This window comes from Prinia subflava, chromosome 6 (genome assembly GCF_021018805.1).
Source record: "Prinia subflava isolate CZ2003 ecotype Zambia chromosome 6, Cam_Psub_1.2, whole genome shotgun sequence".
Classification (NCBI taxonomy): Eukaryota; Metazoa; Chordata; class Aves; order Passeriformes; family Cisticolidae; genus Prinia; species Prinia subflava.
Window position 1 is genome coordinate 31,127,190 of NC_086252.1, and position 129,370 is coordinate 31,256,559.

At 39.1% G+C, this 129,370-nt stretch overlaps 3 long non-coding RNA genes across 7 annotated transcripts; all 3 read left to right on the forward strand.

Annotated features, from left to right (window-relative positions):
• The first annotated feature begins 45,441 nt into the window (after positions 1-45,441).
• Positions 45,442-57,498, forward strand: LOC134552345 (uncharacterized). The gene is made up of 4 exons (XR_010080832.1): positions 45,442-51,733; positions 52,772-52,863; positions 53,181-53,248; positions 57,130-57,498. It is a non-coding gene; the product is annotated as an uncharacterized LOC134552345 (long non-coding RNA).
• Positions 57,499-60,150: 2,652 nt separating this feature from the next.
• On the forward strand, positions 60,151-104,191 carry LOC134552346 (uncharacterized). Of its 5 annotated transcripts, XR_010080834.1 has the most exons (10): positions 60,151-63,836; positions 65,745-65,833; positions 66,359-66,443; positions 88,295-88,424; positions 90,279-90,546; positions 94,300-94,365; positions 96,168-96,348; positions 96,634-96,798; positions 100,533-100,634; positions 101,388-104,191. It is a non-coding gene; the product is annotated as an uncharacterized LOC134552346 (long non-coding RNA). The 5 variants fall into 5 exon arrangements; XR_010080837.1 differs by lacking the exons at positions 100,533-100,634; positions 101,388-104,191 and adding an exon at positions 96,991-99,298; XR_010080835.1 differs by lacking the exons at positions 100,533-100,634; positions 101,388-104,191 and adding an exon at positions 97,401-99,298.
• Positions 104,192-104,253: 62 nt separating this feature from the next.
• On the forward strand, positions 104,254-106,318 carry LOC134551856 (uncharacterized). Its single transcript, XR_010080711.1, has 3 exons — positions 104,254-104,960; positions 105,578-105,728; positions 105,810-106,318. It is a non-coding gene; the product is annotated as an uncharacterized LOC134551856 (long non-coding RNA).
• Positions 106,319-129,370: the final 23,052 nt, after the last annotated feature.

Sequence of the window (129,370 nt, forward strand, 5' to 3'; positions counted from 1 at the left end):
AGAAGGAAGAATTATCACAGTATAAAGCCTATAATAGAAGCTCCTCTAATCTTTCCTGCCCCCTTGAAGGTTTTATTTAGCAGGATGTGATGGATTTTTCACTGTTCAGCAACTGGCTCTTTACTGATGAGCAGAAAGAATCTGATTTCATCTGTTTTTTGAGCTATATGTAAGGAACACTGCTGTTTCCTCCATTCTTTTCCTGCCATCTACTAGTTCATGCTATCAGTTGAAATTCATAAATTCGGTTGACTGAAAACTGTGGGTTGTTTTTGTGTTTGTTTGTTTTGTTTTTTTGAGATATCTAGAAAGAATAAATGGAAGATGAAGCAAATTTTCTGCTCTTGAATTCAGCAAAACTGTTGCTAATTTCCAAACTTTAAAGATGATCAGCAGAAGTTTGTAGCCAGAGGGTTTGGTGAATTTCAGAAACTGTTTCTCCCTCATGAAAAGTCTGCAAAAGTTTAAAAAAAAAAAAAAAGTCTGAACTGTGAACATTTCTACTGTATCCATACAGCCTGACCTTCAAAAATTCGCATTATGCCAAAAATTATACTTCCAAAATTGACTTGTTAGGAGTTTCTCTGCAAAAAAACAATGGACTTCTTCCTAGTGTTATAACAAATGGAACTAACAAGACACCACAATTCTCCTGGGACCTGACCCAAGGCCAGCCTAATTGAATTTTTCAGAGACTCCAGGAGGAAACACTGAATTGCCTAAACTCCCTGTGCAGACTGGTCAAAGGACTTCACTCTTTTAACTCTCTCCTGGAGCTAGTGAGGTGCATTTGTAGTAAAACACAGCTTCTGTAGAGAAGCTGCAGCTATTCCTCTCTTTGCTTCTTTCTCTGTGTTGTTTTAGTTTTCAGCTTCAGTATTGGTGGCAGATGAGGACCAGGTGATGTTGTACTGCTGCTTAGCACTTATAAAGAGCTAAACTATCTTCAACAATCAATGTGTACCTGAATTAATTCCTTATTTATCCCTGGTGTCATGGGCAATATTAGCTACAGTGGGACCTCCATACAGCTGCTGACATCCTGCAGGGGACCTCAGGACTACTGATGTGATTTTTCCACATCAGTCTTTGGTCTGTCTTAGATAAGTGTAATAGCAGAGTTCCAATATTTCAAGTGTCACTTGAGGGAACACCATGAGAGGAGGGGTTTTCTCCCTCTTTTTATTGTTATTGTTGTCTGCTGTTCTTAAAGCTTAAGCAAAGCAATCTTCAATCTCTTTCATGCTCTGATATTCCTGTAAAGTAATCTCTGGATTTTTCTGGCACTACAATAAGCTGTACATCACTTTACCTGATGATAAGGATGACTATGACAGTGTGTTGTAGTAAAAAAGAAACTACACATGTCACAGCTGGATTTACAGTGAGATGGATATCGTGCTTTAGTCTGTTTGAGTGGATATTAAGTTATGAGCCTGAAGGTCAAGTGATCCCAGGAAGGGATTGTGAAGTCTGGATGCTGGGATGATCTCTTCCAGTCTCACATCCCTGCTGTACATCCTGGGTGTGAGGGGTAACGGGTGCTCTGAAATAACTTTGAGAAGTGCTTCTGGGCCTTTCTTGCTGTGTCATGTATCCACCAGCCCTGGTGCTGCCCTGTCTCATTCCCAGAATCAGGGAAGAAGAGAAGTCCCTGATCTCCATAATGGATATATTGGGTATAATGTATTTCTTTCAGCCTGTGACAGATCCAGACTGAGGAACTGTGCTGAGCAAAGTGAATTTCATTTATTCTGAACATTGAGATGCATGAGTGTGTACCAGGAAATCTCCTCTGCCTCTTGGTTCTTAACCTGTTTTCAAAAACCATATTGGTTGTGAGAAGATGGTGAGCTCCTTCTCAGCAGCTTTAGCTGCAATCTCAGACATCCCTGTCTCTCCCATGGGAGAAATGGCTCCCTTGGCCCCTTGTTCCTGGTATGATATGCAGTGGGATTTGCTAATTCCAAGTTATTTAGGAGATGGAATGAAGGGTAAAGTTCACATATTCTTTAGTTAAATCTTACCTCTACACATACCAAAAATATTCACATTTTGGTTACTGTTATACTTTCTCATTAACTTTCTCTTATTTTAATTTTTACTTTCCCCATCTTATTGTTTTTGAAAACAAAGTATTCTTTCATCACAAATTAAGGAGGAAAGTGCAGATTCTGTCTGATTTCTAAGGTTTACTTCACAATCTCTTACACTCAGTACTGTCATTTTATGTATCCTGGTGGAGGGAACCTTGTCTGTCAAGATTTCAGAGCCTTTTCCAGGCTAAACTCGAGATATAAGATCACTATTCTGCTGTATCTAACTTTTCTTTAATATCCATTATTTCCCAGTGCTTTCTTAGGAAATTCAAATAACCTCAGAGTTTCAGCAATTAGTCAGTACAACTAAGTGCCTAAAAATAGCTGTATCTGCTTATGTGGTTTTTTTGGCTCACACTCTGATTTTTCCAAAGCTATAGACCTTATAGAAAGCATAGGAGAAAGAAAATGGAACAAAATCTTCTATTGAAAGGGGTTTTTCACTCCAGAGTCCTTGTCTTTCCAGAGAACCTGGGTTTGCTCAAATTTTTCTGGTAATTGATAGATTAATGGCAATGCTCTGGGTCTTCAAGGTATTTTCATTTAAAAATGCAGGCAAGATGAAAGTTTTGTGGGCAGCCTTCAAGCAAGAAAATAAATCTTTTTTTTTTTAATTCAGTGGCATATATAATAGAGTCAGAAGGGAGGAAGTTCTATTGCTTGATGCTTTTCTCCATATTTCTAAGACTATTTCTTAAAACTAAAATAAAACTATTTCTTAAAAATAAAATCTTCCCCCATTAAAAACCCCAAGTCTCTGCAGATGGAATACCTAGATTCCTTTCAGTAGATCTGAACTATCTAATCAGACAAAGATAAGTTATTGCTATTTAGGAAATTTTAAACCCCGTTACTACAATTCAATTTAAACAAATTTCAAAGTGAAATAGTCTTTTTTCAAGCCATGTTTTGAAACAGGTTCTGAAAATGGAATATATCCTTCTAAAATGTTTGAAATATCTATGTGATTCAGACACTAACAGATCTGACTTGAATTCATTAAAAATTTTCAGTGATGTTAGAAGAGTTTTCAAAGGAGTAAATGATTTTTTGCTGAAATGTTCTTACAGTTCTCTTGACCTGCTTAAATTGCCAAGGTCTGGAGTGTGAGAGGTGCTTGTGCTGAGTAGAGGCAGTGAATCTTGGCTGGTTCCTGAAGGAATAATGTGATGTAAATAATAATGGCTGTACCTGCCTCATTTTATTACACAGAATTCCTGTCCAGGGTGTTGCATTCCAGGGAGTGCTGCCCCTTCTGTGCCTGCAGTTCCTCACTGGCACAGGGAGCTGGCATTGCTGTCCCACTGTAATTTGAGATATAAGGAATTATGCAGGCAAGTTTGGAAAACCAGTTCCTGGAGGGATGCTCTGGATGTACCTGCTCCTCTGCCTGCAGCACCCAGATTGCCCCAATCCTCTCTCCTTAGAAGGGAAAATAATTCAGTGCCATAACGAGCCTTTCTGCAGACTGCCACCTCTGACAGAGCCATGCCTCTCTGCTCCTGATGTACTGTTCACTGCTGTGCCCCATTTGAAGGACAGATGTGCTGCCTAATTACTGAAATGGCACAAGAGTGGTCGTGTTGCTGTTCATGGTGCCAGACTGAGGCAGGGCCTCCTCCCCAGGTCCCTCCTCTGTCACCTCTGCCGTGATCAAAAACTGAGATTTTTGTTTCCTTTCTCAAACTGCCCAATATATTTTAAAAGAACCTAATTCTGCATTTGGTGGTGTTCCTGAGTGCTTTATAATTAAATTTATTTGCCTTTAAAGTCTGATTATATAACTTAAATACAATTTGTTAATGCCTCAGACCTTTAAAATGTCTTTTCCCTCTTTCCAGGCTCTCTCAGTAGATACATGCTAAAGGTAATTTTTATATACATTTTTGCTAGGTGATACAGGCCTGAAATTGTAGACACATCATCTCTGTTCTGAAGTGTCTTTTAAAGGTTTCCAGGTACTAATGAACTGAGCTTCTGAGGCAATGAAGAATTATCCTTGTAATCTCACAAGGGCTCTTACCCTACTCTCTCAGCACTTATCTGCGCTGCTGTTGTTCAATATTTATGCCAAAGCCTGGTGTACATTGATTGTGTCTGGATCTGCCTCAAAGCTCAGCAGATTTAGTCCTGACATCCACCAGTGCCAAGGATAATGGAACCAAAACAGGAGGACGTGGATTGGTTTTACTTTTAGAACAGAGTGCACCCTCCTGCTCACGGGCTGCATCCACCAGGTCGCTGTGCTGATGTCCTGCTCCCCAGCACCCCTGTGCACACACCCAGCATTTCTCCATCCCTGGACATGTCCAGAGCCAGCCTGGATGGGGTTTTGAGCAACCTGGTCTGGTGCAAGGTGTCCCTGCCTGTGTCCTTTAGGTCCCTTCCAACCCAAACCGTTGTGATTCCGTGTCCTTTTCAGACTGGGTGTGTCATACTCATGTGCATGGGCACAGCATAAAAACTTCAGAGATTTTGATAACTCTAAGTTTGAATAAATGATTTGATAAGTTTAAAAAAAAATAAATGCATGGAATATTCAGAATGCCAAACAATTACCAACAAGATAAAGAAGCTGTAGTGCTTTGTGCTTCTTGCACTGTGTTTGAGTTAAAGGAGTTTTTCAGAGCCAGATTCAAAGCGTCATTATTCTGTGGGCATGTGCAATTTTGTTTCTCCTATAGATAAAGAGATGTAAATCTCTGTCTACCAAAAGAAACCCCTGCTGAAAGAAGGGAGAAGAAAACCAGCATTTAAAAGTTGGGGTGTTTTATGTTAAATGCTGTATTCTGTAGCTGCTTTCTCACCGGGCAGTGCCAGCAGATGTCAGTGCCAGCCCCACTGGTGTCCATTGTGCTCGGGCTACATGGAGGAAATTGCTTTCCCTTACAAAAGAAACTCTCTGTCAAGCTGATGTTAGGTTAAACAATGGATGTAGGTGAAGCCTTTGAGCCACCACTTTAAATTCTGCCTCAATGCCAAGGATACTGTCAAGTGTTTGAAAGAGACACTCCAAAAATAAGTATAATCACCTTACACACAGCACATCATTTCAGGCAGCATTCTTCAGAATCATGGCAGGAAACTTCTCTTTCTTCAATTGATCATAAACACACCTGTCAGAAATGTGAATGTGCTTCTCCCACACATGATGGGAAGGCACCTTTTAACCCCTGCTGAGGGTGAAACTGGTTCTGCCTCAAAATCTTATTTTGGTGTCCACCTTGAGATCTCAAATTCAAGCTCGAATTTCATGAGTTCTGTCTAAAATAGGGACAACATTTCAGGCTTGAATAGTTACATATTGTGAGCATGTGTTGCATACGATTGTGGTCAGAGTTTGGATTTTATAGTTTTGGAGGTATTTTTCAACCTTAATGATTCTATGTTTCTATATTACTCATCTAACACATCTGGAAATATGATTTGGAGATTAGTCCCAATTGTGGAGGGCTTAAAATTTGAATAGTCTGCTTTAAAAAAATCACACCGGGATTAGTTAATCTTCTATATTGTTTTGACATCAATTTATTAATATGATCAACTACTGCCCACTGCTGCAAAGCAAATAAGCCTTTGAGCAGAAATCTGCTCTACCCTTGCAACACCATTGATTATTTCTTATTTATCTTCCTGCCAGCTGCTTTCTCTTAGTCTGAGCCTTATCTGATCAGAGCTGCAAAAATGTGCATTTAGTGTTGTCCTTATCCTGGTCTGTCTTTCCAAATCCTTTCTTATCACAGATATCTGCTTTGCTGGATGTTATTCCTGCTGCCAAGATTTGTTCCATGCCAGACCCAGCTGGATTTCTATAGATTCTACTCAATTCATGTTTTCTTCTGAGTGTGAAAGCTTCCCACTGGTTAAAATTAATTTTATTTTCATTTGGATCATTAAGCTGTCATTGTAGTTAGCCTTTTTGCCCTATTTTTATTGCATGTGCTCATAAATCACACAGATTATAACATTCCTGAAATCTTGCAATGTCTCCTACTTCCCTTTGTTGAATGAAACAGAATATTTTCAAATGTTGAGTTTTACCTGAATTCACCTCCCACCCTGTTCAACTTTCCTCTGAGCCCTTCTGTTGTTTACCAGTGCCTTACAGAGATTTTTTTCATCTCCAAACCAATGGACCTGCAAAAGGCAGAAAGGGCCTCCAACCCTCCTGGCCTCAGCTCTGGCTGCTGCTTTCAGCTTTGCAGCTCTGGAGTGGAGCAGGACATGTGTGCTTTATTCAGGAAGAATTTAACATCTGAGAGGGAGGGGGTTTGTTTGTTTGTTCTCATCCAGGAATGAAGTGTAAACTAATATTCTGAGAGCATACCTTAGTGCCACTGTCCAGGTTCCCTTTCATTGTGTCAGTTCATGTTTCTCCCAAAGCTTTTATGTGAGGCTTCATTTTTTTGGCACAGAGGGAAAATTAAGTCTCTCTCTCTCTTTTTTTTTTTCCCCCTATTTTTTTCCTGTGTTCCAAAGTCAACCTGGCATGATGTTTAGGCAAAAATGCAGGAAAATTATTTTGGCAAATGCTTCTTGCTCCTAATGCAGCCAGCACATCCCTCACTATGCCAGAGTCTCTATTACTGGATGCTGAGGATAACTCAGAGTGATGTGGTAGGGCACTGATTGTTTGAGAAAACATCCAGGAAAGGGACAGGGCAGGTCTGTAGGACCTGAATGGAATATGAATTATTTAAATGTGCAGCTGAAAGTTTCCCAGCCAAAGCCTTCTACTCTGATTTACCAAAGCCATTACTAGATCTGTTTCCAAATGTAACATTAGTAATGCAGGTGGGAGATACTGGTATGGACTGGGAATGGATGCACAAGGAAAGGAATTAATCTCATAAGAGATTTCTTTCTGAACTGCAGGTTTGGGGTTTATTATAACACCTGAAGGCCAAAGTGAGTAAATAATGCTCTTGATCTCAGATTTACTACACAAAACATCAGATCTCTTTGCTGCAAACACCACCTTTAACTCACCAATTTTGGGAGTTCAGGTGCCCCCAAAGAGACACAGTGTGGTATATGCAGTGTTAAGGCAGGCTATCCTGAGGGATTTTATTCTGCTTTAGAAACATATTCTGTAAACATTAATTATAAATCTGCATTGATTTGATTGTGCTAATTCATGTGAGACTATTCTAAGCGTAAGGTAGGTGAACTCTGACTCCTCATCAGGATAATTTTTGACCTGTGACTTTGACTGTTTTCAAGTTTAACATAAATTTGCAACCACAAGCTTAAGCCTCTTATGTTTCTCTGAGATTTTGCAACCTTCCTCCCCACCCCTGTGTTATTAACAACCTGCTAATGAACTGACAGCTACTGCACTTATGTAAATGAGAAGGTTGTTGAACTGAGACCCAGCCTGCCTAAAAATAAAAAAAATTAGCCTTTCCAGTGTGCTAACTTATTGCTCTCCTCATCTGATTGATAGAGAATATACATCTGTATCTATGGTGTGTATGATAATTCATGATGGTGCATGTCATAATTATGACCTTTTAGGTGTTTTGTATTTCTCAAATGTAGAAAGAACATAGCCTAAATTGGCAGAGACCCTGTCAAGGTGCATGTTAATCCTTGCTTTTCTGGGCTTTATTCTTGCCTAGGGTATGGTCTTTATCTACTCAAATATATATGCACATACATATGTACTTGTGGTCATCTGTAGGAGAATCAGTTGTAAAGGTCAAAATTCAGTTTTGGAAAAGCCTACTGAACCTTCTGTATCTATTTTAGCATCTCACACACAATAAAATTAACATTAGTTGTAGTCTAGGGAACCAAAAAGAAAAAGACTGACACGTTACAAAACATGACCTCAGAATGCATCATATAAAGATAAATATGAATTGTGGCTGCTGAGCTTGATGATGAGAAAATGTCAGGAGATGTGATAACATCCTCCAAGGACTTACAGGGTGATCAGAAAAAGGAAGGAAATCACCCAAATGCAGCAGCAACACACCCAAATTCATGCTTGAATATTTTCTTAAACATGGGGAAAAGCTCCAATAATAAGAATACTGGAGCACTGTAGTGTAGGAAGGTTCTGGAGTGAAGGTGCTGGAGGTCTTCAAGAGCCATTTATGCACCACATGTAAGATGTGACAGAGTTGTACCTGAACTCACTGGTGGTCTGGAACAGAGGAGATAGACTTAAGCATTTTGTGTGCCACTTTGCTATGAAGATTTAATGCTCAGTGAGGATTTCTGTTATATTAGGTAATGGTTTCTAAAGCTTATTAGGACTAGTGGATGGAAAATATTACTGCAGCTTCCAAATGGGACTTTTGAACACTCAGGCTTTTATCTTTCCTTTCTCTTTCCCATCAGTATTGGCTGATAGATATATTTTTGTGTGTTTTACTTGTTTGTTCTTACAGATTTCTATTCCATCCATCTCTCTCACCCCTAACAGTGAGATATTTCACTGTGGAACTGCACATCCCACTGTTTCTGATATCAGAGCATATTGTCCTTATTGTTGCAAGAGTTTGTTAACCTTTGTGCTACACTGGGAACTATCAATAGAAATGTAAGAAAAGAAAATTCGAAATTGTCTTCTCAGCCCCTCAGAGGTAGGATCCTTTGTTGTGGGTGTCTTTATTCCCCTCCTTTGTGAGCTGGAGCTGTGAGGACTGTCTCAGCTGCCCATGGAGAGGGGGTGGCCCTGGGGTGTGCCCAAGACCCTCTGTCACCTGCTGCCTGTCACCTGAACTCTATGGAAACTTCTCTCAGACCCACAGCACCGCAGTCCCTAATTATGAGATCAAACAGGATGAGCTGAAGAGAGCTTTGTCCTTTGTTTCTGTCTGATAATTCTGTCTCAACCTCCTGTAAGCCTCGAGTCTCTCATTCCTGCTAATCGTGCCCCTGGTAAGGGAGTAAGAATAATGACAGGGAATTAATGGTGACAAGCAGCAGCGATGTGTTACTGAGAATGGAGCATTTGTCTCCAGTTTATCTCTACCACCCGGGCACACATTTCTGTATTTGTAACATCTCATTGCCAGACAATTTGAGCTATTTGTATTCAGTCAGAGTATCTGTGACTTGAGTTTGTTATTAATCATTTCACTCAACTAGAATCTGCAGTTATTTGTCCTCTTTTGATATATCATGAGATCAGCATTTATTTTTCATCACTCATCTCTCTTAGTTTGTTTTGCTATTTTTTATTCTTTTCATTGTATTTCTTGTTCTTATTTTTCTTTCCCATTTATAGATAACCCTTTCTCATTTCTCATTGTTAATGATATACAAGCCAAATTAAAATAGAACAAGTTTTGATACATAGTATTTCATTACTATTTCTATTGTTCAGAGGACTGAGGTTTTGATTTCAATTACCTTAATGGAAGTTTCTATTCACATTTTGTTTAAATAATGTCTTAATTTAATTTTATATTAAAAATATCTGGGTTATATAATGATTTTTTCTTTTTTGTGTATTCATTTAAATTTTGGTTCCCATGTAGCTCACTGATATTTAACTTTACTGATTCTGAATCAAAGGTGTGTATTTTTTTTCCCTATTTTTAACTTTTTTGGATTGGACATGTGCCATCTCACAGAAAACATGCCCAAATATTAATTTTTTTTTTAATTTTTTTTTTTTTGCCAGCATATAATGCTATTTTTTATCCAAAGCCTTTCACACATCTGAGGTGAGATTCAGAACTCCTCAATGTCTGGCCTGACATCAGGGACTTTAAATTCAACTAGTGGCAGAAAGGATCATTTCAAGATCTTGTCATGATATCTCCTGTCAGCTGCACCACTAAAAGCTGCTTCTTGTTCTACAAAGAACAGAGAAATGTTATTATGTTATTTTAATCTTCTCTGCTCAAAACAAAGAATTGGAGCTGAGTTCAGCTGTGCTTATAAAATTTATTTCCGAACTAACAAAGAGTTTCCCATTAAAAATTGTAACAATTTTGGCAGAAAATCAACTAGTGGAATTCTACTCTGTGACTGACAGAGACATCATTGAAAAATTATTTCATGTCAAATGATGGCTATCAGGTTTCTAAAGAGTTTCTGAGTTGTTTGTTTTGGGTTTTTGGTTTGGTTTGTTTGTTTTTGTTCCTTTGTTTTAATTTTTTGTGGTGAGTCTTAAAATGATTGTCTATTTTGTTGAAGATCAGAATAGCAAGGATTAAAGTTTGACTTTTGGCATGTGCTGCTCATTCTGTACATTTTATCCTGGAGAGATTTGACCAAGTTCCACCCAAGTGAACAGTAGTTACAACACAGAAATGAAGTTATGGAGGGGGATGAAGGATCTGGGTGCAGTGAGATTTCTAGAAATATGCTCACTTAGACCTGTCATTTTTATTATCACAGCTTCTGGCTGTATGCTCAGCACAGCACCAAGCAGTTTCTAAACTCCAGACTTCCTTCGTACATTATATTAAAATATGCTTTTCCGTGGGAAGCTGTTTTAAATTTAAGAGAGAAAGAGAGCTAAGGTGAGACTTGAAGATGTGAATCAGCTTATATTATCTCAGAGGTTGTAAATATAAAAAGCTGCCTTACGTCTCTAGAGAGGTAACAAAAAAAGGTAATAAGTGTAGGAGAAAATGGCAGGAAAAATTGGAAATGTTTTAGACAATATGTAGGAAAATGAATGGCAAAGACCAGAAGTGGTGAAATGCCATGAAGAGATTTAATCTACTCCTAGGGCTCTGCATCCAGGTTTTGCAGTTTGTGAACTGTAGTCCTGATCTCACCCCAAACAAAGAGTAAAAGGACTGGGGGCATGATTCCAGCCCAGGTCTGGCCATCTCATTCTTTCAGATTTTGAATGAGTCCATGATTAAGTGCAATAACAGTGAGGGATCCAGAACACTTACTAAGAAAAATAACAACTTCTTTATTCTCATGTTCCTGTTCCCAGTGTAGATTCCCTTTACTTATTCTGTAAAGCAGAGTGCATAACGGCCAAGTTCTGCTTGCCTTTATTTTGGCTGAATTTTATGTAGGTCACTGGCTTAGATTCTTACCTCTACGTAGTCATGAATTTTCATGAAATCTGTAAAAACTAGTTGTCTTTGGCACCTTTATTTTTTTCTATACCTCCTCTATAATTTACAGATAAATTGAAAATTGTTGGGAAGGGCAATGACTGGCAAACAGAGAGGTGGATGAGCACACAACCTAATCACAGAAATTATACCTCCTTAGGAAATCAAATTAGGTAAGAACTTGTTGAAAAAGTGGATATCTTGTTTTTGTGCTTGCATGCACATGAGTTTATGCCAGTCAGTGTCTTAATGAATTTTTTTCACCATTTTAAGATACGACTTCTAATTTCTTTTTACAAGCCTGCAGCTGATTTTCTGCATGACCCAGCCACATTTCCACAGAGTTTGGCAAGCTGCAGCTAAGCTACTTGAACGCTAGCTCATTAGGAGCAATGCAAGTTTTCCATGGTTAATGTGTACCAATGACTCTGCTAAAAGAGGCAAAACAAAAATTGCCGTTGAAAGAGCGCAAAGGTTACAAAGTCAAGCGCGTGAAAGTTGGGAAGCGTTGCACTGATAGCTCTGTGCAAGTTTAATTTGGCTTCCTTGAGCGTGTGCATTATGATACAGTCTTTAATTACCTGATCACACACTGTTCTCTCCGTGGGGCTCCTGCCTCATTCAGTGCACTGGATGAATGTGTCTCACTAAATGAGTAGCTATTCAGTGTTTCCTTTTATTCTCATTATTCAATGCGCATCACCATGACTTATTTACTGATCTTCTAATCCACTTTGTAAATTCAGGCTTTTTTATTTCCTCGCGGCCTTTTCAGCTCTGTGCTTCGTTAAAGCACCCGTGTGCTTCCCATATATCAGTGCCTTTATCCTCTCAAGGCAGCTGCAAGGTGGCACAAAGTTGATGCAGTTTTTGAGGGGAAATGGAGGCTCCTAATTGTACCAGTATTCATTAATTTTTGAGGATCTGCTCTAAGATTTAAAATCTGTATTTCTTTTAAATTTTAAATCAATGAGATCTATCCGTCCTTTTGGGTAATCCTCAGTATTTCATTTTGTATGAAACCTCATAACAAGGAATAAATTAGCAACCCATTTTTAACTAAGGTTTTAATCACAAGAAATAAAGTATCAAAAAAAGTTTTGGTCTGAGTATTTAGGCTTGCCCTCTTCCCCTCTTAATATTGAAATCAATAGGCTTAATATTTGAACATACCAACACCCAGGTGTGATTTGGTGGGTGCATCAGCAGTGCTAGTGGAGGGTCTTGTGCCATCAGTTTGTCCAAAAGGGGAATTGAAGGGCAGAATTTGCCCTATAAACACTCCTTGCATCCTTGTAGGTCCCTTATTCCAACAGGGAATTCTGTCTGGTCTGGTAAACAGCACCTCTTGGCACGATCTTGGCACTTGCTCCCTTTTAAACAGTTCTGCCTTACCCTTCCTGAGATTCCCAAACTCTAACTGAACATTATCCCTTTCATAGCAACATTAGTTGGATTAGTTTTATATTGCAAATAATGTATTGTGTACAGACAGTGCCATGTGTATCATTCATCTCAATTTCAGCTGGCATACATTCCTTTTACTTTGTAAATGCCTACAGGATATATGACTCCAGTGGGTATTTATAAGACAAGAATTTACAACCCAGTTAAACCAGAACATATAAACTCTTTTCCACCTGAAGAGAATTTAGAGAGTGGTCATTAGCACAATATGCATGTTATTTCATGTATTTAGTATTTTTAAAGTACTGTGTAATTCAAATCTGCAGTGAAGTGCACATGATTTTAAATGTCAGAAATAACAAAGTACAGGAGCCTTAGTCATTGCAGGTGCATGCAGAAATGGAGATATGCAAGTTTTGTCTCTGACAATCTCAGCGTTGAAATTATTCCGAGCAGTCTCCTCATCCAGCGAGTTGATTTAATGCACTTATTTAAACTCCATTTATCACTGCCTCCATTTTTGTATAACTGTGAAATTGGCTTGTTCTGGTGCATCCCATAATACCTGATTAACCCTCCTAAAGCACTGTGGATGGAGATATTCAGGAGAAGTTTTCTCTAATTTCCCAAGCTGCCCTGTGCTCACTGCTCTACAGGAATAGGTTTTGTGCTGGATGCATCCTAAGTGAGGCACCCCTGTTTTCTTTCTGTTCTCTGCTTCTGCTTGTTCAAATACCCTGGGACACAGGAGGGTCCCAGGCACAATTTTCTGTCTTGAAAACAAGAGAGGTAACCCCTGATCTAGTGAAAGCTGTCCCTGCCCGTGGAAAGGGAGTTGGAAGGAGAGGACCTTTGAAATCCCTTCCAACACAAACCATTCTGGGAGTCCATGAGTTTTAAACCTTTATTTTGAAAAAAAAAAAAATTAAAAAATCTGTGATCCTTGCATTCACAAGTGATTTTAATTAATGAATCTGTCAAATCATTCAGATTCTGCAGTCTAGATTTAAACTCTTAAACCTTAAAGAGACCTTTACCTGGAGCTTTACTGTCACCAAATTTGTGTGGAAGTCATTTGACTGAAAAGTCATTTCATTATTATCTGTTTCTCATCTGCAGAGTGAAATAATAGACCTACAGAAAAACTTCAGGCCTAGAAAAATCGAAGTAGGTACATTTACAAGTGACGTGCCAAGTAACTTTTTTATGGTTTATCTTTTTACATTTTCTCTACATTTTTTAAAAGTACAGCACCTAAAATGTTTTTGAATATTTAAAAAGAAATCAAAAAATAAGACTGTTCATTGAGAATATGAATTAAAAGTGGGAATTTGGAGGATTTTTGGAAAGTTTACTTGAGGCACACTTTTCTTAGAAATTTAATAGTGGTTTTAATATTTAGTAGATCTGAATTTCTCTGGAAAAGATTACCTGAAAAATTTCTGTTCGTCTCTCAAATGCACTCCTGTCTCACAGAGATTGCAGTATCATTTATTTAACATTTCTGAGCCTTTTTGGAGAAGTAGAATGTAGGAAAAATGTAAAGCACTGGTGAAGAGGGGAGTGACTACGATGCAGTAGAGAAACAGAAGTAAACATTGCTGCTCTTCCTTCAGCTCAGTTTATACAGCAGCCCATCAGTGAGTGAATCACCACTGTGGGGGATAAAGGTGAGAAAAGCTCCTGCTGAGATATTCTTACTGCTATAAATTATCAGCAGTGTCAACAAGACCTGGTTCTTTGTCAGGCAATAAACAAGGAACCTTATAAAGGATAAATGACTTGTCCAGAGAAAGCTCCAGGGACGTAAAGCCTGAAGGATCAACTTTGAAATTAGCTCCTATGCATTTGTGAAGTACCCAGAATCGCTGTGTAACATCACTGCTGGCACTGCTGTGGGGCAAAGAAGGAAAAGCTGATTTTTGCTGTAACCTCTGCTTGAGCTACCACCTAGGTGATACAAAAATTAAATAACAGAAAAGGACAGAGACCAAATGATCTTCTCTGGCTCTGCTATTTCACTTAGCAACTGCAAAATTTGGGCAGTAATAGTGAGTGACAAATGATCCTTGAGACTGACAGTGCTTAGCAGAGGGAGTGTGGCATAGTCCTGTAACTGAACTCATTCACACGCTGTATAATATGAAGTAAAAATACTTTTTTTTTTACCAACAACCTTCCAAATGTTCAAAAGACTTACATTTTTCTAGACCTTCTAGAATATTTTTCAGATTAAATTGTATATGCTACAGTAAACCTAGCCCCCTGGAATAATGAGTAGAATGATATCAACAGCAGAAAGTGTGTTTCAGTGACCCGTTAATAGTTTGTGTGTGGGGTTCATTGTATTTTTAAGTGTCTGACATAATTACAATGAACATGATCTTGCAACCAGTGTCCCATCTAATCCCCATGATTAACAGTAAATCTCATGATGTTTCTGAGCCTCTCCTGGGAGGAATTCAGATTATCTCCCATGCCTGCTGGAAGCCTCTGGAGATGGTAACTTCTTAGCTACATCTGGCATCAAAGCTGCTAAATATTGGCTGCCAACTGCCAAGAGTTTTCCACTGATCTGAATTTAGCTTTATTTACTTTGTTTAAAGGGCACATTTCAATACAAATTCCTTCCTAAGAACAGAGCTTTAGCCTGCATTTAATGTTTAGAAGTTGTGCTAGTTCAAAGTTTGTCAGTGAGGAAGGAAAGCACGACAGAAGGAGAGCAGGCACACTGCTGTCCAGAATGGAGAGGCTTGGCAACTGAAAGGGGAAATTTCCAGGAGGGAAAACAATGGGAAGACCAGTACTGTGTGTTTTGACTTTATGTGATTGTCACAGTGCAAGGTTGTGCTAAAAACAAACAAAAAGCAAAGCAAACCAAACCTCTCCCTTATCTTCACGATAGAAAAGTCTACAAGCATGATCTCTACATAACTGATGGGATACAGCTTGCCTGAGTCTCAATACTGCACAATATTCTCTCTCTCTCTCTCTCTCTTTCTCTCTCTGAAAGTCATAAGCAGTTCCAAAGCATACTTCCCATATCACACTGTCCTGTGGCTCTACCACCATTTATTTCCTCAAAGGAAGAGTCAGTGTCAGAAGAAGAATGAGACAGAATATTCAGAGCTAGCCAAAGGAAAAGCTCTAATATCCAATACAGTGATATGAAGCAAAGATTGTGACAGGTCCTAGTGGAGAAGTTTCCTGTAGCTGCTCTCCCTTTTTGAGAAGGGAGATTCACTGATCAGTGCTGCCCTGGAGAGGAGACCAGCTCTCCTCCTGATGCACCAGGGACTTGTCTTTCCTGCACCAGTTTCAGTCTCACCGGTAAGGCTTGTGTTTCAGTGCCAAGTGCAACTGAGTAAATAATCAGGAGAGCTCACAAGAGTGTGAACAGTCAGAAAGGCAGAAGCAGTTCATGGAATTGCAGGGACCAGGACTCAACTGTGCTAACACTGTTAAAATCTCCTGATTGTGTGATGCTAAATCAGCACCAATTGTCACACTAGGGATATGTTGGTCATAGAAATGAGCTGAGTTTTAGGGACAGTGAGTACTAAACCTTTCTCCTCAGGTCAAGGCTGTTGCAAACACTGATTTTTTTTTTCCTTTGTTGTTCCTTGCTTCTGAAATCTCTAGCACTGTCTGCACAGACTACACAGCATAAACTCCAAAAGATAATTTTAATTTAGAGGTTGGAACAAATGACAGATAGTTTTTTTTCTTGGTAGGAAAGAAAAGAGGAAAATAAAGGTTTCTTCTTCAGCCACTTTCCTAATTTTCTTTCTTTTCAAAGTTCTGGATGAAAAGCAGGTGGTAGCCTCCTTTTACAGTGCCACTAAAACTTGCACCTCTCCAGATCCTGACCAACTGGTCACAGTCCCAAGGAACTTGCTGCAGCTGCCCCAGCTCTGAGCAGAGGTTTGGGCTGGACAGTCTCAGCAGTGCTGGCATTTGCTGTTCTGCCTTTAGGAATAGGTTATAACGTTCCTGCAAAAATCAAACCAATTATTTCGTCTGAATTTCATTAATTCTTAATCTTAGTAGACTCCTTAAATCTTCCCTGATACCCTCAGAAATTACATGTCTGTCATGTTCTTTGATAATTAGTTACAAGCACAACAAAGCATCTGGTGTCTTCTGCTTGTTTTTGTTTTTGGTTGGTTGGTTAAATGATGTGGATCTAATGCTGAAACAGGAAAATGCATCTCAGAAAGGCACTGTCAGCTGTTCTGTTCAGTGCTGCTGGACTTCCTGAGCAGACCCAGGTAGAATGGAGCTGGGATAATGGATTGGAGCACAAGCCACAGAGAGTGCAAGGGGCCAGCTGAGCATTGAAAGGAGACTGAAATTTATTGGCATCCCTGTACTTAAGTGCAGAAGACAGAAGCTACTGCAAAAGTGATTGAAGCAGCAGCCTCCTCTGCACTATCCTTGCAAGCATAAAATTTGAATTTTTGCACCATATTGACACATTTTACCTCTTTCATGGTTTGAATTTGCTGAAGTTTGCTTTCTCTCAAGGAGCACAGCTCCTCTATAAGCAGGTCTGATTCCAGAGCTTTCTTTGGTAGAACAAGCTCTGGGAAAACAATTTCCTGAGCCAAGTTCAGAGACGACACCAGCTGTGATATTGTAGCAAATGGACATAAATGATCATAAAGTGCTGGTACTTGTAGTGTTGGTACTCTTTTGGCACAGAGCAGTTGAAACTACCTACAAGATGATTTCTTTGACTGAAATGTTGGAGATAACATAAAATTTATGGTGAGGATACACCTTGTTATGAGTGTTTTCTCATCATTGCTTTGCAAAGCAGCAGCAGCACCTCTCTCTAAGGGCTGCCTTATCTCTTGCTGACCTCTGAAGCTATAAAGATGAGTGTTGTGTCATTTAGTGCAGGAGATCTCTTATCTCTACAGCCAGCACCTTCTCAGAGAAAAGTCAGCTTCTTATTGCTTGTATTCCACTATGGAAAAGTCTGTGTAAAACAGAAAGGAAACTGATCGCTGCAGTGTCTGCTGTTGTTAGGCTACTGCTCATTCCCTGTAATTAGTGTAATTATTTTAGACAGAACATACTTGCATGTGGCAAATTTCACAGCTTTTATTCAGTTTTTATTGTCTACAACTTAAAAATAGAATCTCCTTTTTAAATGTAGCTTAAAGTTATATTTACCAATGCAAAATATGTGCTCTTGAGCTGACCTTATCTACAGGCAAATGTCTGTGAGATATAAAAGTCTTTGTGTTTGTTAAGTAAATTACAAATGAGCTGAACAGAATCTCCTGTATCAGTTTGGGTGTACTCCTCTTTTCACATGGTCCATTAAGCATGAGTCCCTGGAGGTTTACTCTTTAAGAGTGTCTGTTTTACCAGACACGGTTTCCCCACGAGTGAGTTTTGTGCTGAAGGAAACATCGTGCGTATAAACGAGACGTTTATATACTACAGTGAGCCTTGAGCAAGGTAATGTGCTTCACATAATTACAAATGGGGGAGAATTGAGCACTTAAATCCTGAAGGGCGGTTCCTTAGATCTGTGTTGGGCTGCCAGATGTGATTTGAGGGTACTCAGTCAGAATAGAGCTGAAGAGCTTGGGATTGGTCTTCAAGTTCTCAATCTCTAGTAATGGAGGCACCAAGATCATAACTTTGTAAAAAAACCACGACTGTTCTCTACTAAGACCAAATCTTATCCTGCTTTGCAAACTGTTATCAAATTACTGTTGAGATCCATTGTTTTTACATAACCGTTATTTTTACATAATCACCCTTTATTTGGCTGATTACATTGAACCAAACCAGATGTAATTTCTTGCAGAATGTTTCTTGCTAGTCCATACTGCAAACTACTGGTTACATTCAGGAATTTAAAGAGCAGTTATCAGCTTCGGGTTCTTGGCTCCAGATTTTATTTCAAGGGTCTCTGAGTCTCAGATGGTAAAATGTGTCTTATGAAAATCAAATTCCCTTTATTTAATCTTCACCAAGGACCCAATTTTTAGCACTGAACACTAAAAGTACTTGTTTAGATCAGCCCTTGTCAAATGCAGGTTTTGACAGTTTTTCACTCCAGAAAAGGAGGCTGGGTAAGGGGCAAATATTTGTCAATATGAAGAAGTTCAAGTTTCTTCAATAGGAGGTGTGTTGTTTCAAAATCAGGAGAGACTGCAACAGATAAGAGTAACAATGCCTGATATCCATTGAGCCTGTGACCACAATTCATCTTTCCACAGGAGCCTGGATACACAGTTTTAATATTTATAATTAGATGTGTGATGCAAATTAAACAAATAGACATTATTGCAGGAGAATAGAACATAATCTCAGGGAAAATTTTAGCAGAATTTTTTTTTTCACAATTTAATGTTAAGCTTCCTATTGCAAACATATGACTCTCGTCCAGCAGTAGAGGAGCAGTAGACCAAAATTAACATAATTTTTCATAATTTTCCTACTGGGTGTCTTGATGGGTTTAATTTCATTTTGTAATATTACCAGGTTTTTTAATAAGCTTCATGGAACCATATTAAATAGTGCCTTTGGGGAAGTTAGAAGAGAAAATATTTTTGTGAGAGAAGTTGTGTATGAGGTATTCTCAAATAGAAATAATGATTTTTTTTCTTCCACTCTCTAGGCCTCTTTCCCTTGGCCTGACTGCTGCTTTACACTTTATATGATGAAACAAAACTATCTCTGCTTTTTTCTTTTCTTTCTTTAATGCTTGAAAATGAGCATGTTTTGTGAAAAGAGAGCTGAGGAACATCATGCAGAGAAAACTTCTTTGGAAATTTAACGAAATACAGCTGAGTTTTTCCATTTCTCTGAACTGCGTTTGCATACTTTAAATGATTTACTGTTCATTAGTTCAGGTTAGAAAAAACTTTTACTTTGTCACTGTGAACTGCAGAACTCAGTGAAAGAAAGGAAAATGTTTCACTTGCAGAGATGCTGAAAGGACAATTACTGTTCTTCTGAGTTTACATTGGGATATGGCAGCAAGCTGCTTTCTTTTTAAATCCTCAGTAATTTAAGAGTGTGGGTCTCATAGAAACATAATGGACTTTCAGACTTGCGGTCTGAAATCACTCTAAATGGGAATTTCAAAGGTCCCACTGGCTGTTTGTGTTAGGCAAAATTGTTCCAGTCTTTGTTGGACCAGACAGGGGGATAAGAGGAAATAAGCCTGACTGTTACATTTCTGCTTGGCTTTTGCATCCTTTTAGTGGGGGCAAAAAGAGAATCTGAATTTCTTTCAGCTAATCCTGGAGTGACCCCTTTTAGACAAAAAGTTGACTCCAGCAGCTCAATCCAATCCCAGAATAAAATGAATTTATAGATATTCTTCCTTGAGCTCCATTCAGCAAAATAAATATTATCACTGCTCTGTCGTAATGTGGGTATTTTTTCAGTTGGGGTGGCAGAAACGACACAGAAACCACAGGGGGAACAACACCACATCTCTCCTGCCAAAAGAGCAGGGGAGAGGCACCTTTGATAAGATTTGGGAGCAGAGCAGCTGTCGTGTGCCTGTTTTGTCAAATGCCCAGCAAGGAAACCCATTCCATACTGATTATTAGTCATGAGTGGAAGCTCTGTTTTTCCAATCTCAGCAAACTCCTCAGTAGACAGGATGCTTTTTAGGGCATCCTAATTTTTAATTAGGGCATTGGCTTCTCTTGGATTTTGTTATGGCATAAGCACCTTGTTCCCTGAACTAGCAATGCCTCTAGGCCAGACAGAACTGGACTCAGGTTCTATTCAATGTCACTGGAACTGCCTCTTGGTTCCCTTCTTCTCCTGAGGATTTGTGCTACTATTTTTTATGCAATATTTAAGGCAAGTGCCCATGTTCCCAGGACAGCAGCTGCCAGCTTTATTAAGTAATTGGAGTGCAGGAGTCATGCTTAGAGCTCAGCCTCTGCTGACGGGAATCCAGCAGGGAGAGCTGGACTTTATTCCAAAGCACAGCACAGCCCTTCTCCAGAGGGGCCAATGAATGTGAGAGAAATATATGAACAGGCACGTCCCCCTGCAACAGTCACCACTTATTAATCTTTGAAAGATAAGAGCACTACCTTATGAGCCTGCCTCAAGTTTCTAAATTCAGACATTGCAACTGCTTTGGTTATGTTAGCTTCATTTTCTCACTTCACAATTGCCTGGATAATGTGAAGAAGAAAGTGGAAGGAATTCCTTTCATGCCAATCACAATTATTTCCTCCAACTATCTTTTTTTTTTTTTTCCTTCCTTCTTTCTTTTGCAGGTTTCTTTTGGTTTGTTTTTTAATGCTGATGATTTTGAAATTCAAATGATATTTTATAGCAAAATCTTATAGCACTTGTTTGCAAAATATTAAAATTGTTTTACTCCATAGTTCAGTTCATGTTCTTCCTCCATAGTTCATCCTTTTTCTTTCTCATCGCAAATGTTCCACTCATCAAATCTAGTACAGATTTATTGAAAATTTTATTACCTGAAACCATGTCTTTTTTTTTAAAGACTGTTTTTGGAATCCAGCTTCTGTTGAGCTCTTTATCACTCAGATATTGAATAGCCTGATCATAGGTGTGTGTATCAGTGAGCAGCATCATTAAACCTCCTCTGTGCCACTTTATCTCCTAACATGTACAATTTTTTCATTATTCCTTGGCCACTTGCAGTATTGTGGATTAATCCTTTGTGGTCGTACATACACTTCATACACTTTGTAGATTTAAGAGAAATATACAGGGAAATGAAAATTCCTAGTGCTGTAACTGGAATGAAAAGCCAGACAGAAGCATGCAAACAACTCTAAATCAGAAGTTTGCTCAAGTAATTGCCTGTTCTCTGTGTTCTCTATCATGTCAAAGTGATGGGTGAAGGAGGACATGGAACATCTCAAACGATTCTTTCTTGGCTCACCCTGCCTGTCTGACGAGCAGACTCTCCCATTTTCAGAGCATAAAGGCTGAGAACCACTCTGGAGCTGAAACTGTTGAGTGCTCCACAGCATCCTCCATCCACTCCCCATCCTTTTTCCCAGCAAGTTCTGCAAAGTTCCAGGGAAGTTTATCTGCCCTGGTGACGCTTCAGAGATCAGCGAGGCAGAGCTGTCACAGTGAGGGATTGCACAAACTTTGCAAACCGATTAATGTGCCTGGAACACTGGCAACATTAAACTACAGTCCCCAGTTAATCACAGAGCTGGGGGACAAAGGCAGGAACGTGACTAGTGTGGTTCAAGCAGCCCCCACGGTGAGAGATGCTCTGATGTGCTCAGAGTGGTCTGTGGCCAAGGTCACCACTCCCACCCAACCCTTTATCCCCCAGCTGTTTGGATATCAGCTTTCTCCTGACTCTACAAAGATCTTTACATTGTAATGTTAACATAAAAACAAGCATCTCTGCAAACAGGTTTTCTCCTGTTGCTCACCTGACTGTGAAAATCATGTCCTGACAATTGAATTTTTCAAAGCAAAAGTGAATGATATACTTGTTCATGTTTGCATGATACATTTTTCCCTGAGGGATCTCATGTTCAACTCATCCATTATTTAAAATTCCTGCCAAAAATCAATGGATCCTCCAAGCATAGAAATACTGCTAGAGCATCTCTACATCTGCATAAATAATTGCTGCTGATCATACCCTAAGCCTCGTGAAGAGCCTCTTTGCTCTGATGATTTCTAGTGGAGCTCATACAAGAAATATGCTGTCTTGTCATCCCATCAGCATTCTGGAATATCAACAAATATTGAGATGTTATGAAATACTCAGTGGTAAAAGTGCTAGTTCTAGCTCAGGTGGGTGTGGTTGAGGAGCGTGGCCTCACACAGCTTTTAAGATTTGCCTTCACCTTTCTCCACCTCTGAACCTCCAGGCTGACAGGAGCTACACAGGTAAATTGGTTAAGGTTCCTGGGAATATTAACCTAAGTAAGAATTATCTTGCATGTTGAAAATCAATACAGCTGAAATATTACCTCTTGTTTGTTAATGGTTCTTTTCCCATTCTGCTGAAGACTAAATTTTCTTAGCCAAACTACCACCATTCAAGAAATTGTTCATGACAATTCTTCACCATTTAACCAAAAAATGAATTGACTTCCTTTTTCTAGTTAGAAAAAAAGAGGCAACATTGTAACCAGCCTACTGTTTTGTTTGATTCTATGTGATTTCCTACCATAATATTGTATTGGGGCTGTGTTATTTCCTAGATATTTCACATCTTTACACTTTTTACCATTACTTTAAATGCCCTTTTTGTGTAAAGGAGTGCTTGTACTGTAGATTGTTATCTATCAGGATGTCCAGTCTACAATAAAGAGGTAGAGCAATAGCAATACAAATATATGGCAACCATGTGCCAGCCAAAAGTCAGGAAAAGGTGATAAAGGGGCAGCCCACAGGAGAAAACAAAAACAGGGAGGCTTTCTAGACACTTCTGAACTCTTAGAAAATGTGAATGTGCCTTGTGTTAACTCATGTTTGCTCACTTCTGCACATCCTGCAGTCTCCAAGGTCTGTCTGAAGTTTTGATAAGAGGAAGGCAGGAGACTGTATTTGAATATATCTATTTCTCCTACACTGAGATTCTCTCCCTGTGTCACTCTCCTTTGCACCAAAGGAGACAAATAAGACATTATTTCTCAGTCTGGAGAAGAGTGTGAACTATGAAGTGTCAGAAAGACACAAAGGGCTGCTGAAGTATTCAGATATGATGAAGTGGGAGGTTTGTGTGGAAAATGAGGTCAAGAGAGGATAATAAAGTAAGAAAAGTCTTGAAATGTTCTGGTTTTACAGTCAGGAAAGATGATGCACCCTCATTAAGATATGGTGTTTGGAACTTGTAATGGTCAGCTAGAAACAGGAAGGAGTAAAGTCCTAATTATGTTGGTGTTGATTAATATTTTCTTCTGTAACTTGGTGCAAAGAATGTCAGAGGACGTTATTTCCTTTTTGTGTGTAAAATATCATTTTAATAAATAAGCTGGATAAAATTTCAGGTTCTCCATTTACAATTTAAGATTAGAAACTATCAAAATATCAGATTATTAAGCACTCATTATTTTTATACCAACTTTGTGAAGAAATGGTGCAAAGACAGAAGAGAGTTCTAGGTGAGATACTCCAGCTCTTTCCTGCAATTTAAACTTAAGAATTCTGCCTTTAAATTAGGCAGACACATTTCCTCCAGTCTTCTAAATGACATGTTGCAATTCTCATTATCCTAATGCTGAAACAATAGAGAATGGTAAATTCATAAGTAATTGTAGTGAACTTCGTTCATTAATTTTCAAATTAAGTAATAGTAAACAGTAAATATATCAAACAAGAGAATGTAGAAACATCGTGTTCTACCTCCAGCAGCAGAGGCTGGGTTTGGAAGGGTGTAAGAAGTTTCCTCATGAGGGGAAGCAGAGGGGCAGGCACTGATTCCCCTTCTCTGTGGTGACCAAGGCCAGGATCTGAAGGAATGGTATAAAATTGCACTTACATCAGCAGGATGGAAGGTTTGAATTCAAACATTTGCTGCTCAGTCTCAGAGTTCCTGAGCAGTCACTCAAGAGCACATCTCTGTAGGTATTTCCAATATGTACACCTTGCAGTCTTCCAAATACACTTGTATTTCTCATTCTGCTGCTGGTCAATGTGTATAGTTACACATGTAAGTGTCAGCCACTTGTAATTTATGCTTTAAAAAGAATTCACTATAATTTAGTTAATGGAGCTGTATGTTGAGTCAGCACTTCAGACCTCTGTTTAATCTGAAACCTCCATTGTTAGTCCAAGCTCATATATGCATATTTCACTGCCAAGGAGAAGTAAATTTGGAGGTGGATATTCCACTGATGTTAAGTCCTGCTGATTTAATGTCAGCTGAGAATCTAACTTGTGCTTCATATTTTTCACTGCTAAACCTTTTGGACTCAAATACAGTTCTGTGGGTGCATTTTTAAGTAGATGCATTTTAAACAGACGATTTGGAACCAGCTGTTTAAAATGCAGTTGTTTTGCAGTTCTGAGTCACAGAACCACAGAATAAACTGGGTTGGAAGGGACCCACAAGGATCACGGAGTCCAACTCCCAGCCCTGCCCAGAACACCCCAAGAGTGACACCATGTGTCCCAGAGCATTGTCCAAATGCCTCTTGAGCTCTGTGAGGCTGTAACCCTGTGTGCCCAACCCATGGGACAGCTGCTCACCCATCCCATAATGTGTTTATCCAGCTGTGTGCTGGACATGTTGACCAGAAAGGGCACTATGAGAGACAGAACTGAAAGATTTCCTGAAGTCCAAAAGGCTTCCTCAAGTTTTGGCACGCTGTCCTACCCCCGGTCAGCCTGGTTTGTCCCTTTCTGCCTTCCAAACTCGTGCAAAGCTCTGTGACAAGCAGTATCTGTCAGGTGCACCTAAAGTTTTTGAGACTGAGGAAATTTAAATTCTCTCTCAAGCGGATAAAAGCGGGTTTGTCACTTCCCTGTGGTGCCACCCAAGCAGGTTACCCCGTTGTGATAACTCGTCACAGGTCCAACGGTGCTGCTCAGCCGCGTGTGTGGCTCTGGGCACGGACACGAGCCATGGCACAGAGGGCAGGGTTGTGTTTGCCCACTGCACCCAGGGGCAGCACAAAGACCGGAGCAAGCCCAAAAATTGTCTTCAGAGAACAGAGCAGCGACATTAATTAAATCAGTGAAAAGTACCAGGGGTATTCAGTATTTTCTGTAACAGTGAGGAATACTCTTTAAATCAGGATGCTTGACTAAAGTAATTAGGTTTTGAGATAACGATACCTTCATCAGAGGTATCTGTACCAGACACTGCTGGTAATACCACTTCATGCAAAGATGGTCTTGTTCTGTTGCAGAAAATAAGTGTTTTAAAACAACAAGGAATAGGTACTCTTACTACTTTGTACTACCGGCCGTGTCATTGCATGATGAATTTATTTTTGTTTTTAACTTGAATTATCTGACAGCCATTGGAGTGGGTGATAACTGTGACTTTTTATTCATTTTTTTTACACATACAGAATATCAGTCTTAGTTTTTATTTGTATAAATCTGGTTTAACTTCAGGGGAGTTCCTCCACATGTGCTCCATGCTAATATACAGTTTGTGACATCTGTCTATGTAAAACTGCAAGTCTTTCACAATTAATTCCTCCTGCTAAATGATGTGGCCAATCAGCAAACTGCAAGCAGCTGGAATATAATTTTGAGGGCTGCATTATCAAATTATCAACACATTAAAGTCATTATCAGTTCAGTTTAAAGTAATTTGCCAAAAAGACGTGCAGCTACCTCGGAGGAATGAAGAAGCATATTAAATCTGACGAGCAAACCCATCAGCAAAACGGGTGATAATCAATCTTGAAGGAGTTTAACAAATGGCTACAACATGAAATGGATGCTGTCATGAGCTGTAAACTTCTTGGTGATGACTGTAGAAGGATAAGAAAAAGAAAGTTTGAGATGCAATTATGATCTAAGAATATAAGAAATAATCAGGTGACAAAGAAATAGCTTTCATATGTTTTGTGTTGGTCAGTACTTTTAAAGAATGGCTCAGTGGAAAAATATCAGTCAGAAATACATAATATGCTGACCAAGCTCTAAGAGGATGTTAGGGGGAAAAGAAATAACTCTTCAGCTCACTCAAGATAACTGTATTTTCTTTTTCTAATTCAAATTATTAGTTTTCGGCATTTTTTCACATTTTTTGATTCAAATTCAAATAGTTCCTATTTTTCTTTTTTTAATGTTTTCACAAAAAATATATTTCTAAATCATCAATCTGAGGAAAAATAGAGTCAAGAAGATTGCTTTACACGAGTGCACATAACAGTGTAGAAAAATCCAGTTACACTGACATTTTCCCACATTTTAAAACTTCCTTTGACACGTTTTACCTTCATGTGCTCAGGTCCTATAGGGTGTAAGAAAACAGAAAAAAAAAGGGAAAAATGGGTAGAGACAGAAAAAATTAGAATGAATTTTTGTTTTTTTCCTAAATTTGTTTATGTGCTTTAAAATACCCCAAACAAACCTGAATTCTTCAAGCTAAAGGAAAGTAAAGAAATTTTTTACAGGTTTACACTGGTTTGTAGCAAAGCAGGTTGCAGCATAAAGATGCAGCAAGATCACAGCCTTGATGAATGTTTTATTTATTTCCATGCATAGGGAATGCCACAGCTCAGAGATATTCCAAATACTGGTTCTCTCATGCAGTACTGGTGAAGGCAGAGATAAAAGAAGTCATTGCAGCCATGGGGCTTCTATCAGAAGCTGAATCTGACAGCAGAAGCAGAAGGAATAATGTTGGGAGTGAGCCCAGGTTGGAAGTGGACCAGGCAGAAGTTGAGGCTGCAGGAGAAATAAAGAATTCAGCAGAGGCTCAGGGACACTTCCAGCAAGATGAGAAGAGGGCAGAGGGCAGCTGGACAGAAGGAAAATGCTGCAGTGCCAGCAATTAACTATTTAACTATTTAACTATTTATTTACTAACTACAGCAATGTGAGCTGTCCAGAGGGTGTGTAGAAAATAGATGGTGGTGCCTTATCCATGTGGGTAACATTTCCCTGAGTCTGCCTTTAAGAGGTTTATTTTTAAGGCGCTGTCTCCTTGTGTGGTGAATTACCAATGTTAATGAATATTGATCTTGTCTGAATTGCCCAGGGAGAGCAATGCTGCTCTGGAGTAGCCTTCTGCTTTGCTTAGCAGGCTTAGGAAAAGATCTGTCACAGGCAATAATGAACATTGCAGGGAAAACAAAAAGGAACAGGTGCCTAAAAAGCACCGAACACGTGCTTGATCAGAAATGGACAGTTTAAGTAGAAAACAAGCAGATAAACTCAAACACATGGAATAGCTGATAATAGATAAGCAAACCCTACATGTTTTCTTAACAGAGAAAGATGCTTTTTCTTTCTGGAAGAAAAAGTTGAATTTTAAAGCAGTGATCATTTTATTACAGACTTTCCAGAAAAGTTCTCTAAAATCCCATAAAGCAGCAGCCAACCGTGATGCACAATTTCAGCAGTGTGAATTATTGAATTGCATCTGTCTCTCAGAAGCTGCAAACATTGACATTTTCTTGCCTTCCAGTTATAATTAAAGGACAAAGTGACATGTGGAGTGGCACTGATCTAGTAGCTGGAGAGTCCTGCTCTGAGGAAAACTCCAAGGGTCTCTTTACTGCTGCAGATGAAGAGCACTTTGCCTACAAGTAAGAAAAACTTGGTCTTTTCATTTAACAATGGTTCCTCCAAGTTTCTTCCCATGATTTTCAGTTTGTGGATGATCACTCTAACACTCACAATTTCCTACAAGTGTGTTATCAGCACTTTCTGAAAATCATTTAACTGAAGTTTCAAATGTCATCACTTTCAGAAAAATCATCTCTTGTTGCATCCCTCAGATGTGCTTGTGTGTGAATACAAATAGTTTGTGTACTACATACATATTACATTTTGTAATGTCATTTTGTACATTTGCTGAGGACTATGCAAATCTCTTGGCTCATTTTATACACATAACTTCCTGTAGCCAGACTCATAAAATCATGCCATGGATGAATTACTTTATTTGATCTGAGTAACTGAAGAGACTATTTATTACCGTATATTTTATAAAAGAATATTACCCAGACCAAAACAGTGAAGGAGCGTTCACTTTCTAACCTTCTAAATATTTTCACAATGTTACCTTTCCCATTCTAAGTAATTGAAATGACTTAAGGCAGAACATGTTTCTTTGTGAGTTCAGTATTTCTGAGCCAACCTTGAATTCTGCAGCAGAATTCAAATATACCAGCAACTTAGTCATACTGGGTCGTAATATCCAACTGTTAGAGAAGAAAAAGGTGAAAAGGTAGTAAGTAAAATAAAATATTTTTAGACTGTCCAGATATTTGCAAGGGACCTCAGGATAAATGAATATTTGTCCAAAGGAGTGTTCATTCAGTATGGAACTGTTGCACAGAAATCATTCTGCTTCTTCCCTCTGTCTTGCCATAAAACTGGAAATGTACAACAGGCACAGAAGGTCCCAGGTTTGTAGAGACCTGTCAAAATCCTTTGTAGACACATTTAATGTGTGCAGTTTGGAGCTGCCAGTAGCTGCTTACATTTCTCTAATGCACAGAAGCTCCCTAGGAAACCACATTTCTGTGACCTGCTTTTGTAACCTCTTTGGCTGTACTTCGAGTTGATTTCTTTCACCAGGCAGTGCCTCAAATCTGCATTTTCTAGATTGAAATTCCATTGTGCATAAATTGAACTTTTTTAATAGTGTTCCTAGGAAGGTTTCTGCTGCCAACACAGCAGAACGTGTGTTGGCACTCAAGAAATCACCAGAGGAAAAATCTAAAAGTAAGGTAGCAATGGCTAAAAACCTAAGGCTATAATCAGTTCTCCACATATGCCCTACTGCTGATGGTGCCATGGGGATTTTCCTGTGCATCGTGTTGAGAATACACCTCATAGAGCTTCTGTCTAAAAGTCAGGGTTTATTAATATGGAATAATTAAATGAATGCAAGAGGGAAATATCTGATTAGTGATATGAAACTAGAAATCAGTCTGGCTCACAGAAAGTGCATGGGTGTGAGCAAATCCTATTGAAGGTAAAGAATTCAGAGCATTCAATGGCATTTCACTGGAAGGAGGATAAATTAATGCTCCCAGTTTCCTCTGCCTAAATAAGTGCTATTATGAGAATATTTGTCCTTGAGAAAATGCTAGCTAAGTTGTTTTTACTTGACAGAAAACTGTTCTGTCAGAAGCACGTTTGTGTCTAGAAAGACGTGCTTCTAAATCTCAGTCACAAGGATCTGATTTACTTTATTTCAATATCAGTGTGCTCTCAGCTCAAGGACCAGCTGCCAGTGTGATCCTCAGCCCTTGCAGACAGCACGTGTGGGTGTCTGTACCTGGCCAGGTGTGTGTGGAGGGGCTGTGCAGGTGTCTGCAATGCCACGGGCTGAACCAGCAGCTCCAGTCCTCACTGGTCTCAGCACTGCTGGGAGACAAAAACACCTTGGTTCTGGTGTAGATCTTGCAAAGATACTTGCAAATGTACTCGCAGGGTTTCCAGAGGTGCACTGGCCCTTGCCCAGTCACTTCAGTGTCACAGCAGCTCACACCTGTGTGCCACACACACACCTGCTGATGCCACCAGCAGAACTCTGTCCCCACACCTGTCTGCATTCCTCCCACCTCACTGCTACAACTTTTCACGATGATCAGAATACTTGCTCCATCTTCTAGAGCCAGTTTTTCCTCCAGTTTTAATTTTAAACACAAGTGAGGTGGCTGTCTTTGGTGTTGAGTAAAGAACAGGGAGCAGCTGCAGTGGCACGGCCTGCAGCTCATCTGAGCAGGAGACAAGAATGTAAGTATACATATCCCACATTTCAGTAGGAGAGTGTAAGGTATAAAAACCCAGCCTGGAGCACAATTTGGTCTGAAAGGAATAAACCCAAGAGGTGTTAATGGCACCTGGAATGGGGCAAAACACAAAAGATGCAAGTCTCTAGTGAATTGAATCCTGGGTCAGTTCTCTTCTTCCAAATGTAGATATGGAGACATCTCTGTGCACATAAATAAATTTATATAAAAATATGTGATATGCTTCTGAAAGAAGGAACTTTATCAGGAAAGAAAGAAGATCTGCAAAGACCAGACAAACTACACTCTGAGCATACTTCTGGTCCAGGCTGCAGCAGTGGGCAGCCCTCCCACCCTGTTAGTCTGTGCACACCTCTGTAAAGGTGGGTAAGTCCTGATGGCCACTTGCTGCTATTAGCAGCAAAGTTAACCCCAAGTTAGGTCTTTGATTCCTCTTAAGTTATGAGCAGCAAAAGAGAAAAAATCATTAAAATAAATAATAACAATAAGTAAAATTTTATTTTGGAGCTCTTGCTAGATTTCTATTTGTGCTGGCTGCAACAGATTGTCATAATTTCTACTGATCATCTGTGGTGGATACACTAGAAGACAGATATTTCTCTGGCATTATAAATTCAAATAGCATTTTTTTCATCTCCCTAATACCTATCCTCCTGTCTACTCCCATTGACTTATACACAGAATCAGCTTTTTGTGCCAGATTGTCTTTTACAGGGTGACAGCAACTAAAATTCAATTTAACATAACAATTTTGAAGAATCAGTACTCCAATTAAATTAAAACAGAAGCAGTTTATGACTTTTTCTGATTATAAACATGGGTAAAACTCAGCTGAAATGAATTTATTGACATCATTTACATTAGGAGAGATTTTGGCCTTGGTTTGTAATCCTGAAGAGAAATGTGGCACTATATTGTTCTTCCTCCTTGCAGTGACAGAAGCTTCCACAATAAAAATCTGTTTTAATTTATGACTTGCCATAAAAGACAGTGCATGACAGGGTTCTCTGGTACCACAGTCACTTGCCAGGGACAGAGCAACTATTCATTATGCCTTCTATTGTGCAGTCACTTATCATATTTCTTACCCCACTGCTCCATCTCATTATTCTCCAGGAAAGCCATTTTAGGAACTGCCAGCAACTTACTTAAATTATAAATGGGTTTATGCCACTTTTGGTTTTGAGCAGGGAGACAGACTTTTGTGAATTAGGAACATGGGGTTGCGCTACTTAGTAATGTGATGTGACATTGTGGCTCATCCAAACAATAAAATATCATTCTGAGTAGAAATTTGAAGTGGCACCCTTATATGTATTTGTTTCCTCAGATGAATTCATGCAGCCAGAACTAAATAATCTGGATCTAAAAAGTATCTTTTAGCCTTTACTTTTCTCCTTTTTACTTCTTCCTTTTTTCCTCTTTTCCTTTTTTCCTTTCTGCCTTTTTCCCCTTTTCCCTTTTTCCTTTTGTCTTTTCCTTTCCCTTTTCTTTTTTCATTTTCCTTTTTTTCATTTTTTTTGTTTTTCTTTTTTCTTTTTTCTTTTTTCTTTTTTCTTTTTTCTTTTTCCTTTTTTCTTTTTTCTTTTTTCTTTTTTCTTTTTATCCTTTTATCCTTTTTTCCTTTTCCCTTTTTCCTTTTTCCTTTTTTCCTTTTCCTTTTTTCCTTTTTTCCTTTTTTCCTTTTTTCCTTTTTTCCTTTTTTCCTTTTTTCCTTTTTTCCTTTTTTCCTTTTTTCCTTTTCTCCTTTTCTCCTTTTCTCCTTTTTTCCTTTTTTCCTTTTCTCCTTTTCTCCTTTTTTCCTTTTTTCCTTTTTTTCCTTTTTTCCTTTTTTTCCTTTTCTCCTTTCCCTTTGAATTATTCACTGTGATTTTAAGACAGCTTCTCCCCAACTATTTAATAATGTGTGGCATTACAAAGCAAGTTGGACTGGAGAGTGAAGGATACTGAAATAGAGCTCATCCATGGGAGAGAATCCAACAAACTTGAACTGAATGCACTCTAAAAGTCAATTAATCAGACTTGACTGAACTCCTCTTGATTCAAATGTGCCATAACAACTGGAACAGGAGGGAATGAGGACAGAAAATTTCCAGTGTAGCCTGTTCTGATTCACTTCCTGGCTGAGCATGCAGACAGTGTGGGGATGGAAATGACTGGAAAGTATGAAACATTTTAAGACTAATGAAAGCATCTTGCATAGTTCAAAATGAGATGTGAAAATTTTTAACATTTTTAAACAAAATTAAATTTTATTTAAGCGTGCAGGAAAAAAAATTGTATCAAGTGAGAGAATGTGATTCTGTTGCAATGAAATTTCTTGAACATTCCACTGGTTTTTCTATTTTTCGTTTTAAAAGGATGGATGTTCAAACACACAAACATCACTGAAGTTTCCATTTTGGAAAAAGGAAAAAGTCTTTTTCTATCAGTGGATTTATTTTGTGAAAAAAAATTATGAGCAATTCCCAGTCAAAAGAGCTGACTGCATTTAGTCAGGAAATACAGGTGGGAATAACACCTACAAAGTTTTCATTTCTTTTATTCTCACAGCTGAATGATCCTAGTCTTACACTGTATCAAATCTGAAGCACTGATCAAACCTTTTTTTTTTTTTTTCTTTTTTTTTTTTAATGAATTAACAAACCATTAGCAGGAAATTGTTGTAGGAACAAAACCTGCCTACAGGAAAAATCTGTTTGCAAAACCCATTAATTGGATTTTGGCTTTTTTTCCTAGTGCTTGCTTGTTTCAAAACTCTTTATAAACCTGTTATTATAAATTACATATGCTGGCTTTATTTATGCACAGAGCAAATAACTGAGCTAGAAATTTGTCCTCTGGAAAGAATTACCCCAAATATTCAGTAATTAGATGAAATAACTAGTTTTATAATTGAGAAATTGTAGCCCATTGGTCTCATTGGCACCTTTGCTGCACTGTGTCCTATAGGCTGGCTGTGTCAAGGAATATTTCTTTGGCCAGTTTTCTGTGCAGAACCTTTTAGCCAAATCCAGGCAATGCAGAAAAGAAAAAAAAATTGCTTTTAGCAGTCTTTAAAGGATTTCTTTCAAGCGAGGTGATTCAGCCCAAAATTTGTGATTGGTTAGCCTAAAAATATGTACAATGCAAGAAATGCTCATCTTTACTGTGTTTGGAAACAAGCTGTGTGAGGTTCCCTTGTGTTTTAAAAATGAGACATTGCACTATCCTAAAATAGGGAAATATATTTCTTGCAGTCAGTAAAATAGCACAAACAGAAGAGGAAAAAAACCATTAATTTTCCTTTCCACAGGGAAATGATGGGGAAGATAGCTGGGAAATTTTGCTTAAGACTTCTAAATACAACATTTTCATAATTAATTTCTTCCTATTATTGCTTTTGGGTGCTTTCTGCACTTCTTTTCCTGCTGGGTGTAGAAAGACACTGCTCCCAAGAGCTTGCTTCCAAAGGAATGCCTCAGCTACAGGCAAAGGCCAGAGTCACTGTGGCTTGAACAGAAATGGTTGTGGTGCAAAGGGAAGAAAAGCAGGGTGGGCACGAAGACAGGAGTGATGGACACGGTGAGGATACGGCATGAACCTGCCCTGGCAGCTGGGGACACATCTGGGCAGTGTCCCCGTGGCACTGTGGTCCCTCTGGAGCTGCTGTCCCCTCCTGCATGTTTAAAAACATCTCCCACAGTCCCTCCTTCCCCTCCTGTGATGGAGAGGGTGATGTGCTGGGGGAGAATGATGGCTCAGAGCAGCAGCAGGCAGAGCGATAAGGACGGCAGGTTCTGTTTGAGACAGGCTCTGACATCTGCAGGCAGGCTGGGCTGCAGGCTGGCGTGGAGAGGAACACCAGAGAGCTGAGAAATGCTGTGTCTGCCAGGGCTGGGGCAGCACAGGCTGCTCTGCTGTGAGATAGGCATGTTCTGTGTGGGGCTGAGAGGTGCCCAGAACAAGCTTCCTTCTGCTGGGGGTGGACGTGGGGCTCTCTGGACAGCAGAGTGGCACCATGTGAGGTGCAGCAGGATCTGAATGCGCTTTTTGTGTCTGACTGGGGAGATCTCAGAGTCTGACTGCAGGTCAGTGGTAGATCTCAGCCTAGGAGAAAAAAATTCAATGTATGCACTCTTTTTAGCACAAAACCCAGAGCTGTTTGCCTTCCTGTTCCCTTAGCAATGTGGTGAGCAGCTGCATTGCTCTCTGTATGGGGTGCTAGGATCTTCCCAAAGCCCCAGGAGCTCAGACCCAGAGGTTCAGTGCAGTGCTGCCCTGGGCCTGGTCTCTGCAATCCCTTCCTGTCCACCACAGGCTGTATTCTCTGCTCCACACTGTTCCAAAGAAATTGGGGTGTATTCTGAGAGATTCCCGCACCAACTGCTTACAGCATGTAATGTTTTCTTCCAGTAGATGTGGAGAGCAGTCATGAAGATCCACCTGGAGATCAAAGGGCAGTGCATGAGCTTGCTTTCCTTGAGATGTCCAATATAAAAAGCCCAGGCAGTCAATCTTCTAATTTCACAGGGATCTGGTTGGAAAAGGGGATAGGTTTTGGACAGTATCTTTAATCAATGACTGCAGCCTGCCTGATGGACTGCACTGGGAAAGTATTGCTGTTGGCTCTCTTTTTTCCTCCCTAGCTGTCTGATTTTGGCTCCTGCTGGAGTCTCCTGGACCAGAGATCCATTGGACTGCTCTCATACATCCATTTTAAGGGTAGTCTCTGCACAAACCCACCATCAGCAAATTATGCTACCAAATAGAGAAGCTGAAAATATGAAGAGGCTCACAGGTCCTCTTCTCTGTGCTTCCTTAAGTGCCTGTGCTGACAGTGGCAGCTGGAGCACTGCCTGCCTGCAATGTCAAATATCCACGTGGTGGTAGAAGACAAGTTTTGAGGCAGGAGCTTGGGTTATGGCTCTGAAATCTTAGCATGACCTTCCTCTCTCTTCAGGTTTATGGATTACAGCTCTGGTGAAGGCAATGTGGTTGCAATGCTAAAGACTCTCAAAAAGCTTTTAGCAGCTTGAATTCTGCAGCCAATTTATTCCTGAGCTGAGACCTGAGTTAGTGGCAAAGGAAAAAAAAATAATGGTTGATTGAGTGAGCATATTGGGCTGTACAAGTGACTTAATTTTCATCACACTTCACTAATGGCAAAATTACATGTTGGAGGTACAAACAGCCTGGGGAAAAAGGAATGTCTTCTTCTAATGTTGCTGTTAGAAAGTTATTCTGGGACTCTGTGCTCATTGAAGGCTGATTATGTTTCAGCATGGTACCACAAGCTGTCCTGATTGCAAATTCATACATTTCCCCTACACAAAATAAATAAAGACTACTCTCACAGTTGTTGAGAATCCAGGCATTTTGCCCACTCCTGCTCCACACTATGAAGCAAAATGCTTTGACTCTTTCAGCAGTGGAAGATGCCAGGCCAATCTGTGTGTTTCAGTGTTTTCTTTTTCTGTTTTTCCTCCTGAGAAAGATTTGTTATGAAATCATTGGAATAGAGACCAGGAGACTGGATTTGAGATTTTATCAATGTCACAGACTTGTCAAGGAATTTTAAAAGAAATTGTGGTCTCTGTGTTTGTCTTCTGTCTCTTTGGTAGAGCTGCTGGGGGCTTTGGGACTATTTTTACTTTAAAATGCTGTCTTATTAATATCAATTTTTCAATGACAGCTGTTAGTAATTTTGACATACTGACTAATTTTCTAGACTTTCAAAACTGGAACAAATGTGAGTTTTTTAATTCTTTGGGAAATTCTGACAGCACTCATATTTGCAAATTCTAAAGGACCAGGGAATGTCCATGACCACTGGAAATCTATTGACTGTTAAAATTTTGCAGTGAGGTTTTGCTGATGTTTTTGCAGTCTTAAACAAGGCAGTGTTTGGTAGCTGGCACATGCAGGAATGCATTAACAGCAGGCAGTTTGTGGGGGGTTACTCTGGTTTTGGGTGTTAAAAGTGATTAAGAGTGTGAATGGAGTCCAGTCAGTGAGAACTGGCTTCAATGGCAAGGAATTGCTCTGGACACATTTATTTACCAGTGAAAACCTGGTCCTGTTTTGTCTTCACTGAAAATATATATATTTTTAAAATTCTTGATATACCATTAAAAAGAGCAGAATAGCAAATGTAATTTCAGCTAAATTGAATAAAGAGTTTCTGCTGGCCCAAATGACATTATTTTCAATTTTCTGTTCATAAAATTTGGAAGAATTTAAACTTTCAATTCCATTTTTTCCCTTAAGTTAAATAATCAAACCCTTAGAAAAGTATTGAAGTGATAGATTTTGGGTGATTTAATCTGACAACTGAAATAACCACACCAAAAAACTTTCTTATAGTGCCAGCAAGTCTTCAATTTCCCAGCTTTCTTGTCTGAGCAATCATGTAACTCAAACTTTATTTTCATTTTAAAAGTAATGAGTTGTTAAATTTATTTTAATAGGTGTCTTTTTTAAAGTTCAAGTTCTCTGAGTCCTTGAGCTGAGTTTTCTTGAGTACTTCAGTGACAACACTACAGGATGCCCACACAGTTTTAAAGCAGACTGAGGGTGCCAAAATGAATATGAAAATATTCTATGAATTTTTATGGATAAGAAATTATTAAAAATTCCCAAGCATGAGCAATCAGACTGATAAATAGACACTTGATTACTAAATTCAGATTCAGTATTAAAAACATGAAGCAAATATTTGGAATTATATATTCTCTCAGTAAAGGGAAAAGAGAACCACAACAATTGTTTAGTATCAAACAATATATTTAACAGAATATTAATTAATTAGAAAACTTACAAAGTCTTCTAAATGTATTCTTGTGATATAATAATTTACTTTTTTTTTGTGTTAGCTGTATTCTGAGTAGCTCCTCATCTCCACTGGTATTTGTTTCCCATGGCAAATGTAGGGAACCTCTACATACATTCGGTGACTAAATAAATTGAGTTTTTTCAGCTAAATACAATCTCTTTTACAAGGCAAGAACAACATCATGTCATGTTTTCTAATGTTTGATTTCTGAAGTATCTTCAGGCCAAGATATGGGATGCACAACTTCTCTTTTCCAGGACATCCTTCTGAATGATAATTTTTTAACAGTTTTCCAGAGTTGTGCTCAGTCTCCCTGGAATAGTTTCAGACAAGCAGATAAACTCTAGGGCAGGAGAAATCTCTTTCCTGGGAAGGTGTTTGGGGTGACAGTAGGAAAATGACCCATCGCACAGAGCACCACACAGCAGGACTCTGATCTCAACTTTAAAGTGCTACTTTAAAATAAAAACTTACACAATGCATGAATATTGGAGTCCTGGAACCTTTAAATAATGGAACCTTTACATTTGGCATTTGGGCATTGTCACAGAGGACAGTAATGAGCCCCTTATTTAACTCGAATGGCTGAATAGTCACTGCCCTCACTCTGCCTATTAGCCTCTAAGTGAAATATTTTTACTTTAGTTCATTTTCTGTTAAACTCCAGTTTGAAGGGTTTTGGTTAAACTGTAATTCCCTGAATGTCAAAATACATCAGAACTAGGAGGAAAAAGAAGACATAAAGTGATGAAATAATTTCACTTGAAATCAACGAACAGAAACATACAGTAAATGTTTTAGCTGCATTTCAGAAATTGCACAAACCCACGAGGGGCAGCAGGGTTTGATGAAAATGTATACAATTAAAGTAAAGAGCCTGAGGCAGTGCTTGCCTCAGTACCACGAGGCTGCACGTTGAGATAGTTCAGAGGTTTGGGGCAAGATTTTCATCAGAAAAATGTCAGTTCATTGGGGCTGAAACTTTTCACATGAATGTATTGGTCTTGCTGAAATTTCCACTGGGAGTGGTGTCTAACCTCAAATACAGAATTCTTGTATACATGGAGAATACATGAACTACCTCAAACATCTGAATATTGGAGAATGTTTTACGGATTCATATAATCTAAATGCAACTGTAAACACTGTTAGAGCTTAGACAAATGAACACTTAAGTGTCGTGTTTTTATTACCTGAGTGCCGAGGCATCTCAAGTAGTCTGAAGGATTTTGCTCTTAGAAACTTTTGGCTGGTAGCTGAAAACAAAGATTTGGAGGAGTGGAGTGGAAGTAAAAAGAACTGAAAGCTGGGAGCAACAATTGGATTTCAACTGACAGAAAACAGGAGTGGAACCAGAGTAGGGTCAGACCCACCCCAAGAGAAGGAGTACCAAAAGTACAAATCACTGAATGTTTGTCATAGGAACGAATATGCAGTGAGATCTTTTTGAGTGATCTCACAAGGGTTTCATCTTCGTTTTAAATAACTTCTGAAATGAACAAGAAACACGTCAAAAAGATTATAACACTATATACTATTTAAAATAAGAAGTATTTTTCTACATATTTGCTAACAGTCTTTAGGGGCTTCTATTTTGAGATTTTGCATATAAGAATCAGGATAGTCTCTCTACTGGAAAACTTTTAATATACCTATAAAACAAAGTGTAGCAGTGACATTCAGTGACTTGTGCAGGAAATTCTTTTGTTGAGTAGAAAACCATCCTTCCACTTCAACCTTGCTTACTTTCAGTGTTAGTGTGTAAGAGACCAAGGCCCTGTGACTTTAATCTATGATTTCAAGTAAGACTGGGCATGTGCTACCGAAAATGAGATCTTTTGCAGGTCACTTGATCCCCCAAAGACTCACAAGTTCCTTGTAGCCTTTGTTATTACATTTCTGTGTTCTTCCCACTGACTCAACGATCCATCACCACATGAGGTTTAATGTATTTACACAGGCTGCATTTGTTGAGAGCTGTTTGTGGTTGTTGTACATGGTGTATTTCTGACCCCTTGGTTTTCCCAGCTCTGTGCTGCAGTGGCTCTGGGGTCAAGTTGTGTTTGAGGAAAAACACCACACAGGTAATCCAAGCTGCCTTCCATCTTGTCAAGGTAAGAGTCACCTGGGAGAAGAGATTTTTTTGGGTTAATTAACCCTAATTGGGACTGTCCTCTCCTCTTTTCAACAGCATCTCTCAATGGATGGTACGTTTATAAGATAACAAATATCTATATAATGATCTATGTCAGTAATGACCGTGAAGAATCAGAGTTAATCAACTTTTAATGGTGACATTTACCTCTCTGTAAGGGACTTGAAGATTTTCAGTCTATACACTGTTAATATAATATAATACAGTGCAATACAATACAATATAATATAATATAAAAATTATATATTATATGATATATGATACACACACTTTATATATTTCTGTAAATAAAAAATGTCCTCTGCACTTATACTGTTCTATTTAGAAATCTGACAAGAGTTATCAGTTCTAGCCCTCAGCAGATTAACTTCAGTAGATTGAGTCCTCTGTTAAGGAAAACAACCCATATCTTGAAATGAAATGAAAATATCCTTGTTAAACTGATGGCAAGGACAGAACTGATAGCTGGTAGGAAGAACCAGATGGATATTACCAGTGATAGCTGGTACAAATGTCAAATATAAAACTTGAATGACTCTTCCACTTGGGTTACTGATGAAAATTTTAAACAGCACTTATTAAACTTCTCTTAAAAGTGCACAAGGATTTTTTTTTCCCATTCATCTTCACATATTGACACCCTGTTGAGGAGCCTGTAATGCACTTTTTGCTTATCCTGTGGTTTGTACCTGGCTGGGCAGCAGCCCTTTATGGATAATCTTTACTCAGAATTCCCAGATAATCAGCTCTCACTGCCTAGCTGATTGCATTGATCTTGCAATCAGTCTTGTGGTTGTTCTGCTGCACAGCTGTAACAGGGCAGTGAAGCACCCCTGGATTTTGGATCTGTGTGTATCCTTGGACACATTTCCATGCATGCCTGTCCTCTCCTTCATCCACCCACTCACACACATGTGCACATCACCAAAAGCACCTTTTATGTCTGATTAGATCAGGCAGAGAACTAATAATTTTTCTTGTAGTGTTCTCTATCACTTAATTGCCTTTGGATGAGGTGTGCTTCCTCTAAGTGTTTATTCCAACAGTTTTGTGAAGCACTGGACTTCACTTTTGCTATTCGTTTCCAGAATGTTCTCCCAGGGCTCTGCATTGACAGGCGGTCTGTGTTCAGCTCTGAGCAAAGGGCAGCATGTATTTGCTTTTCCCCAGAAGCAGAGCAGAGATCAAATTATAGCCACTTTTCAGTTTATTTGGTTGCTCCCTAGGGAAACCCAGCTAAGCTCCTCTTTCTGAGCAAACTCTGCTTTCTCCCTGCCCCTCTGAACAGGAGGCAGAGGTTCAGAGTCATTTACCTCTTGTGAAAATTCCTCATCCTTTATTGCCCTGTTATCTACACAGATAGATTCACAACTGGCCCTCAATTTTCATATTCACTGTGTTGTTTTTCAGACCTTAAAACCCCTGAGACACAGGAGGAATTGAGAGGCTGGTTTCAGGATCTGTGGGAGTCGCTGCAATTCTGCAGCTCAGCTTCCTCCAGCATCCGTGGAGCAAATTCATTGCCCACCCTCAGGAGGTAAAACCCATTTCTGGCACCCAGACCTTGCAGTTCCCACGGGACACAGAGCTGGTTCTGTGATGTGTGCTTTGAGAAGGATTTTTGCTTTAATATCCATTTAATGAACAAGCATCAACTTAAACAAAGCCTCCCTTTCAGCCTGCTGCACACACTTCATTGTGGCTGGTGTCTTCCATTTGCTTAGTTTGCTCAGAACTTGCCCAAATGTTTTGCAGTTTGCTGACATGGAAATGGTGGAACTCATCCTCTTTGAAGAGCAAGGCTGCCTTGTGTTACATGCAAATTCCTCTTTATTTAATCATTTGTTAGTTCTTATTTCATTTTTAGTATTGTATCTGTGCTGTCTATCTCCTTTCTTTTCAAACTTGTTATTTAAAGAAAAGGAAACTCCTGTTTCTTTATTGGAAAAAGAACTCCTGTTACTCTACTGCCTTTAAAACACATTTGTTTTACAAATTCAATACGATTTCTTTTCTTCTGCTCTTGATGTGAAGGAGTTTCTCATACTTAGGTCTCTGTACATGGCAGTTCAGCTGTAGTTTGTTAGAAAATAGAACAATGAATCATTTCCCTTAAGAAAAACAAATAGATGCTCAGTGTCCCATGGATTTCAAAAAACCTGGATGAAGACTAGGTCAGACTTTGTTCTGGCCCAGCTATAAAAGTCTTTAAACTGAGTCCTTTGTTAGCTGAGCATCTTCTAATCTGATAGTTTGACTAGAACCATGGCATATACATCCATTAAAATTTGGGTAGCATAATTTGTGTTTAAATCCATCAAGCTCTGAAGACCTGTCTCTGCTCAGCTTCTGTTTCTAAGGTGTCAAAGCAGATCCATCTCCATGGGTTTTTCTTTGGTCACATCCAGTGTATTGGCAAAAGTCTGCATGTTGGATATCACTGTCACCAAGAGATTGCAAGAAAAAAAAATTCAGTCTTTTTTTCCTCCTAATTATTTAAGATTTAACAAGTTCTGTCAGGTAGAAGTAGTTTGCCCTAAGTATTAAAGATCTGTCAAGTGCTATAAGGAACAAAGCTGCCTGAGTAAAATTTTGAGGCATGGGCATGTTCATGTTCCCTGCTGATGGGACCTGAGTCATCACAGGCTGAGGTGTACTAATTAATCCCAGTCAAAGGTTTATCCTCTCAATTAGCAGCCCCTCAGATAAGCTGTCTGCTGATCTGCAGCTGCCTGGTGGGAAATACCCAGGCTGTGCAAGTTTTATGGTTCTGACTCCCTAGGCCAGTAGCAAAGTTATTTCAAGGAGAGGAGCTGGTGTGTTCTGCAGAGTGTAAAAGCTGGGTGCAGTGCTCTAGGGCAAACCCCACCACGTAACTGCAGCAGGGGGCTGGAGTCAGCATCCAAGGATGAGGAGAAATGTGCCACCAGCTTTGCACGCTGCAAATTCCATCTCTGAACCACACAAAATCCCTCTCATAATGTTGGCATTTCTGGCAGCCTGGCAAAGGGCGTTTATATTCTCACGACTGTCAGAGGAAGTGTTTCTGAAGCTGTCCTAAAATCCATTTTAAATTCCAGCTACAGAATACATGCCTCTGTACAAACATCACACACAGTACCTTTAGTTATTTAACCCTAACAACCCTGTTATTTCCTAACATAAATCCTAACAAACCTTCTCTGGCCAGGGGTGATCACAACAAGCCAACAGGGGAATCAGAAGGGCACATCATTTTTGTGGGACTGTAGAGGCCCAGCTGAGGATGCTGAACTTGAGTAGGGTTTAGGGGTGTCAGTCTGCCCATCTGTTCTGTCCTCCTCTCCAGTTTTCTCCTGTTTCTCCCAGGCATCATGATCACCCTTCATTTCTGTCAGTGGCTCCAGGGAAGGGTTCACTTAGCCTTGGCTATGGCACACACAGAAGCAGTCTGTCTATCCCCCGTTTACCCAGGCTGAGGCAAGGCCAGACCCTGGGACTACTTAAACTCACCCTGTAGAAATGTAAGCCATGAACTAAAGTGAAATTGAAGCAGTGAAATGGAGAATGGTGCTCTGAAATCTCAGTTGTGACTTTTCCCTCCTCAGCACTCATGAGTGGAGTCTGAGCTTTTCATTTCTTTACTCCAAGCCCCAGCTGCCACCAAGAGACCAAGGCATAAGAGCACTGGGATTAACCTGTATCCTTTAATACCTTAATATTATCCTATTAGCACAGTGCTTAAACATGCTGGGGAATTTAAGGATGATTCAAATTGCACACTTCAAGACTTTTGGCACTTGGGAAGAAAATAGAGTTTTTGACTGATGGAGCACAAACCTTGTCCCAGCTGTACCTCTGTGACCTGCACATGCTGGTAATGTAATGGAGGGGGCTGCAGAGCCTCCGAGGGGTTTTTAATTTCAAAATGGATGGCAGATATCCATTCACTAATAAATCATCTGCAGCAGTTCTGCAAGAAAGAAAAAAGGCTCAAGGCATCTAATTTTGGTCTTGTGTATTTTTTCCCACCCTCTGGGTTCCTAGGGTTAACAGTTGTTTAAAGAAGGGTGAGCAGATGACCAGCCACATTAATAGTTGAGACATGTTATTTATACAAATTTCAGTTTAATTCAGTTCATAGTGAGTGGCTTATCAGTCAATATATTTTGTTTTTTTCCAAGGATCTTGTTCTTGTTTTTTTCTTTCATGGCACCTCTTTCTTTTGGGCAAGAAAACTCATATAGATTTATTGCCTTTCTCTTTTCTGTGCAACCTTGCCTAATCAGAGCACTGCAGTGTCTGTAGCCTGTGAAATTGGCCCATGAACTCTTTGTATCCTCGTCTGTCTGTCTCAATACCCCTCAGATCACCCTGATAAGAAGAACTGTGACCATATCTGTCTTTATTGTTATAGACTATTGTTGGTGTAGGTGGCAGACTGATGAAATACAGTGGGGCTTTCCTCTTCACATTCAAATTTCCGTGCATTTCTTTCTTTCTCTTTTCATTTTGTAGGGTATCCACAAATCTGCCTAAAATCAACAATTATAATATACACAGACAGAGCATAACTATGCTGTGCCTGTGGCTTTTTGGATGGCAGTTGCTGCAGAGTAATTTCAATGTCTCATGGCAATAACACTCATTTGCATAAAAGCCAATTTTATATCTACAGTCTGGTTGTGGCCAAAGAAATAAAAGAGAATTAATGGGTTTAGATCCAATGGAGTGATAAATATTGTCAGCAAAGTGATTCATTGTCCATCTACTGAGGATTTCAATTAATCTACAGGTGTTTTATATACTTGGAGCTTGTTCTTCAGCAGATACTGAGTGTAAGTTCATGGCCTCACCCTGTTGTGTATCACTCTTTCAGCTCCTATACAGCAAATAAAATGAAGTGATACCTCTTCACTGATGATTGGGGCACCAGGGCTTTATTAAATTCAGATATCTGGACTCCACTTATGCATGTCTGTTTATGCCTTATTCACTCAAACCACCCCCAAGTGTCCTTCTGTCTGCATGTGAGTGCTGTGAGGTGTCTGTCTCCTGGTTTGCGTGTTTGGTTTGTGCCAGACAAGAGAACAAACAGATGATCATGGGCAAGGAGAATCAATCCATTTAAAAATTATGTTGTTTGTTATTTATTTGAGTGAAAGAGGGAATTCTGTAGGGTTTTTTACCCCTGACTACAGTATTGTGGACTGTTACTCGCAGGTTTTAATGTGGTATATGATGCCCGTCTGGGGAACTTGATTCTCTGCTGACTTTTGCAGAGAAAAGTCATCAGAGAAAGTTTGCATCCCTTGGTATTAACCAGTATTACACCTGTATTAACCAGACCTCTATTGAGTAAGAGGACATCCAGAGTATAAGAGGACATCCAGAATACCTTTTTGTGTCAGACTAATGGAGAGGAGATGGATGCTTTGTGCTTCGGGCACTGGCCTGGTGTTCAAAATTTTGGAGCTCAGTTCCTGGCATTGTCACACAGTGTGTGAGGGTAGGTGAGAATTCTAGGGCTACCTTCTCTTCTCAGTGCCTAAAGTGCCAAGTGAATATCCACTGGCATTCTCAAAAGCAGCTGGGAATTGGCTTCCATGAGGCTTTTCAGCATTCCCATGGAGCTGACTTGCACAATAGTCCTCCCCCTTGGAGGACTTAATTCCTAAATTCACCCAAGTATTGGGGTCACAATGTTCATAACAGAAGGCAGCCAACACAGTTTTCCTGTCCAGTCTCTGAGTTTCCCACATGAGGCAGGAGTTATTAAAAATATTTTTGTAGCTTTAAGCTGATATGACAGGTGAAGATTATTTTCATTATTTTCCTGCTTTTGACACTCTCAGATTGCTAACAACAGCAATAACAGAAATAATGTCCTTCATTTTTATGCTTAATGATCACAGTAGAAACAATTTACCTATTACCCTAAAGAGTTTGCAAGTAACTACCTGGAGACAAGGGGAGAGTTACTCCCTGCACAGGGCAGGCAGAACTCCTGTGCTCCCATTTCTTGCTAATCTTGCAGGGACTGGGGATTCATCTCCCTGGGATTGTCAGAGCCCGTGTTTAGTAGCGTGTTCCACATCTGACCACGCTGTCAGCTACCCTGAAGTGGTTGCTGCAGAAGATGCCTGAGAACCCACTCAGCCAAGACCTGCCATCTGCTTCCTGGTGACTGACACCAGTGAAATCTCCTGTGCTCCTGCCAGAGGAATTTTCCCTTTCAAATCACATTCTGCAGTGCCAGAATCATTCCCTGCCATGTCACTAAAGCTGGGAAGGACTCAGACTCTCTGTTTCTCTAGCAATTTCACAAATTCAAATCTTGTTCTTTTGGTCCAGAAAAATTTGAGCCTCTTTCCAAGTGCCTCTTTCTCATTTTATATATATATAGGTTTTTGCAAAATTTTTGTTATTGTTCAAGGAAACAATGTGAGTTTGAAAAACACTTTTAATTAGAAACAAAATTTTCATGCTGATGGCAGCACAATGCTTATTCTTTCTTCTTAATGATGTAGGAAAAGGTTTTTCTTTCATGTCTTCTTATGCAAAATATTGAAAAGCAAATATTTGCTCAGTTCTGACTGGTGTTGGTTTGTACTTTTCTATTTCGATGGTGGCACACGCTGTGTGAATTGTTCCCATAGTGAATGTCATTTGGTCAAAAATAGTAAGTAATATTGAACTAGTTTCTATGGATTTTTAACAGAAAATATATAGCATAGAATAGCCTTCTGCTTGCAGAGATCACTTAGCTTCTGTCAGTCTCCAGCACCCCAGGAGAGGGATGGACTGCCCAGCTGGAACTCAGTTCTTACCAGATTTCTGAAAACCAGAATATGTCAGCACTCCTAAACTGGGAGCTTAAGAGCAAAATCACAGAAACACCTTGTTTCCTGAGCCAATGCTTGTTTAATAAATTTATGACATGAATACCAAATGGGGCATTTTTCAGCCATAGCTGAAGAAAATCAAATTGCAGTCAGGTGCCAAAGGGATGGTGTCACTCCCTCCATGTCCCTCCTGCTCTCCATACATGTTTGAATACTCCCACCTTTTTCCCTTGCACTGGGACTGGGACTTGCTTCTGCTGGTGAGCCAATTTCAATCTCTAAAAGAACACAGAAATAAAATTGTGATTTTTAAAATGTTTTTCTTTTTATTTTTCTTTGTTTTGTTTGTTGGTTTTTGTTTGTTGGTTTTTGTGGGGTTTTTTGTTTTTGTTTTTGGGGATGTAGGATTTAAGGGTGTTTTGGAAGCTGGGTGTAAATTTCTATTATTATTTAGCAGGGTGAGAGGTTGATTGCTGATGCTGCCTGCCAGTCTCTGTTCCTTCACCTCCTCCTCAGCTGTGCTAGCACAGGTATTTTTGCATCCATGCCTTCAACTACCTCAAGGGATAGGAACAGGTTTAAAATAACCTAGTAAAAATGGCTTTTATTATTCTGGACCAGTTCTTCCCACGGTGTCACAAACAATTGTACCAAGATGCCTAAAGGGAGATGTTGGAAGGAGCTGGGTGGTCAGGAGAGGCAGAGGAGAAGGGCACAGGCTGCCAAAACAAATGGATGTCAAATCTGCCCTTAGCACGGTCTTGAATACCCACACAGGGCAGTGAAGAGCTGACATGACACAAATTCACATCCCAGCTTGGCATGCAGTCCCCTCTCAATGTGGATGCAGCCTTAACTGCTGTGATGAGAATAAAAAAATTCACTGATGGAGCCACTGAGAAACTTGAAAGGATTTGCTGTTCCTGGAGCAAGGAGCACAAAGGAATCTATGCTAATGTACTGTTATGAGCTCTGTTCTTTGGGATTTATTTATTTATTCTCCTTTTTACAACACAACTTGCAGCTGCAAGGAGCTGAAGTGTGGGCTTAAAAATAGAAGGAGACTAAGTGTGTTGCACAAAATAACCTCCAAGCAGACTCCTGTCTGGCTGTGTCTTTGTAGTGTGTGGTGTGTCTAAGAAAATATTTTAAAAAATACGTATTTTGAAATCTGTAGTATTTTCAGCCTGAAGGTTCTGTATATGTCTTATTTTGAAGCATGACAGGGAACCCTAGACAAGTCCTAAGTTTTATGAATATGTCAAAGCACACGTAGAAAATGTCTGGAAGCAGTCTTGGTTTAGAGCTCTTGGGAACAAACAAATGTCACTGGGAGTCTCTGAGCACGGGCAGCACCCCTTGGGGTGCTACTGAAATTCCCTGTATCATTTAAGAGCCTCATTTCTCTTACATCTGAAATGGCTTTGATCTCTCAGGAGGTAGAGGCAGGTAGGGCACTTTGTTCAGTGCCATCAGTAAGATACAGGGAAGATGACAAATTCATGCCTAAAGTTTTGCTTCCACCCTTTGCTAAGTGAGTTTACTATTTTCACATACTTGAAGAAATATTTTTATTCATTTTTTGATGCATATTTGATATCTGTGCTCCCCAAGGCTTGCTCATGGTGCATTGCTAATGGGATTGAGTAGTTTTCACACTGTGTGGTCACCCTGCTCTTTGCTCTGCTTGTAGGGTTTCACAGGCATCTGTCCCCCAACACGAACTGCTGGGAGCTGAAACTCAATTGTGTCAGCTGCATCATCTGCAAATCCGTCCTAATGAAATTTGGCTAAAGTGGTCAGAGTTGCTCCAGAGTAAATGGAACTGCCACATGTTTGTGACAGCTGAGATGACAGTCCAGCACGTCTCTCATAGCTCAGGATGGCATGCATCATTAGATTTACAGAATGGGAAGAGAAGCCTGTGCTAGAAGCTACTGTCCTTCAGGCTTTCACATTATCTTTTCAGTTTCCTTGAAATTCAAACAAATTAGAGGCCTTGAAAAGATCAACCATGAACAGATACAGCTTGTCAGCTATGTAAAAAAAAATAAGGCAGAAAAAAATTACAAAATGCTACTGGTGGTGTATTGCTCTTTAAAAAAAATCTGTTTTATTTAATTTGAGGTGAGTGGGACAAATTGCAAAAGGATAAAATTCAGAATACAAGTGACTGGTGTTGATGTAACACCCAGAGCAGGGGACAAAAGGCTCTTAAGGACTTTCCTTTTTTGGTATATTTTCATACCCTTTTACAGTCTTTCCAGTGGCTGCCCACATTGAAGCGAAATGTTTGTCTAGTTGAATGTCCCAGGTAATATTTTGTGGGTGAATTTCTTCTAATGGAACAGGTCAGTTGGATAGCCAGACATCCCACAGCATCCACTTCTGTCCAGAGTTGGAATTTAAAGAGAAGGAGAGAGAACAGCACAACTGCAAGACTTTAATGTATTTTCTGAACTTGTAAATCTCCTTGTAGGCTCCAGAGCTCACAGGTCTGTCCTCATGGCTGTCAGAGAGAATAAGGTAAGGGAAGAATTTGCTCTCTAGTGGAAATTTTCTTCTTGAGGCAGTAGGGACATTTTACATTCATTAAAATACTCATATGTGAGTCAGTTTAGAAGTTCTCCTTAGCAGTATCACCCTGCACATCTGTTATTACTCAGATTCCCTTAGCAACTCTAAGAAATATTTTCAAATCTTGATATTTCCTAGTTTTCTTTGAGAAGACACCTCCACTAAAACGGAAATGTGGCAAAAGACTCTTTACTTGTGCTATGCAAATTAATGTTCAAGGAAGATACAAAAACTGGAGAGATGTATTCTTTGTGGCCTTGATAAAAGGATGCTTGGAGAAAGAAGTAATAATACAATAATAAATCTGTCTCATGACAAGGTAATGAGGGAAGACTCCTGAGATAAAGAGCCTGTCTCCATTCGTGTCAAAGGAATTGGGCTGATTGACATCACCACAAGTGGGAAGGACATGGGGATGTATAGTAAATATATCCTAAAACAAAAACAAAAACAAAAACAAAAACAAAAACAAAAAAAAAGGAAACAAAAATCAAAAATCAGCCTCTGAATAGTTCCCTCCTGGTAGAAAATGTCCACTGGGGAAAGTAGGTATAAATAATAAATCTTTAGCTCTAAGAATGATGTTTTTCACTTCATTTTTCTGTACAATGCAATATTTAAATTTATTTCATTAAGACTTTAATTCTCTGTCCACCATGCCCTTTTCCCTTGAGGAAACTTCATAAATATTTCCTTGTTATTTCACTGGTTCTTACGTTGCTTCTTGTGAAGAACTTGGAAGAATTTGTTAATTCAGTGTGAATCCTTCTCTCATCTTTGGCCAAGGCTGAGTTTGTGGTTTAACCCCAGCTGGAAACAGCTTACAGCCTGGTGGGATGAGAGGAGAAGTGGAAAAATGTAAAACTCATGCGCTGAGATAACAACAGAATAATAATTAAAGTAAAATATACTCCAACAACTACTATTACTAATAATAATGACAATTATATGGACTATTTTTTTGGCCACTTTGGATCTCTTGTCCTGGCCATGCTCCATTTCAGCTTCCTGTGAAACTTCTCACTGACAGAGCATGGGAAACTTAAAAGTATTTAACTTTGGGAAAAAAAACTTCTTAGAAACAACTAAAATATCAGTGTGTTATCAACATTATTCTCATACTAAATCAAAAACACAGCATTGTATCAGTTAGTAGGAAGACTGAAACCAGGACAATGTGAAACAGGAGCACAGAGCTTTTTCTATTCTGTTACCTCCTTAATTCCATTTAATTTCTAGTTCCTTTGTTATGCTCAGTATTTCAGCCTTGAGCTGTCTGTTCAAACTACATCCTCAGAATGCTGGTCGCTTACCTTCACTGAAGTCTCCCATGAAACCATTACAGATATATTTGCATTCTGACACTAATTTGATGTGGCTAGATTTTTTTAATCCTGACAGTTATTATACAATAATTCTCTTAACCCCTCAATTATGTTTAGCATGTCTTTTTCCTCCTTTGAGCTGTAGTAGCTCTTTCTTGTGTATTGTCCCTCTGCTATTTGGCTGCGAGAAGGACCCTACTCAAAAGGTCGGGTTTTTTTTTTTTAACTCAGTAAAATTCTGCTTAGTTTGAGTCATAAGCCAGTTTAAAATGCGATTTTCCTTTATTATCTCTTTGCTGACTTTCTCAGAAACCCACAGAAATTCTGGTTAATTGTGAATTCTCCATGCCATCCTCAAAGTGTTGGGCCAGGGCTGGGACCGGAGAGCAGCTGTGGGCTGCTCGTGGTTTTGCCTACTCAGTATTTGCCTCTGGCTCGAGGCTCAGGTTCCAGGCTGGAAATTCCAGGCAGCTCAGCACTATTGTGTCCAGAGGCAGCTGGGAGCAGCAGGCAGCAGGCTGGCTGGGAAGCATCCCCTCTCCACAGTTACCCTGCTCCAGCCAAAACCAGCTCTGGATCCCAAAGCCTCCTGCTCTGTTCCAGAAGTGATGAGGGCTAAATGGTTTGCAGATAATAATAATGATAATAATAATAATAACACCCAGGATAATAATATCACCCAGCTGATCTTGGCACTGCACTCAGCCTGCTCGTGGTCACCCCGGTGGGATGAAGGAGCATCTCTGGTAGCAGCACAAAGCTGTTCTAATTCCTGATTATTATCATTAATAACTCTTGTAGATAAAGGGAGGTGCCTTCCTCACAGAATCAAACCATCCAGCATCATCCTAAAATATTTTCCAGCAAATTTATTTGTTTTCTCTTACTACAGATGGTGGCCTGATCCAAATCTCATTGCAGCCTGAGGAAAGAGCCAGTCTCGCTGGATCTTCTTGAAAACTTTGGCAGCTTGAGTGCAGAAAAGCTCTTCCTGGTTTTATTTAGGACTTCTTAAAAATATTCTTCTATTTTCTATTGGACTTTCCCTGCTTTGCAGTCCAAGCATCCCATCTGTACATGTAGTAGCATCCAGATCATCTCTTTTTCCCCTCCAGCTGCACTGAGAGATTTTCTAGCTGCTAGCTGGAAGCATGTTTTGCCCCTAATTTTACTTTATTCTTGACATCACCACAGATTTTTTGCATCACCTTTTTCACAAGGCAGTAGCATCTTGATGTTTTAAACAGTCCATATTCTCACTAAAGGGGCATGGAGCTAAGGGAAACTAGTACCTGCTTTGGTTTGGAAAATAAGAAATACTGAATGGCGTAAAAATTCAAAGGACTGAAGTTTATTATAAAACCCAAGACACTTGTTATGGAGAAATCTTTTAGGATTGCTTTTTTTCCTGTTCCCAAGTGATTTTGAAAATACTGTGGGACTTTATCATAACCTTGCTCCTCCTCCTAAATTAAAGCTGAAGCCTGACACAGGGCAAGTATCTCTAAAGACAGCAGCTGCATGGAAAACTTCGCACAGTTTCAGAGCTGCAAGCTTATCTGCTTGAGGATATTGCTAAGGAACCAGATGGAGAGCAGTTTTCCACAGTTAACCATCTGGGCCCTGCAGTGATACACTCTGCCCTGAGCAGTACTCTGGGAATTGACTTCATGGGGGAAAAAGCAGAGAAAAAACAGGCAGAGAAAGAAGAGCGTAATATTTTATACTGCAAAAATATGCAGTTAAAGAATCACCATTTTGGCACACACTGCAATTTCCTCATCTCTGTGTTTATAACCTGTGGGATAAAAGGAAGGGAAAGTGAGACACTGATGGTTATTATAGCATGAAAGCCAGCTGTGAAGGAATCCAGAAATGGTGTTCTGTTTTTAATGGAGCTTTGATTGAGTTAATAGATGTCAAGGTGAAAGGTAACAGTGAAAGGTAATACTTTCTGATAGAGCTTCTATTTGTTTACATTGATATATAATTTTAGGTCTGCTGAATTAATTTTGGGAGTTCTGTATTTCAGGGCTTCCAGCCAGTGCTGTGGTTCACCTGCAGTGATTTGCAGTGAAACCAAAGAAAGGTAAGAAATATTGAATATTCCTGGAGGTTTTTGGAAAACACCAAATACCTGGCAACTAGATAGAGTCAAACAAAAAATAGAATGGATGGATTTTCTTAGCAGTCCTGCTGTATTGTCTCAACATGAACTCTATTGGCAAAAAGTCTTTAGGTGTTAAATATAAAACTGTCCTGGAAACAGAAGACAAAACAAAGGTAGTTTTTCCTTAGGTGCTCATGAGAGTTTATCATTTTCCTTGCTGATTGCAGTCTTTAGTTTTCCATGCTGTCCAGGCATGGCATTCTGGCTTTTTTCCTGCTGTGTTGATTCTCCAGCATCAGATTTTGTCATCTTACACTGTGTGCTTTCCTCTGCCAGGGCACTTGTAGGATCTTTTTCCTCAAGCTGTTCACCTCCCTTTGCAAGGCTTGTAGGAACCTATTGGAGACCTTTTCTCTTTCTGTCATGTTTTAGCAAAGCTTGACAATGGGTTTGCCTTCCTTAGTAAAATTGGCTAAAATTGAAGGCTTTTTTTTTTTTTTTTTCTAATAAAGATGGATAGAAGGTAAAAAAGGCAAAAGATCTGATTCATCTCTAAGCTCTGCTGAGTTTTGAAGTACCTAGATAATGCAGGTTAGCTCTAGTGGACTATTTAATGGTATAAACCAGGATAATGAATTACTGAAAGTCACTGAGGAAATATCATCAACCTCCATTGAATATTAGGACCTTATATATATAAAAATATATATACACACACATATAAAAGGACCTATAAATTAAGACCTTTCATATATATAAAATATATATATTACGACTTATAGCTTGCTTTTTTAATGTGTATGACAGGCCAAGAGAAATATTAAATAGTTAAAAACCACAAAAACCTGTCCATTCATCATCTTTCCAAGCTGGAAATAAAAAAGGTTAAAGTTTCTATGACCTTAACCTGGATAGCACTGAATTTTTTTGTGATATATGTATGTAGCAGCTGTTCTGTAAAGGGAGACAAAATTCCCTGTAATGGTTTAAATCACAGCTTATCTTTTATTTTAACAGAGCCACTCCAGCCTGGTGGCACTGTGTGTGCACATGGGTGTTTATTGCATCTGGATGTTCACAAGGAGCTAGCAGATAGAATTGATTATCAGGTAATAAAAAGGGGTTTTTTTCTCTTCCCAAAAGAAAATCTGTGTGGGGAGGCTAATGACTGGGTTTTATTTCTGTGTGTCACTGGTGTGGAACAGACTGTGTGCCCTGATGTTGGGATTGGCCTCAGGTGTTAATGGCATGAAATAGTTTGTGTGGGTGATACCACACATACAGCTGCATATCTCACTCTTAAATTACTTTTGTGTGAGAATTTAAATAAAAAAAAATAAACACCCCTACTCACCCCTAAAATAATAAAAAATAAACACCCACTCCCCATCCATTAATCCTTTTCTTCATCACTGTTGAACTGCAGAACTGGAAAATATGACCTGTATGAAAAGCTTGGTTTTTCATAACCTGTAGCTTGGAGAAGATGACAAGGTCAGTAGTTAAACAGATCATTATTTGCTAAATATTTGCTCTTCTTTATCAGTAATATATTTTATTTTTCTGGAATTTATATGTTCATTGGTAATTTTCCAGTTAAAGCCTGTTGTACTCACCCTCTTCCCAGACAATTGGTAGCAGCGCCTTCAGTTGAACTTGTGTTGCCCCTTCCTTGTTGGCTTTTGGTCTGTCAGTGATCCAGCAGTGAGTTCTGCCTCTTCATGCACCCAAAATATAAATAATTTATATCTTAGAGCACAGAACACCGTGGAAATTGTGAGGGAAATTATTCAGCTGTGAGGAGAAAAGTTGTTTGGTTGCAAAGAGAAAGAAATGTGCCCTGAACAAGGAGAAATGCCTGTTCTTGCTTTCTTATATGCCAGCCTTGAGCAAAAAAGGATGCATCAGGGCAAGCAGCTGCTTTGAGGCAGCTCAGAGGGAACACTGAAAAGTTCCTTTTTTGTCTGAAAGGAATTCATTTCACTAGTTTTGCCCTAGAGTTGGATTTGTCTAAAGGCCTGCTCCTTCCCTGTAAATTTGACTCTGCCATATTCTGCCCACACTGTGCATAAGCTAAAGCTCATAAAATGCATAACTGAGTTGCAAATGACATCCTTCAGGATTAATTAATTTTTTAAACACGGGTTTAAACACCGTTTGGTGTACTCCAAGTGCTCTTGGCCACCAGTCACAATCTGCCAAAGGGATTTGCTCTGCAGGAGCTGATCTGCAAATTTCCACCAGGGACACAAGAACCTTGGCCAGATGTTTCTTAGTCCTGCAGTCCCTGGTCTTGGAGAGCAAAGCTGGATCACAGCCTCATTCAGCAAAAGGAAAAGTGACGTCTAAATTAAAGTGACAGCAAAAAATCCAAAAAAGACAGTGTATACTATAAATATTTTTCTACAAGAAGATCAAGCAATGTGTCAAAGAGTTCCTGTGATATCGTTCCCCATGTTTCTTTTGTCTGCCTGTTCCTGAAAACTGATTTTCCTTGTGCAAATAGCTCCATGTGAGAGACAGTCCATGGTTTGAAGCTTTGAGTGATACTCACAGATGGCCCCTTAAGAGGTGGCAATAGATTTTTGGTTTCTCTGGGTGACCCTGCTGTATACTGAGTAAGACAAAAATCTTCCTTCTCAAATTTGGAAGGCTCCAAAGGGCCAAACCCTGCAGCAGAGACATGAATACATTTGAATCAGAAGGCAATGTAAACAGGCCTTATTCTCTATTTTTTCTTTTATATTTTATTTTAATGCAGTTCTCAGGCTGCAGTCAGGCGCCAACTCCTTCACTTAAAAACTATAGTAAGAGTAACCTTTTTTTGCACAGAGAGGGACTTCCTCAAAAAGCACATTATATAAGGTGTTAAAGTTGCCTTTTTGTCATTCATGGACCTTCAGAGTGGCTGCTGAGTGCCACTGCAGTGGTGTGAGGGCTGTGCTGGAACAGTGTGAAAAGTGCCACCCTGGGAAGGCAAGGGCCCGATGGCAGAAGCTCCCATTGCTCCCCTTTTTGCCAGTAGGAAGTGGCATGAAATACTCAATCATCATTAAATGGTCAAAGATTTTAATCTGCTCATAAAATTGCATCTAGAGTAATTGAGTTGCTCAGTGTGAGTGTCTCTAATTGTCTAATGACAGTGCTCCTCTGGCTCTGAAAAATGAGAGAAGAAACATGTTCCATTAAAAGACAGAATTTACAGTAATTCGACTCCAGAAGCCCAAAGCTTGCACAGACTCATACTGCGTTACAGGGAGTTAGATTTATTCTTCCTCATGTTCATTTAAATGTCCTGTGAACATTGGAAAAACACGCCACTTTTAGAAGCTGTCCTGCCTCAGTTTTACAGTGTAGGAAGCCAGGGGAATCATTGCCACACAGTGTTGTGTGTGCAAAAAGAAAGTCTATATATATATTAAAACAATGTTGAGATGGGGTTTAAAGAGTGTTAAGACATGGAAGGGGTGGAATATTTCTTGGCTGACTGTTAAACACAAATTACCTTGAGTAACTAGCCTCTGGAGCTGAGAAGGGTCTGAGGGAGACACAGTTTCATGGTGGCAGAGCTGTAATCCTCTTCCCTGAGCCTCCACCTCTGGCTGCTGTTTGGGACATGAGACTGAGCTGCAAGCATCTTTCTCATAGGCTGAGCATTGCTGGTAAAGGATGTTGCCATTACTTATTTAGAGCACGTTGCCAGCCTATTTATGCCATGCAGAATTCACTAATAAAAGCGTTTAACTATTTTAGTTCCCCTTAATTATGTTAAGAAAAACACAGTCCTGTATTTTCTATTATCTTTTCATTTTCTCCCCAATCCTACATATTGTTCTGGTTTTATTCTTTGTATGTTTTTTTTTTCCCTCTTCACATTCACCTACTTTAACACAGTTTGCCTGGTAAGCTTCCTCAAACAGGAATGATCATATAAAAAGTATAGAGTGAACACTTATCTTTTATTCTCGGACAAATTGCTCACTGCAGGGGAGAGTGTATCCAGAATTGCTATACATAAAACAATGGCATTTTTATTGTGTTGTGATGAGAACAGTTCACCTTGCTGATGACCTCAGGAAGGCTGGCTGTTTCACACATGCAATTTCAGCTAACTGAGATTTCAGAGATCCTTTTGAGGATATATCACCGAAAGCCTTGTTTTAGCACGTTGACTCTCTGTGCTTCTCCTCCATCGTGGGTTTAACATGCTGATGGAAGCTGGCAGAGAGCACAGCAGTGCCAATGGATCAGGCTTGGGGAGAGGCAGCTTTGAAGGAATGTGAAATGAGCAGAGAGAAACTTGGCTGGAGTCCAGCAACACAGAGAGGAAATGGGAAAGGATTAAAATTTCAGGATGTCAACAACAAGGCCGCAATTAAATTTTGAAATATCAAACCCAAACCAATCAGAAGCTCAGAGCCAGGTTGCAGAATATGATGACCAGAATATGATGATGGCTTTGTTCATGCCATCCTACCAACCCCGGGGTGAGCTCCTCTGAGGGATTGCTCAGCCACAGACACACTAATTAAATAAAAGCTCTCTGTGTGCTGGTTCAGCAGGACCTTGTCCTGCAGGGATGGTGCAGTGGGTGCCAGCAGCACACACAGAGCTGTCCCCTGGCTCTTGCAGAGCCCGTGGAAGACGATTCCTGCAGGTGATTCCTCGGCAGCACCGATGGGAATGGCAGCTCCAAGGGACTGCAGCACCCTAAGGAGCAGGGCAAACATGACTAAACCTACACAAAACAGAAACATGGAACTTGTCAGGTCTGTTGGTGCCCCCAGTGGCACCTGGGGAACACCTGCAAGTTTGTCTGAACTCTATCCTGCAGTTCATTCCTTACAACTTAGCTTTGAACTGTAATTTTTCCAGCTTTCTCTTAAAAGTCCCAGTTGAGGGAAGAAATGGGTGTTAAGACACTCATCTGTGACCTGATTTCTCCATTTTGGTGTTCCCCCTTCTGTCCAAGAGAGAGATAAACAGGAATTCACTCACAATGCCAAAGAAATGTACATGAACATTTTCTTCAATTCAATGGGCAAGAGGTCTTGTTAAGGTATAAGTGTAAAATGGACAAAAAATTGACTTTTCCTTTCATTTTTTACATTAGAGTTCCTTTAGAGGTCTCTATTCTTTTTTCAAGGTCTGTTACAAAGAAAGAATTTCTAGGCCATGTTCCGTCCTCAACACTGGAAGAAAATTCCTAATATCCTTAAAGATCAATTCTGTTCTCACATGTCCAATTTACCAATGAAGGGAAAAGAGAAAGCAAGAAAGAGATGTTATTTATTTATTTAGAGTGTCTCTCTTATTGTTGAGTCCCTGCTTATGGAGTCTTTGTTCTGTTACATCTTAAGCATTTGTCCTTGAAGGTACTGCTATATGCAAATACCACTTGAAAAAACAGGAGACACAAGCACTGAAGGCAGCCAGGAGGTTTTTAAGAGCAAGTAGAAGGAGATGAAAACAAGAAAATGACTGAAATAGAAATCTCAAAAGTAAGGAATTTTCAAATCCATATCTAATCAGTAAACATAAGAGAAAAAAAATATCATTTTCTTTTCAAATTTGCTAATTTTAGAACAACAGTAAACTGCTCAGTAAAATTTATTGGTTGTTTTGTTCTGGTGAAAAAATGGATTAATCTTTGGAAGGCAGCAGGGGAAGGAAAGGTGACAAAGGATGGGACAGTACTGGAGAGAAGTGTGGGCACAGGAGTTCCTGGGAGTGGCAAGGCAGGGTTAGGTGTGGCAGCAGGCACACACAAATTGGATTCAGGAAACCAGGAAAGAAATCAGCGAACCCTTTAAGTGACATTTAGAAAAGTTCACCATTTCAGCAGCGATTCTTGAGAATTGCAAAGCAGAAAATAAATCTATTTCTAGAGAATAGACATTGGTTTCTGCTTTAGATTTATTGCTTTCGAGCAATAGAAGAATTTAGCTTGGAAAACTAATGTGGCCATGACCCTTCATGCAATTAGTTAGACTGAGTGACTGCAGAATTAGGTCCTTGCTGGTAACAGGTTTCCTGTTCCCTGTTAAGGATCTGCCTTGAATACTCCAGGATCAATTCATCCACTGAGCCCCACTGAAGCCAAGAGGAGCAAAACACAGGGCTGTGACCTGTCTTTCACCTCTCTGATGGCAAATTGGTCAGTGTGACCCAGAGGACCTAGTCAGGAGCCAAGAGCAAAGAGCTGCTTTGCAAAGAACACGTCCTGCCAGCTTTGCAGAACAAAACAGGAATGCAAATGCAGGGGGTGATGCCCTGCCAGTGATGCCCTGTGGCCAGAGAGGCTGGGAGAGATTCAAGGTGCTGCCAGGTCATGCTCTGGAGTTGTTCAAGGAAGAGGAACAAGTTAAACCTCAGCATATTTTATGAGAAATACCAGAACTGGTGGAGTTTTCAAAGGATGTTCTGGTTTTGTTCTATTTTGTACACAGAAAGTGTGAAAGTGCTGCAGCTGGTTTCTAGCCTTGGCTGCTGGAGCACTGAGAACCTGGGTATTCATTGAGGTGTTTCCTCTAGTCCCAAAATTATAAGTGTATTCCTAGATAGTTAATCCAGCCCAGAGCCTTCTGCTACCAGAGTTTCTTTATAAATATTAATAATTTGCCACCAAGTAGAATGGTTGTGAAGCTAAATAAGCTCCTGTGCTGTGCTCACACATTAATCTAACTGGAGGCTCAGGGGGAAGGTGGAAGCAAAATAGTTCAGTGAGATTAGTCTGGGTTATCCTCAATGGAAGATTAATCCAGAAATAGTCTCTACATTTTCTACTCATTTACCCAGCAGAAGAAATTATTAAATAGTTCCTAGAACTGCAAGGATTGGGAAATTTTCCTGTGACAGCTGTGCCATATTTTATTCCTTTTCTTTTCTGTTCCACTATTTTTCTGCTTTAAACAATGAATTCACTGGAGATAGTTGAGTGTTAAAGACTTGGGAGGTGCATATTTTTCAGAAGACTTGAGAAAATGAACATTAAAGGAAATTTTGTTGTTGTTGTTTTATTATTCCCATTTTAAGAAAAGGTTTGGCTTGCTGTTTTGGTGGGGTTTTTGTTGTTGTTTTTTTTTGATTGTTTGTTTGTGGTTTGGTTTGGTTTGGTTTGGTTTTTTTGGCTGAACCATTACTTTGACCTGTTTAGAAAATTGTTAGAGGATTTTTTCCAGAAGTTTATACATTTTGCTGCTTTTCAATAGAGCTACAAAATTTTACACAATGTGACAGGGTTTTTTTTCAATGTGGAAATGGATTTTATACCTGTACAAAATTTGAATAAAGAACCAATGGAGAGGCTTAAGGAAATCTCAATAGAAATTCCAGATTTTTCTTCCCATGCTAACATTCCTTTGAAGATTCATTTATGTAAACATGTAGATGTGACTTGTGCAAAACTTCAGTCTCAAGACAGCTCCCGGTTTTAAAATATTTTGTTTCCTTAATGACAGCTACCAGAAAGATGTTCTGCTTTAGATGAGCAGTCCACATTACATTATATATAATTATTAGCAAATACCTAAAAAGAGAGTTGTTAAATGCATTCTAAGTTAAAACAGGCGTGCATATGCAAGTAAATTTGGAAAAAGCAGAGAGATTTCACTGCCTGGGGTGTTAACTGCTGAGAATTATTTATTGAGTAACAGCAGTTTGATTATTTCCATTGTGCATTTATTTCAGGTTATAATTGGTGGGGATAATTTTCCATTAAGTATCTCCCTAAATCTCTCCACTGATGGAGTCATGGTGGAACTTGTGAACAAAATGACTTAACTGAAAGCTTGTGCAGAGATTTAGATATTTGAAAAAAAAATTATTTGATATAAATGCTACAATATCTGTAATCTAGTTTTTAAGCACATATTGACATCCTTTTACCCACAATCTATCTCTTTTCTCAATGTGTTCTTTATTTCTTCACTGTCAGAAAGTTGTTTAGATGCTCCATGGTAGGAACTGTTTGAGCACATGCTGAAATGTGTGTTTGCCCATGAAACCTGTGTTTTATACAGAAGTAAACAAATGTAGAGTACAGGAAGCCTCCCTCATGCAGTCGGTAAAAAAATCAAAAACTCCTTTTCTGTGTTTCTCAGAATATAATCCATGCTAAAATTCATCAGCATGAGCAGATTTTTGTCTCCTTCAACATTAAACTGAAGCAAATGTGACAGCCCACACATCAACAAAAACCCTGCTGTAAACATCAATTGACAGGGAACGAGCATCACATCAGTGTTTTGTCTGCTAAAAATCTGGGTTGTCTTCTGACTTCTAGTGGCAGATGCCAATATGATTTTTTTTTCACTTTCTCAAACAAATAAAATCCTACTAAAAATGCTGGTATGTTCATTAAATGGTACAGTACCATTAAAATAATCTTCTGGAGATGTGTATAGTACAAACATTATCATTAACATAAAACTTTTGTCAAGGTATTTGCTTCCCATGAATGAGCACTGGTCAGGTATTTTAGTTTTGGACTCTTTGTTCCCTTTTGGACATTTTATTATGAATGTTATTACAGCATTTTAAAGGAGGGAGTGGAATAGAAATTTGAATAACTGGGGATGTAGCTTGGAAAGCATAAAGTGATATTAAGTGAATTTTTCTCATATTTCCTTAGGAGAGGTAAACTTTATGGACAGAAAACTCCATGACACTTCATCTTTACTGTGGAGAGGACAGCTTGAAATAGGGAAGGCACAGTGTGATGTAACCTTCAGACCTATCTTGTGTAATGGCATTTGCCAGATCCCAGAGACTGAAAATGAAATTCTAGTTCGATGTAACTCTTCTGTCTTCCTACTTATAACAAGATTTGAGATCCCAGGGGGTTGTTTCAGGATGTCAGGTTAAGCCTCTTTAATCTCCTTATGATCAAACTTCATCCTCCAGAGCAGGTAGTTAAGACTGAGTTTATCACAGATAGAACTTCTTTTTTTTTTTTTCCTAAAGGTCAAAACTTCATCTCCCAGTTTAAGTAGTAAAGAATAAAGTCTGAGCACCTTACACTTGTCCTTACTGGACTTCCTGGGGCTCTCAGTTGAACTGCCTTGCAGCAGTTGCAGCCCACCTGTTTGCCTTTAATGACAGGAACATTTTAATTTTTGCTGCTGAAAGGATGCCTTAGGGGACTTTTGGTGAGCTCATGATGTTCCAGCTGTGATGGAGGAGCTGTCTGGCTGACAGGTCACTTCCCTTTGGTGATTGCCACCAGCCAGCTCTGATTTTATTTTATCTATCCCTGTACAGTCCTGCCTGGTGAAGGATTTCTCTATAGAGTAATTTTTATCTGTGACATTGGAATTTTCTTGGCTAGAAATCATTTTATTTGGCAAAGAAATGGATTTTGTGGGTGGTGCATTACTTCTGCTGATGAAACAGCAACTTCTCTGCCCAGGATCTCTTGGCACAGGGCTTGACAATGGGTGTTGTTAACAGCCAGAGGTGATCACCTGGCAGGCAGCAGCAACCTTAACTGATAAATACCGCCTCTTTTTTATTATTTATTTATTTGTTTGTTTGTTTATTTGTTTGGTAATCCCAGAGTACCTGTGAATGACTTTTTTTCTGATATACTTGTCATTCAGCATATTTGTTGATTTATAGCACACACTGCCAAGAAGAATCAATTCTAACCCACATTGTTTAGCTCTGGTGTGTACTTTGTACTACAAGACACATTGTCCATTCTCTAAAGCAGTAAACACAGAGCTGGTAAATATGAATTTTTGATAAATATGCATTTTTTTGATAAATTTCCACGTCACACCAGCATTTCTCTGCATACTACTATGCAAGCTAAACTCTTCAACGTTTATTCAGATTAAGCAAAAAGCAAGATTCGGACTTTAACAAATGTTTAAATTATATTGAAATAAGTGCTGTGAAGTTTCCCCCTCCCCCTGAATACTCCTTGAAAAGTTTCTGAGGTATTCAATGACAGAACATACAACTTCTACATGGTTCCATTTTACCTTTTATTTTTGAAATGCTACGCATTAGGAACAATTTGGAAAGATATTATTTGCTCAGTTTGGGAAAGGAGGATATTAAGAGGCTCAGAAACAAATGTAAGATCTGAATTGAAGGTTTTTGTTAAACTACACAGAAGTGTAATCATATGCTTATGGTGAAAATCACATCATCAATCACATTTCACACAGGGAATTTTTGCACTGTATAATCAGAGGAGTTTTGCAATGAATGATAAAGAAGCCAGGACTTCACAAGATAAAATAAAAAATTGCCAGATTTGTCATTTACTTCGCATTCCTATACCTCACTATATTTTTTTTCAGAATCTAGATGAGGATAAGCTACAATTTATGTTCTGAAGGTATTTTTTGAGATGCACATAAACAAAGTTCCATGTATATAACATTATAAGGCTGTCATGACAGCTTTCATATTCTAGATTTAGCATGTTAAAATCAATATTAAAAACATAATAAATAGTTTTCTCCAACCAAGCACACATCAATTCTGAATACAAGGCAAAGAAGAAAACGTATTGGAAATACATAAAGAATTAGAAACAATAAGTAAATCAAAGAATTTTTAATTAGTTTTTTTACACAAAATAGAGAATATGGGCATTTTATAAGCTGAACAGGGTTCCAAAAAGTACTATGTGCCCCTATGCCCATACATCCTCTTTATTATCATGCAAATAAGTGAGTTCCTCAAATCAGGCCCCCTGTGTGCACTAATTTCATTACTCTGCTGGAGACATCATTCATGTGTGCTTTATAGTTCTCTTGCACAAAATCTATAGGGTTTTTGTTTGTTTGTTTGCTTTGTTGGTTTGGGTATTTTAATTAGACTGAGTATAAGCTCCCTCACATTTTCAAAGAGAAGGTGCCAGTGATATTCTGCTTTGCATAATGTCAGCAGTGTATTCCTAACACATTTCAATTCAAGTATGTTACAATTATGAATATAATACCTAGTGCTTCATAATTTTATTTACTGCAGGGTGGAAAAGTGCAGGGGAAGGTTTGAGGTTTGACACCCATTTTTGTCCCTCAGCTGACAAGGTCAGTTAAGTACAGCTCCAAAGAGATTTAGAGAGAGGCTGTGTTAACTATTCCTTGCCCAGCAGCAATGTTGCCTCAGCAGGTCAGGACAGAGTCCCATCCTGTGTTAGCAGCCTTGTCCAGCTCTGGACTGCACTCTTGAACCTCCTGGTCCTGAATTTCTAGAGAGCTCTGAGAAGCTCATTTGGATTCCTGCTGGATTCTGTGCACACCAAACTGAGAGACACACTCCAGCTGTGCCCCAAAGTGCTCCAGCTGTGCCCCCACCTGCTGTATCCAGGGCAGCACCATGCAGACACCTCCAGGTGGATCTTGGGTTGGCTTTTCCTCTCCAAATGATACAGACAGAACTGTGAAGCCATTGCCATGCAGGGAAGGAAAACCAGCTGGAGCTGTGTGCTAGGAAATCAGTAGGAATTCTTGGAAGATCTGGCTTATGAGGCAAAGATAAAGAACTACCGTGTTGGGGAATCTAAAAAGTAGAAGACCCCAGAAAGAGCAAAAAGGCCCCAGAAAGTAGACAAAAAGCTGAGAAAGCTTGGGAATCTCAATACTTTCCCTAAGAAATTAGGAACCAAGTGCATACATTTATATCTATCATAAGGAACAAGAACTGATTGCTGGTTCAGGATGTAAAAGGTCTTAGACATGTGCTTTGCAAAGATAGAAGAAGTTTCAGTCTTGAATAATAAATTATTGTGTATTATGTTTTTAGGTTTACAGAAGTCTTATGGTTAATTCTAAACCCACGTGGGTCTTTCTCTGATTTGCTAGAATAATATGACTCTGAACTTCTTCTTGTAAAGTATTGGTTGAGAAAATATCTAGAAAAAGGCTCTGCATCAGCTGTGGCCTTGTCTCTGATCTAGGTTTGCATGGATTTTGTTGTTTTCCTGTGTCTCTTGCTTATTGCTTGTATGTTACAGACACATAAATAATCCTAAGTCTGCAACTAGACCGAGCCCCATCCTGTTTGTGACACCCTGCCTGATCCAGCACCATATTACAGTGTTGGCACAAGAGAAGAATACCCTGTAAGTGGATTGAGCACTTGGCAAGCAAATACATCATTTTAAATACATTCTCTCCTACTGGGTTGATATATATGTGCTGAGACTTTTTAATGATGTAATACAGTGTAATACACAGGTATAGCTCCTGGTTATCTGCTACAGGGATAAGTTTGGTACCATGAGGCTCACAATTTATAAAGCATCTTCAATTATCAGTGTATATAGATGTACAAACTGTGTTCCTAAAGTCAGCTGCTGCCCAGAATGTGTTTTCTGCAGGAAAAGAAACACATTAAAATGTGTCTGGTAAAGCAATAAAAAATGCAATATTCACTAAAAGAAGTGAAGAAAAGAAGGTAACAAAAGCAGATCATAGAAAATGAGATGAACAAGCCTGCTGCCACAATAGACTCCCATCTACCATTCCCCACACACTTCATAAATATGCAGTGGGATATACAGCACAGATAACATTTTACTGTGAAGAATGAACAACAAGTGCCCATGCACTTTTATATGTCCAAGTGTGTGGGGAATGGTTGCTTAGAATCTGGTGTGGTATTGTTCCTGAATTTCTCCTGGGCAAAATGAGATATGAGTGAACTTCAGAAGCAATTTAAGCTCATACATCACCTCTGTACATCCCGTTTGGACATGCTCACAGTAGCCACTGACAAGAAAAAAGGATGAGGTTTAGCAGACACCAACAAGGGGAAGAGAGAGGAACATAAAATAACAATAAATTTTTCAGCTTAGTAATTCAGTGGCAAAACGTGCAGTGTACGCTGAACTGAAAAGTAAAGATTTCTAGGGCAGTATTAAAGCAGAGAAACAGCCAAAACCTGATCATTTGAATTGCCACAAAATGCTGGTTTCTTTCAAAGCAATCTGCTTGCTTTCTTTTCAGTGGCTTAATGCTATGTTTTAACTTTCCTTCCTTTCCTTCCTTTCCTTCCTTCCCTTCCTTTCTTCCTTCCCTTCCTTTCTTCCTTCCCTTCCTTCCTTCCTTCCTTCCTTCCTTCCTTCCTTCCTTCCTTCCTTCCTTCCTTCCTTCCTTCCTTCCTTCCTTCCTTCCTTCCTTCCTTCCTTCCTTCCTTCCTTCCTTCCTTCCTTCCTTCCTTCCTTCCTTCCTTCCTTCCTTCCTTCCTTCCTTCCTTCCTTCCTTCCTTCCTTCCTTCCTTCCTTCCTTCCTTCCTTCCTTCCTTCCTTCCTTCCTTCCTTCCTTCCTTCCTTCCTTCCTTCCTTCCTTCCTTCCTTCCTTCCTTCCTTCCTTCCTTCCTTCCTTCCTTCCTTCCTTCCTTCCTTCCTTCCTTCCTTCCTTCCTTCCTTCCTTCCTTCCTTCCTTCCTTCCTTCCTTCCTTCCTTCCTCCCTCCCTCCCTCCCTCCCTCCCTCCCTCCCTCCCTCCCTCCCTCCCTCCCTCCCTTCTCTCTCTTTTCAGAACTGAAATGCACTTTCATGTGGAAATGAAACAAACTTCAATTTGGAAAATATTCATTAGGAGTATTTCAATCCATTTTTTTGTGTCTTAATTCCTTCTGTGTCTGTTTTTCCAACCAGACTGCCAATCAAGCAATAATTTGATTATTCATCACAGAGACTCTCTAGTTTTGAGAGTCCTCAATTTCTGTGGAAGCAGTCCACAAAGAGCTCTGATAATGCCAGCAGAGCCACACGGAAAAGCCTTCCAGCCTGGCCCAGATACTACAGACTTGTATCCAAAGGAAGCAAAAAATGGCATTGAAAGTTTATTTTTGAGCAGCTTTTTCATTCCGCCCGAGTCAGGTCAAAATAATTGGGGTTTACCCAGACTTCATCTGAGAAACTGGTGGTTCAGATTTGGTTTTTCTTCTAAATGCTATTTGTGGAAAACTATTTCCTGCTTATTCTGATCACCTTTGCCTATTCCCTCTGTTCCTTCTACCTTACAGAATCAGAGGGTGGTTTGAGTTGGAAGGACCTCAAAGATGATCCCATTCCAACACCTCTGCCATGGACAGGACACCTTCCACTAAAACAGGTAACTCAAAATTATTCTGACCTACTCTGGGAAGAGAAAAGCCAGTGACAGGGTAATTCCTGCTTTAATGTTGGATGTTATGTCTTGTGCTCTGAAAGGGATTTATGAAACATGTAGGTAATAATGTCACACAATAGCAATTGGCACTGATGTTGTTGTGTGACATTATTATCTACATAATTCACAAATTAAGAAGGAATCAAAAATAGGAAGAAAGAGGTAAAAAACAGGAAGAAAGAAGTGCACAAGAATATGTATACCTAAGAGAAAGCCTGTGTTATTCCATTGACTCAGACAACTTTCAGCAGTGCAAAGAGAATGGATAAACAGAAGTCTGTTTCTAAAAGTCTATTTCTATTGATTAATCTACTGATTTTTTCAAGTCATTAAATATCAAAATCACCCTAGTGCTACTTACTAATAGAGGAGAACTCTGTATTGGATCACATTATATTTATACATTAATTTGGAAACTTTCATCTGCTTAAATAGTGGGTCCTGTTCAAAGTATGCATGTCCTTGCAGGATTCAGACAGAGGGCTGCAAAGACTTGAGAGAGAAGAAATGGATATAAATCTGGAGGATTTGAATAGACAGGAGATTTGTCAAGGTAAGAAAAATTTTATACTCCTATTTGTGTGTTGAGATAGCTGATGCAGAATAATAACTGTAGGCTAGCTGATCAAATTTCTAATTTTTAGGATAAAGGTCTCCAAACGCGTTGCTTGTTTTCAATGGATTAGAGGTTCTGCACACCTATGCCTCTTGAGAAAGGGGCCAAATCCCTCAGAAGTGAGCAGTGGCAGTGGGGCTGCAGCTCAGACTCTCCTTTTTGAGAAGGGCAGATGTCATTTCAGTGAGGTGGATGCAGTGATGTGCCTGCGTACAACTGTACCCTGAAATAACACCGGGGTTTGCTTTCCCTTTATTTACCTGACAACACCAGAGATCCATGGTATTATTTTCCTTTCATTGCTAGGAAAGAAACCCCAGAATGTCCAACTGGAAAGCTTTTTAGGCTCTGCATCTTGCTAGTTTTGCTCTTCCCCTGTTTGATGTACTGTTGCAGTCCAATCTGAGAGCAGCCTTGCATTTCTGATGAGGAGCCAGAGCGCTCAGCTGTTTTTCAAATTGGCAGGCACTGGGTAACTTGTAGAGAAATTGAAGTGCTTGTTCTTGCTTACATGATTCATTGTTATTTTTCCCAGTCATTATGAATTGAAATAAGCCATCTGTTATAATAACAGTGCACCGTGCACCGAGGAGCGTGGCTTTACCTAGGAACAGAAGGAAATGTCACATAAAAATGAATTTGGGGATCCACATATACATCCAAATTAGATAGCTCAATAATAGCAGCAATGGATGTGTACATAAAAATCATTTTGTGGGAATATTTACTGTTGTTTTCAAAGCGAGACACAGTGGACTGATACCATTTGAAATGGGTAAAAACAATCTATTGGTATAAAAATAGATTTCATTCTCTGTCCTTCAGTATTAAATCTGTGACTAACAAGGGAAGTAAATTTGAAACTGGATACCACCTAGGTTTTCTTTATCATTTTAGGTCAGTTTTAAAGTAAATTCCCAATCAGCTTACCAAAAAAATGAAAAGCATTAAAAGTATCTAAAGCTTTATGAATTCCAAAGGGGTTTTTTTACACATTAAAAATAATCTACAAACCAAATTGCTGTGTCTGTGGTAACAGATCTTAACTCTCCTGCAGAGCTCAGTTGATGGTTTAGTTTTGAGGTTTTTTTTCTTGCTTCCTTGTCTGTTCTTTGAATGGCTCTACTTGACACTAAAATAGGGCTAAAAATTTTATCACTGTGGTATCTCTTCTCACTTTTTATAAATATTTACATGATCATATTTTATAAGGAGGAATTAAGAAGCGTTCCAAAGATGCAGTTTGCACAAGTACCATCAGCTCATGCAGTCCCTTATCCTGTATTCCCAATGCTGTTTTTCCATTGTTTCTTCATATCTATCCTGACATTTATTCTTCAGAATTAGGCATAATTTTTTTAGGTCAGAATCAACATTTCTTTTGTGTCCATGAAATGAACCAACAATTTAAAGATCTGTCTCCTCACAGTCATAGAGAACACCAGCCATGGCTGGAAGTTCCCCACCATCAAAACTCTTTGGGTGCCTGCCCTCCCAGGATGGGATTTTTAGCTCTCTGTGAGGAATTCACATCCCAGCAGATGTTGTGGTGCAGCAGTGACAAAACACACAACACAGCTGGCAGGCAGAACAGCTCACCCCTGAAATGTAAGAGAAGGGCCACAAGGGTAAAACTGGAATTGAAAGTCTGATGTTTAAGGAAATGTAGTCAGGGTCAAGAACACTGGGTCCCATTGAAGGTCTGAAGAATGACTTCCTCCCCACCCCTGCTTTTAAGCATGGCCTGTAGAACATTGGAAAATGTGGTATGGGGTTAATTCTGTCCTCTGGCTAAGTGAATATTAATCCATGCCTTTCCCACTTTTTAATAAGACAAATCCTGAAACTAAACCTCCAACTACAAGTACATTATGAAATGTAAACGTTCCCTAAATGATGTGCAAAAGATTACTAAAAAACTCTGGAACAGAGGCAGTAAGCACAGGATGTTAAACATTAAACTTGTATTTCCTCTCATCTTTGGATTTGCCATTAGTAGAAATGGGATTTTTTTACCTTGAATTCACTGGAAAAAAGCCCCAGTTGTACCCTTCTGTAGCACCTCTAGGTTTTGGATATTTTTTTGAATACTGGATTTAACTGTCCTATTTTTATTCTTGCCAAAAAGCAGATGACAACATGATTTCAGTAGTAGGAGATAGCCCTTATCACAAACTACAGCTGACTTTTGAATGCTGTTTCCTGGGAGAGATTGTGCTGCAAACTAAAGAACAGCTACAGATTGTTATCAAGTCATGCCAGATCTTTCTGTAAACTTGTGAGAAAGTATCATAATTTATTATATAATATTTGCAAAGGTTCATTTCACTGTCCTCATCTGTAGATATTTCTTTACTACTAAATTTTAGGTTCATAAATCAGCTAACAGCCTCTTCCTCAAAGTCCTACTTGCAAATGGCAAATAGTGGTTGACTGGAGTATTGAAAGGATAATAGAAAAAGTGCTTGAATATCTGTTGAAAAGAACTTATGATTACAGAGATAAATAGGTGACATTTTCCCTTGAAAACTGTTATTAGCCCTATGTTGGGTTGCCAGAAGGTTAATTCAGGCACACATAGGCACGTACAAATCCTTAAAGGAAAGAATGAGAACAACTTACACAGAGCATGCCCAAGACCAAAACAAGGTGATAGATAATAAATATCTAAATAATCTAATAAATATCAATCCAGCCTTCAAGACCCCTAACCAAATTTTGCTCCTGAGATTGAAATCAGACCATGGGGTTTGCTGTCAGTTGTGGGGCTTCTCTTCAGGTGCTGTTAATACTGGGTAACCTCAAAATACGTGTCAGTCATCCTCAGTTGTGCACAGCTACCTGCACACATGTGCTCCCTGTCCTCCAGACCCACAGAAATGACTCAGAACCCTTGGAATAGGAAGGGTACCTCAGCAGGGAGCTGCTGTTGTGCCTCTTTGTTAGCTATCACACCATTATCCCAGACACCCATCTCCCATCCTTGTTCAGCTCCACTAATAATGTGTCATCTAGGACTCCTGGCTCTTAATTAGAAATCATCTGCTGTTCTTCACCCTGCTCTGTTATGTCCTGCTGTGACTTTTCTGTCAGTCTGCTCTTCCCTCTGATATGATACAAGGTGGGAGAGCACAGGGGTTAATGCAATTATTTACATATGGTAATGCAGTGTATAGCAGGGAATTAATGAAACAGTCTGCAGCATTTCAGAGCTGAAGAGAAATTAGACATCATCTCTTCACTGATTTTCCAAGTGAAGTGTGCTACATTTAGCATTTAGCTTTTAAACTTTATGCTCCTTGCACAATTCCAGTGTCACCTTTGGGTTTTTTTTTTTTTCTTTTTTTCTTTTTTTTCTCTCTCTTTTTTGTTGTTGTTGTTGTTGTTGTTGTTGTTGTTGTTGGTTTGTTGTGGTGGGTTTTTTTGTTGTTGTTTTTTTTGTGTGTGTGTGTGTGTTTGTTTTTGAGAGCAAGGTATAATCAAGCTGGATTTGGAGGAACTCAAAGATGGTAGAGATAAAAAAAACATATTCATTTAGATTTTTTGGTTGATGTTCATGAGAACAGGCATACAGAATTATCTCCTCTTATTGTTTCTCTTTATGCATTTATTGCATTTATCCAAAGTGGTCACAAACCCAAAGCAAGACTGAAGCATGGTCTCTCTTTTGAAAATAACTGCAAATATTAAATGCTGGTTCTGTCTTAATACAGAATCCAGACTTAGTTAAGAAGGAGGGAAAATTGTCCTGAGTTGAAGGAGGCCAGAATGCCACCCACAGAGGTGCCTGACTGCCAGGGAGGACTGAGCATCTGCTCACTGTAGAAATGACTCTGGTCTCTGCTCTCTCTTGTCTCTAACACTGGCCAGTCAAAGAGCAAGACACTGAAATAGGCAGTGCAGGCTGAAAGGGCTGGTGCAGAATGGTGTGAGAGCACTTCCACGAGGATGATTTATACCAGCTGAGGAACTGCACACAGGATTTTGCATGTACAACACACATGAGGTTTTCTTTATGTTTACAGCTGTACCTTTGAGGAATCATTGATTAGGAATATAAATATTTTTGCACAATAATCAGTTTAATAGGCAATTACATCCATTATTTAAATATTTTCATAATTGCTTGGCTCACAAACAGGAGCTCTAAAAAAGAGCATCTGATAATGATGCCATTATTCCTAATGATCCACAGACAAATTAATGTTCTTTCTGATACTGGTAATTTAAAATCCATCAGATTGCAACTGCAAACATAGAGACATAGCATGTGAATGAAAGGTGTGATGGAAGGGGATGAATCCCAGAGCTCAGAGCATGTTCTTATCAGTTACAAGCACAGGCAACATAGGAAACACGGATAGCAGAGGCAGAGGGAAGTTTTGAAGGCTGTTTTCCAAATGCAGGGGCATATGAGGATAGAAATATATTCTAAGGCAGACTTTGTGTTAAGGGTGATGTTTTATTAAGTATTTAAGACTTTGAGAGTCTATATGACGGTATCTCAGTGTGGCAAACATGATTGAGGTCAGATGAAATTTATACCGACTTAGATATCAGAAAACTGGGAGCAATTTGATCCCCTGCTGTCTCCCAGCTGGCTGATTCTACTTCCAGCTGAGTAAGAATCCCAGACAGCTCCTCAAAGCAGGGAAAATATCAGTATTATAGTCTAAAGCCATCCTGGGAATGTTCCTGTCCCAGCTGTGAGACAAAATCTGCCTCACTGATTTGTTCAAGCTTAAGTTGGTACAGAATCACAGAACAATTTGGAAGAATCTTTAAAGATCATCTACCTCAATCCCCCTGCAACCAGCAGGGACATCTTCTACTAGAGCAGGTTGCTCAGAGCCCTGTCCAACCTGACCTTGAATGGTTGGAGCAATGTGGGATCCACCACTTCACCAGAAACCCTGTGCCAGTGTTCCACCACCCTTAGTGCAAAAAGTTTCATCCTTACATCTAGTCTAGTATTTTTTGATTTAAAACCACTGCCTCTTGACCTATCACAACAGATCCTACTAAAAATTTGTACTTATAAGCCCCCTTTGAGCACTAAAAGGCTGCAATAAGATCTCCCTGGAGCCTCCTCTTGTACCTTGGGAATGGGTGAGTGGTGGCAAAAGAAGAGAGTCCTTTAACAAGATCTTTTCTCCTAGATCAGGTCACTAGGTGCTTTTACACACTGGAACTTGAGTATATATTAATGGTCATGGATTCCCCTGGAAATATAATTTCATCTTCTTAAGCTTGATTGTGTCTTTTCTGGGATTAATAAATATCAAAGTTGTGATAATGACAGAATTAACGTTGCCAATTTAGGTCAGAATGAATATTTCCCTGAAAAGAGTCCAAAGCAAACAATTTATGCTGTGCTCAGAAACCTGTCAGGAAGAGGTTGGAATGTGCATTAGTCCTTAACAGAAGTGACTGCAGACTTTATCCATCATAGTCTGTTCCAGAGATGCTGAAGTCACAAAAATTTATGGGAAGGGAAGAAGGGACCTATGGGCACACATGAGCAGAGGCAGGGATGCATTTTTCAGTGGAGGCAATATAATCATTTAAACTAAGAAAACAAGCAATAAAACAAAACCAGGCAGGGACAGCTATTAAAGGTCTGAATCATTACCATTCTGAATCATTACCATTCTGAATGCAGAATAAATAAGTAGTATTATTTAGTATGCAGAATAAGCAATAGGTTGGTGTTTGTGAGTTTAATCAGTGGTGGTGAAGCTGAGGAACAGCTTCTTGGTTGTGAGCCATGCAAGATGTCACAGGAGACACCAGGCAAAATCCCAGCCCAAAATGAAATTAATGAGACTTCTACCAGTGATTTCAGATGGATTAGGATTTATTGCCTTTTTTTCCCCACCAATATTCTTGCACTGTAATTTAATTTCTTAGCACTAATACTCTCATTTAGAGTACATCTTGTCACATTTGTAGAGGATGGTGGCTCTATACTCACAGTAAAGTCAAATGGCACAAGTGTTGAAAAAATGTGAGTAATTCTTATATATTAAAACCTCCTTAGGAGTACAAAACTAAAGTTAGACCAGGGAATTTATCTGCAGTCTGGCTTCACTGAGAAGTTCCAATCATCTGTTCTAAATGTTGGCATAACCATACATCTCCTCCTCCCTTTAGTTCAGATTTGTAAGTGCAGTGAAATCTTCCACAGTTTACTCTGAGAATGCAGAATCACTGCTTTCATGGTGCTGTAATTGCTCCATAATAACTAATAATTATGCATCTGCAATTTCATAAGCACAGTGTTGTGAAATCCAGTGCTAACAATTAAATGTTCTGTTATATCTCAGAAAATCACTTCAGAAATGGGATGAGGCTCAGTCAGTGGTGCAGACAGATGCTATTTTGCATTTGGTGATGCAGTGGAGATAGAGTAGCTAACCCCTTAGAGTCACCATCCCTTCTATGAGTTCTGTCAAAAACTCCACAAAAACTACCTACAACTTTGACAGAAAAAGCAAAAAGACATAGTGAGAAGAAAACTGAGCAGAGGGAAAGCAGATTTCCTTGAAAACCAGACTTAGGAATGTGCTTGTGTCTTTTGTGCGTTCAGTTTTGTTCCTTTAAAGCACAGTGCTGGAGTTTGATCCTGCTGCCTTTTGGAGGCTCTGGCATGGAGCAGCTCCTGGGGAATGTGCTGTGTGCTCACACTGTGCTCAGGTTTGATTAGGGAACAGCATTGAGAAAAGCTTTTTGTCAGAAAACTGAGTTTAAATGTAGTTTCAGTACGCTGGCATGGCTTCCTTTTCCCCACACACAGAATCCACAGCCAGCTGTTGCAGATCCATGTTTCCCGGGACCTGGAAGGTTCCCCACAGTAGTGTTGTGTTGGTTTACATAAACCATAGAATTACCGACTAATTTGGATTGGAAGGGACTTTTAAAGGTCATTTTAAAGGTCATCTAATCCCACCCCCCAGCAATGAGCAGGGACATCTTTCACTAGATCAGGTTTCTCAGAGCCCCAGACTCTCCAGAACCTCAAGGCTCAAATCTTCCACAAGGAATTGGTTCATCTTCATTGCTCTTTCCCTGCTGTGCTTTTTCCTTGTATTTAGAGGGGCAGAGGAGCAAACAGTCACAAAAGAAAGCAAGATTTCATGTGAAAAAATAATTCTACATGCTGCATTGCCCAGTTTGGACATAATTATGATCTGGCATCTCCTGCAATTGTTAAAGGCTCAGTGGAGTATGACACACAGGGCATGAATGAAAAAGCCTGCCAGTGGAAAAAGAGACAGATTCCTTTCAGCTCCTCTCCTGATGATGTTGTGCAGATGGTTAGGAAAAAGATTGGGTCCTGTTTTTTCTTCATTTATTATCCTTTGCTGGCAGCCAAAAATAATCATCAGACCTGAAACACTATGGGAGCTTAGGAAAAACAAACAAACAAACAAAATGTGACAGCAAAAGAAAGAAGGAGTGCAGAAAAAGGATTGAGGAGATTGTATTGTGTGAGTGAACTTGAAAAGGGTGGATACAATCTGGGCCTGGATAAGCTGCCCTGTGAGAAGGAGATGTGAATATTGTGTACACTGTCTAGAGCAGCCTCTGCTGACACAGTGGGACTGGAAACACAGGGATTGTAATTGGAGTCTCAGGTCCATGGGAATGGCATTAGGAAAATGTCATATACTGTTGAAATTATGCCCTGCTTGCAAAATTCCTTATTCTTGGAAGACTTCTACAAAAACCAGGATATAGCCTTTACAGTTCTCAGAGGACAGCTGTAGGTTTAGGCTTTATTTTCTTCTTTTCCCTGGGGAAATTCCCTATTGACTGTGTTTGACAGCTACACTACAGACCAAAATTCCTCATAAATCATGCTGTGAGTCGAGTGCATGCCTCCTCTAAAGCGTGGCATCCTTGGAGGACACTGCTCTTCCCACAGACACAGCAAGTGCTGAGCAAAGGCAAAAGGTGCCAAATGGGGCAAAATTGACCCTGCTGCCTCTGAGGAGGATGGGTGGGGAGCAGAGACATCTTCCACTGAAGAGGATTCATCCCTCAGCTAGAAAAGTCAGATATTTCAAGGTCTGTCCCACTTCCTGAGCAGGTGTCATGCTGCCTCTACAAAGCATTTGTCTGATTTTGATTGAAAGATGAGCACTTAAAAATATTTCTTCTCTTCACAGTGTGGGAGGTTTCCCCTGGCACATGCAAGCTCATTTTAGACAGACTATCTATTCACTGGCTCAAAATATGTTTTTCGGGTAACTGCTTTATAAACTGCTCCCTAGAAACTTTTTATATAATGCTGTATCTATTAGCATGAAAAGAAAAATTCTATCCTCCTACAAAGTTTCCCATTGTGAGCTTTTTGGCTCCCACATGTAAAGATGCCTACTTTAAAAAAATCCGTTTTGCTGCACAACTTATTCTGAGTTGATCATCCAGAGCAGTCCTTTAAACACAGTTGGAACATTAACATTGGACATTATACCTTAAATTCATTTAAACAGGCTGGTATTAATATTTCTTGCAGTAGAACCTGTCTGTAAGACACAGATCTGACAGGCTGAGCCTTGTCCCACCATGTAGGAGGACCTGACATGGGATTTGCCAGGTTGGTTTCTTTTCCTTGGGGCAGTCTGAGCACCAGGCTGCTGCCAGGCTTAGCAGTTTGGGATTATGCAGTGGAGCTGAAGGGAAAGGTTTAGTGCTTGAAAAGAGGCCATTTGTGGGTTCTCAGGGTATCCTGCCTGCCCCTCACATGCTGTTCAAGGAGGATACAGAGCTCTTGTGCATCCCATGCCAACACAGATGAGATGATTTGATAAAGAGCTCCTGTGCATCCCATGCCAACACAGATGAGATGATTTTCCAGTCTGGTGCCCACACTGAATCCAGCCCTGACTGGTGTGCATCACCCCAAATCAGTGAGGGCAAGAAACAGTTTTCCTTTTCTAAGTTTGGTAGGCTTCTTTATACCCAACATAATTAATTATCTTTTGGTAACTAAATTCTGTTCATGTCTCTGCCACTTGCTTTGGCTCAGTGCTTTATTTCATGCCCTCAGAACACCCCCAAACTTTGGCAGGAAAGCATCTTCACCTTCATATCTCTAAGTGACAGATATATTTATTTCTTTCCTCAGTCTGAACCACAACACCAAAGATATCTTGCAGGGGCTTTGACACAGAGAGCTCTGCTGAGAGTGACAGGAGTGGTGCTAATCAGTCACATCAAGTTCTTAATAAGGCAGCCACTGACAATAATTACAGCTGACATCCTGAAGGCTTTTTGTGGCCTTGTTTAAGCCTGAAGCTGGTATTGCTGTCTCCTCTCCCTTTTGCTGCTTTGGAGAGGCAGCTGTAGCTCATATTCAAAAGCCTTTGCTCTCCTAGCCTTCCTTATTTAAAAGGACTTCATAAGCTTCAGGTCAGATATAAAGTTACTTGTTTTCTACATCTGCATTCCCGAGTCTGAAAAAATACTGTGGAGGGAAAAATAAAATAAAACACAGAAATAGCAAGAAATGGATATATTGTGTTCTCCAGCAGTATCTCCAATTAATAAATTCACTTTTAATTGTTTTTTCATCTTTCTTGATAATTTGTGAAATTAATTTCTTCAGATATTGCAGCTTTTTTTTGCACTCCCATTTTGTCTATTTTTGAAGATTATGCGTTGCAGAACAGAATATATGCTACTAACAAGAATATTCATTTATCTTACTGTAATTGCATGTCATCACCCATTAGTCAGTAACAACGATTGGCAATGCAATTTTCTTTGCAGTAAAACTAATTAATATTCACATCATTATCTGCTGTTCAGATAGTTCTAAGAGCAAAATTTGACTTTTTTTAGCAAACAAGACATTAAAAGGAAAAAGAAATCATATGGGATGTTAAAAATGGTATTTGAATACATGAAAAATATGAGTAGAAGCTGGCTTAGAATGACCATTTCCATTAGGAAATAAATAAAACAAACCAGTCTCCTCTTTTAGTTAGCTCTGATGGATTTCTTCTGGAGAAGCAGCAGAGCAGTTTTAGCCAATCATAACAACATAATATGTCAGGAAAAGAAGGAGCTAGATTTTTGATTTCTCAACAAGTGCATCTGACTTCACCTTTGAAATGAAGCACACTTTTTAGCAATGTTTCTCAGTGCTTTCTCTTTTGCATCATTCTAACTAATTGTGTGCTGAACTAAGGAAGTTCTCAAAGGTTTTGTGACTAATTCCATCTCACTTCTAAAATAGGAACATTATAATATTAGTGGTAGCAGGTGACTGGGTGCCAAGACATCTGAAAAACTGCAGGTTTTTTTCACTTTCTCAAAACATAGAATTAAGGGAATTCTATCATAGTTCTAAATTTATAGCCCCATAAAAAAGAGTCCATGCACTTTTGGCACTTGTCACTAATATTTTACTAACTTCTCATGAGATCATTTGGGTGATGAAGATTGTGCTCAAATGAGGAAAAATATTGCATTCTGCCAAAACCAAACAGTTTCTGAATGAATTGCAGTAACACATTAGCTGCTCACAACAATTCCATTTTCCTCAAGTCTTAAATGCATCCCTATGTATGAGTATGAATATCTGATGCAACATTGTCCTATGGAATGTTTAGACACCATAGAAAAGGGGATCAGAGAGAAAATAAGCAGTTCTGGCATTTAATCCACACCAATTCACCTCTCAGATTTTTCTTTTACAAACAGACCATATGCACTTATATTCTGAACTTCTGTTAAGAAAATCTGTTACTGAAGAAGTAATATATTCTTAATTTTCCTTCCTCATAGTCAGTGAATTTGTTTGTTGTTGTCATGAAAATGGTGACTCATAAGGATTTCTCTGTCCAAGTCAGAGTTTCCAATGTTTGCATTTTGGTTATATAAATTTTTTAAGTCTGCATATTCTATTATCACTCAGAGGGATTACAGCAATAAATACCTTCATCATCATCCAGAGGAATATATTCCTTTGCTAAATTTATGAAGATAACTTTGCTCTTCATTCTCAGAGTACCATCCTAGCCAGGGAAAGAAAGTACCAGAGCCCACTTAGTTCAAAGAGGCACCCAAAAAATCATCCACAGGAAGGGAATTCCATGTGTAGAACATCCAGGGAGATTTATGGCTTTCATAAGGAAATGAGGTGACATGTGGATTTTCTTTCCATGGATGGACTAAGTCATGTTGTAGCAACACAAAGCAAATTGCAAATATTTGTGAGACACTTGGAGCTCAAAATCTCTGTTGAAAAATCTGCCTGAATTTTGTTCACTTTGAATGTTCACAAGGTATTATTCAGAGGAATGTGACACCTATAACATGGAGTAAATTGAGACTCAGATGAACAGAAGATAACAGAAGTAAACAGAGTGAAAAATAACACAAGAAAGACCTCTATTTTTTACTTGTAAAGGTTTATGTTGCACAGCTATTCAAATATTCCTGTTAACAAAACCCCCAAACCATAAGAATGTTAATGAAAAGAGAATAAAAAGGGGGGAAATCAGGGTGAAACCAAACACCTATTCAAAATGCATGTACACATTGCAAACCTTGCTTTTCAGAATTCAGGCAGCACATCTGTTTTGCCACATCACAACCAGAGAACCCAGAAGCCCTCCTTGTGTTACATTTGTGAGGTAACTGACCCATGATACTCAGGGTGGCTAGCAAAGGATTTTAGAGAAATGCTAACAACAGCTTGATATTTTTATTAAAGCCTTCCTCAGTACTTGATAAAGAAAAAAAATTGAACAAGTTCCCCGTGGTTGAGGAGTTTGCCATTTTAAGAAGCTTGTGTAGAAAATATGATTTATTAAATAGTTGTATTGCTTTTCCATCTATTATGATCTGGCAAGGTTGATATTAATCAATGGTAGTCAAGAATTTAGAATAATTTAGCAGCTAGGGTGTCAACATCTGTCCGGGTGCCCACTGACAGGAGTCATCAGAACTTTATGCACAGTAGCCAACCCTCCAAACAGGCCCTTGCTCTCCAAGGCAAGTTTACATACAGTGAATTTATCTCTACCCTACAATCAGTGTGGTTTATAACTTAGAAGCAGATATAGCTCCCTCCTCACCTTCAGTTTCCCTGACCCATGAATTTTAGTTTGATGTATTAGGAACCAAAATTTCCCAAGCATAGCCCTGAAGTCTTAGAAAATCTACCACGACCTGGTCTGTAACTCCAGGTTAAAAATGTTATTTGTACTTTGTGTTGTTATTTTCCTAAGAGTAAACATAAGAAATCTGTTTCACCACAGATCCACTACAGCAAACACAAGTAATTACTGTGTTGCTTTATATTTAATTTCATTAAAAAGCACCCCTATGAATATTTATAGATTTAGGCATGCAGAGACACACACAAACAAAGTGTGCTACGATGTGACTCCTCTGCCAAGCTGCATTGCCACGAGTGGGTCACTGCCAGAGTGGAGTTCTGGCAGGAATAGCAGATGGCACAGCAGACAAAGCAGAAAGAAAGCTTTTGATCGTGTCCGTTCAGTGTGTTACCAGCAGAGCTGTGATTATGTTTCCTTGATGGCAAAGGGAGGCATTAAATAATTTACTGAACTTGCAGGTTATTGAGGCTGCAGCAGCACATTGGTGCCTTTGACTCTTGGCTGTTTGGAGTGGTTTGTTCACGGGAATTGGAGAAGGGCTCTCATTCTTTGTGTGCATTGTGCACCAAAGCTGCTCAGTGATGCTCTGTAGGTTTTATCTAAAAGCTGATGGTCCTGGCTGTAGGGGTTTCATTGCTCCAGGGACACTGGAAACAATCCCCACCCTCACTTGTGTTGATGATCAGATTTCCAGAATGATGATGGATGAAGTTCCCAAGGTATCTAGGAACCTTAATGCTTTCTTCTAAATGAAGCCAGTGAAAGGAAACTTCTTTTGCTGAGTGGCAATTGTTGATGAAAGCTTTCCAGCCCTTTAAGAAATTCAGCCAAAAGAAAGAATTTTATAATAAGAGAAGATATATTTAATTACTTAGCTACTGTGAAAGAAAGAGCAGACTCTGGAATACGTTGGATGCTCTTGAAATGCTTGCAGACAGTTTCTCTGTTCTGAAACTTGCAAAACCTAATAGAATGGGTCAGATTTGAATTGCATTCCAACTGATGAAAGAGAATTGGTTAAATTCTCATCATGGGATATTTCACTTCCATTGAAAGTATTTTTACATGAAGGTGGTCAGCCATATCTTCATTTTAAAATATTATCTTAATTAATATTTTATTTTAAACAATGACATAGCAGTTAGCCTGGCTATCTTGGTGAAATTAAAATACTATATTTTCAAAATTACTTCTTATATTGCTTACACTTTTCTCTCACTCCCCTCAATAAGCATATTTGAATAACTTGCCTTGCAAAGCAGGCAGCCAAAATTTTTATTCACTGCCTCTGAAATAGATAAAAATATTGATTTGTTATTGTCTTAAACATTTGGAAGTGAGGATGCAAACTGAAAGATAAAGAGAAAAGTGATGTGTCACACCAAGGGCATGTAAAAATACTTTTTTTTACCCTAACACAGCAAGAAATCTAAAACTTGGGAAAGATTTTATTTAAGGATGTTTTTCTCCCAAGATGCCCTCCAAAACTCCTTAAGTAACAGGTACCTCCTGAGCTGGAGGTCATAGTATGCTGCTTTTTTTTTCCCTGAATTTGTTTCCTTTGATTTCTATAATTTTTAGCACCCATAAGGTACTTCATCAAGGAACTCTGCAGCTCAAACATGAGATGTAAGAAAAGCTGGTTTTCTGTGGTTTTTATTTTATTTTTATTCTTCTCACACCTAATTGCACTCGATGTCTCCTGGCTCTTGCACTGGAATAGACGCTGGATAATCAATTCCTCTTTGCCTTTGCCAAGCCTGATTTACCAGACCTTTATCAAATCCTCTTTCAGCTGTTTTTTCTCCAGCAGGACAAGTCCTTGTCTGCTCAGTCAAAGTAAGAACAGTATTCAATATTCCTTTTCATCTTTGTCGCCCTTCTTTGAGCCTTTTTGTAAAGGAGGATGAGAGCTGCATGGATTTATACAGGAGCATAAATGTTTCCTATTTCTTCTTTCTCTAAAAACACTTAGCATGCTGTTTTCTTTTTTCAGTCCTTCTGAGCAATGGAAAGTACCTGAAGTACACATCACAACCCCAGTCTCACGACCCAGCTACTTTGCTGAACATGGATCTCTACCTTTAACATGCAAAATAATTTTATATGCAAAATAACCTTTTTTCACCCATGTACATTACATGCCATTTACCCAGATTGAATTCTATTTGTCCATTCTGTTTCCCAGGTCCAGTTCTGCAGTATCCTTAAGCCAACATTTGCAGGTACAATGTCTTGACCTTTGCATTTTCAGCGAACTTCTTCATGTATATTAAGGATTTAAAAAAAAATCATATAAACTCCTAATTTGATGGTTTTATGTTGCATTTATTGGCTTGTAGCTCCCTCAATCATTCATAGTATATTTCTTGGAAATTTTTCATCCTTACTGTATTGCCACTTTCTTGTTCTCAGATATGAAAGTGAGTTTAAGGGACACTTAAACTAACAGTTGTTCATTTTCTGGTCCTTGAACTCCTTTTGAATTCGTAGGTAAGTTCTTATTGATGCAATTTGTCCCTGTCCAATTTTGTTGTTTGCCCTGTAAAATGTATTGACACCTCAATTTGATCCAGATCTTCAGTGAATGCCCAGTAATGAAGGGTTCCAGTGCAGAAACCTCCCCAAGCTCTTCCACAGCAAATACAAAGGCAGAAAATTAATTTTGTTTACTGGTTTGTCCCTTTTTTCCCTGAGTGCTCCTTTTGTACCTTTATTATCTATTGACTCTAGAGACCTTCTGGAAGGCTTTTTACTGCTAATGTGTTTGAAGGACAATGTATTAAGTCTATAAAAACTGCTGGTAAATACATTTCAATTACAAGCTTTTTTTGGTTAATCTTTCTATGACTCTTACATTCAGCTTGCCAACACCTACATTCTGTATTTTTCTCATTTGTAGAGAACCTCAGATTTTTTGAAAGTACTACTCAACTTGAATGACCTCCCTTCTCCAAAGTGTAGTCAGACCTTCTTCTTTTTACCCTTTCTTAGATGATTTCTGAAATGTGATGTGCATTGCCTTTGTGCCTAGAAATGTCATTACCATGCCTGCCTGAAGGCTGCAAAGATTTTGTTCCAACATCTTCCTCTGAGAAGAAAATTAAGCCCAAGATTATGAAAATACTTTAAAGTTGAAGAAAGTGTTTGGCCATCCTATCCACATACATTTATGGAAAAATAATTCACTGTGTGCCTTTGTGGCTGCCTGGAATTCAATAATCAACAGTAGATTGGTTTGAAGAGTCAGTTTAGAAGAACTGTGGTGTTAAAATTGTGCTTGTATCAGTGGTACCTCACTGTGCACACATTAGAGAAGAACTTTTTCATCCTCAGTTGAATTTTACATTGACCATTGTTCAGTTACTTCAAAAAGTGAGGATTACAGCACACAACATAGCAAGCTATTAACTTAAAGCTTCTTCCTCCATATTTTACTTCATGATAGTGCTGAGCCAGTTAATTCAGGAATGGGGAACAATCATACATTCAGAGTCTACAGAACTTTGCACCTGATGAAAAATTGATTTATCATGTCTCCTTGGAAAAAAAATGGATAAAAAGAGCTGGGGTTGGGGTTGCTTGCTTGCCCGGATGGGGGTTTTTTTCCCTTTTTCTGAGATCTTTCTTCTGGGAAAAGTCATCTCTTTGCAGTGCTGTGCATAAATACCACGCTTAAGGCTTTGGTAAATTGAAAAGTTAAAAAGAAAGAAGGAAAAGCAGGAGATATGAAGCTAAGTGGGAGCTCCCATCTTGTCTAGCCAAAGCCTGATGTGAATGAACTTTGAATTACTTTCAGAAATTAGTATATTGAAAAATGAAAGTGGTTTAAGATTTGGGATAGAGCCATTCATTGTATCTCACATTGGGCCGAAGAGACTGACATTGAAGGTCCTGGTCCAAAGCACTCAGGGAAAGGCCTCTGCTAAATCCAGTGAGATCAGCACTTCGGTTCCTCAGTAGGGCCCAACTGGCTCACCATAGACTCCCAAGGCTGGTGTGGTCTTAGGAATTTCATTAGTTGGAGTAGTTGAGCTGGGAAGTTATCTTAATTCACAGCCAGTTATTTGCTGTAGACATTTCATTTCAATTTTGTTTAAAAATTCTTGGGAGCTTTTTCATTGCTGTTTTACTTTAATCTTTCATTTATCTTACAATTATACAATATCACATTTATTTATTTACATCTTGATGCATTTCACATAAAAAGTTTAGACAAAGAAGGAGAACTTGGTTTTCAGAGAGGCTCTTCCCAAGAATCTTCTCTTTCTCTCTTACATAAGTGCATAATTAAATGGATCACAAAAAGCTGTAGCATTGTTGAGGATGGAAACAATGCAGATCCACACTATCATACCTCTTGCAATGGAAGTTTCAACACTAAAAGCAAGACTGCCAAAATCAGCCTCAGAGTTCCCTCCATCAAATGCAAAGAGTGCAAATATATTTCTGTGGAGAAAACATGTTTCTAAGAAGGCAAGGGGACAATTCAAAACCTCCAGGGAGTCTTGTGGCTAAATCCCAACATTTTTCTTGGAGAATATATTCTTGGAGAATATATTCCACAGCAGAACAGCCATTTGTCTTAGCACCCACAAACAAAGCGCTCTGCCAGTGGCTGGCACAAACCTCCAGCTGCAGCCAGAAATCAAGCTGGTCCTTTTTACTCTTTCCTGGTTTGTTATTTTTTTTTCAGTCTCTCAAGGGCACATCTCATAGCCTGGATGAGAACAGAGACAAAAGCAGATGGCAACACCATTTGCAGCCTGAGTGACAGCAGAGGATGCCAGAATGCTGATTAATGGCCTCGTTCCCTCACAAATCTTTGTTAACTCAGCTCTACTCGATTGTGTAGCATTATCTGAGGACCCAGAAGAGGGCAGGAACAGCCCTAAAGACTAAAGGCGTGTTCCCAAAAGGATCTGCAGGCTTTGTTCAACACTGTGCACCCTGAAAACGTCACTGCAACAGGAAAATTCTGGGGCAGGTCACTGACTATGCTGCAGCTTGGGAATTTAGGAGAGGGACTATAACACCTTCACACACCTCTGCTCTAGAATGTGGCTTGGAAGGAGAGGATTTTAAGAAGCCATTCATCTGTTTTGCTGTTCTAGGGTTGCCTTTTTTTCCCCAGAATGTGGCAAATGTCCAGTCCAGGCAGGGGAAGAGCTGCTGTCATGGGGGTCAGGAGAGGAAGAAAGGCAACCCAGTGAGGACTGATTTCACTCCAAATCTGATATCAGTGAAATACTGGATGGGATGTTGGAAACTTAATGGTTGTCATGGAGTTTGGCCCACAGAGGAGGGCTCCTTTTCCTGTTTTATAGGAGAGAGACTTCTCTTGCAAGATCTACCTTTCAGCTTCAATTAGTAATATAGATCCCCTCAATTAATATAGGTCTCTCCAATGGATGTCCTCTTCATCTAGTGCCTGTTTTTACATATTATCCAGATGGTCTGTAAATAATGAATATCCTCTGAGCCACTGGTGCAGCCCTGGTGCAGCAGGACAACCCAAGGGTATGAGAAAATGACACGTTTAGATAAGATTTTCACACAATGTGTGATCCTAGAGTAAGGTCAGATCTCTCAGGAGATAAAGTACATGGGATTTGCCATAAATTGGCCAATAACAACTGCTTCAGAGGGAGGGGAGAAATGTAAAAAAAAAAGAGAAAGAAAACCTTTTTACTACTTCAGGTAGTGAATGGCAGAGTGGTGTGCATGAGGAGGATCCCCACAGGAAAAGGTGGTTCTATTAATAACAGTTTTTTGTTAGCATTTGGATCTGATTTTGTTCTGCACTGACAGGGCAGAGTTTCCAGAAGCACCACACTGTATCCCACAGTGATGGGCAATGCAGGAATGGTTGCTCCTGTGTCCAGCTGGAAAAATCTCCCTGTCCAAGTGTAAGGCTGTGTTGTGGGAGGGCACCTGGCAGCACATTGGAGTGCCTGTCAGGAGGTGCTGGTCCCCATCTTTCAAAGCAATATTGCTCCTCTCTCAGGGAAAACCATGTGGGCTCAATATCATATTAAAAACTATTCCACTGATTGGTTTTGTAATATCTTTCTCCCTGAAGGAGACTGTCCAGCCTTCTTGGGATAACAATTTCTCATGAATTTGCCTATTAAAACTTTCTCTGTGAGGTACTTAATATGGAATAAAGGCAGAACCTTACAATCTTTTAGTTGCATTATATCTGCATTCAATGTTTTTACTTTTGCTTATCACAAATCTACACGCAGTGATTTTAATGATAATTTTCTTGAATGTTTAGTATGAATTGTGTGGTTGGTAAATTAGAACAAATTGCCACTTAAAGTAGTCCTTCATAATTGATAAAAAGTGCAATTCTGTGTCTTGTGACCCAGAGGCAAAATGAAGTTCTGGTCATGAGGTGACCCAGATGTTTTGATATTGTTTACATTTATTCCTACCTTTTCTCAGTGCTGTGCAAGTGTCAGATGATGATTTCTCCTGTTAGAAGAAAAAATATCAGAATAGCCAGAGTAGCTGCATCATTTCTGTCAGGGTAAAATTCACCTATGAGGAGATGGTCATCACAAAAAGAAGGCATTCAGACATCTGAACATGACCTCTGGGGACCTGCTGAGTTCTTTGGCCTTGTCTAAAGCACTGATCCCAAAATCCTTCCTGGTTTATACAGGCTCTATTGTCGATGACATTCTGGAAGCAGTTGGAGGAGAGTTTCCCCCAAGGGTTCTAGTGGACAGTTTGTCCTCTGACTCTAAATTTTCATGCTGTTTTCTCACAGAGAGAATTTAATCAATTTATCTTTACCATGTCCTACTCTCCCAGAGCATTTTGCTTCTACTTTTTAGTCAATCAGAACCAGTCACTTGGGCTTTCTGATATCTGCAGTCTACCAGCACCAGAAATTCTAGATTGTTCCCATGCCTCTCACAGCAGACTTTTATTCATAGATGGTTTTTGTGTTTTAACCTCTCATACATGATTTTTATCATGTTTTCACCAGAAGGCATTCTTAAATCTCCATCATTCTTCTGCATCCTGTCTGCTGCCTTCTCAAATTTCTAATAGTTGATGTGGAGATAAAATTATCAAACTGTAATGTGACCTTATTCCCTGGTTTTGCCTATTTTTCAGATCTCCTTTCTTTCCTCTTGACTCTGATTGAAAAAAAGCCATCCAACCTCTGCACTGTATTGTATTTCATCACATCTCCTGACCAGTCTTTCCTTTACTCTCATGTTACTGCTGCTTTAAGTTTCTCATTTACCACAGTTTTATTTTTCCTATCTTCATTATACAATCCTGCTCTGGTATTTTCTACTAAAACCAAACAATCTCACACTTCAGCCCATTTGCTTCGATAGAGACCAATTTACCTTCCCATCCTCATTTATCTTTATTCTTATTTATTATGCTGGTTTCAATTCCCCAAATTCCATGCTCAGACCTGTTCGTTCTGCCTTGTATCCTTTGCACTCGATCAATTCAAAGCACTCATGCCAAAATTTTTAATGGCCTGTTCTTAGCCAAGTCCCAGAACCTGTACTCTGTCTTCATCCCTGTGACCTGACAGCTGCCTTCAATACTGCCACCATTCTCCTTTTCTTGAAATATTGCCTTCCCCTGATGATTCAATTTTCTCCTAGTTCTCCTCCAAGCTATTTACTCACCCATTCTTTTTTCCACAGGATTCCCTTTTTAATCCCACAAACGAAACCATATTTTTCATTCTATGGTAACATCATCTACATCTTGATTCCATCTGCCTCTCCTCTGTTAAAAAGTAAAATTTCTACTAGTTTGTTCTGTGTTTTAAGGATGTGTGGTCACTTGGTCTCCTACACCCTTTCAGTAGTCCCTGCCACCTCATTCATACACAGGTTTTAGAGGGTTTTAGGTGTGGAGCCTCCTTTTTCTCTGCAGGAAAGGGATTCTCATCCCTGAGAAGGTTCTTTTTCCAGAAACTGGGATAAAACCAAGGGTGCTAACCACCACAAAGCCTCAGACTGTAGAGTTTGTGCAGCTTGGTGAACAGACATTGTTCAGGGAAATTTCCAGTTAAGCATCTTTTAGGGAACAATGCTTGCTTGCTTTTTTTTCTTTTTTTTTTTTTCCATTTTCATCTTTCACAACAGTTTTACAAAGGATGGTGCATCTTTGGCATCTCTGTGCTACTGAGATCTACAGCTCTTCCGAGAGGCATTTCTGTCATGGGCTTTCTTGCATTAGACTGATATCAGTCACAGGTTTGTGAAGTGGGCTCAGCTGGGGTTATTGATAAAATTTAGGGGTTTTTTTTTCCTTTGTTCTGCTTTCTATTTTTATCAGAAAAAAAAATTCTACTTACATCATAGCAGAAATATAAACTAAGACATAAAATTACCCTGAGAGAAGAAATTACAGCCTTAAAATTACCATAAGAGAAGAAATTACAGCCTAAACCCATGAGAGGCATGTGATTTTATTTGTTCCTTTGTTTGAAGGACCTCTTGCTGACAAACTCAAGGGTCATAATTGTGGAAACTTTCAGGCAAAAGTGATGTCACCAGAAATCATTTTAATGGAGCCTCATCTTCACACCCTATTGATTTATCTGCTAACTATGAAGGGAAATCAATAAGCAGAATAATTTTCACATCTTTTAAACTTCTATACTAGCCAAAAAATATTGTCCAGTGCAGACATGAATCATTGGAAAGAAAAATCATAGGTCTTGATAGGCATGAAAATATTTCTTTATGTTAAGAAGGTGATTTTTATGTCTTGCCTACCAGCTTTTGTTTGATGGATTTGTACTAAGGGGGAATTTCACATAGTGACAGCGGGGATAAAAACCTTGAGATTTTCCATATTATAAAGAGAGATCTACAGAGGGCAGAAGTCAAGTCCAGTAGCCCAGGAGGAACACAGAGAATTTGTCCAAGTATCTTTGGATAAGGTTAGGAAAGTTACAGCTCTTATAGAATTAAATATGGCCAGAGATGTCAGGGGGAAAGAAGAACTTTTTCCAGTATGTCAGGGATTAAGGGAAGGATAGGGGAAATGTGGGCCCTGTCCAGAAGCAGACCAGAACACTTGGTCACCTGGGATATAGAGAAGGCTGAAGGAGGCTGGAACTGGGTCATCTTCAAGGTCCCTTGTAACCCAAATCACTCTGTGATTCTATAATTTCAGCTAAATCCATATAGATAATTATTCACAGAGTAATTAGAATAATTAAACAGAATAATTTAGGTTGGAAAATACCTTAAGATTACTGAGCCCAAATGTGTTTGCTTGCTGAAACAGAAGACCTCAAAAGACTGAGGCTTCTTTGCTGCTTTTAAATTAGGAACTTCATTCCATAAACTGCTAATGGAAGATAGCTCTGGAATATTAATTCAGGGAACCCAATTTAGGAGCTTACTTCTTACCATGGCTTATTTAGGGAGAGCAAGATGAAGGATTTTTAATGTCAGCTCTATTACTCCTTCCCCTCCACCTGGCCACTTCAGTGGCGTTGCATTCATATTGCAGTAGAGAACTGCAAAATAAAACAGATCATTAATTACCCCATAAACTCATTTAAGTCCCGGACAAAGGTGTAAATTAATTTTTTTAGTTTTTTATTTGCATGGAAAGTGCTGTATGTCTGCTGCCATTTCTTCCCTTCAGGGCTAATTTCAGTGTAGTAACCAGTGGGAGTAATGCTCCTGAGAGACAGCAGAGAACAGTGGTTTTCCAGGTGAATTACAATTCATTTGAGGATGAAAGAAAGTGTTTTGTGCTTTATGGAAAATACAAGGTAAGTGTTTACCCTCTGTGTGGTGTTTTGTCTGATTATCTGTAAAGATTAAATTATGGTAGTTTGATTATTTAGTGATCAATATGATCAAAATTGCAATAAATCAAATGTTATTTTGTCAGGCTATTTTTCTGATTATCAAGGGGTTCTTTAATAATAATCCTAAATATGTTTCTGAAAAATATTTCTTTCACCAAACAAGAAATATATTTTTCAATGTTTTCAGATCATTTATTTGCAGGGTCTGTACCTCATGACACCTGAGCTTTGGTGATTGTTATTTGACAAGGTCAAATCTGTCTAAGGTTGAAGTAAGTCACAAAGAGCTGTTTTAATTATAAATAGGTAATTATAAATATGCAAAAAAAAAATAAGTGCGTGGTTTAGCTGTGGTGTTTGAATGCAGTCACTGACAAATGGCATCACTATGCCAGATAGTGATGAAAATTAATTTTGGCCAACTGGCTCCCTTGGGTGCTCATTTCTTTTCATCACTCAGTTCATAGAAACTGGTCTTCACCTCACTCATCACAGTTTGGATGAAAAGGAACTAAACCAAGGAAGTTTGATTTGCAAGTAATCGTGGATTGAAACTTTGATTGAAACATTGGTGTCTTCATTCTGTGAATGAGCTGTCACTTTGTCACCTGACACAGCCAAGGCCTCACATGGCCCTCTGTGGGGCTGGCTGTGAAGGGAGCAACCTTCCAAATCTTCAGGCCAAAATATCCTAAAGCCATCTGGAGTTTGACAAATAGCAGCAAATAATGTCATGTCCAATTCTGTTATGTCATAGTTTGATAAAATTATTTCTCTAAGCATCACAATTTTGGTGCTGTTGAAGCCGTGGATGCACGAATATGCATTAAAAGGATTTCTAATATTGTAAGAGAAAAGTGATGGTTTCAATAAGTGGGAACTCTTCTCCAAGACCCTTCTGCTGACAAAAGGGAGCATTTGAGTGTCGTGTCTGCATGCCAGACCTTTCCATTTCTGCAGCTTTTCCCATTCCCTGAGCTCAGAGCAGGCTCTGAATTTTACCACCAACTTTTACAAGCAGGCTCAGGTCCAAGTAGTTTCTTTTCCCTCAGCCACTTGCCAGAGTGAAATAATTCCGTGTTTCCTCACAAGCACTGACCTCCTCACCAGCCTCCAGCTGTGACTGCCTATGCTGTGCAGAGGATAAAAACAAGGCTTGCTCCTCCTCTGGCTGCACAAACTCTTTACTTCCATTGTGCTTATCTGGCTGATGAAACACCTTGCTAATTCAGAAAAAGAATTTTTACATGAAGGGCAGAGCTTCCTCAAGGCTTTCCAAACTAAATTAGTATTCAATTTAAATCTTTCTTCACCTCCTAATCTTTGAAAATCTAATCATGCATTTTTCCTTTCATTGCATTACTACATCAAAACAAAACTTGTTGTAGATACTTGTTCTAAATTCACTGTCTTTGCTTTCAACATCATTTTCTTTCACAGCCATAGTTTCTAGAAACCTCATCTGTACAGTCTTTTTTTCCCTTTTAATTTAAATATCTATGCATTTTAAATTTTTTTTCTAGAAGAATAATGAAATCTTTTTCAAATAAACTACCAACCAAGGACAATGTAAATTGGCCTAAGCAGATTGATTTCATCAGGCAATTGTAAAGTGCTCTCTGGGTATATTTACAACTGTTACCTCTATCAGCTTCATACAATCTTAATTATATATTGACTTCTAAAGGAAATTCAGCAAGGTCAAACTCCAGTCAAAACTTTGAAAGTATTTGAAAATATTAATTATATTTATCAATTTTATAAGTATTTGGTAATTAGGTCTAGTACATGGACTCAAAATGTTCAGTCTTACAGGTGCTTTCAGCAGATGTGCAGCAAGTGAACAACGTTATAATAATTGTTCCTGCTGTTAGTACAGAAATTAGTGATGCTTTGCTGTGTCTGAACTGACCTCAAAATATTTAGCCTGGGATTGTGGAGCAGCCCTTGAACTGAGCAGTCTGGAAGAGAGAAGATATTCAACCCCGATTTGAGGGAGGAGAGCCAAGGGCAGGAGGTTGGGAACAACCCAGCTCCAAAAGCTGCCTCAGGTCTTCTGGCTTGCCTAAGTTCTGGGCACAAGGTGAGACCCCAGCAGGCACTCCCTTCCTCCCTTCAGCTAGCTGTGTTACCCTGGAGTTTGAGAGAATCTCTGTGTCATTGATCCCTGCATTTCCCAAATTCATCAATACACCTGATAAGTAACAGTTACCTGTAAAATCACAGAAAAACTCAAGGAAAAAAAGAAACAAAGAGTCCTGTGGCTAATGATTGGCCATTTACAGAAGAATGTGGGTTCTTCTGTGAAATCAATGCTTTTACAGGTTTCAAAGGTCCTGTTAATATGCTAAAGAGAAATAGATGTTTACTAAAACCTGTATCATGTCCATTTTATCTCTTGCTGACAAAAACCCTCTAACATTCTTGACAATTTACAGTTTTTATATGTTCTAGATAAACCTCCTTTCAGCCTCATCTTGGTTTAATTTTTAATCTGCTCAGCCTCAGAGATGGTCCTTTCTGATATTAGGGTCAGAGTCAGGGTCAGGGAAAGCAAAGTTGCCGTGTTCATTTGACATCTCCTAGGATGAAACCCAAGAAAGTTACAGTGGAGACCTTTTTTCCATCCTTACTGCATTTGAGATGCCACAGTTCCTCCTTCCATATACAAAAGAGTGCTTCTGGCAAAGGATTAAAGGATTTTTCTTCCAGCACTGCCCATGCTGGGCTGGTGGCAAGGCAGGTCAAGGGGCTAGGACATTTCTGGAAAAGCCAGTCCACAATTTTGTAAGTCTGTGAGAGTTTGTAAGATTTTAACAGTGAATCCATCAGGGAATCTTTCAAGAAGGAATAATTTTTAGGCAGCAGGTCATGAGGGAACTCATGCTCCTAAAGGAAAGGTAGAAGAAGAGATTTTGCAGCTTGGATCTGTGTTTGAAATAATCTGAAGAAATAAACACATTTTCCCCAGCTGTTTAAAATGTATTGGAGTACCTGCTTGCATTATTTATCTCATTCTGGGTGTCTGAGTTGATTGTGCTGGCTAACTCTTCCAGGCAGGAGAGGGAGTTCTGATTAAACCATGAGTGCCTGGCTGCCTTTTTTAACTCAATACCAACTCTACAGAAGAAGCAGACATGTGCAATCATCTCTTCATCACTTAGGAGCCACGGTTTACTTCAATTTCCATTTCTATTTCAGTCAGTCTTAAACAAACACAGCCTATTTTTCACTTTATATTTGGACACCTGAGGTATTTCATGATATTTCAGTCTAGATTTACATCCTGAAAAGCCTTGAAAAATGATTCAAAGAAATTTCAAATCTTGTATTTAGCTACAACTGACAAATTTTGGGGCAGATCACCATTTATTCCTGCGTAATAGTGATTATGTCTAATTCTGTCTTTTCTTGGATTCTTTTTTATAACTAAAAAAACCCTAGGAAATTAATAAAATTAATTAATTAATTCATTCATGCACTAAATAGTGCTTTTCAAAAATTATTTCTTCTACCATCATTAACGGAAAAGAAATATCTTCACAACAAAGATTCCCCAGGAATTCCTCAGATTTACATACTTATTTTTTCCAAGTAGCTGTGAACCATGCAAGTCCCCTGTCCAGTGTCTGTTGAAGGGAAAGTCCCTCTCTAAATTGGACAAAACTGTCTGTGTTTACCAAAGAGTTCTCAAGCAAGATACTGTGAGAACATCCCCAAATGCTGCCTCCAACCAGGCACAGAAAATCACATGGACAGGCTCAAAGAAACTCTGTGCTCTGGCTGGCATCAAAACTATTTGTCTGAAATAATGACATCAGTAAGAAGCCCTGCACTGAAACTTAGAGGTATTTCATAAATTTAAAGGAAAACCAGTCAGGAAATCAGAAATATTGGACAAAAAAAGGCTTATGTAAAGATATCAATATCCCAAGGATTTCTTGAGTGTGTACTCAAGAGATGCTCCAGTTAAAAGAATGGATTCACAGAGCTGATACTTATTGTCTTCAAAGGATCCTAGTGAATTTGTGAAGCCTGTAGTTTATGACAAAGCCAAATTTAAACCTGAATACAATTTAAAAATGGTTAAAGATCTCCTAGTGACTGCCTTGGTAAAAGACACATCATAAAAATCAGTATTGGGAATGTGAAATTGCTATAGTGTTGTGGCTCAGAATAATTTTGGGACAGATTAAATGGTTTCTAATCAATCTGTTCACTAGAATCCAGATAAATAGATTCTAAATCCAGATCCACAGGAGGACCTCATAGAAGGTAAAGTTTGCCATGTTCCATTTGCAATGAAAGTTAAGAAGTTGAGAAATTCCTGTGTGAGTTAATTGCTGAGGTTTTGTGTGAGGGATCACCACCAAGATAAACACCCTTCAGATGCAAGATGTGATCAAACCTCTGTTGAAATCAGTGGAGCCCTGGTGATTTACTGGGGTTAGTTGTTTGCTGGCAGATTTTAAAAATTCAATTAATAGATGCACAGAAAAATAATTGTGTAGTTTATGCAATCTGCTGCTAGGGGAAGATGTAAAAGATTTAGAGCAAGTGCCCAAAGGAGAGAGACTTATGCCTTTTTATCCTGTATTTGGTTGAATGGCTAGTAACACACATCTGGAGAGAAAGTCAGAGAAAGTCAGAGAAAGTCAGTTGTTTTTAGAAGGATATTTAAATTTTAGGTAAGGAAATAGGCCAAGGTATGAAGAGGGCCACAGTGGAGATGAAACACTGCAGAGTGTGGTGGTCTGGTTCAGCTGAAAGTGGAGGCCTCTCCATGCTTGTCTGAGAAAATATTAACAGATACAGAATTGTCTGCAGTGGTTTTATAGAACAGGATATTTAGAATAATACCTTATGAATACATACAGAGAGAAGGAGAGTGACACCATCACTTTTGCTTATCAGCTGGGCTTCTGCTCCACATACTCAATGCCAGCCATAAAAATGATGAGGCTGTCTCCCTCTCCTAGCTGGAGCAGATGTGGGGAGCATGAGTGACACTCCTGGCGTGCCATTATCACCAACAGAACTATCAGAGAGTCAATCTCCTCCCAGCCTTGCAATGTGTCTCCAGGCTCTGACAGCACAGACACGAGGCATATTTTAAGCTGCCTGTAGACTCTGGAATGAATGAGAGATTTAATATGGGGAAATGTTCACTGATAAAAGGGACTTATTTACCATGCCCACTCTGTGTGCTGCATTCCGAAAGAAGCAGATAAAAAGCAAGAAATAAGAATTTTTAAAAAAAATGTATCGGTGGATTTATTCATATGTGATGTTGTCCATCACCAGTAAAATATTTTCCTCACTGCAGGACAGAAAACTCAGAGAAGGGGGTTAAAATAATCTATGTCCTGCTAAGCAGAATATGGAACAGAAGAAATAATTTCTAGAGAGAGCACTCATGTTTGTGAAGAGCACCTGTAACCCAGTCTGTGTCAAGGCTTATCAATGACCTCAGGAGCCCCAGCAGATGTGGGAGGGGAATGGTTTGATGGCAGCTGATAGGGAAAGGTTGGCTATTTTATATCTTAGGATGTGTTACTCAAAAGCCTTGCTGTTATCACAAATAAGATGAATTTATGTCTGTAAGTATAGTACCAAAAATGCAACGCAGATCACATAATCTTGTTTTCCAGCCAGACCACTTAGCAATGCACATAAAAATATCACATAAAAAGGAGTCTAATGCCTCAGATCTTTACAAATGTCTAACAAATAACAGTTTGAGAGAGAGGAAAAACATTATGCATAAAACATCATCAGTATATGTTGCCTTATTCAAAGAACATATTTATGTATTTTGGACATTTGCATTTTACAGTTTGCCATGAAATATTCTCTTTCCTTGGTTTCAGAGAGGAGGCAGACAGCTGGTGGAGCCACAGATGTAAGAATGCTTTCCTTTTTAAATGCCTTTGACTGTTGCCTTGCACAGGGACAGAGATCAGCTGGGAGAGGGAGCAAAGTTTATCTGTGTTTTGTCAGACTGTGAAAAAGGGGGTGTATTATTGGAAGAACTGCTCTGTAGAGGTACAAAGTTAGACATGTGCCAGAGATATGCTCTGAACTAGGGAAAATGTTTAAAAATCACTTTTCAGCATGATCTCCCTATTGTTGGGTTTTGTGGGTTTTTGTTGTGAGCCTCAGCTGAATCCTCAGTGTTGCCTTAACCCTTTCATTGTGGGCATGGGGACAGCAGGGAAAGACTTGATTAAAAAAAGGTTGTAAATATTGTTCCCACTTTTAATTCCAAATGATGAAATTATGTTTTACCATAATTATAAATTTAATATAGTGTTGAAGAGAAGTGGTGGAACCAGCATCCCTGGAAGCGTTCAAGAAACATAAACTGTGGTGCTTATGGACATGGGTTTGGTAGTGTTAGGTTAATTGTTGGACTCAATGATCTTGGAGGTATTTTCCAATCTTAATAATTATATAGAAAGAATTATTCAGATATATAATTATATATAATATATTTTTATAGTGGTTATTAAAATATTTATATTTTATAAATTAAAAAGTGGTAAAAGGAAAGTTACATTGAACACTTCCCTTTTTCATGCATTAAAAAGAAAACTTAGACAAGTTAAAGTAAAATTTTTTGGGAAGAGAGAGGTGAATGTTATTATGAGGAGAGAGACCATAACTGTCTGCTTTTAGATTAAATCAAAGAATAGGTTCATCATTTTTCCCTGTGGCAATTTAATTCACATTTTGCGCTGTTCAGGTAGAAGCATATTAATGTCAAATTACAGAAAGCTGGTCATTGTAATGCAGTGAATAACTAATTCCATTGTTAAAATGTATCTGTGGCTCTCAGTCAAGGATAAATGACGTTGCCTTTTCTATGCATAAGGAAAAATCCTCGGTGCAGTCAGGAGACTGATGAATGTTAAAGATACTCTGTCTTCTCAGAACTCAAATCCTCATCTGAATTGCTCATGCCCACTGCTCCTGCCAGGCAGGCCTGTTAAAAAGATAATTTTACAAAATCACAAAGGAAAAGTGCTGTTTCTCCATGTCGTGCTGGCTGTTTTGTTCATTTCTCGGGGCTCTGGATGTTGCTCTCACCAATTCCCCCGTACATTTAACAAAATCCTTCCACACCTGGCTGTGGGATGGACCAAACCCAGCCAGCTCCTGGGGCTGCCCAGATCCACAGCGTGAGGGGGAGGAGAGCATTTAAAAGGATTAAAGAAAGTGAAATACAAAATTTTAGGGTCACTGGAAGCAAGGAGAAGTCCTAAAATCAGCTCCTTGCATGCCGTTTCCTGCTCTTCTCCAGCACAGGAATCGGTGCTTTGTGCTGAGCTGCAGGGGGGCTCACAAAGACAGCAGAACCTGGGAGATTCCTCTCCTTCCTCTGCAAGGGAGGGTGTTTGACTCTGGAGGAGGAGAGGGGGACAGTGGCAGAAGGGAGCCAGGAAATTGATTTTACCTCCTGCAGGTCATTCAAGTGTTATTTAGCACTAAGCACAGCACAGCCCTTCCGAGGGCCAAAGCAGCTGTTCCAGTCACCAAAGATACCTTTCCAAGGAGATAATAATCTTTAAAAAGTTACAGCCCTCTGGACCCATAAATATTTTGTTTTTGCTCTCATACCTGCAGTTATAAGGATCTATATGCATGTATATTTGTAATCCCTGTGAGCTAAGAGATGCTTTTACTTCTTGTTCTGAATCTCAGTAGCCAGGAGGATTCTGTTCCTTCACCTCACTGCCCTCCTGATAGTTCCCCAGAAGTTCTGACAGGACTACACACTTTGGAAATTGTTGAACAGGGTGCTTTGGTTGTACAGAAGAACTGTATATTACATTTTCTGGGCTGCCTTAAAACCATGACATCTGGACCAGCTCAGTATCTTGAGGTATGTTATTAACAGTGAAAGTAAATCCAAAGCTAATGGCAAAGTATCTATTTCTCATCAGTCCACTTTCTCCATACTTATTTTCCCTTTATTCCACTCTCTGTACTTTCTGAAGATGTTTTGAAGGACATTTGGGCTTGGAAAATCTTCACTATTGCCCAGTGGGCTTTGTGGGTACACACAAATGCAGGAGCAAAATAGGTCAGGAAAATTTCCTTTGCCATGGAAAATTCAAATAATGAACTTGTCAATTACTAAAAATGATTAAATATTTTTCCTTAACAGTTATTCTTTATGAGAAAAGATGTCAAAGCATTACCATATTACTGGAAATGGAGACAAAACCCTTCCTTAAATATTACAGCTAGAGGTGATATTTCCATCTGTTCTGCTATGGAAAAGAGACTTGTTCAGGAGTGGAGGATTTGCTGCTTTTCAGGAAAAGATCAGGTAAGGTCACAAAAATGTCTCGGAGGCTAATCTCATGGGTGGCTTTATTTATTCCTGCCTAGCAGTGGTAGGTCAAGTCTGCTCAATTTAAAAGTCTGAAGTACAGGGTAAGGTTTCTGTCTCTGTTTTCTCTTCCACCTCTGCAAATTAGGCTGGGGTTTGAAAATCACTCTGTTTCCTTTCTCCATTAAGGATTCTTCCACAGGAGTCTGGCTGACTCTTTTGTTCTCCAGGTAGAAATACAGGTAAAATATTGGAGCTCCAAGAGCTGACAGTAATTCCTTCTCTTGCTGAGAGGGCTCCCAGGACCTGTCCCTCAAACAGGCTCCCTGATATTGTCAAACTCTCCAACAGCTAAAGCAGCTCTCCATTATTTTTGTCTTTATTCACTCAAACTGTAAAAACCTCACAAAAACAGTTTTTCTTACCCTTTTTGGAGTTGTATGTGGTGTAGTTTTTAGTTACCATTGTAAGCACTTCCTGAGGATAGCTTTTTACACAGGTACAGATATTTCCAGGTCTAATCCATTCTGCTTTACTGTATGGCAGTCACAACTCTCTATTAAATTTCTCATCAGTTTTCCTGTCATATTTTTCCGCAGAACTTCCTGCTTGAATTCAGCATGACTATTCACAGAAAGTGGCACTGCTCAGCATAAGAGTAGCAAACTTGGACAGTGGAAATTAGAGGAGTCCATTTACTGCTGCAATTTCAAGAGCCTGTCTGCATTTCATGGGCACTGCTGTGCTCTGCTGGGCCATTTCAGATATTCTGCTTTCAGCAGGCCCCAGTAACTCCAAGACAGTCTTCATTTCTCTGCTTAGAAATAAAAGCAGAGTTGCCCACCACAGGAAGATCCAGACACTCCTTCTCATGGGAATAAAGATGTGGTACCCATCCATTGTGGATGGAAGAGGGACTGGAGACTAAGTATGAAGGACAAAGTAGATAACATCGTGAAAATTCTCTTCTTTCCATTTTATCTAACTTGAAATCCAATCCTGAAAATGCAATGAATTCAAAAGACATGACCAGACTATGGACATTCATGTCCTTTTTCTTGCTCAGCTGTTGAAAATATTTCTGTCAAAAGAATTTTTCCATAAAAAATATAATTGCTACCCAAAGAAAATGAATTCTTAGTTTTTACTCTTTCTCTCTCTCTCTTTTTTTCTTTTTTTTCTTTTTTTCTTTTTTTTTTTTTTTTTTTTCTTTTTGGTATTAGCTTATTTGTCCAATCTCTAGATTGTAGTCTGCATTTTATTCACCATCCTTCTCCAATGTCACATAGCAATGACTGACAACAGGAGCAGTAATAATAATAATATTGATAATATTTTACTTTTATCTGATGGGATAAGATTTTCCTCACAGAAATTTTAGTGTTCCATGTCAAATGTATCTATATTTTTCTTGCTAATGGAAGTATATTGGATAAATATAATGTTGGCAATTTACGTTTCTACAAGTTCTGCTTAAACTGATTTGTTAAAAAACCAATATTATTTTACTGTATTTTACCTTCTGGTACAGTGTCTCATGATATCCTGTTAAACATAACAGTCTGAACTATGCATCATTTAATGCAAATATTGCTGTTTAGGGCGATGGGCACATTTTTAAGAAAGATATATCAAAATGAAACCTGCATTTCTAGTGTTATTACATTGCATTATCTCAAGAAATAGAACACAATGAAATTGGGTTTTTTCCCATAGATTTCAAATGTGTTTTTTTACAAGTCCTAACAACTCTACAGGAGCTGGAGATTTTCTCTTTATTTTTATAAGGAAAGTCAGGCTTTACAAGCACATACACAGGTTCACACATGGCCAGAAGTCTTGTTCTGAACAGAAATATTTTGTCATCCTCCCGTTGCACTCAGCAGAGCTGCCCTCCTGTACCCTCTGCCCCTGCGTGTTTGAGTCAGAGTGCAGAGTGTCCATCCCTGCTCAGGGCTGTCTGATCCTGGGAAAATCTCCATGCTCGGACTCACCTTGCCCATCTTTCAGCAAATTCTCCCCTCCATGCAAGGGCCATGGTCTGGGGAAGAGAGGGGAGTTAATACAAGAGCCGCAGCTGTGCTTTAAAAGGCACCTGCACTGTGGAACACCAGGGCTGAAAATAGCTGTACTGTGGAAGTTTAGTATTTATATTTCTAAAGCGGCATATTTTTAAAAATTCTGGGCCAAGAATAACCAAACTTTTGAATGCCTGCACACAAATAAAACATTGCATTCATTCCTCTAGAAAATAGCAAAAATTTGCTCAGCACCTTTAGCACATTACTTGTCTTAGGGTCTGCAAACTGAAACACATCCATTTTATACCTGGAAGTTTGGTCAAACATAAAGAAAACCACTAAACCTACAAACACCAGTTAGGGGAAATTCCAGATTTAAAAATAAAATAAAATAAAATAAAATAAAATAAAATAAAATAAAATAAAATAAAATAAAATAAAATAAAATAAAATAAAATAAAATAAAATAAAATAAAATAAAATAAAATAAAATAAAATAAAATAAAATAAAAATAATACATAAAAATAATAAAATAAAATAATAAATAAATAAATAAATAAAACAAAATGTCCAGGTGCAGGGAGTTCAATCTAGCATGAAAACAGGAGTTCAAAGTGCTGCTGTCCACCAACCACTCACAGGTGTGAAGTCTCAGGGTGAGGGCTTTGAAGAGGGACAAAAAATTTAGTAGGTTAACTTTGCCAAGCAGGTACCTTTACAGCAATTCAAACTGACAAATGGCTTGCCTGTCCTTCATGTAAAAGATAACATCCAATCTTATTCAATAATTTCTCATTTTCAATTACCATTATTCACTTTCTGTGCAAAAATAACACCATTTTTAAAAGCAGAATTGCAGTTGCACAATTTAAATTTAGACACTTATTCAAAATGGAGAACCATTTCAATATTTTTCTCAGAATGGGCTTTAAAATATCTGGGAAATTTTCAGGGCAGACCACATTTTTGTAAACAAAGCTAATAAAAGCTAAATAAGAGCTCTATAATGAAATTTGGCTTAACTGGGAAGGATTTACGTCTGTAATTTTTTATGAAGACTGCAACAAGACTCTATAGGAGAAAAAAAAAAGAAAAAGGGCACAAGAAGACTTACCCAAAAAACTTGTCCAATAAGCTGAAAATAACCAGGTTAGGCAAGTAAGAAGGTTAAATATTACAACAGGGAAAAGCTGAACTACCAGACAATTTTAGTTGAGAGTCCTTAGGGAATATTTATAAAGGGTATGTCAAGTAAAAATAACATCTTCACAGTGGAGGAGTGAGTCCAGAGAAAACAATGGAGAGAGGGAAGGGAAGGGAAGGGAAGGGAAGGGAAGGGAAGGGAAGGGAAGGGAAGGGAAGGGAAGGGAAGGGAAGGGAAGGGAAGGGAAGGGAAGGGAAGGGAAGGGAAGGGAAGGGAAGGGAAGGGAAGGGAAGGGAAGGGAAGGGAAGGGAAGGGAAGGGAAGGGAAGGGAAGGGAAGGGAAGGGAAGGGAAGGGAAGGGAAGGGAAGGGAAGGGAAGGGAAGGGAAGGGAAGGGAAGGGAAGGGAAGGGAAGGGAAGGGAAGCCCTCATTAGCTCCCTCCAGGAAGCAGGAGTTGTTAGGGAAGGAGGATCAATCACTTTGATTCATAGACAGAAAAATCAAATATGCCTTCTCTTCTCATTCCAGATTACTAAAATGTCATTATTTTATCACATCTTTTTCAGACAAGATTCTCTAGCTTGATGGCAATGTAACAAGGAGCATCATCCCATGAATTGGAAAAGATCCCTGGGCATGTGACAGAAATAAATGATCCAGGGGGATGGGTAAGGATGAATTAGTTGGATTTTTCAACATCTGAATTCAACCAAAATTATATTAATGCAAGAAAAGAAAATATAAAGGAGGAAATAAAAGGAATAATATTAGTTCTCAGAAAGTATCACTTCGGAAGAGACAGTTCTGTTGAAAAAGCTGTTTCCATATAATGGACTATACAGATAATATAATTACCCATATTACAGCAAAAAGAGTGGGTTTTAATTTTAAATAGAGGTGGATAACACAGGTATATCTTTCATTAGTGGGTTGTTGCCAGAAGAAAACCAATGCCAGGGGATTTTTCAGATAGTTCAGCTTTATGATAGGGAATTTTTTAAAGACAATAGCTTCTGTTCTGTGGAGTCTGAAGTATGTTGCAAACATTATTAAATCTTCACCAGCCTGGGAGAAGCCCCGTGATTGACAGAAATGCTGACATGAGTGATGTAGAGCCTTGGTCTGAATTCTGAGGTATCACCATATTGAAGCTGACACATCAAAGCAGAAGCAATGATAAAATGCCAGAGAAAAGGTTTCCAGTGAAAACACTTGACTATTTCAGTGTGGCTGCAGTGAAATCAGTTGGCAGAAGCTCAGGAAATCCTTTTCTGAAATGACATACTGACCAAAAGCACTTACAGGGTCTTTAATGTGCATATTTTATGATAAGTGAGCATTATAAAAGCCTGAATAACTTACCATGGATAATCTTTAAAAATATATTAAAAATAATAGCGAATCTTTCTTTCTCTTGATAGCCAATGAGAATGATGGCTCATTCCATGTAATTTTTGAAACCCACTGACATCATGCAGTGTCTGCACTTTGTGATATTCCAGGCCAGAAAATTCAACATCTTTGGCTACTGACACAAGAATGATTCAACAATGTGCGAGCAGCAGTGTTCAGCTCAGTGAAGGGGAAGCTGCATGACAAGAAAATCATTACAATCTCTTATAATCAGGCAGATGGATACAGTTCTGTTGGTATCTGGTGCAAGGCTATTCAGGAGCAGGCTGCACACCCCTTCTTCAGGGCATTTATTAAGCAGTTTGTCAGATGAGATGGTGCTGAAGCAGAGTCCCAGACTGGTCCATTTTGGGTTTCCAGCCGCAAGTCACAGATGGAATGAGGAGGAGAAAACGTTCTGCAGTGAAGCAGCCAGAGACCCTAATGAAATGTGGCACATTAATTTCTGAGCTATGAAATTATGTAATCCCAGTGGATTTACATTTGGAATTCAAGGACCACAACGAGGATGAGATAGTCTCTTCTGTGAGAAGAGTGTTTACTTCACAAATTGCTTCTGGCTGGGTTTTGCCTCATATAATCATCTCTGGGAGCAACCTCTTACTTGAAAAATGAAGTAATGAATTATTGCTCCTGAATTATTGCTTGCATTTGTCCAAAGATGTCCAAGAAATGTCAACCTTGTTGCTTTATGAAAAAGGCTAAAGAGATGATACAGGTAGACAGATAGATGGAGACAGGCAGACAGACAGCAAGATAGGCAGAGCCCAAGTCTGATCTCACAAAAAGCCCTGGAAGAAAATACCAGTAATTCATGCCTTTGGTTCTTAAACCAATCAGTGGCACTGGGGAATGATCCAATATAATTTTCTCAAGAATTAAATTCAGATGCCCCTGATTAAAAACTCCCAGCAGCTCAGGCTGGGTGTGTCCACAGCCCTGTTTGGGGTACTCTCATCAAGCTGTCAGCTGCCTCACACCAGGTTTATTCCAGTGCCTGACACACATTCATAAAAGAAGTGATTAATTCCCATTTGAGACTGTGGTGCAGTGAACATGAATGATATTAACAGGAATCAGATCAGTTTTCAGTCTCCCAAGGCCCCAGCAGCAAGCCAGCAGCCTTGCAGCATTTAAATGGTCAGGGCTCAGTTTTCAGCACTCAGAAGTGCAGGAAGTTCTTTCATCTGTGCGACGTGAGCCACACAGTTGTCCTGGACCTTCTTACATGCAGATAATCCACTTTCTCCTGTCATGTGGCCAAGCCCATGGAGAGGAACAGAATCAAATTCCTCTTGCCTGAGCTGGTTCTCACTGCACTGAGTGGCAGGTTTTCCTCAGGCAGTGTAATTTCCACATTTACTTGTCTTTTATTACTGGTTTGCAGTGGATTACTCTGATGCAAGCACAAGTATTCCACAAAAGCAGCAGCTTCGTGAAGGATGTGACAGGCAATGTTTCAGGCTGACATAAAAACTACTCAGATTACATATTCAAAGTAGTTCTGATTCAGTGTTTTTCCAATGCCAACGTGAAGCAGGATGTAAAATTGTGTGCAAGAGTTTGGGCAGCGATAAGCAGTATTCAGATGTGTCATTCACCAGCAAATAATTTGCAGTTTGACTTGGTTACAAGACTTCAAATTCTGAAACCTTCTCAAAACAGGCAGGTTTTTTCTGGATATTAGACTAGAACCATAACCTAGGTATTAAAGGCAGTCTACAGTGCATGGCAATGAAGCAGAATTATTTTGTTGAGATAATGTGGTTCATTCATCAGAAATTATAGCATAAGGGAAAGGGAAGACAGATTTGGATATCCTTGGACAGTACTCTGTGGAGAAAGAAATACAGAATTCCATGCAAATTTCCAGAAAGGATGATTAATTAGATTCCTTAATATATCAATTTTAAGTTTGCTGTGCAATTTTACTCTTCCTTCTCTCCAGAAACATGAGGTCTTTCATGCTCAGTTAAGACACTGGGAGAAATCATTGTTTAGGAAGAATTACTCACCCTTTGTCCTGACTTTTTTTCCTCATTTCAAATGTCTAGTCAACTTCAATTTTTTTTTTCTTATATTAGAAAGCAAAGATTTTTTTTTTAAATCAATCCCTTAATAAGAGCCTACTTTACACAGATTAACGAGGAGTTGACATTCTTTCTATAATACATCTCAGGTAGCATGGACAGTTTTTCAATAAAGAGGAAAGCTTGGGAAATGATAGTATGTATCAAGTGATTCTCAGTCAAAAATGAAAATAAGAATTAATAAATACTGAAAGACATACATTACAAATCTGGCATCTCTATACATTCTTTTTTTGCCAAGTCTTGATTTATAATTCAGGACATGACATATGATAAAGGCAAATATATATATATATATATCTGTCTCTTGATCTATTGATAGATATGACTTATGAGATCAGAGGTGGTTTCTTGGCTGTTATCTAAAAAAGTCCAGTTGAAGCTGGACCAAAAATACATTAATCATTCATGTTCATGCACAGATAGACATGCTGTGAAACACTTTCATCTTTTCCCTAAAAATAATGTTCAGGTATCTCCCAGCCTGTGTGACGTGAGCAAAATCTCCTAAGATTCTAGCAAGGATTAGTCTTTGTCTATTTTTGATTTAAACTCATGATGTACAGCATTATACTATTACCCACTGACAACACTGTATGAAATATTTGCTCATTAATTATGGATGGAAACATGAGACCTGGGAAGTCACTGGTAAAATGCCAAAAGCCCAACATTAAAGGGCAGGAACAAGTGCTAATGCTTGGGATGGAGACTAGATCTTGATCCACGTCTGTAACTTGATGAGGAACTTGAAAATTGCGATATGGATACAAGATATGGGAAAAATCCCCTTGAAATTAGAAAATTATTTTTTCCTTCTACAGATAGAAACCTAGGGGAAAAAAAATCAAACAAGTAAAGATCTCCATGTTTAGTGTTCATTGTCTAGTGGTTCCATTAAAGCCTCTTGGCACTGGAGCTACTAAAATCAAATCCACAGTACTGCTCATTTTCAAACTATTTAGCAGAACCACCCACTGCTTCTTAACATAAATAATAATTATTTTCTCTCTCATTTAACAGATGAAAAAGTTGAAATATAAAGAAAAGCAGATCCTGAGATGAATCTTTTAAAGTGAATTTTAAAAAAGCATAACCCAGTTATTCTCTCGTTAAAAATGTAGCTGTATGAAAATTTGGGGCGTCCTGCAATGAGAGCATTGTTGCGTCCTCCATGGAGCATCCACCTGATGTCTTCAGCACCACAGCTTGGCCCAGCAGGTTCTTCTTTGCTGACAGCTCCAGGGGTTAACCTTTGGGCTGCTGTGGGGGCAGAGCTGGCAAGCTGATTGAAACACAGCACTTTTTAATGTTGTGGTGTCATCCTTTATTCTGCTCTGAACAGCACCAAGAACCCCAGAGACCTAAGGCACACCCTGGGACTCCAAATGCTTCAGTAGTGAAAATACCATGGATTATTTATAGTGAAATTATTTATATTATTTCACCCAGCGAAAGAAAAATGTGCTGACGTGGCCAGGTGGAAGGAAGGTAAGAAGCCGTGGAATTTGCAGCTCTCTGTAAATCATTCCAAAATGGGGTTTATCCTGTGTCTACACTACCCTTTAGAGAAGAACCTTACCCAGCAGGAAAGGGTTTTATCACCATTTTAGATTGGAGTACTAATACTTCTTTTATCAAAGAGTTTGTACTGTAAATACCTCAAGATGGGCAAATCCTGATGACCATGCCCTCTAAATTCTTCAGATTTTTACAGCTGTTTGGAAACGACCTCTGTTGGTAACGTGGATTGATTTTGAAGCTCCATTTAAAAGAAGATGAAATCAAAAGTATGCCAAAAAGCACCATATTTTCTAGAGATAATGGTGAATGCTCTTTGACTAAAATAAGTTTTTGCTGCTCTGTCACCACTCTGTTATATATATGCCTCATGGCACCTATTGTCAAGCTAAAATGGTCATTCAATATTTCACTGCTTAATGTAAATTTTTTAATAAGATAGTTTATTTTTATTACTGATCACTCAAGTAGAATTTGTAAGTTGTATTCCCCTTACGATCCCCAAACACAGTTAGCCCCCAAAGGTAAAACATTTTGGAATGGGTATAAAAATTGAATTACGCCAATGTGTTTTTATTCTGCTCCAGCTCTTTTCCCACTGTTCTACAATTAAAATTCTATGTGGAATATAACATTGAAGAAATAAATCTCCCAGTGTTTAATCAGAGAAGATTCAGGGATATAAATCACTGAGAAAACAGTGAAACATCTTCTTACAATGAATGCATAAAGGAAAAGGTAAATCCTCAGACAAATGGATAGTTCTGTAGGAATATTTTTTCTTATTCTAACATGCAAAAATTAATTTTCATGTCGTAGGGCTGACTCTGCCTGCTTGTTTGTGAGTGCGTGGGCTGGGACTGCTTAAGGCAGCTGAAAAACTGAAGGCAAAAGGAATCCCTGAGCTCATGGGGTGCTCAAGAGCAGCAGCAGGACTGAGACAGTGACATTGACAATGGGGACACACAAAGATAAGGTGTGACTTCATCAGGCCCCTGCCCAGAAAAGCTCTCGAGCATCATTGACCTGTAGACTCCTGAGTGATCTCATTGAAGCCTGTGGAATTTCATCCAGGTTTATACAGAAGTGCTGAGGGTTTGTAAGATATAAGGAAGTTAAACTAGACTTTTCTAAAGCCTTCTCACTGTAATTGGTTCAGTGCCAGCACAGAGGCACTGACTGGGCTTTGGAAGTGCACCTCAAAGCCTGGTGCCACTCTCATTGGGCAAAGTGCCAAATAACCCACCTAGGTCATTCAGTAGTTAAGAAAGAGCACAAAAGAACTTGAAGGTTTTTTTGGAACGCCTTAGCCAGTGTAAGAGTGTCTTCTACACGGTATTTGCCTTGTATTTCTTTGTTTTATAATGTTTATTATTTTTGTTGTTATTAAAACCTTTATTTTACACAGCATGTCCAGAGAAGCTCGCTATTTATTAAGCCATTTCTCCACAAGGCTGGACCCTTGGAAAGTATTGGGATCTTCCAATAGGTTCACACTGAAAACCTCGTACCTTTGAGGTTTTCCTCATGCAAATGGCAAAGCAGAAGATGAGTGAGGGCAGGAGGAGGAGTGCTGGAGCTGCAGACAGAGGATGACACTCCTGCTCCTGCCCTCCTGCAGGACTGGGGCCATGGGTCTGCTGCATTTCTGTGATAGATTCACAACTATTAAAACAAAAACCAGCAAAGTACCTGCCTTTTAGAAGAGGAATGAGTGAGGAAAGAGGCTCAGGAAATCACTTCTGACCTCGGTTTATTAGTCTGACTTTGATTCATTACCCTGAAAGAGTAATTAAAAGCATGACTGTAAAAGACAAATGCAAGGAAAAGCAGCAGACCGTACAGAGAGAGGTATACAGCCAGTGAACCAAAATCTTCTTCATGATTCTACCTGTCTGGCAGAAATACAGTAACTCACCCACAGCTGAATTTCATGGAGCATTTGATGTGTTTTTACACAATTTATAAATGGGAGTTAGTTTAAAATTAAAAGGAACAAAAGAATAATAAATGATGAGGCATCTAAGGGAAAGTAACGGATGGGAGGAAGTGTTGAGAGTGAATTTACCAAGGATTGGTTCCATGATGACCTGGTTAGACTTTGCCTTTCCCTTCCCTTACTTCATCAGCACAAAAATATGAGTCTGAGATTTGCTGATGGTGCAAAGGGGGGAGGTACTGCCAATTGTGACAATAATCACCTGAGGGCTCTGCCCCAGGAGTGGCACTGCAGACCTGGGGAGCGAGGGCACTCCAAGCACAGGGTGCTCAGCTGTGCTCACTTCTGTTCTAAAACAGATCCAGCAGCTGGGAATGACAAGGGTGATAAAGAGCTGGGAACAGGAGTCTGGGGGAATCTGCAGTACTGGCAGGTTATGGGATATCAACCTCAACCCCACCATCCCTGAAAGTGTCACCTGTCAGGTGGTGAAGGGACAGAGAAACATGGGGGGTACATCCTCTGCAACAATGGTGAGTTTTCACAGGGAATTTTACAGATAAATATATTAATGTGATCTGAGGGGTAAACAATCTGAAAACAGGGGACCAAAACGCCTCCTCCTTCTTTAGATTAGGAAAATTCAAATGGGAAGAGGATGTGATTATTGTCTACAGGAATAAAACCTAACACAAACATTAGGGTGGAGGGAACACTCAGCCCTATTGATCTAAAAAAATCTGGAAGGTAAATGAAAATAAATGTTTTTCTAATGATATTTAGTCTGGTCATGAGTAAAAAAAATATTTGAAGATCAAATCAGCAAGACAATCACAGTCTTCCCATTTGAGTAAAGGCAAACGGGCTGTATTCTAAAAGATTTCTTGAGCTGTGTGTAAAAAGGATTTTATCATATCTGGATTTAGGAATTTAAGAATTCAGTGTTAGTCCTGTGTGTCTCCAGGAAGAGCTGTGAGAGACATGCTACAATCCACCTGCTTATCAGACCACTGGGTTTATTGCAATACTTAAAGGCCATGTGGTTTTTCAGAAGGATGTCACTGCTGGAGGAACATCCCAGGAAAATGCAAAAGAAACTTGTGGATGGGAAAAGCCAAGAATTATTTGTTTAATTTTTCAAAAGTGACTGAAGTAGAGAAAGACATTTTGCCTGTGAATTACACATTATTTAGTTATCTCCTGGCACAAACCTGTAAGGGCTTTCTTTAGAGAGGAATTTGTTACTGCAATAAATTTGGATCAGGATTTTTTGTTGTTTGGTTTGGGGTGGTGGTTTTTTTGTTGTTTTTGGTTTTGTTGTTAGTTTGTGGGTTTTTGGGTTTGTTTGGGTTTTTTTTTGTGGTGTTTTAGGTGTTTTCTGTTGTGTATGGCAAGTCAAAGAATAGATATTATCTATAGTAAAGTGTTTCAGGAATAAGATTGAAACATTTCACAACTTGTATTTCAATAACAACATAATTATGATTTACATTACACGTTTTCAATTCTAAGCATAATTATCATAAAATATTAATTGAAGATCCATGTAGACATAAGAACCTACTCTACACTGTGAAGATCTAGACATGAACAGCAACTGAAATGTTCATAGCCTTGATATTTGCTTCTTTTTGTTTGGTTTTTTCTTTCAATAATTATGGTTTACACAATTTATGCAGACAACATGATATTGCCAAGCAATTTAGGGTTGAGAGGTGGCTGTCTAGGCCATGATTAGCTGTGGGGTGCTTTGGAAATGTCATGGTTGGATTTATAGAAGATTCATTCCAAAAAAATGAAATTAATAATTATTATGGATCTAACATTTTAACAACCTTGAGTAAAACAGGCTCTACAAATTGTAGAAGATGTATTAGATCAGAGGATTCAGGTCATTGTCATGGATGATTCAAGGCCAAACATCAGAACCTCAGGAGCCCAAACAGAAGAGGCTTTTCTAGGGCCGGTGATTACTTCCCATTATTAGGTAAAAGATAAAAAAGATAAAAAGAAAAATTGCTCTCATTCCCTGCCTGTTGATGTACCCCGAGTCCAAAGAGATTACTTTATTTTTTCTCTATTTTGCCTCTTTGTATAAGAATTGGTGATAATCATATAGCCATAAAGAAAATGAAGAAGGTATTATTTACTGTCTTAGCTGGCCCAATGAAGAATGGAGCAAAACAACCTGTATTGATATTTTGGAGAGTATTATTCCAGATGTTCATCTTCTGTTTTTTGGTTTTTATTCCTAAGCATCAGCAAAACCTCTCAGTCTGACAGAGCTGTTCTCTAAATATTTTGTAGTTGTTGTGTTACCTAGGGAATTGGGCAAGAAAGAGAAGTAAGATTTTTTTTTTTTTCCAATAAAACATCTTCATGTCATAAAGTTTGCTATTGCAAAATCTACTGTCTAGAATTTTGTGGGCTGAAATTTATTGTCCCAGCAAAAAACACTCCCACACTGCAAGTTATGCTATCACAAATATTATTAACAACAATCAGAAAAAAGTAAGCAAATACCACTACATGAAAAAAAGAAGGATCCAAATTAAATACTGCAGATAGAAGATAAATACACAAGTTTAAAATAAGTAGTTTCATAGCAGTTTTCATCTGATATAAAAATCAGAATGAGTATATTTAGGAATAAAAAGAATAACGTCTTTGGTGTTTTAGCTTTGTAGATAATTGCAGAACAAACACTTCAGATGAATTCTTAATCTGGCTGCTGTGAAACACTTTCAACATTTTCCTTTTATATTTGAGACTATATGGCAAAGTTCATAGAAAGAAATGGAATGAAAAATAAAGAAAATGTATCCTAACACCTCAAATAACTGGCCTTAAAGATTTTTCATGATTTGAGTATTAAATTTCCTTGCTAATGGAAGTGCTTTGAGCGTCTGGGACATTAAAAATATATTTCTGATGGGTTTGTAATGCCTTCTGACATTTAGACTGATAGAGGGCGTGGGACAATGTTTTAGAAACAGGTAATCGACTGTTGATTTCTAGTAAGATTCCAGCCTCAGACTTGTTTTTATTCACAGTTTTTCTAGGCTACAGAAGCAGTATTTTCATCAAAGGACAGTTTGTGTAGTCTTAGTATTTTCAGCCTGGAGCTCCCTTTTTTCTCACGTTGTTCAGTGTTACTGCTCCCCTTCCTCCAGCTGCTTGCTGACATTCCACTCCTCTCTGGACTCAATTCTTGCTGCAGGATGAGTAAAGGCCTCACTGGAACATTTCCTGGAGGATTTGTTGGTACATATATCTTTGGTTGGAGCAGCATCCCTGAATCACAGCAGACATCTCGCCTTGCCTTGGCAGTTCCAAATCCTTAATGCTTTACTGTGCTCAAATTTCTCGATTTTAACAGCTGACACCAATCTTGGATCAATAAAAGGGGTGGTTTTCCCCAATGATTTTCTCCTGATCATTGATCTTTTGTTCACAAACACACAACTTTTGCTGTTGAAGGGGTGCAATTGCTCAGTTTACCATTAAGAACTGAGGCTATTTGGTCCCCGAGTTAAGAAAACAATTAAATATGTACTTAAGCTTAATTGACTGTGTGAAAACAAAACTACTTGCATTTTATTGAATAGTGAAGCTTAAACATGTCAATATTCTCTTGGTTACACTCTTGGTATATCACAGCACCAATGGAAATAAAGTTTTCATGCACAAGTTTTTGCCATAAGTGATCAAGATTAAAAACGTTGTGGGACACTCACCAATCCTCACATACAGGCTGTGTCTTAATTATCAGTAAAATCTGAATTAAATTGGAGTTTCTCTTTTTTTTTTTCTCTCTGTAGAGTCTGCATCTGCCCTGTACTCAGGGCTAGAGAGAGCTAACAGCAGAATTTCACAATCTGGACTATACAAAGGAAAAGGTGATGATGGAATAAAATTAGCTCTTTGTTTGGTAAATCATTATCACTAATGAATATGCAAGTACAGCTTTTCTGATTTTTGAAAAAGACATTTTTCATCACCTAAGATGAAAGGGTCAAAACTCACATTAGAGCGCCTACTCCAGTTTTGCTGCTAATAATGGAAAAAAGCAACTGAATATCCAGATTCAGCAAAAACATGAAAACAGTCAGTTAATGGGTAATTTCTTTTAACTGGGTGTTTATACTAAATAGCTTGGAATGGTGATAATTATAATTTACACTTGTATTTTATTTTTCACCTGAGGAGTTCAATGCCCTTTGCAAACATTAGAATAAATATTTCCAAAGAGTAGCTTAGCTTCCCCTTGAATGGGGATTTCAAATGTTTTTTCTTCCCCAGCATAAATTTAGCTGGAGAAGCAAAAATATGAAAGGCACAAGTGGAATTTGAATACACATTGATTTGTTGATATGTGCGTACCTGATTGCCTTTGAACCCTAGAAATTTGAACCCTAGAACCTCAAAATTAAAATAATTCAGCAGAGATCTGCTTCAGCAATGTCAGTCAGGACACCTCACTTTAAAAGAAAAATTTAATCAGCTGTAATTCCTATTTCCAAACCTTTCCCAGCTGGAATTTTGTGAAGACTGATGTTAAAAAAAAAAAAAAAAAAAAAGTCTGTCTTAAAGCATGTTAAATAGCACCTGACAAAAATAGAAACTTTCTAATATAACAGACTCATTAATGAAGGCTCACTAATTGTTCTCATTTCACATTAATTACTGTAAGATATGTAGTCAAATGACCTTTGATTACTAAGTCTTTGTGGAGAAAGCTGAAACTTTATTAACTTTCCTCCTCCTTCCCACACAAATTAAAAGAAATTAACATAGTTTTGGATCCAAGCAACTTTTACAAAGGGTATTTTAGGTAAACACCTTCCTGTTTTTTCTCTTCAGCTAAGGATCCACATTCTTGAAGGACACATTCTTTCTTCTTTTTTATCCTCTCAGATCTTCCTGGGAAGGTAATTATTTTCTATCTGTCAGCAGAACTTATCCAAAGTCAATAATGAAAACATTTGTGAATGTTTCTTTTCATAACTAATTTTTTTTACTATTTTCATTGTAGTGTGCCTCAACAACATCATTTCAGCATCATTTTTTTTCTCCTGCCCGTGCCTGCCTGTACTCTTCCCTCATCAGTCAAAACCGCCACGAATTTATATAGCAAGGTCCTCTTTTAAATTTTACCTTCTCCTACATGCAGATCTTGTATTTGCTGCTGATTTTTCCATTGTTGACAATCAAAAAAAGGCTATCAGTTTAGCTATTAATTCAATACAGACCCGAAAGTGAATCACTAAATATTGCATTTTTAATGGTACAAAGCCAGACATCTTCAGGCTGATTAAGTCTTAAATCTTTTTGCTTCTTACTGCCTCTTCCCTGCTGGGTCTTGACCAACTATTGAGATCAATCAGCTCCAAAATCATTTTCACCTTTCCTGCTTTGTCTGCTTTGTCTGCTTTGTCTGCAGAGCCCATGCAGCCCTCTGCTGCATTGGGGCTGCTGGAAATAGATGGTTGGCTTGGTTTGGCAGCAGGAAGCTCAGTTATACAAAATTCTTAAGGGAGGTGGTCTTAAAACACCACCCACCACCACCATGGGAGCAGGACAGTGTCTGAGCAGGCAGAGCCATTTGGTGGCACAGTTTCCAAATCCCTGTTTGGTGGGATCTGCTCTTGGTGCAGGAGCACTGAGAGCCTTTGGTGAGCAGTCTTGGCCACCCAGCAGCTGAGGGACAGCAGATGTCTAATGGCAGTGGGGGTTTATGTCCCTCCCATGGCACCCCGTGCCTCAGCCTGAATTAAAAACCTCAGTCAGTACTTGCTGTACAGATGTAGATACTTGTACAACAACAATATAAAGCTGCACTGCTGGAAAAAATAGAAGTGTGACTCCCAACACTGTAGGAAAAAAAAAATCAGTGCATTTGTCCATGTATGCAGAGTACTTTCATAATTTCATTCATTTTAAGTGATTAAAAAAAAGCCTTCCCTCAGTTCCATCTGTGACCTTTCAACATTTGTTTAGCATCCATTTTACTGGTGCAGTAAAATAAAAGGTAACTCACTCTGCTGGCAGAAATTAAATTTAACGATTGCTTTATTGTGGTTGGTTTAGGTGGGGAAGGCCTCTCTGGAAAGTTTTAAGGCTTTCTGCAAACAGTTCCAGCACACAGCTCAGATAAACCAAGCGTGCTCGTTCCTGAAAGGAACAGCAAATGCAAGGGTTGTTCCAGCCAGCATCATCCCCCGGGTGCTGCAGGGGCTGCTCCACCCGAGGTGACTGCTGAGGATGTTACAGAGGAAGCAGGGCAGGGAGGCAGGAGAGAGGGATTGTACTCCTATTGTTAGCAGGCAGCAATTCCATTAAATACAATTTATCTATTTTTCCTTTTGTTCTCAGCAATTGCTGGATGAGATGAACATCTCTTCTTTATGAGGGCTCTCTAGGAGTGCTGCCTCACAATCTTGCCCAGGGCTGTTTCAGTGTTATATAAATAACCACGTAACACAAGGTATTCAACCCAGAACTGCAAGTCACGAGGGCTTTATAAATCCAGCTCATTTTACATTTGAAGGGCTTGGTGAAAGAAATTAAGTTTCTTAAAAAGCAGACACTGGCCCAGCAGTTTGGCTGAGAGGAAACCTCATTTCTGCTGTCTAATTAGAGGCTCAGACCTGGTGGCTAGTACGAAATACAAATCCTGTGATTCACCAGGCTCTATGGGTGCTGCTACACCTCAGGAAATGCAGTGGGTAAGTTGGAAACACTACCAAAACCAGGCCTCTGAAATTAAGGGATTTGGCTTCCAAAATCACTTTTTACACGGTGATTGTAATTTCCATGATTGCCCCACCCCTGAAAGTGTTCAAGGGCAGGCAGGGTGGGGCTTTGGGCAGCCTGGTCTAGTGGGACGTGTCCCTCCCCACAGCAAAACAAACCCAGGGAAAATTCACAGATAACTCATTCCAAAATGCAGTGGAGGGAGTGATTGGTGCCTGTTTCTGTTTACCCCTCTAGACTGAAGCAGCTCTGTCAGGTTTCTCCAGGAGGAACTCCTCTGACACAGTTTTAAATCTGCAGAAGTCCTGAGATGGCTTTTGGGTGCATTTCTGAGGCAGCAAAAGGAATCCTTGATCTTATGCACGTGCACATCTCAAGTGTCTCTTGGACAGCTCTCTGAGGACAATCTGCATCTGCTTCAGCTCGCTAGAAGTGCAAACTAAACTCAGTTTAAGTGAGTTTGTTTGTTAGTAAAGATGAAAAAAGGCATTTGCAGAGACAGCCAGGCAATAACCCTGTCACAGTTGTTAATGCAGTTCCCACCCAGCACTCAGGCTTTCTGCAGCCCTGTTCGACTCCAGGATAAGAAGGATGGGACCATAAAAGGGAGAAAATCAGGTCAGAAAAGCTGGAGAGGAGAACAGTGAGAAAGTAAAGAGCTACCAGGAAAAAGTCCCTCCAGAAAACCACAGGGATGAGTGTAAGATGGTGCTTGTACACTGTATAAACAGAAGGGTTTTTGCTCTGAACTTGATGCTCTCAACAACGAGCTCTGTTGGGTTCCACAACGAGCTCACTGGGCTCTTACACCTGGCCATGATGAGGCAGAAATTGAATATTTCTCCAGAGCCACTACACACCAATCTCAAGGGCTATAAATGCTGTGGAAGCTCCATCTCTGTAGTATATTCCCACCAAATAAAATTTCATCAGACAAAACGAGTTAGGACCTGTGAGAGTTGAAGCACAAGTTTCTATTTTATGTCATAGCACAGAAATAGAAAATACAGCACCAAATATTCTCCAGAACGCAGCCAGAGATGGAGAAATTTTTATGTATATTCTGCAAAGATCATAATGGCAATTCAGAGTCAGAGAAGGAAGATGTATTTACCTATTTCCAAGCTGATTTTCTATATGCTTGTCACTCATTTTCCTATCTATTTTATACACTATTTTTTTTGAAAAACAATCTTTGGTTTAAATTTAACTGGTAGGGTTGTGCCCTTCAGAATTATAGAGCTTTGTTCTACTTTTTAAATAATTCTACAAAACCGCTTTGGAGCAAGATGTAGGCAATAATGTATTACAGTCCCTTACAATTTCCTCAGATAATTACAATATCCATATTTTGAATTAAAAGCAAATAACCCAGTCCAACATTCAAAGACAGACAAGCCTGTGGATTCATTTCAGTCAGCCACTGTTAGTATTAGACAGGAAGGACATTTTGTAGTTCTCTGCAAATATCAAATCTTAAAAAGCATTTCAATAAGGTAATAAGTGTACGACTTCTTTTTATGTCATTTATAAAGAAAATAAGCCAAAGAAAAATGGGTTTTATTATCTCACTTTGCTTTGGCAGGGATATTATGGGAGGAGAGCACAGCTGCCATTTATGAGAAACACAACCTCCAATAACACATTTTATGAGTTTTGATTTTACACTCTCATCCATGAGCATGCATAATGTTTTGAGGTATCATTTTTTTACACCCATAAAAAACCTGATGTGAGATTTTATGTATGGCATTTTGTCACACGAATGGTGAAATGTTAAAATAAGATCAGCTGAAACATTTACCACATACTTCATTATCTCCTGTGAAATGAATATCTGGATAATTGGCAAAGCAAAAATCTTTGTTACAAGGATTTATGAATTGAATAAAATAACTTAATGCAACAGGAATTTCTGTGAGACTGAGATTTTCTTTTCTGCTGAAAAACGTCAGGAGTTATGAAGTATATCCTAAGAATTTTCTTTCAAGAATAACTCTTTTTTTCCTATTCTGTGTTTAACACAGAAACTTTCTTCCCCTCCCCTCTTGATTTCCAGGTTATTAATATTTAATTTAAAATAACCTTAAAATCTCAAATCCAACTTCTCTTTCAGTTCTTAAAACAGCCTCTTTTCCATATCAAATAATTAGTACCCCTGTTTCTATAGAACTTTTACTCTTTATTTGCAAGTGCAAAATATTCAAAGGGGAGTGCACCTACTGGAGTCTGTCCCCATAATGCAACATATTTTTTTGTTCTGATTTTCTCTTTCTGATATGTGTCCTTTGACTGGAAGGAAGGGGTTTTAAAGGGTAAAGAAAAGTATAAAAATTAGCCTTACTCCACAGAAACATGGGGAAAGTTGGCATGGAGAATTCATAGAAAATACACGTCTAGCACAGTCTTCCCATGAGGCCTCAGGAAAGTCAATTTATCACTCTCTTTTCAGCTTTAAAATAAAATAATAACGTTTCCTTTCTCTTGACATTTATTGGGAAGCTTAGTACTAGATGTACTAATCTATGAATTATGAATGTTGAATACAGTTTTACACATAATCTCATCATCTGACATTTTCGGTCTGATCTTAGAATATTAAAATATTTTAGCTCTGACCACTAAAATGACACAGCTTTCAATAGCAGCAAAACACCAGGAGAGCTGCCTGTATTTTCAGGTGGGTGCTGCCACTCCACTGCTGCTCCGGTGGTTTGCAGTTCATGATAAGGGACTCCACACTGATCCTGTGGCTGTGCAGTTCATTTTTCCCTGAGCACAGGCAAACCACCTGGCTGTGAGTGAGAATGAACTGCTCATCCCAAGGACAAGTCAGCATTTACACTTCCCAAGATTATGCCACTTTTACTCTACAGCTGGCCCTCATAGGCATTTTTCTCTGAATGTCACCAGGGCAAGTCATGCAGTTGCTTTTTTTTCTCACTGCATTTACACAAATGTTACCCTTGTTCCACACTATAGCATGAGCAAGAGTCCTTCAGCTTAGCATGAATTAAATTTAGGTACAGGACACAATAGTGGCACTGTGGAAATAATCACAGAGAGAAAGGGAAGGGTATTATTTACTCCTTGCAAGTTTCTCCTAACATAAGGCATCTCTGAAACCCAGGGGTCATTTATTGTGAGCGTAACAAATACATTCCTATCCACCAAGGACAATAAATACTGCAAATTAGGTTGAATAATGACTGTACTGTCTATTTCATTTCTACATGAGAGGCACGCAAGGGACTTAAAGCAAGTCAGTATTTATAAGGCAATGTATGGTGTGAGCCTCATTCAAAGTTAGAACTGCACAAATGTCACAAGCACCCAAATTTACCGTTCCTGCCTGAGGAACAAGTGGCAAAACAAAATCATTGCAAACAACCAATGTGTACGGAATTTATAATGGATTTCTGTATCACTAACATGCTTTTTTCAAGTCATGACTTTTTTTTCCTTGTGAGTAGATCTTGGCATTGAGGCTGTAGGAGAAAGGTGATGCAGAACAGCAATTACTGGAGGAGTTCTACTTGCCATGTGTTTAACTGGATTGATTATTTCAAATGTGCTCTAGCTTACACAAACCCTCAAAACATTTCCAGAAGTAACAACCAGGGAATCAAAAATAGAATCACGACTTTTGGTGAAGAATGGATGACAGGAGGGAAAAACAGGCCCACATTGCCATACATAAGCATAAATAACTGCAATTTAAAATGAGTTCTGGGCTGCTGGCATGTACACAACAGAGAAAACAGTGTATACAACCGAGTTTCCAAGATTTTTGGTGATGCAAATGGAGCACATAAAATTTATAGCTCTGCTGCTCTGACCAGCTACTTATGAGAAGTAGAACTGACAGCAGTTTGACTCTAGATCCTTGTGGGATACAGAGGGAGATGAAGGAGAATGAACAAGCGACCACTGTGGGTGGTACAGCTGCAAATTAAATCAACTGTGGAGATAAGAATATGGCAATGGGATATTAACAAAAAATAGAGTAAGTCAGATGTTTAAAAAATATTTTGTTATCTTATTTATCAGATAAAGCTAGGAGTCACTGCATGTTTTAGATTCTCAAGAAATTGTGCAAGGATACTGAACAGGGGCTTCTTGGTTTAGTTCTTGATTTAGGAAGATAAAAGCCTATTTTCTGCTCACCTGATTTCCACACCCAGAGCTTTAGCAGGTCTCTGAGGACCACAGATGTCGAGCATAAACTGAGATTATCTCCTGCTGCAGCCCAGCACTCTTCCAAAAACAGATCTGTGTTTGGATAGCAGCACTGAGGCAGCAGGAACCTGAAAATATCCTTTTTAATTTTTTTTATATAGTATTTACCCTTTACTAAAGTTTTGTTCTGATAATGTCTTTCAAAAAATAAAGAAATCTTCAGGTCCATGACAGCAGACTACTTACAGTGTTAGAAATACAGTTTTCAATAACAATCCATATTGTGAAGTTGGCATTAGTGTTCTCCTTCCTAAATCCCAAATTATTTTTATGCCTGGCCCAAGGTATCTTGTTCTGGCTTTCTGAATCTTTGCCTACCTGGAAAGCACACTTTTAAACTCCAGATTATTTTGAGCATGTGTTTAACACATCCCTGCCTCTGACTCTTCCTGTGCTCTAAAGCGGGGACACCAGAAGCTTTTTTCTCCACAATGCAATGGGTATTGTGAATTCATTCCCCTGGAAAGTTACAGGAGAATTCCCTTTCAGGGGGACTTTCTTATGTTTGGATTAGATTGGATTGAATTTAAATGGAATTGATGTTTTAAAAATGTATCTGTACAGACCTGTGTTTATGTACCTACATGTATATATATAATCTATATAATCTATCTAGAGAGTGACAAATAACTCTCCATATATGGCTATATCCAAATATATATATTTTTTTATATATGAATGTTTATATCTTTGGATATTAGCCTTTCCTGAAGAATTCTGGGTCATATAGAAAAGTGAGAGAACATTTATTACAGACATTCTCTTGAGCAGCTCCGGTTATCAAGGCTTGTCAGAGTTTCAGTGCTTTCCCAGCCATACAGGCATGTACAGTCAATCTTCCTGGAACCCAAAGTGTGAGAGTTAATGAAATTTGACAGTTGATTGATGTCAGATGCAGCATTGAATTTGGAAACCCAATTACCTCCTTCCCCTTCAAAGCAGAGGTCATTCCAGTCAACATGACTCCACTGACATGCTCTGCAAGTCAATCTGAGAGGCTGCATGAGATCCTGCTCTCCAGGAAATTCAAACATAAAAGGGAGCAAAATTTACAGATTAAGCTAAAACAGACTGATTAATCACTGGTCACACAAGCCAGTGATTGTGTGGAAGGTGGAAGGATGAAGACAACTTTCTACACACAGAGGGAGATTATTTCTGTTTGTTACCTGGGTATCTGTAGCTGAAGGTGCAAACACTTCTCTGCCAGTGCCTCAGTTTCTCAACTTCATGCCTTTTTTCCCAGTGGTAATTTTTTTTGGTACAAAATGTTAATGCTTCATACAGGTTTTTATACTAAAGATTCAGGGGAATTACAGCTCTAAACTTCATTTACTGTGCTGAAGATGATACAACTTGGGAAGATCTGAGACAAATTGCACCAGAAGAAAAATCCAGCCAATTCCTATCAGCTTTAGCAACCAGATTTCCAATCTCACACTTGGTTCACTGGGCTCTGCTGGTCTAAAATTGGAACTGCTGTGACTTGTGCAGATATCTGCAAGCAGAAATCACCCTCTTGCAATCAGATGGGCAGAAATGGAGGTACAGTAATCTCTGTCCTTTCTCCATATTTTAACCTATTAGCAAGGAACAAATGAATGTGGATCTTGGCATCTGTTCTGGATTTAGTTTTTAGCAATTAGGTGCTATTTAAAGACATTATAATGTTAACATTTACTAAAGAAATTTTTAGGGGAACTGCAGAAGACTTCCCATGGTTCCTTGAAGGGAAATAAGGAGAAATAGGAGAGCAACCAGGCTGGTGGCAGAGAAGGACCACAACCACCACAGTCACCACCCCAGGTTTCTCCAGAGTGCTTGAGGCAGTGGATCAGATCATTGGGTTTTTATTGAGAGCACTTTGAGGCACTGTCTGTATGACAGAAGTGAAAGCAGTGCAGGTCAGCAATTCACTGCCAGGCCTGGCTCTCCTTCTCACCCACCAGTATAAATCAGGATCACTCTGGGGAAGGATTTACTCAGTTTTGTGTTTCTTATGTCTGGAAGATGTGATTATGCAGTGTGCACCCTCTTTTGAATTTACATTTCTATAATTAATTATTAAGTGAAACCAACAACCTGGGAGGAAGTGATTCAGCCCTATTATCTCCTCATTTGTTAATGGGTTTCAATAATTGGCAAAGAGAATCTATCTGCTCTTTGATAAATATGTACTATAGCTAATTAACTCAGGTGAAACAGAGCATCCCACAGACACCTGGCCTTCAACTTCACATGGTGAATGCAATAATCCTTTTGTTCATTTAAAAAACCCTCTAAAAGATCCTAAGGTTCAGGTCATCCCTCTGGATTCTGAAGGTTCTCTCCAAATAAGTGCTGAAGTGGGTCCAAAGTTTCAGAGGGGTTAATTTTAAACTGGTCACGTTATTTACAAAAACATAATTTCTACAATTTCTCCTAAGCTTTTACATCAGCATTAAAAGTTTAAGATTTGAAAATTCTGGGTTTAAAAAAAAAAAAATAAAAAGGAACCATCAACAACTTTCCTCTAGGATTTCAGAAGTATCAACAGCTTTTGAAGGGCAAAATACAATTTTAAGAACTCAGAATCTTCCTTCTGCTGGGATTTTAAAATTTCAAAATGTCATTTTTTGAGTTAAACCACTAACTTGAGGGTCTGCAAACCTACAGGCACAAATTTGTCCCTTCTAAAGAACAGTTTAGAATTTGAATATACATCTCTTTACATTTGACTATATATCTCTAGAATATGTAAAGGCTTAACTAGATGGCATAATCTACCCTTCCCTTTTTATGACAAAAAAAATAAATAAATAAAAATTTGAACAGAATTACATTACTCCAAGCCTCCTTTGTGCTCTACACATATTACTGATATAATTCTCTGCCAGAGATATTAATCATTTTGAGAAATTTATCTCTTGGAAAGCTCCAGTTACAGCAGCCCAAATTGCATTTTCCAAGATTAAATGACGAACTAGCTTTCTCCCTGGTTAGGCTGCACAATTTGCATGTCAAGAGAGATTATCCTCATGATTTTACAGTTATTCAGCTCATCTCAACTCGCTGCAGGTGATGTCAAAATTTTACTTTTTCACACTCTGCACTGTTTGAAGCCAGACAGCAAACACTAAAAGCCCACCCAAAATAATTGTGACAAATTTTTTTTGTTGTTTGGTTTAGTCTTATGAAAGACAAAACTTGCATGGGATAACTTTTCATGACAAATGAAAGTAGAAATAATTTTCATTAATGCTTCAGAAGTTATGTTAAACTGGAACCATACTGATTGGGTCACATTTTCTTCCTTTATTTCCACCAGCTAGGGATGCATTGCCCTGCAATGATACACGGCTGTTAAAATGCTCTCAGTGGGGTTTCTTCTGCCTTTGTTAGATTTTTCTCTGCTAGCAAAAAAATAAATAACAAAGATAACTTTGTCATTTCTTTCTTTTCCTCTCCCAGCCTGCTCAGGCAAAAAGGCCTGGAAGGGTGATTGGAGCTTGAAAAGAAAATATAAAGGCCTATGGTATCTACAGCTGGGTGAAGATTTTACAGTGAAGTATTTCCTGAGCAGCAAATGTCAGCTCATAAACAGAAACACTCTGCAGCAGTTTGCCAGATTTAGTGAAGTTTCATTTAGGGGAAGAACAGCTCTTGCAGGGCTTCAGAGGGGAAGAAGAAACTGCAGACAGAGCTGAGCTGCTGGGAACTCAGCAGGACTGGGAGGGGAAAGGACAAAGAGAGAGAAGCCTTCTGTAAGAAAGGGACAAAAGTGAGAGCAGTGTGACAAGTCTGCAAGAAACTGGCAAGGCAATGTCTGTATGGGAAGTGTAAATGTTGGGACACACTGGGACTGAGCTGGGCTCTTCCTCTGAGCCCCACCCATTGAATTTCAGGGTCACAGAACAGTTTGGGTTGGAAGAGGACTTGAAAAGTCTTCCAAACCCCCTGCCACGGGCAGAGACATCGTGCTGGGTCATATTGCTCAAAGCCCCATCCAACCTGACCTGGAACATCAGTTCATCCACAGCATTTCTCTCACTCTGAGCTGAACACTATTTTCTGCCAGCTTCAGAATGATGGCTCAGCAGCAGCACCCGGTTTTTTTTCTTCATTTTCATTCACTTATTTTCCCTTCCCAGCATGAAATGATCAAGAAACAGGGGCAGGGTTGATGTGAAAGCAGCAGGGTTTGGCAGGGGAGTGCCAGGATGTCACACACTGCTCGAGGACTGCACCTACTGCCACCTGCAAAGTGGCCCTGGCTGCTCACATTCCCCCGTGCCTTCCCGAGGGGCTCCACTCTTAGCATGGAAAATAAAAATAGTGATGTTTTCTTGGCTTCTCATGTTCTTGCTTGTGCACTCAGAATTGAAAAAAAAATCCTCACTGTAATAAAATATAAGAGGAGATTGGCCATGGGATCTTTTTCCCCTAATGCAATCTGTATTACTTTGAAAAGTCTTCTCTCATATCTCTCAGGCAATGTAATTACACCCATTTCCTCACGAACACGGATGTTCCTTAACAACATGATTTTGTTTTCTTTGTAGCTGAGGCTCTTTCAAGATCAAAAGGAATTTAAGTGCAATTAGGGCAAACAAGAACTGGAGCACTGAAACCCAGCAAAGCCCTGCCAAAAAGCAAAGAAATACAGGGCAAATGATGCAATGGGCCAGATCTCCCTGTGCTGCTCTGCACTGAATCCAAAACTTGTGCAACAAGGTGCTGCTTCCTACCACTGGAAACCTGTGGCTCAGACCCTGTGTGGTCTCCAAGAGGAGATTTATTCAGCCCAGCTTAGGTGGGATTTTTTAACCAATCTATTTTTCTGTCAGCTACTTCAAGGAGTAAATTTGCATCTCAGCCTTTCCCCACTCATAAAAACAAGAGGCCACCTTGCAAATCCGAGAGAGTCCTATGCACTAAAAACATATGGTAAATTTCAGCTAAGGAAAAAAACCTCTTCTGTAGAGTTTGCCTTTTTACCTTGTGTTAAAATTATTATTAAAATATCCAGTCATGCTCTAATCATAATTATAAAAGCACACAGTATTTCTTATTACCCCTGTAGTTTGCCAGCAATAGGAAAACCTGTCACTATCAACCTTGAATATTTCTGTGCACATAAAGCCACCTTGATTAACCGGGTACACCAGAAGTCCTGGAAGATTCTAGACTTGAGCATAAAATGTTTACTTATAGCTAAAGAATTTTGAGGCTCTCATTTATTTATCTATTTAAATAAATTTATTTTAAAAGAACACAAGGGTTTTTGAAGTCTACTTTCCTTCCTGCAATAGATGCAGCATAATTTTACACTTACAGGCTTCCAATAGACTGTGAGCTATTTCCAAAGTCATTTGGTGTTTTGAGTCCACTTCATAAAGGATTTGCATATCTTTTAAGTATCTGAGTTTCTTCTGGCCTAAACACAAAAGCGTCTCTAGAGGCACAAATCTCAGAAAGACTATAATGAATAAATGAAAAGCATTTGCATACTAATACAATCCTATTCTTACTTTTTGTCTTATGAGAAGGCAGCTATTTGTGGCAACCAGTTTTGGCACCTGTTGGTAAGGGCAGGAAATACATGCACTGCCACACCAAACAAAGGAAAGCTTACCAAGTCCTTGTTTTATCTGAATTAAAAAAAAAGAGAGGAGATGGAGAGGGAGAGGGAGAGGGAGAGGGAGAGGGAGAGGGAGAGGGAGAGGGAGAGGGAGAGGGAGAGGGAAGATATTTCTTGTGACAAATATTGCCTGATGAAAATAAGCGACCTGGAAAGTGATGCTCTGGACATATGAGTGGCTTTAATAATAATGAGTATATATTTTGCTCACTGACTGACTCTTTTAAGTCTTCTCACTCTGAATGAAGCTCTCAGTAGGACTGTCCTAAGTAAACACAATTATATTTAGGGAAAAAGCTCTCCATATTTTTTGCCTGTCCCTGAAGTAAAAAGGTTAAACTCCCCATTAAAACAGCATACTTAGGAAACATCTTTCATTAAGCAGGAACACGATTGAAAATTTCCATTCTCAGTATGTCCACATAAATAAAAACCAAACGTCACCTGTCCTGTTCTCAAGAACGTGTTGCTAGTCATAAACACATCTTGAGAAAATGTTTGAAAGAGAAAAAACACAGTGAACTTCTAAAAGCAACTGTAAAAAAAAGGTAATAACTGGACTGAAACTTCAAAGCAAAAATAGAAAAGCACTGAACATGGGGTGAGAGGGATTCCTAGAGGTGCAACCCCTTAAGAGAGGCTGTGTTGCCCCTCATCTGCTAAGGACAGATGTTTGCCTCACCTGCCATCTCCAGTAATAGAAAGTAAAGAGTTTGTTGGGTTGTTTTTCTTTTTTACTGTTAACAATGCTCAGTATTAAAAAAAAAATCTATTTAAAGCCTAACCTAAATCTCACTGGCTGAAAATTAATCCTGTTATTCCTTTTACTGTTCTAAGTAGACATGGAAGATAATTTATTACCTTGCCTTTGCAATAACTCTAAAATGGCTCTAATTATACCACATATGCTTTTTGATGGTTATAATTTTAACTAAATCAGGTACTTGGAAGGTTAACTACTATGTGAAAATTATCAGAGCTTAAATAAAATATAGATAATGAATCCCACGCCTAAAAATCATACGTATAAAACATGAAACCGTGTTAATATTTTTTTAGTTTAACTAATTATCAAGAAGGATAATAACAGTGGATTTACCTTGCAATTGTAGTATTATTCACATATATTTGCAGTTGAGTGATTCAAAATTAGTGGGACCCAGGGCATCAACTGATTCAAGATAAAATAAACACAGTTTGGAAAAAAGGCTCTAATAACAATTCCTTAACTTATAAGTACTCTGCAAAAATGTGAGTAACGCTTAGTTTGAATATGTGCATGGCTGTGATGATTTGGAGTAAGAAAACTACTCAAGCACATTGATTAAAATGAGGCTGGTGCTTGATTACTTCTCTGGGCTGTGCATATCTGTAAAAATTACTTTCCCCATTTCTGAGTGGTAAAGCCTGAATGTTGAGGCTCTTTGGGGAGCAGGAGGTAATGAAATATCAGCCTGGAGCTCCCTGCCTGGTTTCAGGGTGGCTTCCCAGCCTCACTGGCAGCTCCAGCTCAGGCTCACCCCTCCTCCTCAGGTGCTTGCTCAGCTCCTCGTGTTCTGTATGACCATAACACCAAAATCAGACACAGCCATAACGTGATCTAACATAACCACAATCAAACATGGCCATAACACCAACCACGTGTAATTTATCCTAAAATTTGTGCAGATAACTGCACCCACCACATGGACACTAACCCACCTTGTTTAAAAATCAGGTATCCCTGTCTCTCCCCTGCCCCTGGGAGAGGAGGTGTGGGAAATGAGAATAAGAATCTTTTTTACCTTTGTTAAAATTGTTGAATTCTGTTCACCAAAAGGAAGGAATTACTCCTTTCCTAACCTACCACTGGCTGTGCACAGCACTCACAGCCTGTGCACAAGAGAGATCTCTGTGGCTGCTGCAGGACTGCTCTCTGCAATAGAATCAAACCTTGCCTTTTTTCCCTCAGCCCCTTTGTTTCCTACAGTTCTCCAAAGAAAAATGTAGTGTTTGGAGCTCCAGGGAGAGCAGCTGTTTAAATCTGCTCTTGAAAGTGCTGTACATCCTCATGCACAACCACTCTAAATCAGGCTGCAAAATCCAAACTCTTTGAGATACATTTTGGTTTTTTTAAGAAGCCATTAACTTGTTACTATCCCATTAGTGCATTGGGAAAATAAATTGTATTCATTTTTGCAATCATCTTAGATTTTTTAAGTGTGATGAAGGAAATTGCCTGAGGCCAAAGGGTGAATTTTCCATCTGAGCATCAAAAATGGAAAGGGACAAAGGAGACAAAATTTGCTCAAATTCCTCACTAGCTGGGAGCAAGTGGCACAGCTTTTTTTTGGGTAGATAAAAGAGAAATATGTAATGAGAAACTGAAGAATCTGTGCTAGACTCCAGCAAAGAGCTCTGACTCCCACAGACTGACAATATAAATTTTGTGTGGTTCTGCCAAAATCAAGGACAAATCAAAGGGAAATTCTTCAGATTGGTATTCTGATGATAAAGGTCTGTAATTGGCCTTTAGCAGTACTGTCTATTATTTATGCCTATTTATCTGTTTCTATTGTTATAGCATGTTAGGCAAATGCCCAGATTTTCAGTATGAGATATTAGCCTGAAGAGTTTTTGTACAAATACAGAGATATACTTGTACATGTGTGTATGTACACACCCCTACAGCTGAATAAAGACTGTTTCACAGAAAATTAAGATGACATTAATTTCCAAGCAGAGACTGGAAGGGAAGATAAGAAGGATCCCAGAATGTGAGAAGAAGTTTACCCCAGAAATTCAGCTGCTTTAAAGTACATGTACTACTGAGAAGGAGAGGGGAAAAAAAAAAAAAAAAAAAAAAAAAAAAAAGAGGAGGAATAGTTTTCATCAAAAGCCTTAACCTTTCTTTTCTTGATACTTAAACACATTCGTTTTAGCAGTCCAGGATAATAAGCATTAAAAAAAAATCAAGTCAACAACACTAAGATGGGATTACCAGATTTGTAGAAATTGTGAATTTCTGTACATTACTAAACTGCAAAGCAAATAATTTCACAAGTGCCTGGCTTCATCCTGTGCCCTGAAGAACTGAATCTCACAATTGATTTGCTGCCCAGTCTGCATTTCCCCCTTGGCCTGTTGACCCATCCCCTGTGTATGTGGTCATACTCCTTATGCAAAAAGTCAATATTTAGCTTAAGGGTTTGCAGAGACCACTCAAACAGAGACAATAAAGACTGACAGATTCTAAGGTATAAAGTACTTTCTATAGAAACACCAAGTGACAGATTCGACATATAGATAATATTTACTCTGTTTAAGGCTCGTGTAACATCTTTGATACCACTTCATTTGTGCTCTGCCTGATGCACAGCAGAGAATCCAACTTTACTGGAAGACAGAATGGTCTCCTAGCCCCAGGACACAACAGGAATATTTCTTCTGACCTCCCTGGCCATAGCTCAGGCTCAGAGGTTTCTGTGCTGCAGCATAATAAAAGGTGACTCTCTCTAGGTTTGCTTTGTGAATAAGGTTTGATGATACTGGGCTGGCACCAGTTCTTCCATATTTAATGGAAAAATTACTGATTGCTTTGTGGTTATGGTAAAAAGACAAAACCCTGGAGCTCTTGGAGAGCTGTGGAGGGTAAATACGGTTTAGAGATCTGGAAAATCAGAGGGAAGTGAGGGAGAAAGCTGGAAATCTCTGAGTCCCCGTTGTGTCCCTACCCTTAGACCTGAGTGGAGCCTCCTTGCAGCTGCAGAAGTTTACCTGCTGGAGACATTTCTGCTGGCAGAACAGGGGCTACATTCCTCATGGAAGCAGTACCCCCTCTTTAATGTCAAGATCTGTACTCAGATACTCCTGAGCCTGCTACTGATATTTAGTGACAACTCTTTAATACATGATTAGTTAATTCACTGCTTTTTCCCTTTGCACAGCCTCAGATGAATTTGGCTTTATTTTCTGCTTGTTTTCACTGGAAGAAACCCTGGCCCAGAGCCTTCACAGCAGAGACTCCACAGTGAGAGGAGCCTGTGCTGGCAGAAGAGAGGGGCTGCTCCTGCCAAGGAAGTACTGGGAGGGCTGAGCTTCTCACAGGAATATCTAAGGAATTCAAGGCTTGGTAGGACCATAAAACCACCAAAAATTACCTTCTCTGTGAGACTAACTACTGCATAGGATCTGTGTATTGAGCACAATACCTTTGGGTCAAAATGCAACCCTTTTTTGGTTAATGTGCTTCTTCCTGGGAGTTAGCCAGCTGCCATCTGAGGAGATGGGAGGCTCTGGCACCCCCTGTGAACAGCTCTTCTGAAGGTAACTCTCTCCACACACATTCCATCATTTTCCTCTTCTCACTCTCCACCTCTACAAACACCCAACCTCACCCCTCAACCCTGCCCCTGTTGTCTAATTCAGAAGTTTTCACCCTTGCAAAATGTGTAATTTATGTTTCCCTGATAAATGTAGCTTCCTTTTCTGCCTTTCACTGCCAAGCTAAGGGCAGTCAGTACAATAGATTGGGATCTTTTGCTGCAAGATTTTGTATATAACAACTAATAACTAAACAGTGGATGCTGCAGCAGTCACTGCACCAGTGAGTAAATCTATTGGAGATGGAGAGCTAAATGTAATAACAGAAAGTAATCTGTCATTTAGAAAAAGCAGCAAAGAAACTTTAAATCCTGATATAGATCTAATTTTTTTCTCCACATAAAATCAGTGAGTAAGCATTGCTTGGCTGGCCAAATGGCAAAGAAAGCATACCAACTTCTGAAACTCAAAAGTGTGCCAGCACAAGGACAGGCTCTTTTCTAGATCATTTCTGAGGCAAAATAAGCTTAGAGCTGCTACAAGCACAGGCTGTGAAGTGCTTGCTTTCATTCAGGGCACCAGAACTCATCTTTCAGGACAGAGCTGGGTCCCTGCACACCACGAGGAGTGCCTGGCCCAACGCTGCCATTGAGCACCAGACTCCAGAGTGGCACCAGCTGCTCGTGGATGGGTTTGCCCAGAATTTCTTGACTCATCCCCACCTGCACGTGGCCAATCTCCAGCACAGCCCAGGCCTGGTCCAAACCAGCCATCATTGGTGCACACACCCCTCACACTGCCCTTAATCCAGATTTGAGCAACAGCCAGAAAACAGATCAGCCTTTCTGTGTTTGGAAGGATTGTGCTGCCAACTCCCCCCAGATCTCTTCATCAACCTGAGCCTCATTTTTAGTGCTTGAGAAGTTCTTCCAATTACAGATTTAGAAGAAACGTGCTGTGCTTTAATGATGATCTCCTGGAGTTTGAGGGCTAGGAGCAAGGGGTTTTCTTCACTTCAGTTGCATCTTAAGGGAATGAAGCACTGTCAAAATTGTGATTGTGCAACCACAGTGGTGAAGCACTGTGAAATTATGATTTCACTTTTATTACTGTTGTTCCTAGGGGGGATGAATTCTGCTCTCAGGACAACTGATCTACAAAGGGGTGCTCTGCATTCATGGTGGTGGTACTGGAAGAAGTCCATGAGCTTTGCAATGAGATATTTTTAATTCTAGAAATACCATAAGGGAGCCACAAATTCTGGAGTTCTAGTTTCAATGGCATTTTGTCCTCTGGTACACAACTGACTTTTTTCTGGTTTATATCTGATTCCATCTTTACATGTCTGAGCAGGTGAAAATGTCTCCAACCCCCTCTATCTTTATTTGTTTCCAGAAAAAAAAGGAGATATAATAATATAAAACATATCCCAAGGTCACAGTCTAAGATAGGCCCAACGGTAAGGAGACAAATCATGGTTATTTTCTCAAGAAATAACTTTCATCCCCACAAAAGGAGAGACAA